The sequence below is a fragment of the Lemur catta genome, chromosome 15 (genome assembly GCF_020740605.2).
Source record: "Lemur catta isolate mLemCat1 chromosome 15, mLemCat1.pri, whole genome shotgun sequence".
Classification (NCBI taxonomy): Eukaryota; Metazoa; Chordata; class Mammalia; order Primates; family Lemuridae; genus Lemur; species Lemur catta.
The window spans coordinates 34,381,104-34,520,833 of record NC_059142.1 but is presented as its reverse complement, the minus strand read 5'-3'; the positions used below and the strand labels follow the sequence as shown (position 1 = coordinate 34,520,833).

The window sequence follows — 139,730 nt, the reverse complement described above, 5'->3', positions numbered from 1 at the left end:
GATTAAGATTCTCACAACAATCCCATTTTGTTCTTAATAACTGTCACATTCCTCAACATTGTGCATGCGCTAATTTGAATTTGGTTGATCTGTCTTGGCAGTTTGTCGCAAGCAATATATTTTCATGTCACTTATGGGGTTTTGGTTATTACTTTTGTGATGTGTAATATCCTCAATATAAATAATAAGCCAATGATTCAAAAGTGGTTAATTAAAGCTTAAGTGGAGTGATGAAAATAGTAACCCAAATACTACAGCTGAGAATGGTGTTTTGAAAGTAAATATGTAGCAAACAAGAATCTAGTTCAAAAAAACGTAAATCTCTAAGAACTGGGACATGTCTGACGATTTCACACAAGCAGCTAAAAAAGAAAAGTGTAAAAAGTGAGTATGACGTTGAATATCGGTAACCAGACTTCGCTGGATGGATGATCCATTCCATTTTAATCCCCAGTGTGTTGTATGTTATGAAACTTTGTCAAATAGTGGCATAAAGCCATCAAGCTTTTCACATCATTTTCAAACAAAGCTCAGTGACCTTTCTGGTAAACCATCAGAGACTTTTTTTCCAGAACACAAGCAAAATAAGCTCTCCAGGACAAAATTGATGGATTTTTTTTTTCCCCCACTAAAGGCAGGAAGAAAAACAAAACTACAGAGGCACCATTTAAGATTGCACTCCTCTTAATAAAACACAGACACAAAGTAACACTGAGAAACTTGTAACACAGCTATGTTATTAATATTAATGACACACGTTCCTCTCAGAATAATGAACCAACTTTTGGCAAATTTCCTTTATCAAACAACGGTGTTAGATATCACATAATATCAATTGCATACATTATGAGAAAAGAGTTTGATTTTAATAAATTCTGCTGTCTTATACTCCTCATTAAAAAATATAAATTTTTGTCCCTCTAAGGTTAGGCTTGGACTATCCACAGACATTGAATATATTGTCATCTGAACATGCAAAGGTCTTAGAACTGGTCTCCGGTGGCCTAATCAATTACTGGAGGAAATGGTTTTATCTCATCTCTGTTTTCAAAAACTCATGGAGGCCCATGTGTGTGAAGCTGGATAAAAATCAATGATGTGCAGAGTCCAAACACACAGACCGTATGTGTGGTTCATATATGGGAGAAAAGTGTTGGATAACTTTTAATTTTATCACTAAAAACCCATGTTTCAAGGCTGGGTGCAGTGGCTTATACCTGTAATCCTAGCACTCTGGGATCGAGGCAGGAGGATTGCTTGAGGTCAGGAGTTCGAGACCAGCCTGAGCAAGAGTGAGACCCCAACTCTACTAAAAAAGAGAAAGAATATTAGCCAGGCATCTAAAAATAGAAAAAAATTAGCTGGATGTGGTGGCACACGCCTGTAGTCTCAGCTACACAGGAGGCTGAGGCAGGAGGATTGCTTGAGCCCAGGCATTTGAGGTTGCTGTGAGCTAGGCTGATGCCACAGCACTCTAGCTCGGGCAACAGTGTGAGACTCTGTCTCAAAACAAAAAAACCAAAAAACTCAAAAACCCGTTTTTCAGGAAAAGGGATTCTCTGCTTATTGATTTTTTGTGTGTGTGAATCACGACATGAATTGAAAAGATGGCTTGGCAATCACTGCCAAGGGCATGCCAGCTACTTTTGCAATCCAGAAGGGCACCCCTCCAGAGATTAAATAAATTGTGCCTGAGAACCAGTCCATACCTGTTACCTGATATTTCTTCAACATTTTGACAATGTCAACTATTGTTCCCCACTATCGCTTCTCCCCTTCTCTCATAGTAATAATATTCCTGATTTTTAGCTGGATACATGACCACCCAGATTAAAAACTACATTTCCCATCCTTCCTTTCAGTAGCTGTGGTCATGTGACTGTTACGGCCAATGGGATTTGAGCAGAAGTATGACTTTCAGGCCTTGATAGAAGGGACACTCCATGGCTCTCCAAATTTCTCCAACTACTGCTTGGAACCTCATGTAGTGGCGAGCTTCCTTGGAGCATGTAGATGAGGGCAAGACCTAAGGGTAGCAGAATAATAAAATAGGAGGTTGGGTCCCCTAGACAGACTAATGGAGAGCCATTTTTCCAGCCCTGGACCACCTGTCTTTGGGCCATTAGATGAGAGAGAAATAAACTGCTGTGTTTTTAAAGCTACTGTTATTTTGGATCCCTGTAATGAATGGCTGAACCTAAATCCTACCTAATACGGAGTTGAAGGAAATGGTGCAAACTGTGTGATCCAATGCCACTCACTGAGCATATTCTTTTCAGTATGCTGTGCAGAGACATGGGCAAGAAGCTTGAGATTCTATTTTTCCACCCTGAGATACTCTAGCCATGGAGGGAAAGGGTTCCCACAGGAAGTTTTGAAAACAGAGCTGAGATAAAACTACTTTTTCATGTCATCAAGAAGCCTGCTCAGGACCACTTCTCAGATCGTGAGTGGCCTGCTTAGATGGCAATATAGTCAACATCTGTATTGCCCAGACATCACCAAACAATTGCAGTGTTTACTGTCAAGTACCATGTTAGCAGAATTTCTTAAAATCAAAAGGCAGTACGACTGCTCCATTATGAGAGTTTGATTCTTTCTCAATACTTGGTGATTTTGTTTCTGAGCAGGAGAAAGGAATCAATGACATATTATTAAGACTATTTAAAAACCGCATCCAAACATTACATCAGAACTTAAAGAATTCTTTCCGGAGTCAAATTCAACCAAAGAAAAGACGATGGCTCCAATTGCCACTCTCTCTCTCTGTCTCTGAAATACTCAGTCTTCTAGCTTTTGGAAGCTTTGTACCTATGAACATAGCGTCCAAGAGAAGGGGAAGTCGACTTTAGGAAGAAACAACTCTGTGATTTCTGGATTCTTGTTTGGTCTGAATCCAGAACTGTCTGACAGAGCCACCAAACATTTGCTGCCATTTCTAATGACCTATAATTGTGGTTTGGGATTTTTCTAACTTAGTACAAATAAGGAGTAAGAAAAGAAACTGACAGGATGTGAAAACTCCTTATGGCTCCTTATTGTCACCCGGGGCACAGATACACCCGTGAAAATGTTCAGAAGGTATTATCTCCCTCAGTGAGATGTGACAATTATCCTTCATGTTACTTCTTACACAGCTGCGTTTTTTATTACTTTAGAAATACAATGTGCTTTTTCAATTTGCTTAAACTTGGTGGTGGGTGGTGAGCTCCACACCCATTGCCCGTTGCTGATGTTGAGTGTAAGGAACACTTCCCTGCTGTCCGGGCTGCATTCCACAGCAGATAAAGAAATCCCTGCAGGGAATCCAGGGAGGCCCCTAAGATCCCGCAGCCCTGCTTGTCCAGCGAGCCCCTCTGGGAGGGCTGGCCTGGTGGCTCACCAGCTCCTGCTCACACCAAGTCCAGTGAGGGAGGTCCTAGCGTTCCCATTTTGCAGATGAGGACCCAGAAGCCCAGACAGCTTCTCCCTAAAGCTACCCAGCTTGTAGGGAGGGGCTAGGAAAGGAACTCAAGACTCTTCATGCCCCTGCACCCCCTCCCAAGGCTCTTTCTCCCGCAAAACAACCTAAGCTACAGAATAATAACAGCTTTGGTTTACTTAGGACTTTTAGTACTGGGCTCTAGGCTTATGTTGTCTCAATCTTCACAACCACCCTATGAGATATACGGATCATTAGCTCCACTTTACAGATGAGGAAACTGAGGTTCAGAGAGGTTAAGTAACTCGCCCTTTGTCGCATTGCTGGTGAGTGGCAACATCTGCTTCAAACTGAGGTCTGACAGCCAAGCTGGGCTTTTAACTCCCACAACAACAGGCCATCTAATGGGACTTGGACTTCTCCCTCTAAAATCTCTCCATCCAGGGGCTCTCTCCCAGCTGGTGTCTCCTTCCGCCTGCCAGCCTCCCTTCTCCTCTCCCTGTCCCTCCCCTCGCTCCCGTCCAGCTCTTTCTCCAAAAGGCAGCAGCCAGGGTGGTCCCCCTTGGGCGTGCCTCATTCTTCCTCCCGCTGGGTCCCCTCGCCCTTGGGAGGACCTGAGCCCTCAGTCGCCCCCAGGCCCTGCCTCCCGCTAGCTCGTGGCTGGCGAACAGGCGGGCAGCTGCGTCCTCCGCTGCTGCTTTCTGTCCCCGGGGCCCTTCCAGCCGCCCACCCGCCTTGTCCCACGCGAGCTCCTTTCCTGGGCCTCCAACGCCCCGGGGCGTCCAGCCCAGAGTGGATCCTGCCCTCCTCCACCTGAGCAGCCTCCTCTCCACCTACTGTCCCACCCTCACTCTCTCTTGGGTGTCTCTAGCTCCTGTCACCCTTCAAAGTCTCACCTTGGGTCCCACCTCTGCAGGAAGCCGCCCCTGACCGCCCCCATCAGGGTCCACACGGCCCAGCCCGGCGCCCACACTCTGATCCACTCTGGGAGGATCCGGCGCCCAGCACGGTGCCTGGCGGGGAGCGGGTGCTCAGTGCATTCTCCTAGGAGGCGGGCAACCGTGTTCTGACACCCTGGGCTCCGGGCTCAGACTTTCAGTTCAAATCCCAGCCGCTCTTTTTCCCAGCGATGCGACTGACCATGGATAGGCAAATTACCTCCCTTCTCTGTGTCTCAGTTTCCTCATCTCTAAAATGGGATAACAAATCTTTTCCATAAGATTGTTGAGCACCTAAGGTAGTTAGAACAGTGCCTGGTGGAAGTAAACATGTATATATTAGATAATATATTTAATTATTGTTCATCTTATTTGTGTTGTTAGTTTACTGTTTTCTATTCACACCTCTTCTGCTAAACATGGGGCTTCTAGGGCAGGGGGACAGCCTAGTCCTTCCTCAATTATTGACTCCTCAGGGCCCAGCCCAGTGCATGCTGTGGAGCGCCCTCCTGTCCTCCCCCGGGAAACAAGTATTCTACTGCGCAGCTCCCCTACCCCACCCCAACGGCATCTGAGCCCTGACCGTGTTCTCAGCCCTCTTTCCTCTCCAGAGGGACTCACGTGCCTTTGAAAGTCTGGCCCCCTCCCCACTCACACAAGGGCAGTCTCTTAATCTAGGGGAGGATCCTGTCTTCCACCACATCTCCCATCCCAGCCCCCATCTCAGAAATTCCAAAACTGGAGAAGCTCGAGAAAAAGCTCTGGACTTGGAGACAGGAAACTTTTTCCCTACTCCTGACTCTGCCACTGAATAGCTGTGTGACTTTGGGCAGGTTGCTTTACCTCTCTGAGGCTTACTTTTCACTCCTGTAAAATGAGAATAATCCCAGCCTTGCCTACCTCATAGGGTTGTCCTCATGCTTAATTGCCCAGTCTGGAGATGGGGTGCTTTGTAAACCAAGACAAGGTGAAGAAATGCAAGGCCTGGTTACCATAGGGTTGGAAGGAGGACGAGGACCGGGACCAGGCCTGTAGGCGGCTCTGGTCAGGGCTGTGCCAAGGGTGTGGACACTGGGCAGCAAGCTGTTACAAGGTGGGGTTGATTGAAAATAAACATGGGTCCAAGCTTTGTCCAAAGTTACTCAAAGACTTCTGCTTGGTCACTGTCTCCCTGTCACCTGCTCACATCACTTCTCCAAAAGCACATTCAAAAGGCCCAGAGGGCCCTAAGAACTCTCGCTGAATCCCAGCGCCCGGGGGCCCTGCCAAGTCTGGCTGTCAGCTACAGCTCTCCCCGCCTGCCCCACCCTCTCAACTCCTGCCCAGCTGAATTAGGAATTTCCTAATATTAGTCATGATGCTTTTGGTTGCAAGTGCCAACAGCCTCGCTCAAAGTGGCTTAAACAGAAAATTAAAGCTATCTGGCTTATTTAACCAAAAAGCCAGTACAGCTGGATCAATGGGCTAAAGTGATAACACAAAGCCTCAGTTTCTCTCTCTCTTCTTTTTTTCTCTGAAATGGCTTTTTCTTTCCTGGATAGTTTGGCTCCATGTAGTGGAATCAGGCAGCCACCCTGGGCTTATTTTCTAAAAGCTAAGCAACCCCAGGAGAAAAACAGCCTCTTTCACAATAGTTTCAGGGGGAGAAAAATCCCAAGATTGACCCCTATTGGGCTGACTTAAGTCATGTGTCCTTCCCTAAACCAATGACCACAGCCAGGCAGATAAAATATGCTGCTTGACTTGGGCTCATGCCCACACCAGCAACACGTGGACCAAGAGCGGGGGAGGGACAGTTCCCCCAAATAAAATCTGGATGCCGTTTCTGGAAGAAGGAGGAATGAATGCTAAGGCAGGCAGAAACAATGGATGTCCAAAACATTCCATCCCTTGGCTGCTAGCATATATACATATGCACACATAGTTTTCTCATACACATAATTTTTATGAGCTTTGTTGTCACCATTTTTTTAATTTGGAAATCATTTCAAGTTTATAGAAAGGTTCCAAGAATAGCGCAAAGAACTTTTTTTTCTGAAGCATTTGAGAGTAAATTGCCAACATGATGTTCTCTTACCCCTTTCAGTGTGTAAATCCTTCAAACAAGACAGCCCTTTAAATAACCAGGATGCAAAATACGTAAAATAAAAAATATAGACACATTACCATAATTTATTCATATTTTGCCTCTGTCGCAATAATGACTGACTTTTGTAACAAAAAGACCCAATCCAGTATCTTACATTGCATCTGTCCTCCGTCTTTCCTTGATGTTCATGACTTTGTAGAATTTGAAGATTACAGGTCATGACTTTGTAGCATGTCCCTCAGTTTGGGTTTGTGTGATGTTTCCTCATGATGAGATTCAAGTTATGAATTTTGGGTAGGAATATCACAGAAGCGATGCTGTGCTCTCAGTGCATCTTACTGGGCGGTGTGTGATTTCAATTTGTCCCATTACTCTGATCACTTGATTAAGGTGGTATCTATCAGGTTTATCTACATAAAGTTATTCCTTTTATCATTACAATTTTTTTTTTTTGAGGCAGAGTCTCATTCTGTTGCCTAGGCTAGAGTGCCATGGCGTCAGCCTAGCTCACAGCAACCTCAAACTCCTGGGCTCCAGCGATCCTCCTGCCTCAGCCTCCCAAGTAGCTGGGACTACAGGTATGCGCTACCATGCCCGGCTCATTTTTTCTATATATATTTTTAGTTGTCCATATAATTTCTTTCTATTTTTAGTAGAGACGGGGTCTCGCTCTTGCTCAGGCTGGTCTCGAATTCCTGAGCTCAAATGATCCACCTGCCTCAGCCTCCCAGAGTGCTAGGATTACAGGTGTGAGCCACCGCGCCCGGCCTCCCATTACAATTAATGAATTTCTTGTGGGGAGGAACTTTGAGGCGACATAAAGTCCCCTTCTTCAGCCAACTTGCACCCATTGATGTTAGCATCCATTGATGTCTCTTGGCTGAAATACTTTTTATTATGATGGTTGCTGTTTTTGTTTGGATTGCTATAACAAAGTCCCATAGACTGGGTGGCTTATAAACAACAGAAATTTACCTCTCAAAGTTCTGGAAGCTGGAAGTCTGAGATCAGGCTGTCAGCGTGGTCAGGGGCTGGTGAGGGCTCTCTTCTGGGCTGCAGACAGCAACTTCTCATCGCATCCTCATATGGCAGAGAGTGAGAGAGCTCTCTGGGGTCTCTTTTGTAAGGGCACTGATCCCACTCAGGAAGGCTCCACCCTCATGGCCTAGTAACCCCCCAAAGGCACCATCTCCTAATATCATCACTTTGCAGGGATAGGATTTCAACATATGAATTTTAGGAGAGCACAAACATTCAGTCCATGATGATTGCCGAATGGTAATTACCTAATTCTATCCTTCTGTCATTCTACTTAATGGAAAAATTTTATCTTTCCTTCATTTATCTCTTGATTTACTTACATCAGTATTAAGGTTATTATTTTGATGCTAAAATTGTCCAGATGCAGCTGGCGGGAGCCTTTTTGTCTTTTATGTCTTTGGGGCCCTAATCCAACAGGATTGGCGTCCTTGTAAGAAGAGAAGAGACACCAGGAGAGCGTGAGCATAGAAAAAAGGCCATGTGCAGACCCAGGAAAAAGGCCACCATCTGCAAGCCAAGGAGAAAGGCCTCAGAGAAACCAACCCTGCCAATACTTTGACCCTGGACTTCTAGCCTTCAGAACTGTGAGAAAATAAAATGCCTGTCATTGAAGCCACCTAGTCTGTGATGTTTCATTCTGGCAACCCAAGCTGACGTGGGAGTCCCCATCATTCTTTGAGCAGTTCTCCACTTTCTGGCACAAGATGTTCCAGGCTCATTTCCTGCATTCCCCACTCTAGCCTCCAAACCATCCACTTTTCCAAAGAGTTCTGGTTCCCTCTTAGAGGAAAATGATACTTAGAAACCAAGTTGTGGGCACTAGGTGCCTACTGCTGTTGGAATGCCATGCTCCCAAGCCTTCTTGCTGGGTAGTGCTGGGGAACACATACTCCTACACACATTCACAGCTACATTTCTTTACTTACCTGGATATATTGAAAATTATGGATTCATATAGATACCTCCAATTCCAATCCAGTACCACAGGGTTCATTTTCTAGTTTTCTCCCTTTCCCTGTTTGTAATTTCCTTCTCCAACAGCGAGAATCCTGGCTTCCATTATTTTTAATATATTTACTTCTTTGATCAATTACCCTATTTATAACCAATCTCCATCTCTGTTGCCACCTCCTCCCCTGTGAATGCCCTCCTTACTCTTCTTAGGCTCTGATACCACACACCTGGCCACTTCTACACATGGAATCCTTCTTAACCCTGCTTTGGTTCCAACTCCCCATGCCACACGGTCCCCATGTGCAGATGCCCTCCTTAACTGGGGTCTGCTGAACTGCATGGGGCCATTCCAGTGCTTGGACGCCCTCACCCCAGCCAGGCCGGCTAACCCTACCAGCTGCGCCCTGCCCCAGGGTGGGTGTCCTCATCACCCTACTCTGGCTCAGCTACGTTGCTCTGGGACACTGTGGCTCCCACTCCCACCACCACGGTGCCTGCCTTGCTCTGGCCTACCTAATGACTTTAGGGCTGAAGTGTTCAGCTAAGGAAAAATAGAGAGGGGAAAGCAAAAGAAGGAAAGGGAAGGGAGGGAAAGAGAGAAGGGGAAGAAGAGGGGAAGAGTAATTTTAAAAAGCGAAATATGGCATACATACCGTAAAGTGCATGAATCTTCCGTGCATATCTCAATGAACTAGTTTTTACAAAATAAACACGCCTATATGACAACCAGATCAAGATATAGAACATTCCCAGTACCTTAGAAGTCTCCTTCATACTCCATCCAATTATTGTCCTCCCTGAGATGACCAACCTCTATCACTATGGAATAATTTTGCTTCTTTTTAACTTTATGTAAATGGAAACGTATTTGTGAGATGCATCCATGTTGTCACATGCAGCAGTGGTTTGTCCTTTGGCATTGCTGTATCCTAGTCCATTGAATGAATGTACCACAATTTATTGACCCATTTGGATTCTTCAGGAGTTTTAGCATTAGGAGTAACGTGGCTACTAACAAACGTGCACATGCCCCGTTGGCACATATATATGCACACTTCTGTTAAATATAAACTCCCAAGTGAATCTGCTAGATTATAGGGAATGCATATGTTCAGCTTTAGTCGTCATTTCCACAGTTTTCTCTAAAGTGGTTGTACAAATTCACACTCCTTCCAGCAGTATGAGAGTTCCAGTGGCCACATCCTGGCCAAAACTTAGTGTTGCCAATCTTTTAAATTTTAACCATTCTAGTAAATGTGTAGCGTGTAGTGACATCTCACTGTGGTGTTGATTTACATTCTCTGATAACTATGCTGAATACCTTTTCATATGTTTGTTAGCCACTTGGGTATCCTCCTTTATGAAAAACATATTAATAAGTCATTTGCCCATTTTCTTAAAAAATTGGATTGTTTGCATTTTTCTCTTATTCTGTAGGATATTTTTGATATGTTCTGGACATAAGTCCTTTGTCAGATACACATATTGAAACTATCTTTCACTCTGTGGCTTGCCTTTCTACTCAGTGGTGTCTTTTGATGAACAGAAGTCCTTACTATACTGAAATTCAATCCTCCCACCTTGGCCTCCCAAAGTGCTGGAAGTACAGATGGGAGCCACCACGCCCAGCCCACATTTACTTTTTAAAAATGTAGTTCTAATTTTCACCAAAGGTAGCTGGGTGCAATGGCTCATGCCTGTAATCCCAACAACTCAGGAGCCCGAGACAGGAGGATCATTTGAGCCCAGGAGTTCCAGGCTGCAGTGAGCAAGGATTGTGCCATTGCACTCCAGCCTGGGGGACAGAGCAAGACCCCATCTCTAAAAATTTTTTTTCCCTAAGGGGTGTGTGTGTATATATATATATATATATATATGGAGGGAGAGAGAGAGAGAGAATTTAATTTAGATGCCAAGAATCGACACTACATGTAAAGAAAAGCAGTGCTCCCGTCTTCCTTCATACTGATTTCCTTATCCCTGGAACCAGTGAATTTCAATACAGTCATTGCTGATTTTTTAAAAAGCTATTCTCTTTATCTCTAAATAACATACATTTGTTCTGAATTCTTGATTTTTCAGTTTTGGGCATAACCTTTTGACTTCCCAGTACAGAAGGTGAGGACTTACTTTCCAACCGTTCACTTGGACCACAATGGGTCACACTTCCCATCCCACCAACCCCCCAATTACATGATCATTTTGGTTAGGCCAATATTGAGTGTTTACCTTATAATAACTATGTAATTGTTATTCTTATCTGAGCGGTGTATTGTGCTGTGATCATTTTTGCTTTTGTCCTCCTGGAGTTAATAATTATCTTGTTTTGTTGTTTCGGAGGTTCTTTTAGTTTTCTATGTAATTACCACTATTTCAATCCCGGTTGTCCAAATCCTCTGTGAGGATGTTCAGACACATCAGACATTCTGTCACTTTCCTCTTCTTGCAGCAATCCCTTCTGAAGGCTTTGGATCCACCCCAATCCTGACAGCTGCTGTCTAGCCCCAGTGACATCTCTGGAGCTGTTATCTCCTGCCCCGTCTGCCTCAGGGTTCCCTTTGCCTCTTCCAGAGATTCAATTCCCGCATTTCCTGAAGCTCGTGTCTTCCTCGTTTCTGTCTTACTCTCTCGTTTCTTAGGAGCTCACCCTCCAATAGGTTCGTGAGAAGGTGTGCAGAGGGGGTTCAATTTCTGAAACTTTGAACATCTGAAAATGTTTTTAGTCTACGCTCACACTTGATTGATAATTTTACTGGGTATAGAATCCTAGGCGACAAATAATTTTCCTTCCAAATCTTTTCATTGTCTTCACATTTGGATTAATGATCCACTTAGGACTAATTTTTCCATATAGCGTAAGGTAGTAGTAGTCAAAGTTTATTTTTTCCCACATGAATATCAAATGTATCCAGTATTATTTATTGAAAAGGTCATTCCGTAGTTCATCATCTCTTTGGACCATAGAGGTGTGGCCTATTTCTGGACTCTGTTGTGTCCCATTGTCTAGTGGTCTGTCAGCTTGCCAGTACTGTTGCAATTACTGGAGCTTTGTAATAATCTTACTAACACGTAGTTTAAGTCCTCCAGCCTGGTACTTCTTTATGATGGGCTTTGTTGTTCTTGGCTTTTTGCATTTTCTTATAAATTTTAGAATCAGCTTGTCAATTTGCACCAAAAGGAAAAAAAATCTTCAGGAATTTTTAAATTGTTTTTTTAAAAATAGGTTTATTGAGATATAATTCATATACTACACAATTCACCCATTTAAATAAGTGTTTAATTCAGTGGGTTTTAGTATTTTTGTAGAGTTGGGCAGTTATCACCACAATCAATTTGTTTGTTTGTTTGTTTGTTTTAGACAGAGTCTCACTCTGTTCCCCGGGCTAGAGTGCCGTGGTGTCAGCCTAGCTCACAGCAACCTCAGACTCCTGGGCTTAAGCGATCCTCCTGCCTCAGCCTTCCGAGTAACTGGGACGACAGGCATGCGCCACCATGCCCGGCTCATTTTTTTATATATATATATTTTTTAGTTGTCCATATAATTTCTTTCTATTTTTAGTAGAGATGGGATCTCGCTCTTGCTCAGGCTGGTCTCGAACTCCTGAGCTCAAACGATCCAGCCGCCTCGGCCTCCCAGAGTGCTAGGATTACAGGCGTGAGCCACCGCCCGGCCACCAGAACTTTTTTATCTTGCAAAACTCTATACCCATTAAACAACTCCCCATTTTCCCTTGCCTTTCGCTCCCAGCAACCATCACTCTACTTTCTACTTCTCTAGATACTCTAGGTACCTCATGTAAGTGTAATTGTACAGTGTGGGTGGTTTTGTGACTAGTTTATTTTACTTAGCATGACTTTAAGGTTCATCCATGTTGTAGCATGTGTCAGAATTTCCTTCTTTTTTAAGCCGACTGACATTCCATTGCATGTACATGCCACATTTTGTTTGCCCACTCATCTGTCAATGGGTGCTTGGGAGATTTCCTTAGTTTTTACCTAATGTACTTTTTCTGATACAGGATCCCAACCAGGAGAGCACGTTAATTTAGTCATCATGTCTCTCCAGGCTTCTCTGGGCTATCATAGCTTCTCAGATGTCCGCCCTCCCTCCCTCCTTCCTTCCTTCCTTCCTTCCCTTTCTTTCTCATTCTTTCTTTCTTTCGTTTCTTTTCTTTCTTTCTGACTTTGACAGTTTTCAGGCATACTGCTCAGATATTTTGTAGACTGTCCCTCTGTTGGGATTTGTCTAATGCTGTTCTCATGAGAAAACTGGGGTTGGGTTTTTTAAAGGAAGACTACAAGAGGTAAAAGTGCCATTTCCTCACGTCATATCAACAGTACATCCTATCAGCCTGACTTGTCATTGTTGACATTGACCTTGGTCATCTGGCTGAGGTTAGTGTTTGTCTAGTGTTTGTTTCTCTAAAGTTACTCACTTTCCTCCCTTTCCATACTGTACTCTGTAGAAGGAAGCCAGTCTGCCAGCCCACATGTAAGGAGTAGAGAGTCATGTTCCACTGCTGGAGGGCAGAGTACCTAAATAAATTATTTGGAATTCTTCTCCCTGGGAGATTTGTTATTAATAAAAATAGTTTTTACATTTTTTAAAAGTTGAAATGATTCAAAAGAAGAAGAATATTCTGTGATATATGAAAATGGTATAAAACCCAAGCTTCAGAGTCCACAGATAAAGATTTATTGGAACACAGCCATGTTCACTCATTTATGTATTGTCTACAGCTGCTTTCGTTCTGCAACAGCGGAGTTAATCAGCTGCAACAGAGACTCTATGGCCTTTGACGCCTGAGATATTTCCTATCTGGTCCTCTACAGAAAAAGTTTGCCAACCCCCTCCTAGGGTTTATAATATGCATCTTTAATTGATCACAGTTTTCCTCCAGGTAACTTTATGTCACTTCATGTAAAAGTTAGAAACTTAAAATAGTATATTTCCACTTTCCCCTCCCTTGCTTTGTGCCATTGTTTTCGTATTAATATATTTTATTTTTACATATGTTATAAACTCCATAATACATTGTTTTCTTTTTTCTTTAAGTAGTCAATTATCTTTTAAACAAAATTTTAAATAAGAAAAATATATTTTATATTTATCCACATATTTTCCATTTCTAGTTCTATGTATTCCTTTGTGTAGATCCAAGTTTCCATCTGGTATCATGTTCCTTCTGCCTGGAAAACTTTAACATTTCTTATAGTGCAGGTCTCTCACTTTTTGTGGTATGAAAAGCCTTTATTTCGTCTTTATTTTAAGGATATTTTCACTTGTTTTAGAGATCGAGGTTGATAGTACTTTTTTCCCCTAACCCTAACCCAATAACTGAAAAATATTGCATTCTATTATCTTCTGCCTTGTACAGTCTCTCACAAAAAGTCCATGATCATTTTCATCTTGTCTTTATGTAATGTCCCTTTCTTCCTCTGCCACCCCCGAGTTTGTTTGTTTGTTTTTTGTTTTTTCTTTGAGACAGGGTCTTCCTCTGTCACTGGGGTTAGAGTGCAGTGGTGTCATTGTAGCTCACTGCAACCTCAAACTCCTGAGCTCAAGCAATCCTCCTGCCTCAGCCTCCCAAAGCACAGGGATTACAGGCATGAGCCATCGAACCCAGCCACCTCTGGCCTCTTTTAAGATTTTCTCGTTGTCATAGATTTTCAACAATTTTATTACAATGAACTTTGCTGTCATTTTGTGTCTTTATAGTTGGTACTGAGATTCTTGGATATAATATTTGGGTTTCTAGTTTTTGTCAAATTTCAAAAACTTTCGGTCATTATTTCTTCAAATATTTTTCTGTTTTCCTGTTTCTTCTCTCTTTCTGGACTTCAACTATAAGTATGTTAGAGTACTTATTATCCCATGAGTCACTGTGGCTCTGTCCTGTTTTTAGACTTTTTCTCCCTGTGCTTCCTCTCAGAAATTTTCTGCCGATAATGTCTTCAAATAGCTTCAAGTTTATAATTCTTAACTTCAAAGACACTTTTATAGATTATAAACCAGTTTATTTTGTAGAGTAATTTGGGCTTGCTCAATGTTTCTTCATGATTAGGTTACGCGCTGTGTGCAGCGATATCACAGAAGTGATGCTGTGTCTTTCTGTGTCCTATGGGTGGTCCCTGATTTTAATTTATCCCATTCCTATTGATGTTCACTTTGATCACTTGATTAAAGTGGTATCTGCCAGCTTTTCCACTGCAAAGCTTTTCCATCTTCTGTTAAGACCACTAAAACTTTCTCCCTATCAGCAACAAAACTCTCGCACTTTCTAATCATTTGTGTGTTCACTGGAGTAGCACTTTTAATTCCTTTCAAGAACTTGCCTTTGCATTCACAACTTGGCTAACTGGTGCAAGAGGCCTAGCTTTAGGCTCACCTTGGCTTTCGGCATGCCTTCCTCGCTAAGCTTAATCGTTTCTAGTTTTGATTTAAAGTGAGATGTGGGACTCTTCCTCTCACTTGAACACTTAGAGGCCATGGTAGGGTTATCAGCTGTCCTGATTTCAATATTGTGTCTCAGGGAGTAGTTAGGCCCCAGGAGAGGCAGAGAGATGGGGGTGGAGCAGCTAGAACACAACAACATTGATTAATTAAGTTCCCTGTCTTCTATGGGCGTGGTTCCTGATGCTCCAAAATAATTACAACAGTTAACATCAAAGATCACTGATCACAGATCACCATAACAGATACAATAATGATGAAAAAGTTGAAATATTGCAAGAATCACCGAAATGCAACACAGAGGCACAAAGTGAACACATGCTGAATGGCGCCGATAGACTTGCTCAGTGCAGGGTTGCCATAAACCTTCAATTTGTAAAAGGGTAGTATCTGTGAAGCACAATAACGGGAAGTGCAATAAACAGGGTACGCCTGTACACGTTTTTGTATGGACATCTGTTTTCATTTCTCTTGGGTATCCCTCGGAATCGAATTGGTGGGTCGTATGGTTACTCTGTTGAATCATTTCTGAGCACGTCTTTATTTTCTGGCACAAGACGATTCAGGTGTGTCTTTTGTTTTCCCTGCCCTAGCCCTGTGATCTGCCACTTCTCCAAGGAGCCCTGGTTTTTGCTAGTGGACAATGGGATTTAGAAATTAAGCCTTGGGTGCTAGCTCTGCTCATCACTATTAAGGCGTCTCTGCTCCCAGCCCTCTCCGAGGATGGAGCTGGGAAGTGCATGCATGTATATCCATACACGCACATACATTGACACATACACACAAGCACATACACACCACATTTGCATCAATATTTATTTCTATGTCTATCTATTTATTTTGAAAATCACGAGTTCTCACCAACGCCTTCAGTTCCAGTCCAGGTGTAGAGGATCGCAGATGGGAACACCACAGGGTTCACTCTTGTTTTTCCTTTTCCATGTTTATGACACTCTTGGCCAACAGTGAGAAACCGGGCTCACTTTTACTTACCGGGTGTCATACGTACTTACTGGGCCAATCCCACTGGATGTAACCAGTGCACCGAGGAGAAACCGGTCTCTTCCCCCGCCCCAAAGTGGTCCCTCAGCCCGCACGGGCTCTAACACCCTGCCTGAGGCCACCCCACACGGATGCGCTCCTCCCCGCCCCAGGCTCTCACGTCCCACCCAAGCTCCCCCAGGTGTCCTGCCCGCCACCCCCCACTCCATGGACTCTACTTCCTGCTGCCTTGCCACCACCCCGGGGAACATGCCCTGTTTACCTGGCTCACGACTCACTCTCCCTGGCCAAGGTGGGCACCCTCCTTACCTTGCTTGGGCTCTGACCCCCACCTGGGCGCCCTCCTTTGATTTTTTTCTCTCTGCTCTGCTGCCCCTCATCAGAGACACCTCCTGACTTCACCTGAGCTCCCCTCCTCCACCCCGGGACACCTGCCTCCCTTGGCCCCAGCTAAAGTCTTCTGGACCGAATTGTTTTTGAAGGGAAGGGAAGAGAAGAAGAAAAAGGAGGAGGAGGGAAAGAAGAGGAAGAAGGAGAAGTAGGAGGACGAAGAGTTGGAGAAGGAGAGGGAGAAGAGGAGGAAGGAGGAGAAGAGGAGGAAGAGAGCCACCTGGCAGATTTTGTTGAATAGTGGACGTTGTGGGCGACAGGTCGTAGAGGCCCTGGCTGGTGTCATCTTTGTCTTCATTCAGAGAGAAGTCCACAGAGCACAGGGAAGTCAGCTTGACACAGAGCAGTGGGTCCAGCTCCAGTTTGCTCTTATTCCTGGGTGTGGCTCTTTCCAGGGCCTCACCTGTCACCTGTCTGCCACCGTGGAGCAGGCTGAGTGGCACTTATAAGACAAGCACCTGGACGGGCAGGGGAGAGCCTGGAAAGCGATGTGGGGCCTGGGAGCTCAGGGGGTGGGGGACACCAGGGTGTATAGTGGGCCCAGGGGAAGGGGCTTCAGCAAGCTGGGGGTGGCACAGGGAGACAGGGCAGGTGGGTGGCGGGGCAGGAGGGTGAGGCCTCAAGCCTGGGGGACAGTCTTTCCCAGGCTGGCTTGACAGAGGTATGGGAACAAGGTGGGAAACTGCCTGCCTCCCCGTGGAGAGGCTGGAGACAAGGTCAAGGCAAAGGAGGGAGCCCCGTGGTGTGGGAGGAGTAGAGAAGGGATGGGATGTGGTGGGCCGTGGGGACTCAGCCAGGGAGGGGGCCTAGTGGGGGAGAGGGCCCCGCGAGAGGGAAAGGGGGCTTACTAAGTGGGAGGGGCTGCAGGGGTCCCATCTCTTTATCTAGAGACCAGTGGCTGCACCCCTCCCCAGCTCTGCCGCTCCCCAGCCCGGGCCCTGGAGTGGGGCAGTGGGTGATGGCCTCCTTTGCTCATGTGGTCCAGGCCTGAAGGTGGGAGCCCCAGGCTTGCCCCTCCTGGCTGAGCGTTTTGCCCCTGGGTCCTGGAGCCTAGGAGTGGGAGTGGGGAAGGTCTGGGGGCTTGCTCTCCCCCGGCCTCCATTCACCATGGGGGCAGGCAGGGCTGGATTTGTTTCTCATTTTGCTCTTGGCTCTTCTGGTGGAAAAATCTAAGCGCTCCCCTTGGTACAGCAGAGGCGGAGAGGGCGAGTAGCCGGGAGGCTGTCCTGGCAGGGAAGTGGAAGGGCAGGCGGGGCCTGGCCAGCGAGAGGCTGCCCCCCTGCTTGGCTCTCCCAGCCCCCCAGCCCCGTTGCTCCTACGTGGCTCTGCAGGCCCAGGGCGGGAAGTCCTGCTGTCCTGCCGTCTGTGGTGGAGGGGCCAGGCCTGGGAGGAGGTAGGACTGGGCTTGGGGTCAGCCTCGGGCCCATAGTCCCCACCCTCCAGGCTTGTCCCCAGAACAGTCTCTGAAGGGTGATTTAAAGTCCCCTGGGGGTCCTCGAAAGAACCACTGGGAAGCTGCAGCAGGAGGAGTCTGAGTCAGACCAGGGAGGAACAGGCTTCCTCACCATACAGGGCTCTTGCCTAAGGGGGAGGCGACCTTTGTGCTAGGAGGGTTCCCTAGGCAACCCCGAGGCATTTCCTGGACACCCTGGCCATGGGAAGCCTTCTCTGTAGGTTGTCCCCTGTCGCCTTGACAAGCACCCCAAGGCCAGCACTAGCCATCCCATTTCACAGGGGAGGAGGCAGAGGCTCCCAGAAGCCAGGCGTCTCACTCAAGGTTGGGTAGCCTCTAAGTAAGTGGCAGGGCTGGGATTGGAACCCAGGTGTGCCTGACTCTTCCCCAACACTGGAAACTCAGGAAAGCCCTCCTCCCCTCCACCCCAGGCTCTGGGAGCCCCTGAGCAGCTCCTGGGTGAGGCTGCTCCGGCAGGAAGAAGGAATTCGGGGGGTCTTTTGGGCCGTGCCCCTGCCTCTGTGCCACAGCCCCCAGCCTCTCCCACTGGCCCCAGCCCCTAATTGGCAATGAGGTGCTTCCAGAGAACTCCCCCACCCTCCTCGTGTGGAGCTGGAGCCACCCCCACTCCACTTTCTCAGACCCCGAGTCCCTCACCCCGACCCCCTCTCCAGTCTGAGGGAAAGAGGAGCCCAGAGCGGAGCCCAACCGCTTTCCCTCTGGAATCTGCTGCCTCTGCTTTCCGATGGGGAAACCATCTGGACTGCATTATGGGCAGAGGAGAAAGCCCGAGAGCAGGAAAATGTGAGTTGGCCCCCAGCTCCCGACTGCAGTGCGTGTGGGGGGGCTAAGGCTCTGCAGGGGCTGGGCCAGCAGCTGCCTCCACCTCCCCAGTCCCTGGAGGGGTGAGATAGGAGAAATGCTCAGGAGAGGGTGGCCTGGAAGGCAGAGCCCAGGTTGAAACTGCTTCGCTTACCAACCTACCCATTTCACAGATGAGAAGACCATGGTCCACAGAGGGTAGTGACTTCCCCAGGGTCACACAGCAAACTCTTCTACACATGCACACATGCCGATGGGCACTGGAAGGCCCCAGTACACAGGGGTTGGGGGGCTGGAGCAAGGGAGCAGGAAAGAGGCTGGTGGTTTCTCTTCACTCTCAGAGCGTGAAGAGGCAAAGGCCCTTGAGAACAGCAAGGAACGGCCTTCGTCTTTTTTGGAGTCCCTCTTCCTTGCCTCCCAAGCCCCCTCCCTGCCCTACGGGCCACCTTTCCAGGCACCCAGTGCCTCAGGATATTGGGTGCTGGGTAGGGGCCCTGTGGGCTCTTCCTCTGGGTCCCAGGAGCCCCCTCCCCCCGCGTGGCCCCGGCTCCAGACGTGGCAGGGTAAGCAGGAGTGAGGTTTCTCCGCTCCCTCCAAGTGCTGCGCTGGCGGCTCCCGAAATAAAAATCAAATGTGGGCTTGGCAGAGGGAGCAGGGTGGGAGATGCAGCCTGAGCTAGCGAGCGAGCGGCAGCGCTGGGGCTTCATTCTTTCCATTGTAACTTCACCTCCTAACCTCTGGCATTTTAATTGCGTCTTCTACCCCCTCGCTCTGCCTGGGCCAGAGGGTGAGCTCACGCTTTCCTCCAGCCTGGGGGCAGGGGCAGCCTCTGCCGGGACCCCCAGGCCCTGCGCTGCCCCCCGGAAGCTGGGTGGGGGCCGGGCCGGGGGGTGGGGGGGGTCTGCCTCACGGCTCCCTCCTGCTTCTCCTGTCCCAGGAGGGGCCTGGAGAGGGGCCCGGCCCCCGGCATCCAGCTGGCATCTCAGGCTCCATGTGTGAATCATTAGTCTTCACACCCACTGCTCCATGTAATGGTGGCCACTGTCTCAAGGCCAGGCGTGGCGGGCTCACCACCCCATTTGTGGATGGCTCGGCCGTCGTCTGCAGGGCAGAACCTGGGCCCAGGCCCTGCTCTGGGTCCGGTACTCTTTCCTAATCCGGGAAGAGGGGCAAGAACAGCTAAGGCCCAGAGTGTCTGCTTTTGACTAATGGTAAGTGGTGGACAGCATTATTTTGATATTAAAACATGCAAGGACATAGTACGGGGTAGGAAGCGAAATGCCTATGAATTTTTAAGGTAGAAAAATCTTCAGAGATTTCCACTTGGGGCTGTGCTCAGACTCCAGGAGTAGCATCCGTCTCCCTGGCGTGGCCATGAACTGGGGTGAGACGCTGCCATATGTGTTTGCAGCCAGTTCATTCAGGCCCAGGACTGCCGCTGACGGCGCTGGTGGGCGCTGGCAGGCGGCTTTGGCCCACCGTGGGGTGTGGAGTTCTTCTCCCACCACAAGGCCCGGAGAGTTGCAGCTCTGCTGGTCCTCGGTGTCTCCTGGGGAGGGAAACTTCCACAGGACAAGCACCTGGGAAAGGACAGCCATTCTGCAGCCAGCGCAGGCGCAGGGCAGCCTTGACTCTGACCCCAGGGCCAGCACGCCAACCACTTCAACCACCCCAACTGAGGCTTCCTGCTCCATCCCCAGGCCCTAGGACCTCCCCTACCCCATTGCCTTGAAGTCCCAGCCTATGGGGAAGCCCTCCCTTTTCTTCCCTCTTGCTCTACAAGTCTCCCCCAAATCAAACAAACGATTCCATCAACAAACGATTCCTGGGCACCTAGTCTGCCGTAGGCCTTGCTATGGCCAGGCATGGCCTCTCTGCTCCAGTGGAGACAGTGAAGCGCTATTCAACACTCTGAGTGCTGCCGTGGGGGAATGAAGGGGATGTCAGCTCCTGCAAGGGGAATCCTGACCCAGGCTCGGTGCGGGTGCCAAGAACACAGGGAAGGCTTCCCAGAGTAAGGGGACGCCAGGAGGAGCCCTGAGGAAGATCGCTGAGGACTGAGGCAACAGCACCTGCCAAGGCGCAGTGGGGGGAGAGAGCCTGGCACAGAGGCTACAGGTGTGTGGGGGACGTGGCGCAGGGCACAGGCACTGTAGGAGCTGTAGGAGCCATCAGGGTACATTTCTGGGCAAGGTGTGGAGGATGGGCTGGCAGGTGATCAGAATGGAGGGGCCGGTGACTTCTCAGGAGGCTCCCGCAGAGATCCAGGTGAGAGGCGATAGTGGCCAGGCCCAGGCTGGGGGTGGGAACCTGATGACTGACTGGCAGAGGGATGTGGGCCAGGGATCCGCGAAGGCTGGCTGCCGGGTTTCTAGCTTACTGTTGAACACGGGGGGTTGGTACACCTGTAGAGCATCCAAGTGGAGATATGCACCAGGTAGCCGGACATGCAGAGGTCCCCTGGAGAAAGTGCAGAGAGAAGAGGCCGGGCCCAAACCCACAGAACAATGGAGAAGGCACAGTCTGCAAAGGAGCTAGAGAAGGAGTAGCCAGAGCCACCAAAGCCACCAAGGGAGGAGGTCTTACCAGAGCAACAGCCAATAGTGTCAGTGGCTAGAGATGGGGCAGGCTGAGGCCCAGGAAGGGACACTTGGTCCAGGGACAAAGAGGCCATTGCCTTTTGCTGTCCCCCAGCCCCTAGCTCTGTCCCCCAGCCCTATGTCAGTCCCCCAGCCCCCATCTCTGTCTCCCAGCCCCCATGTCTCTATCCTCAGCCCCCATCTCTGTCCCCCAGCCCTTCCCCACCCTCATGCTCCTCACTCTTCCCCATGCCCTCCCCATATTACTCTTTCTCTCTGTACCCTCTTCTCTCAGAGCAGAAGGTTCAACAGCTTTCTAAGGGCAGCTTCATGCCACCCCTACCCCCTGGGGTCCTGGTTGCCTCCATAGCTCCTGAGATCACTCCCCAGCAACAACCACACAAACCTCTCACCGCAGACTCCTCCAGAGCTCCAGAGGCTGGGATGGGGGGGCACACACCACCACCTGGCCCCCTGGGTGCTCTCCCTTCCCCCAACAGAGTCCCCAAGAGGCGCCAGGGTCCAGGGCAGCTTCAGGCCAGCCTGGCCCCCAGGGCCTTGTGGCCTAAAGGAGAAAGAAGCAGTGACCCTGACAGCCTCATGCAGAGTGAGAGGAGAGGCTCAAAGAAGGAGCTATGGACGTTGGGATCCGGCAGACAGATCTGAGCAGGCTCCATGGAGGAGGTGATTCTGTGCGGGACCTTGAAGGACTGGCAGGATTTGGTCGTGTGGCGCTGGGAGCAAAGGAGGAGGGAACAAGGTGGGAGAGGGGACCAGAGGGGGCCAACCTGAGCTGCTGGTGGCTGAAGAGTGTGGCCAGAGGGGTGGGAGGGGCCAGGGTGAAAGGTCACAACAGGTGGCTGGAACACCAGAGGACTCTAGACTTTGTCCCCTCCTGCCTCTTGACCCGGGGGCTTTCGGATTTGGTGCTGTTTTCCAGTTCATTCATTCATTCATTTATGAAATATTTACTGAGCTCCAACTCCATGCTAGGCAAGTGCTGAAGATGGTATGGGAGACAGAATAAGGTCCCTGGCATCACGAGTTTAAGTTCTGGGAAGAGACACAAATGACAAAGTCATGAACAAATAAAGACTAAAAATTAAAATGATGATGGGGTTGCCATAATGACTGGCCACTCTTTGAAGGCAGGGCCTATGTCCTGTCTCCCCCTCGGACTGAGGTTCCCCTGAGGACAGAGCCTGTGCCTCCTCCGTCAGACACGGGCAGAGCCTGCTGCCATCGGGCTGGGAGCATCCTGTGGCTTGGGGACGGAGGGGAGCTAAAGCACCTGACAGCAAAGGCTGAGGCGCCTCAGAAACCTCCCAGGAACGGTCCCAGGGACAGAGGTGAGCGGGAGTCTTGGGAAGGACCCCCTTCCCAGCCAGGCCCAAGTGGGAGGGCTTCCCTCTCCCCCTCCCCATCCACCCCTCCACCCCATTAAACCTTAAATTAACCTCAGCCCCACCCGGAGCTGGAGAGAGTGCCTCAAAATAAATCCTAAATTACATGCTGCTTGGGGGCAACCACAGTTCTTCTTCCTCCCCCTCCAGCAAGCAGACCCACCCCACCCAATGCTGAGGGGCCTCCCCCCAAAAGGGGCTATTTATGCAGTTTTTGCTCCCCTCTTTGCTGTCTGCCCCTATAGTCCTTGGGCGAGGCCCAAGTAGGCAACACAGCTCTCCTGGGAGGCGAAAGGGAGCGGGGGAGTCTGTGAGCTTCTCCAGGGTCTGACCGGGCCCGGGGATATGATTTACAGTCCAGACCAGCATGCTTTGGGGCACTGTTAGTGATTACACCTGGGCAACAGCATAGGTCTGGACTGCCCTGAGCACACCGGGCATCTGGTCACCCAGGGATGGGGCCCTGACCCCAGCCTCCCAGAGCACTGTCTGCTCGGGTACTTGAGAGAGATCTGACTTTGTCCCCCCGTTGCCGAGGAAGCAGTTCCGATTACAGGGTGGGGGCCCCATGGCACCTGGCAAGGGCAGGATGGGCTCTGGCTCCAAGGACCCCCTGGCACAGGGAGGGCCTGGGCAAGGAAAGGGGGGAGCTGGACGTGGCTATTTGGAGACCGTGGGCTTGGGGCAGAGGCCTCCCTGGACAAAGCCACCTTCCACTCTGGGAACCTGGCCCCAGATACTGGAGCTGTGGCCCTCCAAGAGGGAGAGTCAACGGGGGGGGGGGGGGGGGGAAGAAAAGTCGAGAGAGAAGGAAAGAGGGAAGTGAGTGGGTGACAGAGATGTGCACACACAGGGAACCACAGAAGGGGGGAGAGACAAACGCGGAGACGGCAATGACAGAGGACCCCGGGCCTGGCAGCACCCCTCTACCCGTGCGGGGCCTGGTGAATGCCTGCTGCCCACTGGCCCCCACCGTGCTGCCCTGCTCTCAGCCACCACAGTGGCTGCCACTGCCCCTGAGGGAGACCCTCCTCCTGCTCCCCTTGGCCCCTTGCTCGGCCTCCTTCTGTCCCTCTATCCCAGGCAGCCTAACCGGCTCCATGCCCTCCCCTGGAGCCAGCCCCACTGCCCCAGCAGACCTGGCTGCCCAGGGTCCAGCCTCTTCCTGCCTCTCTCCTCCTGTGTCCCCATCCACCCCCGGGGGGCTGCCCTGGGAGGTGGGGGCCCAGGTGAGTCAGAGGGAGGAGGGAGGCCCGCTCACTCAAAGTCAGCCCCGAACAGGGGAGGGGAGCAGAGAGCAAGGGGGAGGGGAGGAGAGGGGAGGCCGGGAGAGTGTGAGAAGGAGCCACTTCCAGGCCTGCACCGGGGAGGAGGGACTGGGCGAGGCTGGGAGGTGGCATCACAGTGTCTGGAGGACCATGCACACGTCCATGGTCATGTCGTCATGCAGGTGACTTAGAGGATGGGGCTCAACCTCTCTGAGCCCTACCCCTGGGCCGTGAAAAGAGGGAACACAGCACAGGCCCAGCTGAGCAGCTCCCAGCCTCTGCTGGTGGGAAGTGTGTGTACTCACAAGGGAAGTCCTGCCGAGGACCGAGGACCTTGCCAAGAACTTGGAGGAGAGGCCCGGTGCGAATGTGAGTGTGAATGTGAGTGTGTGTGTGTGTGTGTGTGTGTGTGTGTGTGTGTGTGTGTGTTGGGAGTAACAGAGGATTCAGCCAGTGCTGCCTAAGAAAGGTGAGGACCTCGAAGTAGGAGGGATACAGTCACAACAGCCCCCTCCTCCTTAGAGGAGGTGACATGTCTCCCATCAAACTTGATTATCCGTCTGCTTAACAGCCCCGTGACCCCCATGGAGCCTGGGGCACCAGGCCTGTCATTTAGCTGGAGGAAGCAACCCAAGCCACAGCCAGGAGCCGAGCTCCGTGCGGGGAAGCAGTGCCCAGCCCACGGCAGGCACCGGCCCAGACACTTAGCGCCCTGTTTACCCTGGCCAGGGCGGCTGGCACAGGTGGGTCTCTCCAGGGAGCGGCTGGTGGCCCTGCCAGCAGACCCCTCCTGCAGGCCAAACAGGAGGCCAGGACGGCAGAGCAGGGAGAAGTGGGGGGAAAGACACCCCACTCAGCTGCACTCCTCACACTGCGGCTTGCAGGGGCCAGTCCCTGGCGCTCAGGGGTCTCCCAGCTGCCCCGCAAGACAGATCACATGGCTGGGCCCAGGGGGAGAAACCGCAGCTCCAAAATGCGGGTGCTGCTCCCCAGGACAAGGGGGGCCTGGAGGAAGCCCCTGCTCTGTGGAGCCCTGGTCTGGTGTGCCTGGCTGCCCCTCGGCTCCCCAGACCTGAGGGGCCAGTCGTCAGCACCCACCCGCACACGTGGCTTGGCTTAAGCACGCACTGTCACAGTCCTGCCCCGGCAGAGCCCGTCGCCATGCAGATGCTGTCTCTGGGTCCTTCTCTACCACGTAGACTCACGGACACGCTCCATACCCCTCCACATCCAACACACACGTCACCTTCCAGCACCCAGCCCTCAAACACGGCCAGCACCTGCCAGACACACAATGCCCACCCGAAACACCCCTTCCCCACCCAACCTCCACTCCGGCAATGAGGCCACACTCACACACTGTCCTCTGCGCTGGGACACCCTCCCCCAGTGCCACCCTCCAAAGTGGGCCCAGGGGCCCAACATTCCAGTCCCTGCCCCTCTTCATCGTCCCTCCCTCCTCTTCTCCTGCCCCCCACCCTCTCATCTCTCTCCTAGCTAGGTCCCTTGCCCCGGGCCTCTTTCCCGGCACACATGGTGGACACCCCAGGGCCACACCTCTGGGCAGTTCCCTGCACCTGCAACCTCCCCCGCCCCTGGGGCTTGCGGGGCTGGGGGCTCCAGAGGACAGGAGCTGCAGCCTGCAGGGCTCAGGGCCTCACATCCCCTTGCTCGCCATCCCCCCATGGACCGCCCACCCCTCCTCATTCCAGGCTGAGTCATCCCTGTATCTGGAACCTCTGCACATCTGGAAGAGCTGAAGCCCGTGCAGGCAGCTCCACGTGGACACCCCTTCCCCCGTGCTCCATCTCACTCCCACCCCTCCTAGCAGCTGGGGTCCAGCCCCGCAAGCCCCACCTGGAGCAGGTCCCTGGTCATCTAGCAGGCAGGAGCCCCAGTGACAGCCTCGGGGGCCAGGACAGCCATTGCCCACAGGGCCTGTCCCCAGTAGCAGGAACAGCGGCCACTCGGTGCCCACCACAGTGGGCGGGCAGGGCAGCGCTGGCCTTGGAGGAGGCCAGGCCCAGGGACGGGGGAGGCAGGAGAGCCAGGCGGTGAGGAGGCAGCGGTTTGGCCCGGCAGGCAGAGCGAGTTTATCCTGGCGCCCAGCCCTGAAGCCAAACATCCTCCTCTAACCTCGCAGACACATCAAAGCCCACAGGGAAGGGGCCCTTCGGTAGAGGAAACCTGTAGTCCTGGAGGCCTGACAACCTGGCTCCGGGCACAGGACCACCCTGTCCCAGGCTCAGGTTGGGCACAGCAGTCCTGGAGGGAGTGGGCAGAAGAGGACATTTCCACCCGGAGCCCCAGCCCCCTCACCCCACCCCTTCAGGTCTGCCACAGGGGGGGGTCATTTGCCCCAGGGAGGGCAACAGAGTTGGCACCATTTTTTAGCTTCAGCCCCCAATACAGGGCTCCCTCCCAAACTTGGCCCCTCCCACAGCCCCCTGCCCCACTCCAGGCAGGGAAGGCTGAGTGGGGCTCACTTTGTGCCCCAGCCTTTCAGCCGCAGCTGGAGGTGGAGTGCATGCTCAATTGCAGGGTGGGGGGGACCCAACTTCATCCCCCAGGCTCCACTGTCCTGCAGAGGACAAGGGGGAAGTAGAGACGGCAGGGGGCTTAGGGGTTGGGAGAAGAACCAAGCTTGGAAAAATAGAAGCCGCAGTGGAATCAGAAGGCGAGAACTGGGCTGCAAGCCACAGGGCCTCTCTCTGGGGGGGCCAGCTGGGGCGGGAGGAGGAAGAGGGGCTGTGAGGCGCTAACAAGGGAGAGAGGAGGTGCTAACAGGGCCACTGGGGTGAGGGGATCCTGGAGCCAGCCCCCTAAAGGCTGGCCTGGAGATAAGGAAGCCAGGCGGGAGCTGCCACATCAACACAGGAGGCTAGGTGCTGTGCACGGGCACACGGGCACACATATGTGCACACATGCACACGCCCACACATGCATGCGTGCACACAACAGGAGCCAAGTCTGTCCTCAGCTGGAAGCCAGATGATGTGGCTGCTTAGAGGAGCTGTGATTTGAGGAAGAACACGATCTCTGCCGGCCTCTCTTCCCCAGCCCCTGCCCACACTCATTCTCTGCTTTCACAGCTTCACGGATGTCCCAGGCTGTACCTGCCCCCACCCCACTTTAATCTGAGCCCCCAGATCACTTAGAGGCCCTCCCTTCGAGATACCCAGATCCCCTTCCCACCGGCCACCCCGAATCCCCACTTTCTTTGGGACTGAGAAGTTCTAACCACAAACCCCTGGAACATCTGGATCTGAGACAGAGGACCCCACAAACATCTTGCAGTACAGCTCTCCTTTAAGGGGACAACAAAAGCAGAGCTAGAAAGTGGGGCTCCTGGGGGTGCAACCTCAGAGCAGACAGTGAGGGTGGGCTGCAGACAGAAGGAGGGGGCAGGGAAGCCGGTGGAGAAGGGCCCCAGAGGGCAGAGACCCTTCCCCTGGCCGCACCTCAGCCTCTCCTGCCTGCGTGTTGGTGGCTTTGCTGCATCTGCCGCCCCAGACAGCCAAAGCTCATCAGCGCAACCTCCCGACCCCACACCCCACCCCCACCTCTTTGAGGTGTTTTCTTCTCCTCCCCTGGCCCGTGCCCCCCAGAAACCTACGCTTTGGGAGGATAATCACTCTCAAATGCCGTTTTTGTCTCTGCTAAGCCTCAGAGAAGGTGAGCATTGGTGCAGCCCCTCCAACCCGCTCATTAGGATAATGAGTGCTCTGCACCGTTAATTGTCAGCTGGTCTGTCCTCCCTCCACCTTCCTGGCCCACAGGTTGGCGGCTCAGACTTGGGGTCAACTCCAGAAGTGATCACCGCGCCCCCCCCCCCACCGAGCACCACCCTGAGAATGAGTGAGGGGCTAGTGAGCTTCAATTTCCAAAAACAATACTGGAAAGAAGACTCAGACACTGTCCCCTGGCCAAGAAGTCCTCCTGGCAACCTGCCAGGCACTGCCTCCCCCTGGAAGGTGGATGTGGAGCCAAACATTCCTTGCAGCACCCCCTAGGAGTCACTCGATCCCTAGGGAACCACTGTACCCTTGGCTGTGGGGGCCATGCACAAATGCAAGCACAGCCTCGCAGGGACCGGGAGCGGGAGAGGTGGATTCCCCGAACCACTCAGCCAGTGGTGAGGGGGAGCCCAGTCTGGACACCCCCCAACCATGAGTCCCTCACCAAGGACTTTGGACATTAATTCCCTATCCCCTTGGAGACATCTGGCCCCTGACCCAGGAAGGCCCCTAAACAGCTTCAACTCAGTGACAGCAGAGCCAGTGTTTACTTGGAACAAAGCACCATGGGGAAATGGAAGCTGAATCAGAGCTGGCCAGCCCCCGCAGCCTGGTGGGAACATTAGGACATGTCCACACGTCTTCAAGAGAGAATGGCCAAGTGCTGTGAGAGAGGCTCAGGGAAGAGGCCTGGGGTGGGGGCGAGAAGGGAGGGGGCAATTGCTTCATGCAGGAAGACCCAAGTCCAGGAAGGCTTTCTGGAGGAGGTGGTATTTGGGCCTTGAAGGATGGGTAAGAATTTGTTAGGTTTCAGGGAGGGAGATGGAGAAAGGTGTTCCCGTGGAGAAAACTGCCCAGGCAGAGGTAATGGGGGAAGCAGAAAGGGTAGACGGAGGCGCCAGAGAACATGGCTAGGGGGTCACAGGGAGAGCACACTGGAAGCGCATAGAGGACCCTAAAGGTCTCCCTGAAACAGGACTTTATTCTAGTGGCAGTAGGGAGCCTCTGAAGGTTAGGGAGCAAGAGAGTGGCATGCCCCAGTAGGGGCAACGGGGAGACCAAGCTGGAGGCCTTGTTGAAGATGGTTGTGGTGGCCCTGGTGAGCCAGGCTGCGCGGGGGACGAGGGCAGTGGTGATGAAGGGGAGGAGGCACCGGTGACAGTCTCCAGTCCCTGTGAGCTGTCAGCCTGTGCGGCGAGGCAGGCATCCTCGGCAGTGCTCAGCGGGCAGCGCGGGAGTGGGAGGGGAGGGGGCAAAGCAGGAACAGAGGGAATTATCCAAATCTCCTGGCGCCACATGCAGGTCACCCCTGAGACTGGTCACCAGCCCTGCCCTCTCTGACCTGGCCTTTAGGGGGGCCCAGGGCACCTCATGGACAGCAGGGGAGGCCAGCGAGCACGGCATCTGGGGAAGGGGGTGGGCAGGGGGCGCCAGCGGTGCTCAGAGGGAAGCGTGACCCTAACTCCTCGGGCTCTCTCTGCCTCTGTGTGAAAGGGAGAGAAGGAACTGCGGGCCCCTGTCCTCTGCCAGGAATGAAAGCAGCTACCATTTATTTGCCATTACTCTATGCCAAGCACTGAGCAGCGAATTTCATCCTCATAATAGCCAATGTGACGGGGGAGGTAGTTACGCAACTCCTCCCCCTCTTTTCACAGATGGGTTGAGAGACGCACAGAGAAGGTCAGTTTCTTGCCTAGGGTCACACAGCATACCATAGTTAAGTGGCACGCTTACTAACATGACACAATACTGCCCCTACAGGCAGAGCCGGGCTAGAGCAGAGTGTACTGCCAGCTTTGAAAAGAGATCCCAGCCCAGCATCATCAGCCACTATCCACGTATTGGGAGGTCAGGAGGGGGGCGATGCTAAGTGGAACAGAACTCAGGCCGGTTCTTCCCCCTCACCCAAGGCCTGGCCTTCTTGGCTGGGCTGAGCCAGGCTGGGCAAGTCCTCTCACCCCAGGGAGGTGTTCCTCCACCCAGAGCAGTGGAGCAGCGGCTCCCCGGGCCCGAGGTGTGTGCCACCCGTGCTGGGCGTGAGGTCTCGAGAACTGCATGGTTCTGGGCGTGACGCAGCCCCTAAGTCTCGTGTGACCTGGCCTTTCCACCCTCTGAGCTCCATTGCCTTCTCTGAGAAGAGAGCGGGTGGGCCGGCTGACCTCCGAGCCCTTCCAGCTGGCCCTTGTGGGATGCACAGTCAGCTCATTCTTTAGTGAATGGGCTGGGGGACACAGAGAGTGCATATGAAGACATGTCAAAGTGGCTGCTCTTGGGAAACCCCAGATGGAATTTGTCCTGGAATCTAGGGGGACCCGCTGACTGCATGAGGTCTCTGGGTCTCCCCGCCCCCGTGTCCACGCAAGCTGGAGCATGCACATGCGCACATGCACACGCTTCCCTCCCGCTGCCAGATTAAGTGTCAAACAGGAGATGCTGACCCCGTCCAGGACCCTCCTTCTCCCAGACAAGAACAGCCCCCTCTCTGCTCAGTGTCAGGGCCCCGTAGTGCCCCACCCCCACCCAACCTCACCCACCAAGAATGCTGGTGTCCCCAGGGCCATGATAGATGCTGATAACAGGGCCTGGTACTCGGGGCCTGGGCTGGGACCACCCACCACCACCAGGCTCCTCCTCCCTCCTCATCTGTAGGAAGGAGCACAGAAGGGCAGTTTGGTGTCATGGATAAAACTGGGGGCCCAGAGGCGGGTTCCAGGAGCCCTCTGGACTCTGCCTGGTGGGCCAAGTGCTAGGGACCTCACTTTCTCTACCAGGAAGATGTGGGGCAGGGGGTGGAGTCTGTTCCTATGATACTTCAGGAACTTGGGTAGGACTGTCAGATTTAACAAAGAAAAATACAGGACACCCAGTTAAATTTGAATTTCAGTTGAACAACAAATAAATTTTAGTACAAGTATGTCCCAAATATTGCATGGGATATACTTATACTAAAAGAAAAGTATTCAGTGTTTATCTGAAGCTCAGATTTAATTAGGTATACTGTCTTTTTTCTGGCAACCCTAGATCTGGGTCAGGGGGTGGCCAGAGACACAGAGGGAAGCCACGCCAGCCCCTCCCCACCCTCCTGCTCCTCTTCAGGGCACTGGTGCCTGCCTTGTCCCTTCAGCTCTTCAGCCCTCCTGGCCCCCCACGACTCCCTCATGCCCTTCTCAGCACCCTCATTTGACTCCCCAGGGTACCCTGCTCCCCTAAGCTCAGCCATTTCCCTCTTCCCTAAGGGCCATATTGCTAGGGCTCCAGGCCCCGCAGGGTGCAGGGAGTGTGGGGAGATACCCCAGGCCTCCAGCCCGGTGCAGTGGGGGCAGATGGGGGCAGAAGGGCCCCAGAAGCCCGAGTTAGCAGCAACTGCACTAAAGAGGCAGAGGCGTGGGTGCTGTTGGGAGGCGGCTCCAGCACTCTCCGGACTAGGTGCCCCTTGGCAAGGGGCAATCTGGGTCCACTGCCACTTGCGGGGGGAGGAGGGAAGAGTGGCCCCCACCCCGCCTCCCGCCGCGGCCGCTTCTCCAAGCTCACAGTCACCAGGAACTTCAGATAGAGGGGGGAGTTCTCTGGGGCCACATCCCAATTCCACCTGGATCAGGAGACTGGAAGATTCCCCTCTAAAAGGCCTAAAAGGGCCAAGAGATCACGGGAGACAAAGACAAGGACAGAGGGAGGGACCGGGAGAGACCACGGGAAAGGGACTCAGAGACGGGGGATGCCAGACCCACCCTCTGACAGGGGAAATGGGGACAGACAGAAAAACAGACCCCTCCCCGAGACAAACGGAGGTTAACGGAGCCGGGAAAACAGAGAAACACTCGGAAATTGGCAACAGCTGGGTGCAGACAGGCGGGGAGAAACCGACACAGAAAAACAGAGACGGAGAAATGCGGAGAGAGATTAAGTACCGGACAGATAGCAGGACTAGGAGGGACGAAGGAGGGAGAGGGAGAACGCGTGAGAAACAGGGGACGGACAGAGCAGCCGGAGGACTTGCTGTCATACGAAGTCGGATGGTGACAGGGGCCAAGTCAGACGCGACGCTCGGCAGGCGCCGCCCGACGACCCTTGCGTGGGGCGCGAGCAGCGCCCACCCACCGCGTCCGTCCCGCCCCTCGCAGGGTCCGAGTCCCCTCCCCGCCTCCCGCCGGGGCCCCGCCCGCGCCGCCTCCCCCATCCCGCGCCCGCCCGGCGGAGGGGCTCGGACGATGCCGCCCGGGACCCGCCCGGGTCTGCGGCCTCCGGGCTCCCGGGGACCCGCGCTGGCCGATGCCGCCACCTGCCGGCCGGCCCCGTCCGCACCGCGGGCCTCGAGGGCGCGGCGGCCGCGCAGGGTCGGAATCCGGCCCCTCCCCGGCGGGCCGGGCTCCGCGGGGTCTTTCCAGGAATCCGGACGGGCCTGCTCACCCGCCGGCCGCGGCTCCGCGCCGGCTGCGGACCCGGGGCGAGTCTCTGGACGCTGGGCCCTTAATTTCCCCTCTGTCAACGGGAGGAAACGCACTCACACCTCCCTCAGGATTTCGGTGGCGGGGGTGGGGGGGACACGAATGTACCAGTGCTGCGCTCCTGGTCTGTCTTCCTCCACCCGGAAATCTCAGGTCACTTTGAAGTCAGCCAGGCCGCCCCCTCCTTCCCTTCTTGGCCGAAACACAATGGGGTGACACCCCCCAACACACACACACAATCCCCTCGCACTCCACCCCTGGGCCTCCCCCTCCCCTCCCCCAGAAGTGCAGATGCGGAGGGACGTCCCGCGGTCCGGTGGCCTCCGCCCGCGTTCCCTCTGCCCTGCCCCGCCAGGCACGGCGCTCCCCCCGCCCAAGTCGGGGACACATAGGAGCGGAGGAGGTGGGAGTTAGGAAGGCCTAACTCAGCACCCTGGAGCCGACCCCACCTTTTGGTTTTTGTAATCAACTAATCTCATCTACCTCCTAATTCCCAAAACCCAGCCAAGACCTCTTCCCCTCCCTTTCCCCTCTCCGCCCGAGTCCGGCCCCTCCGGGAGCATCAGCTCCGCCCCCGTCCCGACGCGGGGCCCCATAGGTGGAGAGAAGTGGGAGAGGTCGCGGCCCCGCCTCTCCCCTCCTCCCCCAGACACGGAAGCTCGGTGGCCCCCATGCCAGGATGTCCCACGCTTGGGTCCCCGGCCTCGCGCCCGCCTTGCTGCTCAGCCTGCTGGCCGGCCTCCAACAGGTGAGCGCTTGGGAGGTAAGACTTCTCGGGCCCGACCGCGGTGGGTCGGGGGGCTGCTTCTGGAGCCTGCTCACCACCTCCCATGGTCAGGATTTCCTCGTGACCACACGCAATTAGCAACTTCCTTTGTCTTTTTGCGGTGGAGGTGGAGGTGGGGGCCGCAGAGGAAGGCCCTGGAAAGCCTAAGTTCTTTCACCTCTGAGGGGGTTTGTGCAGTGGGCACTGGCCCCCGCCCACCACCTCTCCGACACCTAGCGCCTCTCTGTGAGTGGGGACTTTGACCCCCGTATTAGTCTTGGCTGGTCCCTCCGGCTCCTTCCCATCTGCTCCTTCCCACGTGCGTCAGAAAGTGGGGCCTGAGGTCTGGACGCCGGGGCCAGCACGTCGCCCCAGCGCTGTTCCTCCAGTGCTGGGTGACCTTGGGGATGGCCCAGCCCTCTCTGGGACTGTTTTTCTCTGCTTGTGCCCTAGAGGAGAGGAGGCTCCCTCGTCCTCTTCTAGGAGTGAGAGTAGAATTCCAGACTGTGGTAGGATTTCACCTGGCTGCCTGACCCAAGGCTGGGGTAACCTCTGAAATCTGGGATTGAGAGTGGGGCAGGGATTGAGCTCTCCCTCGGCCCTCGGGTTCCTTCCACATAAACGCTACAGGTGATGGGGGAAGGTTGTCCAGTCCTGGGATGGGAGACTATGTGGGGAACTGAGATGGGTCTAGAACACACATATTAAACTTATTTCCATTCAAGAATAGGAGGGAAGCCCAGCACATGCTCCCCGGAACAGGACACCTTCACACAACTGGACTGAGCTTTCAGAGCAGCTCTGCCAAAGCCCATCCATGACCCATGGGCCCACGGACCCGGGTTATGGAGCAGGGTATTCCTTCTACATCTCTGGGTGAACGGTTTGTGTCAACACCCGTCTGAGCATCCTGGTTGACTCCTCCCACCAGCCCCAGTGGTGGATCAGGAGTAAGTTGAGATTGCCCAAGATCACGCTGACTCTTGCTCAAACTCGGGCTCTGAACCACCCTAGACAAGACCACTGGTTAAAATGGGGGGCTGAGGATCCAGGAGAAAAGCTCCTCCCCCTCCCAAACAGGAACTCGGGACTAATTTATTAACCCTGTTAATTACTCATCACTTAGGGTCCAGGAGAGGGAGGAGGGACAGAGTCTGGGATCTGAAGGGGCGAGGGGAGCTGCTGAGTGCCTGGCCCCCTCAGTTTGTCTCTAAGTCTGTAGTCGCCTCTCTGTGCTGTGTGATTTGGACTCAGACTCACCCAGCCCACTCTGGGACAACCTGCAGGGGTCCTTCCCTTCTCCTGTCCCCACAAAGAGACAAAGCCTGTGAGAAGTTGCGCAGCAGCCTGGGACTGAGCACAGAAAAGAGGAATTACCCCAACTCTTACTTGCTATTATTTGTATTCTTTTTTCTTTTCTTTTTGTTATTGATATTCTTTTTTTTTTTTTTTTTTTTTTTTGAGACAGAGTCTCACTTTGTTGCCTGGGCTAAAGTGCCATGGCGTCAGCCTAGCTCACAGCAACCTCAAACTCCTGAGCTCAAGCGATCCTCCTATCTCAGCCTCCCGAGTAGCTGAGACTACAGGCATGCGCCACCATGCCCAGCTAATTTTTTTTTCCATATATATTTTCAGCTGTCCAGATAATTTCTATTTTTAATAGAGACAGGGTCTTGCTCTTGCTCAGGCTGGTCTCGAACTGACCTCGAGCGATCCTCCTGCCTCAGCCTCTCAAAGTGCTAGGATTATAGGCATGAGCCACCGGAGCTGGGTCTTTCACTGGTATTCTTATCTCTACTGTTGTAATTAGCAATTGAAATGTTATTGTAATTATTTTAAGTAAGATCTTGCCAAAACTGGCTTCTTACTTTTGAGCCCTGGTTGTTTGTCCCTGGAGGAGAGGATAGGGGGACAGATAACTGCCCCCAGTTTACTGTGTTTCCACACCTATGTCCCTTTCCCACAGTCTGGGAGCAGCCAGGATGAAAGGAAACCAGGTGATCAGTGAATGCTCATTCATTCTGCAAATATTTTGACTGTTGGGTTTTCAACAGTGGTAAACAGACAAAAATCCCTGCCTTTGTGGAGTTTGCACTCTACTGGGCCAACAGATAAAGTAAAATATATAGTATATTAGTTGTTGGTAAGAGCTATGGAGAAAAGTTAAGCACGCTAAGGGGAAGGAAATTGTTTGGGGAGAGTGATTGTGATTTTAAATAAGGTGGTCAGAGAGGAAGGTGAAGGTGCTGGAGCCAGCCTTGCAGATACCTGGGAGAAGAGTGTTCCAAGTAAGTCTTCCACACATAATTGCTAGTAATGGGTGAAATTCTGTGAGATGCCTTGGATGCCCTGCAGAACTAATGCCTAAGAGGGAGGAGCTGGTTTGGGAGGGGCATCCTAGCAAATTTGCAGAGCAAGGAATCCCCCAGGCAGTTAGCTAAAGGATGAATGCCTCCCCTCTCCAGCGTAGAACAGGTGTGTTCAGGGAACTCCCAGCAGGTGTGTGCAGGAGAAGGGTGTGTGCAAGAGGGGAGAGGGGATGGAGAAGTGAAGGGGAAGGGGGTAAGGCTGCTGGCTGGGGGTCTGTACCCCAGGGAGCCACCAAAGGGGGCTTCCAGTAAGGTTGTTGGGGGTTAAGATTTGCAATTTAGGAAGAGTCCCACCTGCCATGTCTGGAGTGACTCCGGGTGGGGATGAGGAAAGTTGCTGGTGCCTGGACCATAGATGTGGGAGAAGCTGGACTGGAAGGGTGGCCAGAAGGGAGGAGCTTGCAGACTTGGGGATGAGGGAATGTGGTGTGGGGGTGTGGTGTGGGAGGAAGGAGAGCTGGGGCTGGCCAGGAGTCAGCTGGGCTGCAACCACTGCCCTGGGGACTGTGGAGGAGCCAGGTGGGGAGAGGCTTGGGGAGGTGGAGTCCACTGGGGACCTGCTGGCTTGAGGTACCTGGGCAACGTCTGAGTGGAGACCCCACCCTCCAGATTATGACCCCTGACCTCTGCCTCTTTTCTTCCACAGGCTGCAGCCCAATGTATCCTCTTGTAAGTCTGGGACTTTGGCTGTAACTTCCCGTCTGGGATGGAGTGGAGAAGAAACAACTCAAATCCTGCCCTGCATGGCTTCCTGGGGAGGGGGTACCTCATCCCTCATCCTCACCCTTTCCCAATCCAGCCAGAAACCATCCCCCCACTTTCCCACCCAGAGGGGGAGACTCCACCCCCTCCCTCCCTCTGCCAACCAGCCAGCGGGGCAGTCTGTAGCCCAAACCTGAGCCTTCCTACTGCAGTGTCAGGTCATCTGCCCTTTGACGGTCCCCTGAGGGGGGCCGGGGGGTGGCAGGCAAACAGTCTGTACAAACCCTAATATATAAATCCCATGAAGCCTGAGTGCAATGAGCAGGGGCTGGGGTGGGGTCTCTGGGCAGAAAAGTGTTTCCATCAAGTCAGCACTGGGCATTCTGGGAGCAGCACCCTTTCCCTGCCCGCCTCACATCCCATGGGTGCTGGGAAGGGCACAGTCCTCTGTGAGTTAGCTCCTGGACACCCCACATTGCCTCTTGCTCTGCATCTCCTTAGAGTAAAATGAGTGACATCATAGCCACTGCAATACTCAGTCCCCATACCTGCCGTGTGAGGTTGACAAGGTGTTCATTCCACCTGTGCTATATACGGAGCAATAACTGGGCACAAGTGCACAAGGCCAGTTGTGAGATGAGTCTGGAACCCAGATCCTGAGTCCTGGCCCCAGGTTCCTCCCGCTGAGCTCAGAGGGGGCCGTACCCGGCGCCCTGAGAATATGGGTATATTGGGAGGGGGGCTGGGATCCTTCTGTCTCTTGCCCTCCATGCCAACAGCCTTTTTCTGCCCCCTGAGTAGAACCTGCCCCAAAGGATTCAAATGCTGCGGTGAGGGCTGCTGCCAGGAAAATGAGTTCTTCTCCGGCCCCTTGAGGTAAGTCGAGGGCCAGCTCCTCTGGACACAGTCCTTGAGGGGCCTGGACCACACAGGATGGGGCTGGATATGCCACCGGGGGCCACGGGGGGCTGTAGGTTGAGGGAGGGACGTGTGGCTTCCTGCAGGCTCAGGGTGATGTTGGTGGTCCCCTGCCAGGGTCTTCGTCGTCATCTTCCTGGTCATCCTGCCCCTCTTGTGCATCTGTGGCCTGGCTAAGCGTTTCTGTCGCAACTGCAGAGAGCCGGAGCAGGGCCCCCCAGTGGATCACCAGGGGCCCCCGGAACTGCCCTCCGTAGCCCCCCCAGAGAGGGTCATGGCATCCATTGCTGAGCCACCACCCCCCTACAGTGAGGTGGGTGTCTCTGTCCCTGTCCCTACCCTACTTCTCAGCTGGCTGTCCCTCCCTAGTGTCCAGATTGTTAGAGCAGCAGGGACAGTGGAGGGCCTCACTCATGCCAGGCCCCTGGACCCTGGGGAGGGCTTTGCACCCAGCATTGGGTCCGTTCCCTCCCCCCTCCCCCCCCGTAAGCATGCCTCAGCTGGCACGTGGGTGGCGGGGTGGCCAGTGCCAGGCCCTGAGGAGACTGAGTCCCTTCTTTTCCCTATAGGTCGTTATGAAGCCCACCCTGGCCCTCAGGCCCACAGAACCGCCCCCTCCCTACAACTTTAGGCCCGAAGAATATGGGGGTCAGAGGGGCATTGACAACCCAGCCTTCTGAGCTGCCTCCTGCCTGGAATCCTGCTGGCAGCAACCTCCCTGCAGCATCTCCTGGAGCAATCCAGAGACTTCTGGAACCCTGGCATGCACCCCTCATCCTGCCATGGCACTGGTCCTTCTTGGATTTAACTTATTATTTTTCCTGCCCCTGTTCCACCCAGCTGCCTCTCTTGTCCCGAGGGCTGAGCTGGAGCGACAGTACCTGCTACCACCCAACCCGTGTTAGAGGCTGCCAGGAGGAAAATGCCAGCCGTTGGAGGTGCCCAGCAGTGGAATGGGCTACTCTGAGGGGTAGTAAGAGCCCCATTTCTAGAGGTATGCAAATCTCCAGTGGACAGCCAACTCTGAGATATTTTGAGGGCACCTCTGTGCCCACAGGAGATTGGACTAGATGAGCTCTGAGCCACCTTCCAATGCTACTTGAGCAGAGAAGACCTCATTGTACCCCCCAACACATGCACAAAGTACTTGTACTCACTAAATTTTAGCAGATTGTGGCTGAGAGTCTGCCTCTGGCTGTGTGGGGAGGCGGGCAGGGTGGTGAGCCCAGGCACTGCAAGGGGTGGGGGCGTCACTCTGCCAAAATGGCACCACTGATGAGCCCTTCAGGAGGACAGTCATCCATGGGCCACCCTTGGTGAAAGGCTCTTTGTGATGCTTTGACCTCCAGTTCCTTGAGGTCTCTGGGTGTTAAAGAGCCTGGAAACAGGGTGGGAGTGACCACTGTGTGGGCCTCCGAGCCATCCTCCTGCTGCTTTCCCTGGGAGACATGGAGTGGTCGTACCATGAGTTGGCAAGAAGTTGGCTGGAAGGGGTTGGAAGCAGCCCAGGGACAACCTGGAAATGACCTGCTGGGGGAAGGTGAGGGCGAGGAGGCCAAGGGGAGTGGGTGGGGCGGGCATCTGTGGAGTGAGGCCTGGGAGACCTTGATCAGCCACACCCTAGAATCTTCTGGAGGGAGGGAAGGAGATGCAGGTCCTGCCCTTCTCTAGCCCTGAGGTTATGGGCACTGGCACTCTGCCCCACCTGCAGGAGTTAACCCCTAAGGGGAAAGACACGTTTGTCGTGGCAAGTTTCCCTTCAGTTTCAGGGATCGGTGGGGGGTAGCAGGAGGAGTCCGTTCCAGCTAGAGAAGTCCCAGAGCATATGTTGCCCTCACCGTGGTGAACGCCCGCCCCGGTGGGAGGATATTGAGCAGTGGGCTTGGGAGACTCAGAGAGGAAGGTCACCCTCGGCCTGGCCGTTGCCTTCCTTTCATCAAAGACCACACAGGGCCCTTAACCGCTCCTGCCTGCAGCAGCAGAGTGGCTGTCCTGAGGCCCAGTGTTGCTGCAACCTGGTGGCAGAAATGGCCATTTCTGTGGCTCTGCTGGTCATTCTTGGTGGGAGTAGAAATGGCATGACCTTCTTAGAGGGCGATCTGGCACCATCCATTCATGCTACAGATATTTACAAACCTCCCACTATGTGTGAGGCACTATGCCTGGCACTGGGTATCCATTAAAATGTAAAATGTACATGACTTAGCAATTCCAGTTCTAGAATTGAGCCTTCAGAAGTGTGTATGTATACTAAAGAGCTCATCCGGATGTCCATCGCAGCATTGTAGCTGGGGCTGGGAATGAAAACATCTTAAACGCCCATTGACAGGAGCCTGTTAAATAAACCGAGTGCATCCATACCGTGAGTTTTGCGCAGCCTTGTAAAAGGATAACATGAATCTGCTGCACCAACCCTGCACATGCCTGACATGGATTGTGACAGAGAAAAGGCAAGTTGCAGAACAAGGCCTATGATCTCAATTTCTAAGTATATACTCGAAACTTTATATATGTATATTTTCTTCTTTGCAAATATATAGACAAGATCTAGAAAGGTATGAATCAAACCACACTCACCACATTTTAACAGTTGTTGGCACCAGGGAGGGAGGAAGCCAATTGTATAGGAGGCTTTTTACTTCATGTGCTTGGGCATCGTGTGGGTTTTTTACAACGAGCAAGCCTTGTTTTTGCACATTGAAAAGATTTTTTTACTGGGAAATACAGGCAGCTTTAGAAGTTCATGCAGATTCACCTTGTGAACTTCGATCAATGGCCATTGATATATTATCAGCTCTGCTATGAGGAAGAGGCTAGTGACGCACACATGACATGTACATGACCCAGGGAACAGAGACATGATGGACATGGAAAGCTTGGGCACCTGCAGGCATGTGAAGCCCACATGTCAAACTTATGCAGGACTCATGCCAAGCATGGGGCATTCACCGAAGGAGAGAAACAATGAGCTGATGCCTGGTGGTCGGTTGCGTGGCTGAGCACTTTCACAATGACGGAGAACTCATCCCTTGAGGCTGGTGTAGCAGCTCAAACCCAATGAATGAATAATGAAAGGTAGAATCACGGAATGAAAGAATGTTTAAATGAAAGCATGCATGAATGAGTGAACGTGGAGTTCTGCCACTAGATACTTGTAAAGAAACGCATGGCCTGGTTAACATCAAAGAGGTGTTCCTCATGGCGTTGCACTTGAACTTCTATCTGCAGGAAAAGCTGGGGGAGGGGAGCAATGTGAAAGGGGAGGATCTTAGAGCACTTGCCCCAGGGACAGAGAGGGGAGGAGGAAAGGGCTGCGGCTGGGGGAAGTGGGGAGAACCCCAGCAAGAATCTTACCCCCGCTCCAGCTGAGATGCAGAGCACCAGCTTCTGATATTTTGCTTTCTGCAACCAACGTCTCCAGGCGGCAGAGTCCCCATCTGTACAACGAAGAGGTCAGCCCCTTCCGGCTCTGGCAGGAGGTGGCTGGCAGGGCTGAGTGAGAGAATTTAGAGAATCTGCTTAACACCAACAGCCTTTCCCTCACCCCACCTCACCACACACAGTGCATGGACCTCATCACACCAGCCCTAACAGCCTCCAACCTCCCATTGTCTGGACGTCACCTCCTGGTCTCCAGGTGCTGCACTGCCACCATGGTGGCAATCCTCTGAGCCACTGAGCCCCCCAAGCCATTAGCCTCCCCTCGTCCAATCAAGCAGTGCCATCGCCACATCCTCAATCCGTCCTTACCATCACTCCCTGTACTAAACCCCTGTACCCCTTTTCTCCATCCAGTGTACACACTTGGCAAAACCCCAAACTCCATTTGGACCCAACTATTTCTCAAGACCCAGCACACCTGTGCGATTCGACTTGCTTCCGAATCAAAACTGCAAGTCCCACGCAGGCCCTCCGCTCCTCCGACATGCCTTAGCCACCTCTTGTCCTCTCTTGTGGTGACTCATTCATACTTCTGACTCTCCACCTCAATGTCAGCTGGCGACGCCACCACATGCTGCAGGGGAAAAAATGGATGCAATTACACAGGAACCACCCCATTTCCAGCCCTGCCCCCTCCACCCCTGCCAACCCAGTCCCCACACGTGCCTCCTTCCCGCGGGTGCAGTGGAGGTCGCATCCCGATTGGCCAACTGGCCACAGGGTCCCACCCTACCCCCCAGCCAGGGCCTCACTCCTGCAGTTATTCCTGCAGCCGCAGGGTTCCTCCCTCCTTCCTGGAGCCCTATCACCTGTTTATGATGTGCCGCCTGGCAGTGTCCCCCATGCCCTCTGTGCCTTGACATCTGCTGTCCCACTTCCTCCCTCCCCCATTGCATTCCATGCTGCTCTAGTCAGCGCTTTGTCCCCATGATTACATGAAATGACTCTTGTCCAGATCATCAGTGACCTACATCTTGCTGGAGCCAAAGGTCCTTTGTCTGGCCTCATTTCTCAGTGGCATTTATCACACTTGGCCACTGCCTCCTTCTTTAACAACCTTCTTGTTTAGACTTTCCCGACTCCACCTTCCCCTGGTTTTCCTCCTGCTGCCTGGCTGCTCCTGCCTGGGCTCCTCCTTTTCCCCCTCCTCCTCCATCTTCTCTGAGTGATGGTGGCCCCGGAGGTCTGTCTTTGGCTTTCTGATCGTAGTGGCTGTCATCCAGTCCTGTGGCTTCACAGACCATCTATTGTCTGATGAATCTCAGATCTTTATGTCCAGCCAAGCCTTCTCCCTGGAACTCCAGACTCTTATATTTACCTACCTAACACCTCCGCTTGGATGCCAATGGGCATCTCACAGGCAATGTAGGCTCTGACTTCTCCCCTCCCCGCTCCAAGTCAGTCCTTCCCAAGGTGTCCTGTCATAAATAGATGGCACCCCATTCACCCAGCTGTTCAGGCTGAAAAACGAAGGAGCTGTTCTGTGTTCTGATTTCTCTCTTTCCCGCACCGCCCCCCATCCTGGGGCGACCTCCAAAGTAGATGCACGTCCACATTCCACCATTTCACCTCCACAGCCATTGACCGAGCCACGATCATCTCAAGCGCAGAGTACCCTAACTGCTTCTCCAGCACCACCCTCATCTCCATCTGGCCCCTGCAGTTTGTCCTGCACACTGCACCTGGGACGTCTTGCTAAAGCATAGATAAGACATGTCACTCCCTTGCTTAAAATCCTCTAGGGCTTGCCCATTGCACTTGGAATAAACTCCAGACCCCTGATGGCAGCCAGGGGGACTTAGGAGGTGCAGTCCCCTCCCTTCTCCTCTGACGGCAGCTCCTACTTCTCCCTCCCTTCTCCCGGCATCCCGGCCGCAGTTGCCTTCTCTCTGTGCTTTGACCATCCCATATCTTGGCTTAGCACAGGGCCTCTGGTGGGTTTTCTGCTTGGAACTCCCACCCCCTCGCCCTGTCTTTACCTGCTGCCATCTTTTCACCTTTCAGGTTTCAGCTCAGCTGTCCCCTCCTCAAGGAAGCCCTCCCCAACCACCCTGCCTAAAGCAGCCCTCTGGCCCCACTCTGTTGCACCGCCCTATTTTATTTTCTTCTCAGTGCATCTCCATACCTGAAACCACCTTATTTATGTATGTGCTCACATGTTTACAGCCTGTCTCCTCTCTCTGGCCCCAAGCTCCTTGGGGACAGGGACTTGTCAACTTCACCATCCTGTCCAGAGTCTGGTATAATGCCCATCTTGTGGGAGGCATCTTTCTTTGTTAACTGACTGCCTGTGATCATAGCCACCTCAATATCAAAGCCCAAAAGGGTCCTTCAAGAGAAACATCCATGAAATGAGCTTCTCAGGCCTGCAAACACCCCTAAATACCATCTGTTTGATGTCAGGTTCCCAATCCAAATGGAGCTGCTGTGCTTCCCTTCTCTTCCTTCCTCTCTCCCTCTTTTCTTCCTTTCCTTCCTCCCTTGCTCCCTTCCTTCCTTCCTTCCTTTTCTTTCTTTTGTTCAATACTTGGGGAGCACCCTCGTGCATCAGGCACTACTGCCGGGACTGGGTGAAAGAGGCCCACAAAACAGATACCATTCCTGCCCTCGTAAAAAACACACGCTAGGCCGGGCGTGGGGCTCATGCCTGTAATCCTAGTACTTTGGGAGGGTGAGGAGGGAGGATTGCTTGAGACCAGGAGTTCAAGATCAGCCTGAGCAAGAGCAAGACCCCATCCCTACAAAAAGTTTAAAAATTAGCTGGGTGTGGTTGGTGCACGCCTGTAGTCCCAGCTAATCGGGAGGCTGAGGCAGGGGACTGCTTGAGCCCTACATTCAAGCCTGGGTGTCAGAGCGAGACCCTGTCTCCAAAAAAAACCAAAAACCAAACAACAATAAAACACGCCACACTAACCCAACAATCCAAGAAGTGAGTCTGTGGTCACACCATGTATTAAGTGTTGGGGGAAAGTGCGTGTGTAACATCAGAGAGCTATGGGGGGCAGGAACTGCTTTACATAGGGTGGTCAGGCAGCATCTCTCTGCAGAGATGACACTGAGCTCATTGCAGAAGAGTGAGCAGGGACTGACATGCAGACAGCACGGAGAACAGTGCCCCCGGCAGGAAGGCCGGCATGTGCAAAGACCCTGAGGAGGGAAGGAGCTCGGGGGCTTAAGAAACTTAAAAGAGACCCCTCCTTGCTTCAAAATCCCTCAGAGTCATAAAAGAAGGTGTATTCATTTCCTCAGGCTCTTGTAACAAACAACCACAAACCAGGTGACTTACAACAACAGAAATTTGTTTTCTTACAGTTCTGGAGGCCAGAAGTCTTACATCAAGGTGTGTGCAGGGTCTGTTCCTTCTAGAGGCTCTAAGGGAGACTCTATCCCGTGCCTGTCCCGCCTTCTGGTAGCTGCTGACCGTCCCTGGCGTCCCTTGGCTGGTGGCTGCCGTCCAATCTCCATGTCCGTCTTCATACAGCCTTTCTTCCGTGTCTATGCGTGTTCCCCTTTTCTGTTTCTGATAAGGACACTCTTCATTAGATTTAGGGCTCACTGTAATCTCGGATGATCTCATCTCAACATCCTTATGTTAATTATATCCCAAAAAACCCCTTGTTCCAAATAAGGTCACATTCCAAGGTTCTGGCTGGACATATCTTTTGGAGGGCACAGTTCAACCCACTACAGAGGATATACTCCTAGGCATTCTTATCCAAAGGACCTTGGAGATCAGCTGAAACAGCGTATCTCAAACCGTATTCCCTTTCTAAAAGGAGCGGGGGAGCATTCTGTGTTCAAATCAATATGGAAAATGCCACACACACGTCCCATGCTGGCAGATTCACAATTCACCTTAGCACGTTAAAGGGCTGAGAATTCACAGTAAAGAAGACACTTGATCATTAGTTAAAGCATCATTTTCCTAGTTTATTTCATCATAAAACCCCATTTTCCTTCTAATCTCTGCGGAGTTTTGAGAGCAAGTCATCCTGTCGAAATTTGAGAGTAATGCTGATGTGGCCCAACCTCGACTTATTACAGGTGAGAAGACCAATACCCAGAAAAGACAAGTGACTCGTCCAAGGTCACACAGCTGGGAGGGTCAGAAGATGGATTTAAAACTCAGCCTCAAAAAATGAATAAATAAATAAATAAAACTCAGTCTCCTCAAAATGGCAGAGATGGACACACAGTAGTGGTTGACATGGGGGAGAGAGTGGGTGTGACTCTATGGTGATCCCACCAGGGAGATCTTTGTGATCATGGGACAGTTGTGTATCCTTTTTTTTTTTTTTTTTTTTTTTTTGAGACAGAGTCTTGCCCTATTGCCGTGGCTAGAGTGCCGTGGCATCATCATAGCTCACAGCAACCTCAAACTCCTGGGCTCAAGCGATCCTCCTGCCTCAGTCTTTTGAGTAGCTGGGATCACAGGTGCGCACCACAACGCCAGGCTAATTTTTCTATTTTTAGTAGAGACTAGGTCTCACTCTTGCTCAGGCTGGTCTCGAACTCCTGAGCTCAAGGGATCCTCCCGCTTGGCCTCCCAGAGTGCTAGGATTACAGGCGTGAGCCACCAGCCGGCCTCTGTATCTTATTTGAAGTGGTAGTTACATAAATTTACTCTGTGATAAAATGAAATAGAACTCTACGCACACACATTGTACCCACATCAATTTCCTTGTTTTGATACTGTACATGAAAGGTAACCACTGGGCATTACCATGACAGAAGGCATAATCCTCGGGAGGAACTTGTTGAAGGGAACTTCAGAAATCTTTCTACTGTCTTTGCAACTTCCTGTGAATCTATAATGATTTCAAAATAGAAAGCTTTTTAAAAAAATGTTTCCACCCTCCAGGTTCAAGAGTTTTTTACATTGTCAAAGGTCATTAGATCAAATTTACTTTCATGCTACCAGCATGTGCTTCTAGGGCCCAATAAAAAGCACACTTTATGATCTTCTATAGTTTATTTAAACTGCAGTAATTTGGGAGCAGGGGGCAGTAATTTGCAGATGCTTCATTGCAGTGACAAACTCAAGGACCAGTGGACCTTCCCCCTCTCTCTGACATGAGGGTGACTTTCCTATATCAAAGTGTGTGACTCCTGCTCACACCAGAGATGTACAGACAAGAGAAGGAGGAGTCTATGGCCATACCACCCTGAACATGCCCAATCTCGCCTGATCTCAGAAGCTAAGCAGGGTTGAGCCTGGTTAGTGCTTGGATGGGAGGCCTGGGAATACTGGGTAGGCCTTAAAAAAAGATAAAGGAGGAGATGATGTTTCTTGGCCATCCAGCTATACCTCTGTGAAGCAGGATTATATTTTAAATTTATCCATTTGAGAAAATTCAACTGTGTTAGCTGATATTTGACCAATCATTTATTCCAAATTTGCTTTAGTTTCCTGCCAACATTTTTCACAGCAAAAAGGATGTTAAGAACTTTGATAAGAGGCTTAAGAAGATGATTTTGTGTCATGACACAGCAGTAGCAGAACTTTCATCGACAATGAGATTCAGAACATGTTATACTACACACAGTTTTTGCCACATGCCCGGCTCCCTGGCTTTTCTTGGAACTGTCTCCATGTGCCCCAACCCCGACTCACACAGTGACTGTGAGCCTGGGGGCTGCCATTTTGCACAATGTGACTCTGCTTCTCTGGCCATAGTCGATTGGTTCAGGCGTCGGCACTGATCCAATCTGGGTCAATCAGAGCCCTTCCCTGAGAATTTTAAATTTAGAGCTCAGGGAATCTGTCCCATGTCTAGACTGCTCAGGTAGTAAAGCTGTGAGATGGAGAACCCAGAGCCCCTGGAGGCCATGTTAGCCACTAGGTGAAGAAACCTGGTTGAGTGAAATGGAACAAAGCCAACATTCAAAGGAAATTAAAGACAGGAGACAGAGTGAGTCCTGATAACCTTCCAATTCTGGGTTCTGTGTGTTCCTGATATTCAGCTGCCTTTCCATAGCCTGGCTACTCCTCCCTTTCTTGGCAACCAGAAACTAATACATCCCTCATTTCGCTCAAGCCAGTTCGAGTTGGTTTACTGTCACTTGCAACCCAAAGAGCCCATTGTAGCCTGCTGGACCAACTCCCTCACTTTACAGATGAAGAATCTGTTGATTCTTAGAAAGGCTATGATCTCCCTAAGGCTGAGGCCAGAGAGTGGCAAGGCTAGAATTAAATCACAAGTTTTGCGATGGGGGCTCTCCTTTGTTTCTGTGCAGCTGCTGCTCCTGCCATGCCTTATGACAGTTCCAAAGCCTGTAGAGATTTCCAAAGTCCTCAGCTGGAGGGAAATGCATCTGTACCTGCTCCTAGCTACAAAACAAAAGGGAAAGGATAAAAATACAAGACCATTGAAACATAACTGGAGACCTGGGACCTGGGACCTGGGACCTGGGACCTGGGACCAGGAAGATTGGTGTAGGAAAATGAGAATGGAAAGAACAAAGTACGATTCGTTGGAGGTAAAAACTGAAGGCCCCACACTCTATTTGTGGCTGAGCTCTCACACCAGGAAGACAGGATCAAAGGAGGTCTTCACCCCTTTGCAAAACTCTCATGCAGGATTCAGATTAAACTGAGCCAATAAATATCCTCCTACCCAAGGCTGAAAAGAGATCAGAGGCCTACTCAAGTGTTGGCTGCCTGTGAGTCCCCAAGCCTTCCAGCCTTCTGAGGTCACCCTTACCTTTAATATAAAATAAGATGCCTCAAGGGAGAGCCCAGAGGCCCTTTCTGCATAGTCACACAGTTCCTTGCCAGCCTCCTTGGCTCCGGCAGCTGACATTCTCCTCCTACCACCCCCAACCCTAGACCCAGCCCTCCTTCCTGCCCCCCAGCACCCAAGCACTGCTGACAAAGCTGCTCTGTGTGTCTGACTTTTCCTGAAGATTCAGGGTCACAGAGAGGGGTGTGATGGCCCTTGGAAGGTTTTCAGGGATTCTGATTCCTCCTGGGCCATGTAATGTATGGGGATAACAGAGAAGGCAGAGACTGGTCCCTGCTAATCAGATGACTCAATGGCCTGGAAGCATATAGCAAGGTGGTGTCTGTGGCCAGGCAAGAACTTGTCCCCAGAACCACAGTGTGTGTTAGATCCCAGTGACCTAGCTCACTGCAGGGAGGTTTCACAACCCCATGAGGCACTTGTGTTGGGTTTCAGGAAGAAGCGGGTGAGAAACAAGTGGCTTGGTGAGTTCCCCCTTTGAGCTGTCTAAGACTTGGCAGATCTTCACCCAAGACAAGCAGAATCCTTTGATCCCCACTCCCAGAAATCCAGGGAGACTCAGGAAACCACAGTCGCTGACATCTTCCAGCCCCTTGCCCTCTGGTATCCACTGAGCCTCGCACAGCCAAATGGTACTTCAGTGGGGGTCCTCGGGAAGAGGACAGCTTCTAGGCAGCCTCAAACCCCATCCTCTATAAAACCTGCTCAGTGGGTCACATCTCAAATCACAGACACGGTGTATACTCTTCATCCCTGAGCATACCCATCTATGGTGTACCTGCCTGATGTTCCCTTGGGCCCTGTGTGCAGTAGGGTTTCTCTTCCTTTCCTCGTGTGCCCAAAAGAACCCCAAACTCCGGCCTGCAGCCCACCCTGAAGAGCATTTTCACACTTTTTATCTAATATTAATACTTTCCATTCTTAGGAATTCTTTTTTTTTTTTTTTTTTTTTTGAGACAGAGTCTCGCTTTGTTGCCCAGGCTAGAGTGAGTGCCGTGGCATCAGCCTAGCTCACAGCAACCTCAAACTCCTGGGCTTAAGCAATCCTACTGCCTCAGCCTCCCGAGTAGCTGGGACTACAGGCACGCACCACCATGCCCGGCTAATTTTTTCTATATAGATTTTTAGCTGTCCAAATCATTTCTTTCTATTTTTGGTAGAGACGGGGTCTCGCTCTTGCTCAGGCTGGTCTCGAACTCCTGACCTTGAGCGATCCACCCGCCTCGGCCTCCCAGAGTGCTAGGATTACAGGCGTGAGCCACCGTGCCCGGCCCATTCTTAGGAATTCTTGACATCCATGAACAAACCCTTTTATCAAGGTGCTTTTTCTAATCCAAAGAGTGATCATCTCTCCAAAAGCAATTCTGCCCGATTCTGAACCAACAAATGCAATTCACAAACCCTAGCAAAAGTTCTTAAATGGCGAGAAATGTTTCCCTCGTCTGCAAAACATGAGGCTAATTCATACCTATAATTACTCTAGTTCCCATGCCCCAAATTGGGACATGATCCGACAGTGACACAGTATCTTTGAGGTCAGAACTATCCTAGAAAATCCAGGATGCATTGTCATCAAATCTATTTTCCATGTATCTACCGCTCGCACTTGAAATGGATCAGTTCCTGGACTGCCTTTTACCTGGAAAGCATCGGGACTCTCCGGGGTAGCCTTACAGTCTTGGTTACAGGAAAAGCCTTGGGGAGCCCTCAGAATCTTAGGAACAAGCCACGAGAACCGGATGGGTTTAATTTCAAGAATTCCTAGCAGTCCCTCTGACAATTACCCATCCTAACCAGCTTCCTTGGAGACGGCCTGAGCCAGCTCCTCCTCCCAGGTGGCTGAGCCTCCTGCCCCGACACAAGCTGGATCATGGGCCACCATCCCTTCTCTCTGCTGTTTGGTCCCAGTTCCACCAGGCCCTCTGCGCTAGATGCACAGAGTTCCTGACTCCTCCAGCTCAGACTCCATTTGGGGGCTTTCCAATCCTGGCCCAGAAGGGTAGGACACCCGGGACACCTCATGCTGGCTCTGGCCCCCTGCAATGGGCAGTGTCCAGACAGTCTGTGAGCAGATAGGGGGCTTCCTGCCTGGTGATAAAGACTTCCTGTTTCTTCCTCCTTCCAGATCCAACCAAAATCAAGCCTTGATGGCCTACAGTTCTTCATTACTAAGATTTAGGCATTTTTATCCCCTTGATGGAAAAGAGTCTTAAAGCTGAATTTCTGTAGCCAGGACACAGTTTGCATAAAGCTGCCTGCAGCTCTGGAGAGTGGCTGGAGGGCACGTTCTAAACCTGAGGCCCATAGACCTCCAATAGTTTCCTGGATAGCGTTCAAGGAGTCTGTGAGCTGAAATGGGAAAAACATTACATATTGATTTTCACAGACCTCTCACTGAAATTTAGCATTTCCTTCACTATAAAGGTAGATGGCAAACCACAGTGGTGTTAGCAGTACCTGTGAATTTGTCACATGGAAACCACAGATATTTTATGTCACCTTATAGTTGTTGCCAGTATCTTCAAATATCATTTACACTCAAATCCACTTTGCAAGTAGCTTAGTTATTAGACTCATCACTAGGTTTCATTATTTAGTGTTTTCATAAAGAAGCGCATACATTATTTTATCATAATTTTCCCAAATATTTTATTATTGCATTTTAATACAATTTGTTTCTTTTGTACCAATGTATTTTATTCTATGCATTTAAAATGCATATAGGCATTATTCTGAGAAAAAGTCCATAGGTTGCCAAGGGAGTCTAGGGCAAAAAAAAAAATATATATGTATTCTTGAATCCTGGGAAAAGGCTCTAGGCATAAGGATATTTCAGTGGGGGGGGGGGATCTACTTCTTCTTCTTCTTTTTTTTTTTTAGGAAAGCAAAGCTGAATGGTTAATAATTATAATAATAAAAGACCCAACTATATGCTGCCTATAAAACTCACTTCACCTTTAAGGACACACACTCTGAAAGTGAAGGGATGGGAAAGATATTCTATGCAAGTGGAAACCAAAATAGAGCAAGATAGCTACATTTGGATAAAATAGACTTTGTCAGAAACTGTAAAAAGAGACAAAGAAGGTTGTTATATAATGACAAAAGGGTCAATTCATCAAGAGCCTATAACAACTGTAAATATATATGTACCCAAAAGCAAATATTAATAGATCTGAAGGCAGAGATAGAATAATACAATAAAAGCAGAGAACTTTAATACTTCACTTTCAGCAATGGACAGATTGTCCAGCAGAAAATCAACAAGGAAACATTAGACTTCCACTGCACTCACCAAATGGACCTAACAGACACACAGAACGTTCTCTCTAACAGCGGGAGAATGTACGTTCTTCTCCAGAGCACATGGAACATTCTCCAGGATGGATCATCTGTTAGGCCCCAAAACAAGTCTTAACCAATTTAAGAGGATTGAAATCATATCAAATATCTTTTCCAACCACAATGGGATGAAACTAAAAATCAAAGGCAGGAGGAATTTTGGAAAATTCTTAAATATGTGGAAATTAAACAACGGGATCCTGAACAACCAATGGGTTAAAGAAGAAATTAAAAGAGAAATTTAAAAATATCTTGAAACAGACTAAATGAACACACGACACACCAAAACTTATGGGATGCAGGAAAAGCAGTTCTAGGAGGGAAGTTTATAGCAACACGCACCAACACCACAAAAGAAGAAAGACCTCAAACAGCCTCACATTACACCTCAGGAAACCAGAAAAAAACAAAAACACACTAAGGCCAAAGTTAGCAAAAGAAAGGAAATAATAAAGATCAGAGCAGAAATAAATGAAATAGAGACTAGACAAACAACAGAAAAGAACAATGAAACTGTTGGGTTTTTGAAACTGTAAACAAAATTGACAAATTTTTAGCTAGACTAAGGAAAGCAAAAATTGTTTGCTTGGGAGACACATCTGTTTATGCAAAAAGACCTCTGAATTGTAATGAGGAGGGCCTGGAGGTATGGGCATTCCTAAGGCCTTGTGACAAGCCTGTCTTTCCATGTGCTTGCCACCTGTCCTGCCTGGGTCTGTCACATGGCTGTCAGTGTGCTCAGCCTACTGCTTCACATTCCCACCGCATGTCTGGGGCATCCTGTCACTTGGTCTACATATGTGTACATGTGCACTACACATTCCCTTCAAAGCTTTGTCACGTTTTGGTCCACTGCCTGCCATGGTCGGTCACATGTCCCCCACGTGTCAGCTGCATGTTCACATATGAACCTCACATTTCACTTGTCCATGGGGTAATATTGCCCTCATAGATCCAACATGTGTTTGACATGTAACCATCAGGATAACTCATGTATTCATTCATTCATTCATTACTGAGTTCCTACCATGTGGCAGTCACTGTTTTAGGCTCTGCAGATACAGCAGTGAACAAAACAGATGACAAACACTGTCTCCATGGAGCCTATATTAAAGCAATAAATGTAATAATAATAATAACAATATAGTAAACATAGAAATGAATCAATATGTGTGATAAATAAATTATATAGTATGCTAGAAGGTGATGAATGCCGTGGAAAAAATAGGGCAAAGTCAGGGAGCTCAGAGCTGTGGGACAGAGAGGGCACAATTGTGAACAGGGAGGCCAGGGTAGGCCACTGTAGTCATCCGAGTGAAGACCTGAGGGTGGGAGATGAAATGAGCCTTGAAGATCTTGAGGAAACACATCCAGGCAGAGGAATGGCAGGAGCGAAAGCTGGAGGCAGGAGCTTGGCTGGTATGTTTTGGGACTGTCAAGGAGGCCAGCATGGCTGGAGGGGAGCAAACTGTCAGCAAACAAACAGGACTCAAACCATGTGTCTCAGTCTCAATGGACTTCAAGTTTCCTCTTTTCTTCAGCCTTTAATATGGTTTAGCATAAATCCATCTGTGGGCACAGAGTCTGCAACCTGGGCAACTGTCCTGGAAACCATTGACCACTGGAATCCCAGGTCATTTTAATATACTCTGATGAGCTTAATCACAAGAAAAACAAAACAAAACAAAAAGCCCTCCTGTCTGTAAATAGGGATATGGCAGCTGGGCTTGAAAATGAAAATCGTGTCACCCGGCGGGGGGGCTGGAGGGATGTAGGAGGAAGGTTTCAGACTTTGAGTCCCACTCTGCCACTTAACAAGCGGAGGGACAGCCACCGTGCCAGCCTTGTTGAATCTGTTTCCACACATGTAAAATGGGACAAGACCCCCACAGGTCTGTGAGGACAGAATGTAAAGTATTAATAAGGGCTCAGCCCCCAGCCCAAGCCTGACCCTCAGTGGCTCGGTCCAGGGCCATTGCCTCCTTTCTTGGCCCAGAACGCCCAGTGATCTTCCCCTGGGGCCTTCACTGCCTTGAAACTCTAAATTTAGCTCCTCAGGTTCAGCTCAGGTGACAGGTAAGATCGTTGCATGGTTTCTGATCTATTTTTAATCCTGAATTCTCCCACATAGCATAAGGCTTCAATTCTTCTTAGAAAAAAAAGCTGGAGCCTAAATCCTAAAGAAATAAAAATGCCAATCTGAATTGGCACAGTTCATCTTGTAGCTGATTAAAAGGACATTAAAAACATTTACAGGTGTCCATCAGTCACCCAGTCGGTGGGTGGCGGCCCTCTGGGACTCCTTGTCTTCTGCTGCCATCGCCTGGAGGCAGCAGGGACTGCGGGGACACCGAGCGACGGAGACCCACAGAGATGGGAACCCCACGGGCTCAGCCCCCTCCGAGCAGTGGAGTGACTTGAATAGCTGGTTTCCAGGCCCATTCAGTGCTCAGGAGGGCTCAATGACAAAGAAGAGAATTTTAATGACAGCTCTATTCTCGCCTCCTTCCCAAGGCAGAGGTACAACTTAGGGACAAAGACTTATTTGAACCCAGAGCCTGAGGTCTAAATCCAGGCTTGGTTAGAGCCCAGCTCACAGTGTAGGGCTGGAACCAGCAGCCTCAGGGTCACTGGGGGCTTGTGAGAAATGCAGGATCTCTGGCTGTGTTGTCCAACAGAGCCCCCCAGGCAATCAGCATGCGGTGAGAGCCTTCCAATGTTCCCAGGAGGGCACATTAAGATGGTTTTATTTCCCCAAATGGAAATCACAGCCTTGTTTCTTCCTGGTTATACATGCTCACTATAAAGAAACTTAAACGATATAGGATAATTTAAAGAAGAAAGCAGTAAACATTGTGCTGTATAAATACCCATCTAGACATTTTCTATACACTCCCACACACGCCTTTACAAAAATCAGATTGTATCCTCCATCCTGTCTTTCTTTTCTCTGAAGATTCTTCGGTATGACTTCTTTTTTACAGAGTAGTTGCTCAATGAGTATTTGCTAAATGGAGAAATTGAATAGAACAGTATTCATGGGGGTATTATGTATTATTGTGTTACAAATTGCCCCAAAACTTGGCAGTTTAAAACAGTAAATAGGCCGGGCACGGTGGCTCACACCTGTAATCCTAGCACTCTGGGAGGCTGAGGCGGGCGGATAGTTTGAGGTCAGGAGTTCAAGACCAGCCTGAGCAAGAGCAAGACCCCATCTCTACTAAAAATAGAAAGAAATTATATGGATAGCTAAAAATATATATAGAAAAAATTAGCCGGGCATGGTGGCGCATGCCTGTAGTCCCAGCTACTCGGGAGGCTGAGGCAGGAGGATCGCTTGAGCCCAGGAGTTTGAGGCTGCTGTGAGCTAGGCTGATGCCACGACACTCTAGCCCAGGCAACAGAGTGACACTCTGTCTCAAAAAAACAAAAAACAAAAAATAGCAAATATTTGTTATCTCACACAGTTTCTGAGAATCAGGATCTGGGAGCAGCTCAGCTGGGTGACTGTGGCTCAGGGTCTCAGGACACCATGGTCAGGCTGTTGAGTGGGGCCACAGCCACCCAAAGGCTGGAGGATTCATTCCTAAGCTCACTCATGGCTGCTGGCTGGAGGCCTCAGTTCCTCACCACGTGGGCCTCTCTGGGAGCTGCCTGCGTGTCCCCTCCCCACACCCCACCCCTTCTCAGAGAGTGACTCAAGAGAGATGGAAGCCAAAGTCTCTTATGATATTTTATGTAGTGATATATGATCATTACCACCATAGTCTATGATCTCACAGAGCAAGCCCAGTGGGAGGGGTGCGAGGTGACCACACAGGGAGTGAACACCAGGCAGTGAGGATCACTGGGCGCCATCTTGGCAGCTACGTCAATCGGAGACTGCTCTGCAAGGAATGTGGAACTCAGAAGGGAATCAATCACCGAGGAATCACTTCATTAGCTCCTTCCAAGGACAAACCACACAGTAAGACTCAGCCACCTCACAAAAACGAGCCAGATTCTCCCACTGCACTCTGACTAAAATACAAAAGCCTTAACATGGCCTACAAGGCCCTGCACAATCTGACCCCAACCCCCAGACCCCCTGAGCCGTCCAGTCTCAGCTCCTGAGCTGTCCCTCTGATGCACTCAACTGCAGCTGCTTGGGCCACCAGGGCACCCTCAGGACCTGCACCCACTGCCTGGCATGCTCATCCGCTCTCCCACACCACCCTCCCCCATCCTCCCCCATAACTCCCACCCACTTTTAGGTTTGGTCTGAAATGTCAGCTCCCAGGGAGGCCTCCCCTAAGCCCAACCTAGTTTAGGACCCCTTGGTGTTCACTCCTACAGTGCCCTGAATTTTCTCCTTCGGTGACATTTATCACAAATTCATTGAGTTCCTGTTTGGATAAGCATTTGTTTATGTCATTCTAATTCACTAAACTCAAGGTTCCATGAAAGCAGGACGTGTGTATCCCTTGGACTGGGTCCTCCTCCGTGCCTAGCACTTAGTACAGGGCCTGGCACACAATGGCTACTCAACAGATGATTGTGCCAGGATGAAATGAATGGGTGGATGTTGCAGGACCTCCGTGTGCGCACTCGGCTAGGGTTTCTTTTCTTTTGTGTGGATCAGTTTCTGAGTAAGAGCTGCTGGGGAACTGAAGGTCCCCTTGGGGCATCACCTCTCTGCAACATCATTGCTAGGGGAGGCTTTCTGGTTAGAGTGCCAGGAAGAGCTTACCCCGGGGTCTGGCACACAGGGAGCACTTGGCAACAGCAGCTGCCTTGGTGATGGCATGGCCAGTGTCACGGATGTGCTCCTGCTTTCTCCAGCTTCTAACGTCCCCAAGTCTCTACATGTCTTTACCCCTTTCCAGAGAGGCCACTCTGAAACAGCACTTATTCCAAACACAGGCAGGGAGATGGTGTTGTAGGGTGATTTAGTGATTTACTAAACATGGATTGAGAACAACTGATGCGCTAGATACTGTGCTGACCCTGGGCCCACAAAGTGGTGGAGACGGAATCTCTGCCACAGTCACTCACAGCCTGGAAGCAAGGAGATCAATCAGTGCAATGCACAGGGATGCAGGTCACAACAGAGGTGAGTTCAGTGCCAGGACCTCGGGGACCACAGAGGCAGTGCTTCAGTAGTGAGCAGAGGCCAGACCCTCCCAATTTTCTTAAGATGAGAAAATGCTAAACAGGTCGGGCGCGGTGGTTCACGCCTATAATCCTAGCACTCTGGGAGGCCGAGGCGGGTGGATTGCTCGAAGTCAGGAGTTCGAGACCAGCCTCAGCAAGAGCGAGATCCCCGTCTCTACTAAAAATAGAAAGAAATTATCTGGCCAACTAAAATATATATATAGAAAAAATTAGCCGGGCATGGTGGTGCATGCCTGTAGCCCCAGCTACTGGGGAGGCTGAGGCAGTAGGATCGCTTAAGCCCAGGAGTTTGAGGTTGCTGTGAGCTAGGCTGATGCCACGGCACTCACTCTAGCCCAGGCAACACAGCGAGACTCTGTCTCAAAAAAAAAAAAAAGAAAAAGAAAAGAAAATGCTAAACATACAATTACCATACTGCTAGGTCTGTACCCAAAAGAATTGAAGATGGGAGTTAAAAAAAAAATTGTGGCTTGTGCAATTGTAATCCCAGCTACTCAGGAGGCTGAGGTAGGAGAATCACTCAAGGCCAAGAGTTCGAGACCAGCCTGGGCAACATAGTGAGAATCGGTGTCTTAAATATAAATCTTTTGTACATGAATGTTCACAGCAGTGCTATTAACAATAGACAAAAGGTGGAAACAGCCCAAGTGTCCATCAACAGAAAAGTGAATAAAGAAGTATGTATAGGCCAGGCGCGGTGGCTCACGCCTGTAATCCTAGCACTCTGGGAGGCCAAGGCAGGTGGATTGCTCAAGGTCAGGTGTTCGAGACCAGCCTGAGCAAGAGTGAGACCCCATCTCTGCTAAAAAATAGAAAGAAATGATCTGGACAGCTGAGAATACACAGAAAAAATTAGCGGGGCATGGTGGCGCATGCCTGTAGTCCCAGCTACTCGGGAGGCTGAGACAGGAGGATTGCTTGAGCCCAGGAGTTTGAGGTTGCTGTGAGCTAGGCTGACACTACGGCACTCTAGCCTGGGCAGCAGAGCAAGACTCTGTCTCAAAAAAAAAAAAAAAAAAGAAGTATGTATGTTTACACAATAGAATATGATTCAGTCATAAAAAGGAACGAAGTACTGATCCATTCTGCAACAGTGATGAACCTTGATGATATTAAACAAAGTGAAAAGAGCAGGCACGAAAGGCCACATGTTGTATGATTCTGCTTATGTGAAATGTCTCAAACAGGCAAATGCATGGAGGCAGAAGCGGATTTGTGACTGCCAGGAGGTAGAGGAATATGGGTATGGGGTTCCCATTTGGGAGGAAGAAAAAGTTCTGGAAGGAAATAGTGATGGTTGCACAACATTGGGAATGTATTCAATGCCACTGAATTGCATATGTGAAAATGGTTCAAATTGATGAATTTTAATAATAATATAAAAAAATAAAAAAAATAAAAAGTTTTAGGGTCAGGGCCCTGCAAAAATAAATAAATAAATAAAATCACACACCTTTCTGAATATAGAGCTCCAATTTTTTTTTAACGTACAAATAAGTAAAAACAAATGATGAATTTTATGTTATATATATTTATCACAATAAAAAAAATGAAGAAATGCCAAAAAAAAAGATTGTGGCAATATCTAAAACTCTTTCCTTGAGTGCTTTTAACTCATAAAAAGAATCTAATGCAATGAAATTGTGTTGCTCAAAAAATATCTATTAGGATCTCCTTTTTTAGTGCTTTTTTTTTTTCTTCTCAGTCTCGCCTCTCTCCTGTGAAATCTGATCCCTCCCTGTGACTTCGTGTGTCAGCCTCATGCCAATGACACCCAGTTTCTGTTTCAGCCCAGGCTGCCCTCTGGGTTCCAGACCCACAGAACCAACGCATACATTAAAGTATGTGGCATCTCGGGTTTAGGGCATACAAAACCGAATTCCATTCCTGCCCCGGAGGAACACCTGTCCCCACTCCCCTGGACATCCAGGGGTATCAAGTCCTGTACAAGTTACTTCCAAAGTATTTTTTCCTCCCAACTGCCAGGGCCACCGCCCACTCCAAGCTGTCACCATCTCCCGCCTGATCCCCTACGAGGTGGTTCGTCCTGCCAGGTCTCCTGCACCCCACCTTACCTCAGCTCATCCGCTACCCACGGATCAGCCAGAGTGAGCTTGTCGGGAGGCAGACCCTTTTGCCCTCTGCTTAAAATGCATCTGTGGTTTCCCACGGCTCTTAGAATACAGTACAAAAATAAAAGAATAAATAAATAAAACATGGCCGCCTGGCCCCTGTCACCATCCCCACCCTCACCTCCCAACCTTGTCCACTCCCTCTCTGGGTCCAGCCACGTCATCATTCTCTCGGGCCCTCCCATGTGCCAAGCTCTGTCTCACCCGCAGTTATCCACCGACGCTGGTCCCTCTGGCTGGGACCCTTCCCATGTGCACATTTACGGAAGCGTCCACGTGCACGCAGGATACTGCTTAGTAAACTGCCGCTCCAGCCCTCGGTTCTGCTCCCAGGCACCCCGTGGAGGTCAGGCACTCAGCAAATATTTGTCGAACATGCTATCTATTATCCCCCATATTGGTGGCAAATATTTTCCCCAGATTGTGGTTTGCCTTTAACTTCATTGTTTCTTTAACCTTCAGAAGTTTTACATTTTGATGTAATCAAATCGCTTAGTCTTTTTGGGGGGGTTTCTCTGTTGCTTTTCACGCAGAAAGTTCCAGAAGTTTTATAAAGAGCAGGTGCCTGAGCGAGGGCCCAAGTTTTGAGGAATTCAGACGAGAAGGGACAGGCAGTCTGGGTGGAAACTGGCTGGGGGGCCATGTAGGCGGGCCATGCCCGGTACGACGGCCATGCGGGGTCAGCGTGTCCCGCACATGGTACTCTCTGCCTACCGTTTCCCCCTGGTGCCCACCACCTCCCAGTGGATTGGGAAAGTATTGACACCCTAGTGGATGTCAAGGAAGAGCAGGCCGGAGCCCACTGTTTGCCAGGCGCTGTGTTCAGCACTGGGGAACCGACTTTTGAAGAATCAAAGAATGCAGCAGTAGTTTATTAGGTGCAGGCTGTGTGTGTGTGTGTCTGTCTGTCTGTCTGTCTGTAAATGAGTCTGGCAGGGGTTCCAGACAGAGGGACCAATATCTGCAAAGAGCTCAAGGTGGGATGTACTCAGGTGGTCCTCATGAAACCCTGAAGGAGGCTGAGATCACCAGTACTCTCACCCCAAACCCAAAGAGAGGTTTTGAGGCAAAGCAGGGAGAGGTTTTATTGACCATGACATGTTATTGAGGGTCTCAGCCCAGCCCCAGTTGCCATAGAGAGCAGGGCCAGGCAGCTCTTAGACTGTAGCTACCATGCCTCTCCCAACCCGCACCCCCCGCCAAGAGTTAAGGCACAGCTGTGAGTACGACACCACGGTTGTCCCAGTAAGGCCCTTGTCCTCAGGTGTCCTGTGGCTTGCTGGCTGACTGCCCCATGTTTGCTGGGAGAATGCGCAGCCCTTTGGTGTGCAAAAACCACCTGTGAACCGCAGTAGCTGGGGCAGAGTGGAGTGTTTAATGTCACGGGGTGGGTAAGTCAATAAAAGTGCAGCTCAGGCCTGCCCAGCCCTTAGCCCTGCAAGGTGACACTGGGAGAGGGATCTCTCACTGCTGCTGGGGACAAGTAAGAATAGAATGACAATACTATGACTCCCTATTCTTGGCCTTTACACAGGATCCAGACCTTGTACTGAACAAGCATTTCCCTTGTGTACAACCTTAGGTGGTAGGTGTGACTGTTTTTGTTTGTTTTGTTTTTTTTACTTTTTTTTTAAATCCAGTCTTTTTAATCATAAAGTGTGACTCTTATCCTCACTTTACAGATAAGAACTGGATGCGCAGAGAGGTTTGCCCAAAGTCACTTAGCTATTATTGCCAAGATCCAGGCTGCCTGCCCCTAGGGCCTGTGGGAGGAACTGGGGTTCGTTGTGTTCTCCCAGGCCGTGAAGGAAGGAAAGTGTCCATGGGTGAGAAGGGGCGAGAGGCCAGCCTGGGAACTCAGTGTCTGGCATCTCTGGGGGAGGTGAGTGACTTCTGGAACTTTGATTCCGAAAAGGATGATCATCAACATGGGGATGCGAGAATGCCGCTGCTCCGGCCTTTCTCATAAGACAAACATCTCCTCTGCCTCCTTGGGGGGCTGGAAGAGGACTATTGTCATGGCGACAAAACTGTGTAGGCTGCAAATGAAGGGCAAGAGCTGGCTAGCCACGTGTGTGCAGAACTGGGGACACACTGAAATGGTGGCTGTTAAGAACAAAATACGTGGGCAAGGCTGATGTTACGTGCTGTTCCACGCAATGGTACATGCTGATACATGACAGACACTCCATGCTGTTACATTTGAAGACGTCTGTTGGGCTGTAGGGCTGTGTGAAAGCCGGCAGAGGGAGGCTGTCCCCAAGGGGGGCAAAAGGCAAGGTGCCAATACAGGCTGCCAGAGGCACAGGCATCGGGTCCTTCCTCCCCTTGCAGCAGAACCTCTGTTGCCTGCCTGGAGGAGGAGGGAGTCCCTGGAATGGGGACTGGGAAAAGCAATGTGGCGAAGCAATTAAGGTAGAGATCTGGGGACAGGGCGAGCACTTCGGACTCACTAACTGGTGAACTGCAAGATTCTAGGAAGCATTTGTGTGTCTCCATGCCTGTGTGTGTTTATAAACTTCCTCCCTTGCAAGTTGGAATCAAGACTTATTTGGCAAAGAATGTTGGCCTTGGGGAAAGAGACTGCTCAGAGTCAGGAAACACGTAGGTTAATTTGTTTCTTGGCGCTCTAGATATGGCTTATTTGTCCAAGGCTCTGGTATTTCTCTAAGATAAATCATTGATTTGTTGAAACTGTAAAAATGAGCATGGTGCCAACTTTCACACATTCTTAGCGTGTGATTCTGATGGTTTGTGTTAGTTAAAGTTTGCGTGTATATAACTGATTTTAAGGGTGATAAAATTGGGGTGTACATCACTTTTTCTGTGTGCTGAATGGTTTTCTTTGCAGAAAATACAGTTATAATCACACACTATGATTTTTTAATTGGAAGAGACTAGGAATATGACCTTATATTATTAGATTTGTCCTGTTTTGTCTTAATTAATTGATATACTTCAGAGTCATTTCAGGTTTACAGAAACACTGAGTGGAAAATACCCTGCTCAATCCCTTACCTCATTTTTTTTTTGAGACAGAGTCTCACTCTGTTCCCCGGGCTAGAGTGCCGTAGCATCAGCCTAACTTACAGCAAACTCGAACTCCTGGGTTCAGGTGATCCTTCTGCCTCAGCCTCCCGAGTAGCTGGGACTACAGGCATGCGCCACCATGCCCGGCTAATTTTTTTGTATATATTTTAGTTGTTTGGCTAATTTCTTTCTATTTTTAGTAGAGACGGGGTCTCACTCTTGCTCAGGCTGGTCTCGAACTCCTGAGCTCAAACGATCCACCCACCTCGGCCTCCCAGAGTGCTAGGATTACAGGCGTGAGCCACCACGCCCTGTCTGATAATCCCTTACCTCTTAAGCCCAGTTTCCCCTGTGATTAATATCTTGCATTAGGGTGGTGTATGCGTTACAATTGAGCCACTATTGATGCGTTATTAGTAACTAAAATCTATAGTTTACATTAGAGTTCACTCTTCACATTGCACATTCCATGGGTTTTGACAAATGTGTAATGATGTGTATCCACTATTACGGTAGCGTATAGATTAGTTTCACTGCCCTAAAAATCTCCTGTGCTCTGTTATTAACAGATTTTTAGAATGAAGTTTTAGATTTAAGTGACTTCTCCCCACCCACTTTCCTTTAGAAAGTAGGAGGTGTAGGCCGGGCGAGGTGGCTCATGCCTGTAATCCTAGCACTCTGGGAGGCTGAGGCGGGAGGATCATTTGAGCTCAGGAGTTCAAGACCAGCCTGAGCAAGAGCAAGACCCTGTCCCTACTAAAAATAGAAAGAAATGATCCGGACAGCTAAAAATATATATAGAAAAAAAATTATCCAGGCATGGTGGCACATGCCTATAGTACCAGCTACTCGGGAGGCTGAGGCAGGAGGATTGCTTGAGGCCAGGAGTTTGAGGTTGCTGTGAGCTAGGCTGACGCCACGGCACTCTAGCTTGGGCAATAGGCAAGACTCTGTCTCAAAAAAAAAAAAACAAAGAAAGTAGGAGGTGTAGCGTGTCCTTCCCAGCCACATGTCTCCCCCACTGCCACCTGCACACACATTCTAGGAAGCCAGTCAAGATGATCCCTCACTGACAGCCTCAAAAGGGGTGGCCAGGAGATGCTCATACCTCCGTTGGCTGTGGTGGCCCTTTAGCAGTTGAGAAGGTGTTCACATGACTGTCTCTGACACTGCCATGGGAGATGGCTTCCCACTGCCCCAGCTCAGGGGTCCTGGACTGCTCCCATTCAGCCAATCCACATACAGGTGTCACTCTAGGTTGGAAGCAACAGAAACTCAACTCAAACTAACTTAATCTGCATACGAAATGTAAATGCCATGAGAAGGACAGTACTTAGGCCGGGCCCTGTGCAAGGTGACTCCCCATGGTGTCTGGCGGGGCTGGTTTAGCATCGGTCTCCCAAGGGCCCCTTGACCTTGCTGAGATGAGGAAGACTTTTATCTTTTTCATTGTTTGGGGGGCTCTGTCTTCATCTAGGAGGACTGCACATCTGTCCAGGCATGCAAACACAGAGTCAGGTTCTTTCCTCCCCTTCTTCCTTTCACACCTTTTCTTGTCACAGGGCCAGTCCCCTTACCTAATCCCTGCTTAATTGTCCAGCTGGGGCAGTTGTGCTGTCTTGCAGGGACTCTGGCTGGCCCCAGTTTCTCATCACCAAGGGCCTGGCTAGGTTTTGACCCTAATACTTGGTGCAGAGATATGGTTAACCGCCCATAATCCCACCAGGCTAGCTCCTCCCCTCCTGGGCTAAAAACCCAGGCAGGCCCCCTGACAACTCTGGTCATCTTTTATTCAGTCCCTTCAAGTAACCAAACAGCATCAAGTTAGTCATAAAAGATCTAATTCTGCAAAAGAGTGGAAACACCAAGTCCCCCTTCAGGGAGATGTAGGAGACCAGAATATGCCACCCCAAAGTACGCCCCTTTGGCATAAGGATTATTTTGAGCAGAAGACACTTGAGAAGAAGCAGATACAAGAAGAGCTCTCTGCCCTCCCCCCAGCTGCCTGAAAGCAGGACACAAACTCACAAAGGTGCACTCCTCCCCTCTCTGCCAGGAAGGACAAAGGTTGGCCACCGGAGACAACGTTAGACCCTTATCAGTACCAGAATAATCTCGATAACAGATTCTAACTTGCCTTTATCTACCATGTGTTTGCCTTCCCACAATTTGGGTGACCCTAGAGATTCCAAGTCCTTTTCCCTTGTCTTGTCACTTCTCTAAAAATTTGCTGTTCTTTGTTGAAGATGCTATGAGCCACTCCTTTGGGATTGACTCATCCTCTGAGCACCTCCCATGTACACATGAAATGTTTCATATCTGCTGTTATAACATGTTAATAAACTCTGGATTTTTCTCTCTTCTTTTTTTTTTTTTTTTTTTGAGACAGAGTCTCGCTCTGTTGCCTGGGCTAGAGTGCCATGGCGTCAGCCTAGCTCATAGCAACCTCAAACTCCTGGGCTCCAGCGATCCTCCTGCCTCAGCCTCCCGAGTAGCTGGGACTACAGGCATGCGCCACCATGCCCCGCTAATTTTTTCTATATATATTTTTAATTGTCCATATAATTTCTTTCTATTTTTAGTAGAGATGGGGTCTCACTCTTGCTCAGGCTGGTCTCAAACTCCTGACCTCCAGTGATCCTCCTGCCTCAGCCTCCCAGAGTGCTAGGATTACAGGCATGAGCCACCTCGCCCGGCCTCTCTTCTTTTGTTATAGGGGCTCCAGCCAATGAACCTAAGACGGGTAAAAGGGAAAAAAAATGTTTTTCCTACCCTACAGACACTTGTGTCCGCATTAGGGCCTGTGCCAAGGAGAAGCTCTTGTCTGTAGGGAGTCAAGACCACTGACTTCTGCTTGTTTTCTGCTCAGTGGAGGGACGGGAATGTGCCACCCCATCCGCCCTCAAGCAAGGACTTACCCCAGCTTCTGGGAGGGCTGTCACCCGCAGGGTTCTCCCCAGCTGCGCAGCACTGCCTCACCCAAGACACGCCTTTTGTTTCTTGGGGGGCCCACATCCAGTGGCTGATAGAGGTGGGGTGTTAAAGGACTGGCCATTTAAGCTATAATGAAGGTAATTAATTGGGAAGCTATTAGGCTGAGACAGCTCCAGCACCTTGGGTTCCTAAGTAAGCAAACTGAAACCCAACTCAATGTAAACTCAGGCTTAACCAATCAGAAACTGCCAACTAGCCTCTAACTGGAGACTTTACCAATCAGAAGCCACCAACTAACCTCTAAGTAGGGACTTCCTGCTTTAACCTCCCCAGAGTTTTTTGTCTTGCTTCCGCAAACACCTCATAAAAGGCCCCATCAGGGAGCTTGCAGTTGGGAGCTTGCAATCCAGCTGCCCGATTCATGGATACTTATATGCTCAGCTGCGGTAACATTTTAATATGCATAAGCTTACCCTTTAACAAGGCCCCCCTCCAGGTGTCACACCTCACCTTGCCCCCTTCTCTTACTCAGGTGTTTTTCCCTAATAAATAAATCTGCAAGCCAAGCTCCATCCAGCATCTGCTTCCTGAGAAACCAGCCTGCGAAACCTACCCAGCCCTTCTCTCCTCTCCTTTCCTGCTAACAGAGGCCCCAGCCTTGGGGCCCTCTGAATGGGGACATATTTGAAGCTGACCCTCTTGTCAGCACTGTCAAAGGTTCTTCAGGAGCTGGACCCCTTCCTCGTTGAGGGAGTCCCCCGACTTAGTGTCAGAAACTGGCTCCCCGACATTGCCAACACAGCCAGCGGACACAACAAAGCTGGGCTTATTGCTTACTGTGGTCCCTGACTCAGAGGGGCAAGGTGAGGTCGGGATGTATCAAGAAATGGAAGTTTGGTTTAAAGCAGGTCTTTGGGGAGGGCACAATCTGGGTGAGGATCATGACGCAACAGTCCGGGATTGGCCAGGATTTTAAGCCACGGCATTCAAAGAATCTTAGGGCACAAACCATCAGTGCTTTCCATTGAAGAGTTGATAGGTCTTTCTGGAAGCTCCTGTAATAAACAGTCAAACCATTTGCTTGGGCAGGACAGTCCCAGACGAGTAGAGAAATGCTAATGAAGACAGTGACGGAGCCAAGTCGCATTACTGCAGACGGTGAGGTGTGATCCCTTCTCAGTGTCCAGGCAGGAGTGTGGGGAAGACGGTTTGGGTTCCAATTCATCATTGGTTCAGGAGACAGGTGCATCCCAGCTACATCAGAGCACTGCTGGGATGCTCAGAAAAAAACTCCTGCTGTTCTTAGTGGGATTTGAACCAACCATAGAGAGTCTGGTTGCTGCTGCCACCAGCCTAAGGGGACAACCTGCCTGACGATACAGCTAGCACGGGAGAGAGAAGCCAAGCAGTGGGAAGAGAGGGGCTGGTCTCAACTGAGTCATCGGGGCCCCTGCGTCCAGCTCCACCTAGGCTGGGCAGACACATGAGCCAACATGCTGCTTCTTCCACCCAAGCCAGGGACGTCTTCTCCTATCAAGTGCAAATGGAGAATCCCCACCCACTAACAACGGGCCTGTGCGGCCAATGCCAGTGCCCCGCTGGGTGTCTGCCCGCACTGGCCTGAGGAAGACAGGGAGGCTCCAGCAATGGTAAAGTGACTCTTGGTCTCCAAGGGTGCCAGTGAATTATACTTTCCGATGCTCTCTCCCCCAGTTCTAAACCAGAGGAGGGGCGGGTAAAGAAGTGAGAAAGATGACAATCAAAATCTCAGCTTTATTACAGTCGCAGCTGGACCAACGGCTCTCTGCAGCTAGGGCAGAGCCTGAGATTTTAGACGTAAGGGCTGGAGGAACTAAGCCTGTGTGGTCTCCCATGGGCACCCAGCTCCCGTGCAGGCGGGAAGGGGCTAAGCATGCCTGCCTGGCTCCTCCCTGGAAACCCAGACGCTTGGACCAGACAAGCCACCCCTCCTGCCACTGGGAGGAATGAGGAAGAGGGTGGAGAGAGGCCTGGGGCTTAGGTGACGAAGCTCCTCTCGCAGGAAGCATGAAGCAGGATCTGAGGAGTTCTCCCCTACCTTCCCCTGAACAAATAAAAAGCCCAAGAAAGGATTAAGGCTAACGTCCTAAGTGGTATTATCTTGGCGCTCACTTTGGCAGCACACGTACTAAAACTGGAACAATATGGAGAATATTAGCATGGCCCTGAACAAGGATGACACACAAATTTGTGAAGTGTTCCATAGTTTTGAACCTTGTTAGAAATGCACAAATAGGGCCAGGCATGGTGGCTCACGCCTATAATCCTAGCACTCTGGGAGGCCAAGGCAGGTGGATCGCTCGAGGTCAGGAGTTTGAGACCAGCCTGAGCAAGAGCAAGACCCTGTCTCTACTAAAAAAATAGAAAGAAATGATCTGGACAACTAAAAATATATAGAAAAAATTAGCTGGGCATAGTGGCACATGCCTGTAGTCCCAGCTACTCGGGAGGCTGAGGCAGAAGGATTGCTTGAGCCCAGGAGTTTGAGGTTGCTGTGAGCTAGGCTGATGCCACAGCACTCTAACCTGGACAACAGAGTAAGACCCTGTCCAAAAAAACAAAAAAAAGAAATGCACAAATGTATTGCTTTGAAATGGAGCTCGTACTAGAAGACATATTTGAAAAATTATACAAATAAACTCTTTTCAAAATTGGTATTCTAAACAACAAATTGATCTTATCTTAACTCAAGATTTGCTCGACTTCGGCACTGCTGACATTTGCACTGGATGATTCTTTGTTGTGGGGGCTGTCCTATGCATGGAGCAAATTCACTCAGCAGCATCCCCGGCCCCCACCCGCTAGCTGCCTGTACCACCTCATCACCCCCGCCCCCAGTCATACCAATCAAAAATGTCCCCTGGAGGTCAAATCACCCCTGGCTGGGAACTGCTGGGCTAACTGATTAGGAAGACAGGGACGAAATGCTCTCTAGATGCTGTGGCTTCCAGGGCTAGGACAATGCACCTCACACTAGAAAGGAAAGGACCAAATGTAGAAAGGAGTCACAATGTTTTTCCCAGAGGTATCTGTGGTGGCAGGGAGTCAGCGGTAATGTGGGAGTCCAGTACTGAGTGGTCAGAAAGGAACAATGTGGCAAATACACGCTCAGTTAGTCAAGAGACAGATTGAACAGGACTACTGAGAAGAGTTCTGAGAGGGAATCACGTACAAGGTGTGGGTGGCATTTAGAGATACCAGCAAGGGACAGTGAAGCACCCCTGGACTAGCACCCACAGGGAGCTCTCACTCACTCCCCACGCCCCACCCCCATGCCTGTGCTTGAGGGCCAAGGGCAGGAGCCCTGGGTAGAAGATTGCAGCCACTGCCACCCCAGCCTGTCTACTTGAATAAACAGCCCACCTCACCCTCCGCCTACCCTCTGATCTCCTGATGGCGACTCCCAGAGAGGAAGGTGGGAGGTGGGTCCTGGGGGCACAAAGAGAACTCAGCGCACACACCACGGAGTACTTTGCAGAGTCAGAAGCAATGAATTGGATGTACCCAGGGCCATAGGGCTGGACCTCAGAAACATAATACTGGTGAAACAAACAAGAAACAGAATGAGATCTATAATTCAATGCCATTTGTGAACATTTAAAATCTATGCATAGAAAAAATGCAAAATATGGTAAAACAATACTCTTTTCATGAGAACACATGCAAACAAAAGATTCACATAATAGAATATGTGCCCGGTGCGGGATGTGGAGACTGGGAAAGGGACGTGGGGATAAAAGAAAATAAATAGTTACAAACCAGAGAGGGGTCTCGAGTGAACTAGTGACAGTGAAGTGCCATGAGCTAAGGCATGTAATTAACTAATTCACATTTCTGCATGTAAAGTTTAAAAACAGGGGAAATAAAAGCAAGGGAGGGAGGAAGGAGACCCTCCAGCGCTGTCGGGCCAGTCCAGGGAAGGGAGGAGCGTTAGCAGGAGCCCAGTCTCTGGTCCCCAGGGGCACAATCCCAGATGGGGAAGGAGTCACCCTGGAGGCCTGTCAGAACCTTCGTCACATTTTTATGAAAATGGGAGACACATCGAGACATTGTACAAGGGCAAATGTTGTCCTCATTTCCCAAAATGATTCCAGAATTTTAAGGCCACCAAACTTGACACCTTTGATTTTGGAATGAATTCAATTCATTCCAAAGACCCAAATTGAGCCCCGACTCTGTATCCAGCCGGGCATGAATCATCCAGCAGATGGTGGGTGCACATTTAGAAACGAGCACGGTGAGCCCTGGGAGACAGAGACGCTCCTGAGACATCCCTGCCAAGCTAAGGGCATGTCGTCTTTTCAGGGAATTTGTGGGTTCCGCTCTTTCTGACTTCAGGGAGCGGCTGTGACACCACAGATTCAAATAATGGGGGAAGTGGCAACTGTCAGACAGGAAAGCAGATGCTAGCAGCCAGCTCAGCCTGAGACATGTGTCCACCCCCCTGGTAGAAGCGGGGTGGGCAGTGATGACAGCACTCCCATCAAGACCACCGGGAGTTGAGTGCACTTGCTCCAGAAGAAACGGGTGCTATTTCTAGAAGGCCGATGAACACACAAGACCAATAGTTACCCCAGCCCTCTAGGGTCCCCTTGGAAGTGGGAACGAGATGCCAGGGAGAGAAGGGGAAATTCTCCTTCTTACTTTGTAACAAAACAGACATTTTTGGCTATTTTCATCCCTCATTGCCCTCTATGCTGGATTTCTGTCACTTGCAATCAAAAGACCCCTGGCTGTTCTGGAAGCATTTCGAGGGAGAAAAGAAATCATCTTTGCATTTAATTTTCATATCAACGTGCTTTACCATAAATGTTTTTAAGAATTTTAAACTATTTTAAGGTATGTTTTTTTCCCAAATTTTTGCTGGTTAATTCTTAATTAGGACATGCATTTAAAGATATACTTTCAGGCCGGGCGTGGTGGCTCACCCCTGTAATCCTAGCACTCTGGGAGGCCGAGGCGGGTAGATCACTCGAGGTCAGGAGTTCGAGACCAGCCTGAGCAAGAGCAAGACCCCATCTCTACTGAAAATAGAAAGAAATCATATGGACAACTAAAAATATATATAGAAACAATTAGCCAGGCATGGTGGTGCATGCCTGTAGTCCCAGCTACTTGGGAGGCTGAGGCAGGAGGATCGCTTGAGCCCAGGCGTTTGAGGTTGCTATGAGCTAGGCTGACGCCATGGCACTCTAGCCCGGGCAACAGAGTGAGACTCTATCTCAAAAAAAAAAAAAAAAGAAAGAAAGAAAGAAAAAGAAATATTGGCCACCTGTAGAATTTATGTCCTTGCCACTTGGACAAGCGTGGCCTGCCCCAGTTCCCACAGGAAACACTTCTTGCTTCATCTGATGAACTTGCTTCTATAGTTTCATTTTAGCTTCAAGTACTTGTCTGAGCAAGCCTGTTTTTTCATGGGTGGCTGAAAACACTTTATGAAGAGGTACACTTCACAAACGTTAATAACAGAAAGCACTGTGTCAAAACCCATGACATAAATATAATTTAAATCATATTGTATTTTCTGTTGGTTGCTGAAGCAGACATTAAAAAAGTCTTATCTTCAATAGTACGTTTAGAATTCCCTGTCACAGAAAATTATCTTTAAATGATAGCTCAGAAAAGAAATATAAAAAGCTCTTGTGTCATTTATTATTAATGTGATTTATGTTAAGTCTCTTGGTGGAATGCTGAGAATATGCCAATAAATTAGTTCAAGAAATGATACAAAATTAAATATTAATGAAGCACTCAAACAAGCACCAATTATACTGCAGTATAAGCTTGTAAATATTTCCATAAGTAATTCCCACTCCATATTCAGGTAGCACTATGGACCAAGAAAAGAGCCATCATTAATGTATACAGAAATCTATTTTACTAATGAATTTTCCAGTTCACAAATTTAACCTTACCTTCTGATTTTTAAAAAAGGCAATAAACTGTTAGTGTTTGTACTTGGATTCATGGATAGTCTTTATGTTGCACGTGATAGGAAGCCAAATTCACACAGTTTAAACCAGGAGAATTTCCCTGCATGCTTAAATGAAAAGTGCAAATAATAGCAGCTTCAGGTAAGGTTTCATCCAGCAGCAGAAAGCCCAATTCACGTGGCTTAAACAAGGAGAATTTACCTACATGCTTAACTGAAAAGTACAATTGAAATGTGACTTCGGGCAAGCTTTTATCTAGCAGTTTAAAGGATGTCACCAAGAAACTGGTATCATTCTGCCCTTCCGCTCTTCCTTCCGCTGGGTCAGCCTCTTCCTTAAGGCAGTGGATACAGGAGTGCCCTACCTCTCTCTCCGCTTCGGGACCAGCATTCACTCCTCCAGCTGTAGGGAGGATTGGCTGCTGATGGCTCACAGCTGAGCCTCCAGGCATTGTTTCATGTTCATAAATGCCCAGGCTTTATTTATTCTCATCCAGATACTATCCTCTGCCTGGCCCAGGGTTCCACGGCCTCCCAGTGACTGGTCAGTGCAGGAGGATAAAGGACCACCTGAGCCCCAGCGCTGCCTGTAGGATCAGCTGAGGCCTCTGGTGCAACTGCTCAATCTGCTTCGTGTGCACCTGCTAGGTATTGTTTCCGAGACCATTCATTTCCCAGTAAACTTCCAGCCTCTCCAACACAGAATCTGTTCCCATGGCCCCAGGCCCAAGACAGTGGGGCCAGAAGCGATTTTAGGAAGCAGACGCTAAAATCGGGGTTTGGGGCTGGAAGGTGGAGCACCAGAAGCTCCTGGCATTCCAAAGTGGTGCAACTGTTGAAAGTGTCACTGGGGGTGCACAGGAAGGGGAAAGGTACTGAGAGGTCTGAGGGAGCTAGTAACACAAGCACTGTGGGGTCAGATGGCTGGGGGGCTGGCAGTGCTAATTGCTAATTGCTAATGAAATAGCAATGCTCTCCTCTCTGCAGCTGGAGGGCGGAAAAAGCTAAGGGTCTGGCCTGGGACTTAATTCTAAGAGTCACGAACTCCAGAGAGGTTGGATTCTCAACCGATGTGAGTCTGCTCTGCCATCATCATGTCTCAGTAGAGAAGGATCAGGACTCAGAGACTCAGGATGAGAACATCTGGGTCAATGCACCCGAAAATCTTGAATCTACAGATTCCACAGAAGCCTCTGGTTCTGCAGAAGCACTCTCTGCTCCCTGCTGAGGGCTCAATCTCCCTCTTGCTTGAAGAGGATGCAGCTCTGCTTTGCAGGAGAGTGTGCACCCTGCTCCTGGCCACCAGACAAGTAGCTATCAGGTGACAACAAAACCCAGCCGGGGATATGCAGGGCCTACTGCTAAGGCAGGAATAAGACCGAAGGAGCTGCAAGGACTTGCCGACATGTACTGGCAAGAGTGGGGAGAGCAGATATGGGACTGGATCCTGAGGATGAGGATCAAAGGGGGCAGAATGTCAAGTTTGATCAGAAAGGATTTACGGGCATGGGGCACTCTCTTGTGATGCAGGATTTCACCCCGTGGCAAGGTCCCCGGGAGAAGGTGCTAGGATGGCTCTTGGAAGCCTGGAAACAGCAATGACCCAAACTACGTGAAGTAGAAAAGCCCAGGCTGGGAGCGGTGGCTCACACCTATAATCCTAGCACTCTGGGAGGCCGAGGCGGGAGGATCTCTTGAGCTCATGAGTTTGAGATCAGCCTGAGCAAGATGTGAGATTTCCCCCTCTCTACAAAAAATAGAAACATTCGCTGGGCGTGGTGGTGCACACCTGTAGTCCGAGCTACTTGGGAGGCTGAGGCAGGAGGATGGCTTGACCCCAGGAGTTTGAGGCTGCAGTGAGCTATAATGATGCAATTGCACTCCAGCAGGGCAAAAGAGCCAGACTCTGTCTCCAAAAAAAAAAAAAAAGAAAAGCCCAACCTGCCATGGCAGATGGTAGAAGAAGGAATCAAACAGCTCAAAGCAGAGGACCTGCTAGACTGAACGGCCTGAAAATTCCCTAGCTGACAACGTTATCCAGGAGAGCCTGTACCACAGTTTTACCGCAGCAATAAAGAATGTTCTGGCGGAGGAGCTCTGGCGTCAGGCAAAGTTCACTGTCGGCTGTCCTCTGCAGGCCATGAGCAGGGGAGACACTGTCATAGAAGTGGGCTCCCCAGTAGTAATGGGGATAAAAGGAACCCAAAATACCAGCGGCCAAGTGGTAGCACCTCACTGTGAGAGGCGGACACAGTTCCCATCGTGAGCGGCAAGGTCGGGAGGCAGCCAGAGCTCCTGAATGCAGACAGCTGAGGAAATGTTAATAGAACACGGCGTTTCTGGGAGCAAGAGAGATGACCGCCAAAAGAACATTGCTTAACCTTTGTTAAAATCAGCCACCCATCTCTTTATTTGGGGGAAGATGATAAAAGAATAAAAAATTTTAGAAAATCAGCTACCCTAATAAAAAGTCATGGCTGCTTGCCCAGTTCCCAGCCTAAGGTAAGACCTAGGGTAAGTCCCTCCAGCCCTTCCGCGAGGGAGCTGTGTGATGAGCCACACATTGGGAAGGCGACCACACAGGCACTTTGAGAACTGTTGGACAGAGTCCAAGTTGACATTGATACCCAGGAACCTGCAGCATTGTCATGGCCCCTTGCTGGCATGGGGGCCCATGGGGCCAAGTAGCAAGTATAGTCCTAGCCCATGACAGTGGGTCCACTAGGTCCACAGACCCACCTGGTCGTCATTTTTCTGGTTTCTTGATTAATAGCCAGAATCAACACAGAGTTGGCAGAACCCTGCCACCGGTCCCTTGGCCTGGGGGTTAAGAGCCATCACAGTGAGGCAGGTGAAGCAGAAGCCTCAGAGCTGCCTCCCACCCGAGCTAATCAAAAACCGCATGGCATCCCTGGGGGTGGCAGAGATGAGTGCCCTCCTAAAAACCTACAGGGTGGTCTCCATTGTTTCTTCTGTTTAATTTCCCAGTCTGGCTCCTACAAAAACCAGACAGATCCTAGAGGGTGACAGCAGACCACCACAAACTTAGTGAAGCAGTGGCGCATGGCCATGGCTGTGCTGGGTATCACCTTTGCTAGAGCAGATTAACACTGACTCAGGTACGTGGCACGCAGCTACAGATTTGGCAAGTGCATTCTTTCTGTCCCTATCAAGAAGGAGGATCAGGAACTGTTTCATATTGCAGGGGATGGTCAATAGTACAGCCGATCCCTGGCATACACGAGGGGTTGGTTCCAGAACCCCCCACACCCAAATCCAAGGATGCTCAAGTCCCTTGTATAAAATGGTAGTGTTTGCATACAACCTACCCACATCCTCCCATACACTTTAAGTCATCCCTAGAGTACATATACTACCTAATACAATGTAAATTCTATGTAAATAGCTATTATACTATATAGTTTTAAATTTATGTTATTTTTATTGCTGTATTCTTTTTTGGGATTTTTTTCTGAATAATTTCAATCCTCAGATTCAGAACCTGAAGATACAGAGAGCCAACTGAACACATTTACAATCTTGCCCTAAGCCATGTTAACTCTCGTACTCTCTGGTTTATTTTGTTTGTTTGTTTGTTTGTTTTTTGAGACTGGGTCTCACTCTGTTGCCCAGGCTGGAGTGCAGTGGCATCATCATAGCTCACTGCAGCCTCAAACTGCTGAACTCAAACAATCCTCCACCTTGGCCTCCCAGAATGCTAGGATTACAGGTGTGGGCCACCTCGTGCCTGGCCCCTCTGTTCTAGTATAGTCCAAAGGGACCAGTATGTCTTGGGCATTCTGCACAACATTATATATACTCTACTATACTGATCACATCATGTTAATCAAACCAAATGAGTAAAAAGTGGCAAACGTGTTCAAGCCCTGGGTAAAATATATGCTCTGGAGGGTGGGAGATGAACTCTACAAAGATTCAGGAAACTATGGCATCAGGGAAGTTCTTAGGGGTCAATGGTAATATCCCTCTAAAGTAAACGGGAAATTATTTCATCTCATACCTCCCATCATTATGAAGGACGCCCAGGGCCTGGTAGCCCTCTGCAAGTTCTGGCCACACTTGGAATCAATCCTATTCCAATCCAATTACTGAGTGAAATGGAAGACTTCCCTCCATCTTTGAGCGGGGCGCAAGTGGGAGGATGGTTTACAGCAAGTCCAGTCTGCAGTACGAGCAGCTTTGCCATTAGGGCCATACGCCCCAAAGTACTCCGTGGTACTGGAGGTATCTGTGGTAGGAAAAGATTCTGCATGATGTTTATGGAAAGGGCCAGCAGGAGAATCATGACGTAGGGATCCCCAGGGCTCTGGAGCATGGCTACACCCTCCACAGTAGAGGACTAGACACCATCTGAAAACCAGCTCCGGGCGTGGAGGCAGAGCTTCTGTATTAGCCAAGGCTCCCCGGAGAAAGGGAAACAATAGGATATATAGACACAGGAGAGGAGATTTATTATGGGAATGGCTCATGTAGTGACAGAGGCTGAGAAGTCCCACGATATGCTGCCTGCAAGCTAGAGAACCAGGAAAGCCAGGGGTATAATTCAGTCCAAGCTCAAGGGCCTGAGAGCCAGGGGAGCCTGTGGTATAACTCCCACTGCAAGGCCAAAGGACTGAGAACCAGGCAGGCCACTGGTGTGAGTCCTGGAATCCAAAGGCCCATGAACCAGGAGCTGCAATCTTCAAGAGCAGAAGAAGATAGATGTCCTGGCTCTAGGAGAGAGAGAATTCCCCCTTCACCCACCTTTTTGTTCTATTCAGGCCCTCAAAGGATTGGATGAGCCCCCCAACACACTGGGGAGGGTGGATCTTTACTCAGCCTGCTGATTCAGATGCTAATGTCTTCTGGAAACACCTTCACAGAATTAATGTTTTACCAGCTCTATGGCCATCCGTTAGTCCAGTCAATTTGACACATAAAATGAACCATCACAGCATCTGACCATGGATGATGAGTGACCATATGGCCAGAGCTGCCCTTGCGAGCTATATATGTCATGATAGATATTGGCAGGCTCAAGAGCAATCCATTATACACATGTAGTGCCACCTCCAGGATGGGACACAAGCAGGGCCGGCAGGCTCAAGTAAGCTGCATGAGCAGGTGTCTAAACCCCTCTGTTGAGTCTGTGCCTCCCCCCTGCAGCCACCTTGCGGTGGAGGGTGGGGGTCCTAGAACCAGCTGACGGAGGAAGGAAAGAAACCGGGTTTGGTTCATGGATGAGTTGGCTGGATATGTGGGTGGAAGCCACAAACGGGCTTCTGCAGTTCTACAGCTCCACTCAGGGCTGGCCCTGAATGTGCAGGTAGAACGCCCCCCACGGGCAGAGCTGCATGGTGCACCTGGGCATCCACCTAGTGTGCAGAGAAGTGGCCTGAGGTGAGAATGGACATGGACTCAGGGACAGTGGCAAATGGCTTGGCTGGGTGGTCAGGGACCAAGAAGGAGACACATGGGAAGATTAGGGAAGTCTGGGACAGGCCTGTGGATGGGCCCACAGTGATTTTTTGTCACATGTTAACATGAGCAGTGAGGACCACCTGGGGGTTGGAGTGAAGCCAACCCCACCCAGGCCAGAGAGAAATAAGGAAACAGTTTTGACAGAGGGATAAAGCGTGCTGGGAGTGAAAACAGCAGATGTCCACTGCAGTGACAAATTCATTCTTGGAACAAATAGCCAAGAAAAAATGTCCCCAGACCCTTACTTCTAGACACAGTCGATTGGTCCAGTCTTTCACTAAAATGGTAATCAACCGGCCTCCATTCGAACACTTTCAAAACAGGATGCTCCTTGCCTGTCAAGACAACCTGTGTCCCTTCTAGGACATTTGCCATCTTTCAGCAGCTTTTCCTTATGTGGCAGGTTGGGCTTTCTCTTCCTACCCCCAGGGAGATGCTATTACCCCTCCCTCGTCTCTGGGCTCATGCCCAGTGAGGACAGAGAAGAAGGTGTTCTGGGAAGATGAAAAGTGACAGACGCTTTGTTAGCAGAATGATCTAGTGCGTTATGCGGCAAGAAATGATCCACTTTGGTAAGAGAAAGCATGGTTTGACTGGCGACTATTTCACTCAGAGGGCACTAAAACTCTCTCCCTCCTGTGCAGGACACCTCCACTTCAACTGAGAGAAAAACCAGAAAGATCCCTTGGCTGAGAGCCTGGGACAGGGAAGCAAAGGGATAAAATGACCCAGGGACTGGGGTGGGGATTGGGTAGGGTGGTAGGGTGGGGCAGAGGGGAGGGGAGAGAACAAGGAGAAATGGGAGAGGGGACCCCCGATGCCCACTGAGTGAGGCGCTACGCCATTCTTGATGCAATGACCGCACAGTTGATTGTCTAAATGATAAGCGTTATACTTACCTTTGGCTTAAACCAGTCCTAATGACCTCTGAGTATAACCCAGAGGTCTCCTGGGGCAGCCAGACTGAGCGGCAGGCCAGCACGGCGGCCGCCTGGGGCGCACGCGTCCTTGGGATTAATCAGAAAGGTGACGCCAGCTAACCCAGGTTCCACCTGGGCTTCCTGGCATAAAGGGTATAACGTGCATCATCCCCTCTCCTGCCAGGGTGGGCAATGCCCTCAAGTGAAAAATCTTAAACTACTGCTTACCGGCCCCAAAAGATTTCTGCTGAGTGTTTTTTTGGTTTTTTTTTTTAACTCTCCACTATATACTTTAATTCTTTCATATTTTTTTTTATTTCAGCTCATCATGGGGGTACATAAGTTCAGGTTATATACATTGTCCATGTCCCACCCATCCCCCCGAGTCAGAGCCTCAAGCGTGTCCATTCGCCTGGCACTCACCATGTAGTCATACCTCTATCCCCTCCCCCCAGCCCCCACCTCCCCGAGTCTGCACCCTCAAGCATGACCATTGAGAATGGCCTTTATCAAAAAGTCCCAAAACAACACATGTTGGTGTGGATGCGGAGAGACAGGAACACTCATACACTGCTGGTGGGACTGCAAACTAGTGCAACCCCTGTGGAAAGCAATATGGAGATACCTTAAACACATTCAAGTAGACCTACCATTGATCCAGCAATCCCATTATTGGGCATCTACCCAAAGGAACAAAAGTCATTCTACAACAAAGACACCTGTACCCGAATGTTTATAGCAGCACAATTCACAATTGCAAAGATGTGGAAACAACCCAAATGCCCATCAATCCACGAATGGATTAGTAAACTGTGGTATATGTATACCATGGAGTATTACTCAGCTATAAGAAATAACGGTGATACGACATCTCTTTGGTTCTCCTGGAGAGAGTTGGAACCCATTATATTAAGTGAAGTATCCAAAGAATGGAAAAACAAGCATCACATGTACTCACCAGAAAATTGGTTTCCCTGATCATCACCTAAATGCACATCGGGGAAGGGTACCAATTAGATATCAGACTGAGACGGGGGGTGGGGGGTGGGGGGAGGGGATGGGTGTATGCCTGCATGATGAGTGCGTTGCGCACCGTCTGCTGTGTTTTCACAGACGACATGTAAATCACAAAGAGCAGCCGTGGACCTGGCCCCAACCTCCACCCAGCCAGCGGCGCTGCTACGCTTCCCTGAAGTCAGCAGCTGCCGTCAGCTGAAATTGCGAAACCAAATCACACGAGGGGGATACTGCTCACCCAGGAGGAGAGATTTATTTTGTTGTCTGATATTTAAACAGTTTAATATGCCTCCCAATAAATTGTCTGGTTCAGAAAAGAGCATGTATCACATACATGCAATAAGTCCCTCGTCTTTAATGTAAGGGGACATATTTACAGTTTTTACTAACAGAGCACCTGTTTCTCTCCATCTCCATTTTGTGTTTAAAGAATGTTGGTTTGAAGGGGCACCCACCTCTCTCAGTCCCTCAGCCCCAGCCTCGGTGGCCTGTGGGTGCCAACGAGGCCACGTTGCCATTAATGCTCAAACCACAAAGCTCTTTGCAGCACCTCAGGTGCTCAGCTGTCTCCTCTCCTGCATCTCTGCACCGGCTTCCTTGTGCCCGACACGCCTTCCCGGCCGAGCCTCCTCCCCAGCCAGCCGCAGCCCACGTGCTCACTCAGAGGCAGCCCTGCCTTCTCCTGTCCCTCCCACCCCCACCGCCAGCCTGTCTGTGCTGGTGGCACCCAGAGCCAGTGGACCATGGAAGCTGCCCTGGTCTGTGGAGACCTGGAGGTGGAGGAGCAGACGGAAACCATCCCTGCAGCAGCTTCACACCGCCTCCCACCCCATCACCTGGACTTCAAGGGGCAGAGAGGTGTCCAGTGTGTCCTGTACCCTCCAGCTTCTGCCCCGACACCTGTGTGTGTGCCCTTCTCTGTCACCTCAGCCTGCTTTATTACCCTATATCCTTGTAGCACCCGTCACCAGCTGAATCGCTCTGATTCATTTACTTTTGCTCGTTTATCATCAGTCTCTCTTCTATAACCTCTTCTGTTCACCCCTGCATCCCAGTGCTTAGATTGGTGCCCAATGCTTAGTAGGTGCTCAGTTAAAATCCTCTGGGTGTGGCATGTTGAATATCCTCCCTACTTGGAGTCCTGGTCCAACAACTGCCAAGCCCAGGAACGGAAAGGCTTTCCCTCCTCCCAGCTTCAGGCTCACCTCCCAGGCTCCGATACTTTATGATGAGATCTAGCTCTTCCCGGCGCATCTGACGGTGGAACAGTTGATCCTTCTCGAGGGTTGACAGGGATGTAGCCCTTGGCCCCAATCAACTCAACAGAATTCCCCAACATCAGGACATTTCCCAGTGATGGTCATTTAGGGTTGAAGCGCCCTCTGTAGAGGGCAGAAGTAGTCCAGTAAAAGCTAAGCCCTGCCAAATCCAGGCTAGTTTCTCTGTAGTGAATCAAAGTGAAAACAGTCAGGTCCCTGTGGGCTTATTTGGAGCCTCGGCGCCCCTGATCTGTGAGTGTGTGAACAAAACACACACACGAGACACGGACGATGGAACTCCATTCTGAGAGGCTGCGACGTGTGTAGACTGAGGTCCATTCCACACAAATGCGACCCCATTAACATTTGGGAACAGACTACTGACTTTGTCCCAGGATGACACAGGACGGTCGTGACTTGACTCGAGGGTCCTTCCCAGAAAGGACAGATGGGAACTGGCATGTCATCCGTGTAACTTGTCCCCTCCTGGTGTTTTGCCCAGAATAGGATTCAACCGAGGCACAAAGATGAATTCAAAAGTCCACCGCAACTGCTCTCACTTTTCACAAGGACTTTTCCCTGATGTCCCCCAGCCTCTCACGGCACCCCGTTCCGGCACCGCCCTGGGCTTTCTGTCCTCGAAGAGCTTGCACCTGCATTATCTCCGCTAATGCACAAATGCTGGGGAGACTTGATTAACTGGGAACGGCTTTCGCTGTTTTAGCCTCTTTATGATAATTTTTAAAACGTTAAAAGCACAGAAGATGACTCCTTAAGTGTTTCACAATCAGAAATCGAAGTGGGGGTAACCTTTTAAAATCAGAACAGACCAAGAGAGGAACACGTGCCCCATGGGTGGGCGAGCACACTGACGGGGGTGGGGACACATGGGCAGGAAGTGGGGGCGGGTAACGTAGGGTCAGCCCTGCCTGGAGGAGCGGAGGGACCCAGAGCTGCACTCAAACGACAAGGCTGTGCTCACCAGGCAACAGCACACGAGCGGTTCAGAGGTCGCCCAGGCCTCTGCCACCCGACATTATTTTTATGTAAAAGCCTCTGTCTTCACAGCCTTTAGTCATCTGAAAATCCTATTAACAGTAGCTAGGAAAAAAAGAATCCAAAATTTGCAGAAAGTAGTTAAGAATAGGAAGTAATTGAGTTTTCTTGTTTTCAAAGGTTCGAGTAGATGTGATCATTGCGAACATGCAAGTCACATTTGGCTGGGCGCTCCCGGCTGGATATTGTTCCAGGTCTGTCCCCCGATTCCTGTTTCAACAAAACACCCCAGAAAGGCCATCAGAAAAAGGGGAAGACTTGCGACAGCACTGTAACCTCAACATCCTCACTGAGGAAATGAGGAATTTGGGCCAGACTGTGCCTATGGGGCTAAAGGGAAGGCATCATAGAGCGGAGGCAAGCCACCACCCGTGGGATAGGGCCATGTGCTCAGGACAAAGCCAGAGATGCCAGCTACCCAGGGGAGGCCCCCTCACTCAGCGGGCAGGGACTGGAGGCCAGGGTGGCTCAAGGGACGATGGGGAGAGGGTGTACCCCTAAGCTTCCCTCCACCTCTACCTCCCTGCAGTTTTCAGACCACCCCAGGTACACCGTGGATGCCTGACTGGTCCCACAGCCACAGAAAAGCCCTGAGAAGTAGCCGGTGGCTCCATGCAGCAGAAAAGCCATGCTACCATCCAACCAGGCAGTCCCCCAAACCTTTTATTAACTTATTTGCAATTGTTATGTCTTCTTGAGAATTTAAAAATAATAAAACTATTTTTTTCCTTTTCTAAAAATGCATCCATGGAGGTGGCGCTAAATCTCCCAGCAGTGGCTGCTCAGCTCCTGCGTTCTTCTCCTGGGATGCATGGTGTCGGAAATGCTCAGTCCCTGCTCTCTCTCCTGTCAACTCTCCTTGATCCCTTTGGTCCGAACCGGAATGACCCTCTGAGAAAGTTTCAGGCGGGAACTCGTCACAACACCCCACCGAATGTAGCTCAGTTCCTTCTTGACTTGAAGTCCTTGTTAGACAAGCAACAGATGCTATCCCTTTCTCCCCCTCCTAAGTGCAAGGTCATTTGAGAAATAGGTCACAGGAACGAAGCAGCTGGAGATCAAACTGTCAGGTTTAACACTGACGAAGGAGATTGGAGAATGTGGCTTTAGCTCCTTAGATAAATGGGCTCCCTGAGTGGTTCGCACCCGAATTAGGCAGACTTTTCCACCAGCTCCTTGTATACTGCCTCCTGCTGGGCCAAGCCATATATTGCCAGTCAAAGTGCAGCCCAGGGAACGCCGTTTCGGAAGAGGAGCTCAGCCAAGTTCACCAATCAGATAAGACGTGCCTCTGAGGAGGGGGGGACAGAGAAGCCTGGAGGGTTTCTGTGGCCTCGGGCGGCACCCACTCTACCCCAGATCTCACCTCTGTGTGGAAAAATGAAACCAAAGCAATAAAGCTCCTATCCCAACAGCCATCTTCAGCAGGTTTAGACTTTTCCCTGTGAGGATGAGTCAAAGCAAAGCTCACAGGCTCTGGGGAAAGATTCTGTAGCTCAAAAGATAGACATTCCCCGAAGGTTTTGAGGAAGCTGCCTGGGGGTGGGGGTGGAGGGGATTTATTGCAGCACAAGTTTGTTTTCTTTTTTTTAAATCTGAATATCTGATTCAAATTCTCAATAAGATTCCATGGGGTGCTGGAAAAGATCTAGAAACTAGAAAAGATCATAATAGAGAGACATCTGAGGGCAGGAAATAACAAGGAGACAGAAACCATAATCGCCTGGCAAGAAACCATGACGTGGGCTGTAAATAGCAGACGAGACACCAGAGAAAATAAAATTAACATGGTCAAGAGTGAAATGATAAAAAGATGAACAGGGAAGAGGCAGGCAGGCAGACACAGGGGATATAACCTGGGAATAATAGGAATTCTGGAGAGAACAAAATAGATGCAGGAAAGCTGTAATCAAAGAAATGGGAGGGGGAAGAAGAAGAAAGAACTCGGTTGGAGACTGAGAGTATGTTCTGACTTCCAAGCACAGTTAATGAAAAGAGGGCCTCCCTTGGACACACTGTGATGGAATTCTCAAAGTTAAAAAAGTGAAGAAAATTTCTGGAACATATACACTCACCCTTGGAACAGGAAACTGAAGGAGGAGAGAGATTTTACTTTTCTTTTTATATCTTCTGTTCTGTTGCGTTTTTTTTTTAATACCATGTATATATATTTCTTTTATAATTTTTAAAACAAGTTTAAATTGAGTGTGGTGATAAATAAGGATCTTATGGACAAATGGGAAAAAAATAACCAAGAGCCTTAATTAAAATGATCTCATACTTCTCACAACATCCAAAAGTAGTTAACGTCAATTTCTTTTTACTTCAACTCATCATTAAAAATACATCTTACTTTGTAACCTATTTATATATTTTCTTAAACAGCGTAAAGGTTATGAAAAGAAAATTTAAATCTCCCTCCTACTGGATCTTCAGATATTCATGATATAATAATTGTCCTTTAATGCACTCTAGTATTTTCTATTCTGGTCTATATCATTCTATGTTTTTAAACATGCAATCACAGTCCATTAAATTGAATGGGTTGTGACCTGCAGTTTGAAATACACTGATTTAGAAAAACTGAAAGGAAAAGCCATGTGGTCATTCACGTATGAAGACAAAAGACCTCAGGTGTGGAAGTTATTTAAAAAATAATCCCTCCTGAGTCCTCTTCTTGAATAAATCACTTGAAGATGTATGCTAGGACACTAGAAAAAAATCAGATGCAAAAACCCAAGAATGAGAAAAAATCCAGCTTGAAGCACCTGCTTAGAGATTTAGGGGAAGGAGAGTCTTCATGTGTTCTCAAAAGAATGTGAACTGCTAGCACCCTTTTGCAATCTGCTGTCAATCTCTTTTAAAATTGAAATGTACATACCCATCTCACTCTTGGAAATCTATCATACAAAACTAAAGATACCAGTATCACAGACAATAGGAACTAAGATGCTTCTTGCAACCATATGTATTGTGGCAAAATAAGTAGCAATGACAGATTAATGGTGTAATAAATTATGGTGCATCTATAGTAAAGTAATAAACATCATGTAGCTATTTTAAAGAAATTAGCTATATATGTATTAACTTGGAAGAGTGTCCATGATAAAATGAATCTGGAAGGATGTCCACGATAAAATAATGATTAAAAAAAGCAAGTGGGCCAGGCGTAGTGGCTGACACCTGTAATCCTAGCACTCTGGTAGGCCAAGGCAGGAGGATCATCTGAGATTAAGAGTTTGAGACCAGCCTGACCAAGAGCGAGACCCCGTCTCTACTAAAAATAGAAAAATTAGCTGGGCATGGTGGCACATGCCTGTAGTCCCAGCTACTCGGGAGGCTGAGGCAGAGGATCGCTTGAGCCCAGGAGTTTGAGGTTGCTGTGAGCTAGGCTGATGCCATGGCACTCTAGCCCGGGCAACAGAGCGAGACTCTGTCTCAAAAAAAAAAAAATCCAAAAATCTTTAAAAATATATTCTAATTCTTGCCCTCTAAATTATTGAGGAAGATTACAGCAAACAGTCTGTATAACACTAAAAAGAAAATTAACAACAAAATGTGTGTAAGACCTAAAACTCAGGCCCAACATTATATGCTCCCTTGACATGTGGTGAAATTGGGAGGGCCTTGAATGACCTAACCACAAGTTCTCCCCACTCTGCTTCTTGGATAAAATCCCCAGACAAATAACCCCTCTTATTAAAGGGCCCAGGGCCGGGCATGGTGGCTCACTTCTGTAATCCTAGCACTCTGGGAGGCCGAGGTGGGAGGATCGCTCGAGGTCAGGAGTTCGAGACCAGCCTGAGCAAGAGCAAGACACCCGTCTCTACTTAAAATAGAAAGAAATTATATGGACAGCTAAAATACATATAGAAAAATTAGCCAGGCATGGTGGCACATGCCTGTAGTCCCAGCTACTCGGGAGGCTGAGGCAGAAGGATTGCTTGAGCCCAGGAGTTTGAGGTTGCTGCGAGCTAGGCTGACGCCATGGCACTCTAGCCCTGGGCACCAGAGTGAGACTCTGTCTCAAAAAAAAAAAAAAAAAAGGGCCCAGGAATACTTCCTGCTTATTCCTGAGTAGTCCTGAGTAGTGGGTTTCAGTTTCCTGCTAGCCTGCAGCCTGCATAATTTTCAAATAAGCCAATCACATGCCCCTGAACAAACCAACGGACACCCTGTCCTCTTGATACTGCAAAACCTGCCTCCACAGCCCTAGTTGTTCACTCTATTCCTGAGTATAACCCATGTTATACTCTGACAATCTCATCCACCCAGAATCAAATGTTGTGGGTTCATCCATCTCCATAACATTCCCTCACCAATGGGGTAAACAGGAGGTGATTAAAGCACAAGAAAATATTAATATTAAACAGAAGGCATCAAATAAGTTGATAAATGGGACAGAAAAAGGAAAATATATTTTGTCAATTCAACAGAACATAGGAAAGGAGAAAAAAAGTGAAGAAAAAGAATGATGAGCAGAAAATATAGGATAATAGTAATAAAAGTCCAAATAAAATCCAAATAAATCATTAATGGCAATAAGTGTAAACTGATTAAATACACTTAATAAGACATAGAGTCTTAGACTGGGTAAAAAAAAATCAAAATCCTATTGTATGTTACTTATGTTTTCCTTCAATTCTGGAATAATCTCAGCTATTCAGCTATCATGTCTTCAATATTATTTCCCTGCCATTTCATTTATTTTCTTCATCTGCAAATCCTATTAGACATATTTCGGAGTATCTCAATCTATTCTCCTACTCCTCAAACTGTTCTCTTATTTTTAATGTTTGCCTTGCTGTGCTGCGTTCTGTACAGATTCTTCAGCACTATCTTCCAATTAGCTAATTTTATCTTCAACTATATCCAGTCTAAAGTTCATCCAATCTTTTTTTTTCTTTTTTCTTTTTTTTTGAGACAGAGTCTCACTTTGTTGCCCGGGCTAGAGTGAGTGCCGTGGCATCAGCCTAGCTCACAGCAACCTCAAACTCCTGGGCTTAAGCGATCCTACTGCCTCAGCGTCCCGAGTAGCTGGGACTACAGGCATGCGCCACCATGCCCGGCTAATTTTTTCTATATATAGTTTTTTTAGTTGTTCAGATAATTTTTATTTCTCTTTTTAGTAGAGACGGGGTCTCGCTCAGGCTGGTCTCAAACTCCTGACCTTGAGCGATCCACCTGCCTCGGCCTCCCAGAGGGCTAGGATTACAGGGTGAGCCACCGCGTCCGGCCCCATCCAATCTTTTGAGATATTTTTTATTGCATGGCTATATTTTTATTTCTGAGATGTAGAACTGTTATATTTCATGTCTATATGTTCATTTCATTTTCATCTGCATCTGTTTCACAATTTCTTGTTTGTCAAGTAGTTTCTTCATTTATCTCTTTGAGCATTCTTATATTCAAGTCTTTGCCAAATGAGTCCAAGAAATGAATTTCATCTAGAGTGAGTTTATATTCCAGCTGTTGAATTGGTTGGCTACATTTTTTAGCATTCAGTTTCTTAATGTGCTTTGGAATTTTGGTTTACAGGCTCATTATTGCTGGGAGTTTTTGTTTTTGCTTTGTGCCTTGTTTTTTCTCTCTCGTGTTTTGTATGGTGGATTTCGTTTTGTGGTTGCATCCACTGTGCCCTCATCCAGAACTGGTCTTGTGATGACAGTTGGGAACTCCTGTTCTTCATTAACGTTGGGAAACTGGCAGACCCCGCCTGCAAGTTAAAAAATGGCTTGACCCAATTCTTGATTGTGAGGCTGTTTCTGTTCTGCTGCCTCCCCAGGCCCACAGTTTTGGCCATAGCTCCTGAGATCTGGTCAGGTGCCATTTTTTTTCAGCCTTGTTTCACAAGTAAGGTGGCTTCGCTCCAGTCCATGGCTTCAGCCTGAGAGTCTGGTTCTATCCTCCATCCCCTGCACAACATTTTAGCTCCCATTACCCCCCGGGCCCTTGGCTTTGGTCCTACTCACCACTTTGCTTTCCAGTTAATTCTTGTCCACTGAGATGTTTATCCCATTTTTTAGCCTGTCTGTATCTTATTAATGCCTTTAAAAACTTTACCCCTTATTGTTATGTGTTTGTAACATAGAAGGTATGTCAAGGCATGAACTTTCCAGTCTTCCTCTCATTAATGTGTAAATCACTTGGAGATGGAGTTTCTAGTTCTCACAGTGGAAACTACTACCCATTAGAGTACGGGAGTGGAAGAGCTGAACGTTGAGCTGCAACTCTAAGAGTCCAAGTGATAGGCATTTTGTCTGGGCTTGGCAGGCTGGTCAAGTATGTGGATCAGACGAGTGAAAGCCCACTTGAGCAACTTCTAATTATGGACCAGCTTCCTGTAGCGACCCCATGTGGGAGTAAGATGATTTGCAGGAGCAGAATGTTCCACCCCTAGTGCTATTCTGCTTGGGGATGGAAGCCCAGCTTGCTTATTATACACCTCTTGTGAATTGCATGTCCCCACAACAGGCTTTTAGACAACTCAGAAGACCAAAAGAGGAAGGTAATACTGTATGTGGGCTCTCATCTGGCTAAATAGGAAAACAAAAGATGTGGCCCTTTCATTTTTGGAACAATTCATACTGTTGACATCTGATACAACAGAATAACTGCAAAAGAAAAATAAGAGAGATGGAATAGTGTTAAATTTTTCTCCATAAAAACATTAATAAATGACAATGTTGACCGTGTTAAATAAAAATTATAGGAGGCAATTGTTTTGTTTTTGTTTTGTTTTTTGAGATAGGGTCTCAGTCTGTCACCCTGGGTAGAGTGCAGTGGCATCATCCTAGCTCACTACAGCCTCAAACTCCTGGGCTCAAGGGATCCTCCTGCCTCAGCCTCCCAAGTAGTTGGGACTACAGGCTGCACCACGATGCCTGGCTAATTTTTCCATTTTTAGTAGAGATGGGCTCTTGCTCTTGCTCAGGCTGGTCTTGAACTCCTGACCTTAATCCTCCCACCTTGTCCTCCCAGAGTGCTAGGATCACAGGCGTGAGCCACCATGCCCAGCCCAGAAATGTTTTAATATGTGGAAATTATTTTTGAAATGATTCATTATCTCAATAGGCCACATTAGAAAAACCCATATGATCCTTTCAATAGACGTCAGAACGTCCTGACAGGCAGGGATCCGGGGGATCGTGAGCTGGCTTGGGTGTGGGCAGGCAGAGAGTGCCCTGAAAGGCAGCATCCAGGGGTAAAGCCAGGATGAGGCCAGCAGACAGCCCAGTGAAGTGTCACTTGGAAGGAACTGGACAGAGAAGCAGAAACCAGATAAAGGCAGCAAGACAGAGCCCGGGGAGCCACTTGGAGGCGCAGCCTGGAGTGTTCCTGCAGGGGCCTCCGCGTCCTCTGCTGCTGAGCCAAGCTGGGACTCTTGCTGCTAAAGATGCATTTGAAAACATTCAGTGTCTGTGCCTCATAAAATACCTTGCAAAGGAGAATTCCCTCACATGAGAAGGAATATATCATACGAGCAACTTACTTAACACTAAAGAATGCTTTCCCATTCTGATTTTCTGAGGAACCATTTTCTACTTTCAAGATTTTCTACAATGAAAGAAAAAAGCACAATGGGAGTTAGAGGGGAACCTGAAGAGAAAAGGGGACCGAGGGGACCAGTAAAGCTTGTATTTTTATATAGGCAAATCTAAATTGAACTATGCATATTATACCTCAATAACAAATCTGTTGTTTAAAAATAATAAAATCTAAGCATTAATAGATACTGATAGAAGCTTTATTTAGAAACAAGCTAAATAAAGATTTCCGATACACATTGGATGTCTATACATCACAGGTACCCCATAATATGTACTAGTATGTATCCATAATAATTAAAATTTTAAAAAGACTCCTGAACCCCTACTTCATACCATATATTAAAACAAATTCCTAGGCCGGGCGAGGTGGCTCATGCCTGTAATCCTAGCACTCTGGGAGGTTGAGGCGGGTGGATTGTTTGAGCTCAGGAGTTGGAGACCAGCCTGAGCAAGAGTGAGACCCCCGTCTCTACTAAAAATAGAAAGAAATTATATGGACAGCTAAAACTATATATAGAAAAAATTAGCCGGGCATGGTGGCGCATGCCTGTCGTCCCAGCTACTCGGGAGGCTGAGGCAGGAGGATCGCTTGAGCCCAGGAGTTTGAGGTTGCTGTGAGCAAGGCTGATGCCACAGCACTGTAGTCCGGGCAACAGAGTGAGACTCTGTCGCAAAAAAAATAAATAAATAAAAATAAAATAAAACAAATTCCAGATGGATTAAAGAGTTACATGTAAAACAATACAAAATAAAAATTATAGGAGAATATATGAAACCATATATATCATCAAGAACTAGGGAGATCAACTGAAACAGAAAATGAGAAGCCATAAAAAAAAGGAACATATTTTATTATGAAAAAGTTAAAAATTTTAGAATGGCCTTAAGTCAAAGTGCAATGATAAATTGAGGAAAAATTTAAATAGATAAATACTCTTAAAAATTGACAAGAAAAAGACAAATGATTCAATAGCCATAGTTTCATTTGCAGAGAAAGTGAAGAGGCAACTCCTGAAGAGCAAATCCAGTCAATAAAACTTTTCCTCACAAGGAGTTTGAGATAAAAAACAACAACAAAAAAAAAACCAACAACAACAAAAAGTCAATAAACCAATTACCAGACACTGCCCAGCAGAGAACTGTAAATTAAAAAACAATGAGGTCACTTCTCACCTATCACATTAGCAAAAATTAAAAACAGAATAACACCTGCTACTGGAAGGGCTGCAGGAAAACAATAGCCTCATACACTGTTGTTGGAAATAGGATTGTCACAGTATTTTGGGAAAGCAATCTGGCAGTATCTTTTCTTTTTTTTTTTTTTTAAGAGAGGGTCTCACTCTGTCACCCAGGCTGGAGGGCTGGAGTGCAGTAGTGGGATCATAGCTCACTGCAGCCTTGAACTGCTGGGCTCAAGCAATTCTCCCACCTCAGCCTCCAGAGTAGCTGGGACTACAGGTACATACCACTTCACCTGGCTTTTTTTTTTTTTTCTCCTTTCCTGTAAAAATTGGTCTTACTATGTTGCCTAGGCCGGTCTCAAACTCCTGGCCTTAAGTGATCCTCCCACTTCGGCCTTCCAAAGTCCTAGGATTACAGGTGTGAGCCATCGAGCCCAGCTGGTAGCAGTTATCTATTAAAATTAAAAATTCCCTTTCCCCCAGTAATCCCATTCCTAGGAAACTCTAACATAGAAGTAAAAGCATCAGTGCACAGGAACAGGCATAGAAGCATTTTTATTATAGCTGTGTGGCAGTGGCAAAACCCTGAAAACCAAGCAAATGCCCATTCCAGAAGGAAGAAGAATATTATTCACCATTAAAAAGAATGAGTTAGACCTGTCTGATCCAACTTGGGAAATTTCTACTACGTATTTATGGTTAAGGGAGAAAAGCAAGATATAGAGAAGTACATGTAATATGATTCAACTTCTTAAATATAATAAAACCCCAATATAAAAAATTAAATTAAATTAAATCTAGTGACTCCCTCCAAAAATAAAAACGTGTGTGTGTGTATGTGTGTATGAATTGTTATGGAGAAAGGTGGAAGGAAGGAGGTTAGGAAGGAAGCAAGCAAGCCAAGCTATTTACATGGAGGGGGAGGAGAGAGAAATACTTAAAAATAGATATTTAAAAACAATGTATATGATGTGACCCCATCCATCCAAAAGTATGTACATATAAAGAGATGGGGAAAGGACAGTCACCAAAATGTTAATGATTATCTCGGGGGGTGGGATTGCAGGTGACTTTTACTTTTTTCTTATTTTTTTAGGGTTTAAATGTTATATGAATATGTATTATATATACAAAATCAGTGAAAAATAAAGCTATTTTCATTGTTGGGGAGTAAGTATTGACAGGTAGAGGTCCCTAGGGGACCTGATCTAATGAGCACATAAGATCGATATTTAATTATTAATAACATCAATTGCTTGCATGTCAACTGATGTTTTCCAAAATCCTTGAAGTGCAGGTTCTCTTATGTAGCCTAACTGCCATCTGAAGCGTTGTTTACAATTCTCCCACTTAACAAACGCTGAGGAATGGAATGATTGCAAATGCCAAAGCCTCGGGAGATGATTAAAGCAGGTTTTATTTAAGTGCCATCAAACGACTGCATCTCCTGTACTCATCACAGTTTAGAACTCCCTCACCAACCTAATCTCCTGGCAACTTCCAAAATCCTCCATCACTGCCTTCAAACTTTCAAACTTTTTAAACCTATCTTGGTTTTGCTATTTTTATTACTTCCTTCCCACAGTGCTTGGCTTCACTGGCTGGTAATTCACCTTGCTCTGGTGGGCACTGCTTTACCTCTTCTCTCCTTCCTTCGCTCCATGGACCTGCCAGGTTCAGGGGAGGGTCACAGGTACTCAGACTTTGTCTGATCCGGTGCTTGGTCATGCCAGGCTCTCAAAAAATGTTAGGGACCTAAGTTATACAGGAAGTTGGGCTTCACTTGCTAAGCATTCAAAAGTGAATAAGGCATGATCCTAGAGAAATCACGACCAGATTAGTCATCAGTGCTCACTGTACAGGGCTGGGGAAGCACAGAAGATGCCATTGATGGGAATGGGGGAGGGGGACCGCCGCTAGGGTGCTGGGACGCGTTGGGGGGAACAGCATGCGCCAAAGTCTAGTGATTCTTTGCAGCATCAGCATCACCTGGGAACTTGCTGAAAATGCTAATTCTCAGGCCCCACTCACGACCTCCCAAAGCAGAAACTCTGGGGGGGGTGGAGACTAGAATCTATTTGATCAAGTCCTCTAGGTGATCCCGAAGCACGCTAGAGTTTGAGAACCACGACTCTGGTAGAGGCCTGAGGATGCTTAGGATGAGAGGGAGAAAGGAAAGGATTTGTGAAGGGCCTCCAATGCCAGGCAAGCGGTTAGATTTTGCCCCGTAGGCGCGGCCTCCAGGTTTTTAAGCAGGGCCTCTGCCACTTACACACCTCTCCCTACTCGTTTCGGGGGGGCTCTAGCATTCCTGGGCCTCTGGGGCCGAGAGCATACCCCGCGCGGGGCGGACTTCCCCCGCGACTCTCGCCATCAGACGAGAGAGGTCGGGCCGCAGACCCTCCGCACCCCAGTGCAATGGGTTTGCCGTCCAGGAAGAGGTGAGCACGCGCGGGAGACGCACACGGACAGACCCGCGGCCCAAGAGGCGAGCGCGGAAGCCCGGTGCACCGCCCCGCGCGGGCGGCGTCAGGGCGCCAGGCTCCGCCGGCCCAGCTCCGCCCCTGGCCTGCGGGGCGCGGCGCTCCGGAGGCCCCGCCCCTGCGCGGGCTCGGCCCGCCTCCCCGGGCGGGGGGCTCGGCCACGCGCCCGTGCGCGCGGCCGCGGCCGGGTTGCAGGGCTGGGCGCGCGCCCCGCGTCCCGGGCAAGAAGATGGTGGCGAGCGCGCGAGTGCAGAAGCTGGTGCGGCGCTACAAGCTGGCGATCGCCACGGCGCTGGCCATCCTGCTGCTGCAGGGCCTGGTGGTGTGGAGCTTCAGCGGCCTGGAGGAGGACGAAGCGGGCGAGGTGCTCCGACTGCTGGGCGGGCGGGCAGGCCGGGCGCGGGGGCGCGCGGGGTCCTGGCGGGGCTGCGGACGGCCCCGGACAGGGAAGTGGGGCACGGGCCGCGTGCGTGCGGGGCGCTGGCGGTCACCCGGAGCGGGGCATCGGCACCCTCGTGCCCCCTTCCCAGGCAGGCCTAAAGGGCTGCGCGCGGGGGTGGTGCGTGACCCGGAGACCCGGGCCGCGGGCAGACTGGGGGCTGGGGCGGGAGGAGCAGGTCGTGGTGGGGTGGTCTCTGGCCCGGGGAGCGATGAAGGTCAGGCGAGGGGAGCAGGGCTAGGAGGCGGGGTTGGGCCCGAGCCTGCACGGAGCTGGGGAGCCCCAGGCCAAACTTTCTGAAGTTGGGAGGGGGCGGGAGTGTGCGCGCCATGGGCAGAGGAGTGTGGCCAAGGGACCCTGGGCATCGTTGCCCAGCTATGCCTAAGGGGCAGCAGCCAGTGAGGATTGGAGCTCTGGGGTGGAATACGAGCAGGGACAAAGTGTGTACCCGGGAACTGAGGGAACAGGGAGTGACCCCCAGGGAGAGAACTGGAGGTGTGGCTTCTTTAGCAGGGGTTTGAAGAACCTGGGTGGGTCTTCAGAAGGGTAGGGGAGGGGAAGTGAGCTGGTGAGTTGGCCTCAGGACATTAGGGAATTGGGAAGGGGGTCCCTCTGTCTCTAAGGAAATGAGGACAGCAGCAGCTGGTTTAGTAGAGTCCCAGGCCCTGGAGCAGAGGCAACCACTATATGCTCAGTCCCTAGGTCCTACCTGGCCTCGGTCCCCAGGTCCCAGTCTCTTGGTTTCACCTAGAGGCCCAGATACCTTCTCCCCAATGTGGTTACAAAGGTCCAGTGGGGTCTGAGTTCATCCTGGAAGGGCAGAGAGGACAGGCCAAACCATAACCCTAAGCTGTGGGCCAGAGGTCAGGGTTTCTCTGCCTCCACCCCCTTGTTCTGGTGCCTTCAGGGCTCTGGGTCAGAGGTTCAGCTTGCCTTGTCCTCTTGGACTTCTCACCTGGCAGGGTGAAGGCCAAGGGAGCCCCGATGTCCACCTCACTTCCTGCATCTTGGCAGTCTGGAAGGCCTAGTGTGGAGACTGGAAGAGCTACCCTTGCCCTTTTTGGGAGAACCAAGAGGGTGGGATGGGGAGGGAAGCTGGAACTGAGTCACATGAGACCATAACTCCAAAAGGAGGTAGGGGCTAGAGAGGCTTGCTCTGTGACATCTGCCGGGATTGAGCTTGTTCTGGATGGACCTAAGTAGGAGGAAGAGGAGGAGAGGGTTTCAGGCCTGGGATAAGAAGACTCTTTGGGCAGATGGGACATTTGAAGATGGTACAGGCTGCCAAGGCAGTTAGGGAGCCCTCTGACACTAGGGTATGTGAACAGAGGCTGGGGACCACTCGGGGGAGGGGCATGTCAAAGCATCTGAGTCTTCTCCAAAACAAATGACTCTGAGCTGCATGGGTCTGTGTGTCTCTGAATGGGCTGAGGTCCCTGCCGCCCTGCCCACAGCCTGGGTGGAGAATTGGGGCAGTGGAGTGGTTGGGATACCGCCCCCCACCCCCACCTCCTTGTGCAGTTGCCTGGCTGAAGCTGACAGGGGAATCCTGGAGTGGGATGGAAAAAGATTCCCGATGAACTGAAGGTTGTGCAGTCCATGCAGCCACTGATGCTTGGACCCCCTCAGCCACCATCTCGCCAGGCAGCATAACATAGTACTTGGAAGGTGAGCACTGAGCTGGACAGCCCACACACCATCCTCTTCTACCTCTGCTACCGAGTAGACCACCGACAAATGACCTCACCTCTTTCTGTATCCTCATGTGTCCTCCTCAAGCCAGGGATAATAATAGCACCTCTCATGTTGGGTGATTATAAAGATAAAACGAAAGCAATGCCTGCGAAGCACTTGCAGGAGTTCCTGGCACGTGCTAAGCTGTCAGTAAATGACTCTCATTATTATCTCAGCACTGCACATTGGGAATATGGATTCAGTCATTCAGTCATTCATTCGACAAATATTAAGTCCTACTTCGTATCCGGCACTGTGCTAACACTGGGGATACAGAAATAAAATATGACAGCCCTGGCCTCATGGGCAGGCATTGTGCAGGGAGAGCCAGACAGTGGAAAGGAAACGCAGTAGAATGACAAGGGGCTGGTTGGGATCAGCTGGTGGGGAAGGCTTCTCTCAGGAAGAGGTGGGCAGGAGAGTTCAGGCGGAAGGCCCCAAGGAGTATGGGCTTAGCTGGGCACCCTTGAGGAATGGCCAGGAGGGTGTGGTGCTTTCCTTGGAAGAAGGTTGGATCCCAAGTGGCTGACAGGACCACAGTGAGGGGCTCAGGTTTTATTCTAAGTGCAGCGGGAGAGAACGGAGGGGTTTAAGCAGCAACAGGATCCAATGTGCATTTAAGACGTGCACTCTGGAAGAGGCCAGAGTGGATACCCGGGATGATCACTAACCTCCAAAGAGCCACTTGATAGTTTTCAAAGCTCTCACAAACACTGTCTCACCACTTATTTTAAATGCAGTCTGAAACGTCCAGAGAAGGTGGGGTGTGGGGTGAGCATTTGTGTGTTCATTGTCTTCGTGGCTCAGAGAAGGATTTCAAGAGCTACAGAGCCAGGAAGTGGCAGAGGACTTTAAATGCCTCCTTGGTGAGGAGGAGGGGGCCTCTAAAGCCAGAATGCATCCAGGCCAGAGGCCGGAGGCCTAGTCCCCACCCTCAGTAATCAGCCGGGTCCCTCACCTCAGGGGCGACTGGGCGCAGCTCTCGGGGGCACAAGCCTGGGGCCTGGTGATGCTAAGGACGTGCCTGGGAGGGTGCGGGGCAGGGGCTGACTGCTCTCCAGAGCCTCTCTGATCCCTCCCTGCTGCCTCCTGGGCCCCCAGCCTCCTCTGGAATTGTCCTTCTCAGGGTCAGCCAGTTCCCTGCTGCAGTGCAGGGCACCACCATGCCCGTCTCCTCCCACATCCTGTCCCCCACCACAGCCAACCTGGCCCTGTGCCCTGTGTCCTGCCCTCCCGACCAGCTTCCTGACTCACTGACACTGGCTTCCACCCTGAGAGCCCACAGCTCTCTGCCATCTCTATCCACCTAAGCTTGGGCATGTCCTTCTCTGCTTCCTGTGTGGCCAGGTCAGATGTCAGCGGGCTGACGTATCCTCAGCTCAGTGGGGCTGCCCAGCCCAGGGGCCCTTCCCAGTGTGGGTCTAGAATAGGGCCTGCTGCCTCCTCTTGCAGATATCTCTTCTCAGATGGGGACGGACACCCCAGCTCTCTCTGGCCACCTCTCAAGAGATCAGAGGGCCTGGGGTCTAGTGTGTGGGGCTGGGACTGTGGCTGAAGGTGGCTGTCAGCCTGACAGTGTGAGATTCCTGCCATGCTCAGACAGAGGAGGGAAGGAAGGTCTTAGGGAGTGAGGGACAGAGAGAACCCAATCCCCAGTGAAGTCCACGGTGTCTGAGGGTCTTGGGCCTCTCTCTTAACTTCACAGTTGACTATTTCCTCCTCCCCTTCCAGTAGTAATAATGACAAGGACAGCTGCGTTTATTGAGTGCCGCACCTATGCCAAGAGCTCTGCATGCATTCATTCAGCAAATACTTACTGAGTGTCTACTATTGCCAGACACTCTCCTGGGCTGCAGGAATATTAATACGTCAGTGAACAAAACAACAAAAACCCCTGCCCTCGTGGAGCGTACGATCTTGTGAGGGGACAGCCCCACAATAACACTGTATAAAATAAACGATAGAATGATAGAAGATACGAAGTACTGCAGGGAAGGAGAAGCAGAGGATGAGGGAGGGCTGGAGCTGTCACTGCAGTGGTCAGGGTGGCCGACTGAGAAGGCGCCCTCTGAACAAAGACCTGAAGGCAGCGAGGAGTGAGCTGGGTGGCGGTGGGGGGTGCCAGGCACAGGGGCAGTGAGTACAAAGGCCAGAGCCACGAGTGCCAGTGGGATAGAGGGACATGGAGAAGGCCACTGCGGCTGGAGGGGAGTGAGCATGAAAGGGCTCGTAGGAGACGAGGTGGGAAAGGACCAAGAGGCGAGAGGGATGGGCAGACAGCTCAGCTAGCCTCTGCAGGCTCTTGTAAGGGCTTTGGTTTTTATCCTAAGAGGGGAAGGCACCAGCGGTTTTGAGCAGAGGGGTGGGGAGATGGGACCTAAGTTTCAGCAGGACGCTGGGTGCTCCGATGAGAACAGACTGTAGCTGTAGCGGAAGGAGCAGGAGCCAGGGAGGGGGCAGCAGGAGGGAGCAGAGTCCGGGTGTGTTCTGAAGGTCGCCCCCACAGGATGGATGGTGCAGTGGAGGTGGGTGGCAGGGAAAGAGGAGTCAAAGATGACGCCCGAAAGTGTTCGGCCTGAGCAACCTGAGGGACGGTGTCATCATCGTGAACTGCGGTGGGGCAGGCTGAAGCAGGGGCAGGTTGGAGCTGAGTGCTGGAGAGGTGGCTTGGAGAGGGCTGTGAGGCTCCCGAAGGGGCTGCCAGGGAGGCTGGTGGAAGTTAAATGCCTGGAGGTTCAAGGGAGCAATCCAAGCCAGAGATGAATCTGGGAGTGTAGATGGAGTTTAGACACGAGAGACAGCAGGAAATCACTCGGGAAGCGAAGGGGCTGGGACAGGGAAAGGCCCCAGGGCACGCTGTGGGAGCCGAGGAGGTACCAAGAAGACTGGCAGGGAGTGGAAGCAGAGAGAGGTGAGAAGCCAGGCGGGTATCCTGGAAACCAAGTGAGGAGGGTGCTTCAAGGAAGAGAGCGTGATCTCTAAGTCGTGCTGCTGAAAGGCCAGAAAGGAGAGGACCCAGCAGCGGAGAGCTTGTCCGTGGTGGAGGGGAGGGCCCGTGGGAGAGGGTTTACAGTGCACAGAGAGAAAGGAGTGAGGACACAGCTCTCTGGCCGCATTATCTCATGCTGTATCTCATGTGATACTCACAGCTGGGGGACTGTGCTCAGACAAGCGAGGGAACTGCTAGTGAGTTGGCAGAGCTAGGCTTAGCACCCGCCCCAGAAACTCCAGCATTCACTCGTGCCTCTTGCTTCTCTGTCCCTTCCCTGTCTCACCCACCAGACACAGCCAGACAACCCCTGTGTGCCAGCTGCTCCGCCAGGCCCTGGGAGATGGAGCGGACGTGCCTCTCCTCAAGGAGTTCACTGTCTGCTGGAGGAACATCCAGGGCCTCGGAGCTTAGCACATCCCACTGGGGCAGACGGGGTAGCTGCACGCCAGGGCACTGGGAGCTGAATCTGAAAGCACGGATGGGATTTGGTCAGGCAGGGAGAGTGGACAGGGAGAGCAGGGGAGGAGGTGGGTTCAAGCAAGACCAGGCCATCTAGGGAAGCGCCTGGGTTTGAGGGGAGGCAGCAGGGGCCAGGGCTCCTGCAGCCAGGAAGCAGGGGCGTGGCAGGCAGCCGAGGAGCACATCACTGCAGAGTTCCCTTCAAGGGAGAACCTGTTGCAAGTGCGCTCAGGTGACAGCCTCCAGCTGCTGGCACCTTCAGGCCCTGTGTCAGCGTCACAGCGGAGCATGAGGGCTCGCGTCTGCAGGCTGTCCCGTGCTGCTTTCCCACTGAGCTGGCCAGGACTTCCTCTGCGCTGCGCTGCAGGCTGAAGTTCTCCTGCCCCTCTCCTGGCATGGCTGTCGCCTTTGTGTTCTGAAGCCTTTCCCTGCCAGCTCCTGCCCTGCTCCCCCATCATCCACAGGTGTACCCTCGGCAAATCTCTTATCTTGGTCTCTGCTTCTGGAGGACCCAACCAATACTGAAGTCTCAGGTTTCACCTGTAGTCCTCCCTCCTGGGCACTCCGCCTTCACTCTGTTGTGGCCTCAGTATTCCCACATGGAAATGCCTTAGCCGATAGAATGCTTTGGATTCCTTTGGAAATCAGAGTCTACTGAAGAACGCTGTCTCTTCCCAGCTCCTGCTAGGAGTTCTGGGTCTTAGGTAGACACTCTTGTGTCCTCTGTAAGGGGGTCTCCACTCCCTTCCCTTGGGACACATGTAGACATTCATTTTAATATCTGCTGAAAAAGAAAGTGTGAGTCCACAGCAAAAATAGAAGCACAGTGCCGTGTGATCTGAGACCTAGTAGGGGACAGGAGGTGTGACAGCATGGTGGAGGGAGGGCTGATGCTTCCTCGGCTGCTGGTCAGGCAGGTGTCCCAGTGGCAGTGCTGTTGTGCAGAGTCCTCAGGTGAACAGAACTTGTCTAGGTAAAGGGTGGGCAGGAGCCTCTAGGTCTGAGAGTGCCCCTGGCCAAGATGAGCTCAAGGAGCAGGAGGTGAGTGACTGCCCCAGTGATCTGTGTCTGCATATCTTTTACAGAAAGGAAGGCAGAGGAAGCCACGGCTGCTGGACCCTGGCGAGGGCTCCAAGGACACAGACAGTTCGGCAGGGCGGCGGGGCAGTGCGAGCAGAAGGCATGGGCGCTGGCGGGGCCGTGCGGAGAGCCCAGGCGTGCCCGTGGCCAAGGTGGTACGGGCAGTAACCAGCCGGCAGAGGGCCAGCCGGCGTGTCCCACCAGCCCCACCCCCGGAGGCCCCGGGCCGCCAGAACCTGAGTGGGGCAGCAGCCGGGGAGGCGCTGGTAGGGGCAGCTGGTTTCCCACCACATGGAGATACAGGGAGCGTGGAGGGCGCCCCCCAGCCCACGGACAACGGCTTCGCCCCTAAGTGCGAGATCGTGGGCAAGGACGCGCTGTCTGCACTAGCCCGGGCCAGCACCAAGCAGTGCCAGCAGGAGATTGCCAACGTGGTGTGCCTGCACCAGGCCGGGAGCCTCATGCCCAAGGCTGTGCCCCGGCACTGCCAGCTGTCTGGTGAGGGACGGGGACGCTCCAGTCCTTCCCAGGCCTGGGTGGGGAGGTGGCATGGCCCAGATCATCACCCCTGTTTCTCAGAGCAAGAAAGAGCTCAGAGTTTTCGTGCAGTGTACTTACTAAGTGGCAGAGGTGAAGCAGGGACCCAGGAGCATTGGGCTCCAATCCAGGCTTCTTCCTCTGGAAGGCAGGCAGCCCCCTCTTCCCCTCTCACCCCGACCCTGTGACCTAGGCAGGGCCTCACCGATGCCCCTGTTCTCTGCTCTCAGGGAAGATGAGTCCCGGCATCCAGTGGGACGAGATGCGGGCCCAGCAGCCCATGGATGGCCCCCCGGTACGGATTGCCTACATGCTGGTGGTTCACGGCCGCGCCATCCGCCAGCTGAAACGTCTCCTCAAGGCTGTCTACCATGAGCAGCACTTCTTTTATATCCATGTGGACAAGGTACTGTGGGTGGGGGGAGGCCAGGGATCTGGGGCGAGCAGAGATGAGACACAGAAGGGCACAGACAGAGTCTCTGACCTAGAGATAGGGAGGGGAGCCCAGAATGGGGGGGCGCCAGCACACTGGCACAACGGTTAGGAGCTGGAGCCCTGCCCTGTGCTTTCTCCATTTCATGTCACTTATACTCTGTCCTGGGGTGGGAACGGGGGCAGTTAGAATGCCCAGCTGCATCTGCTGAGTGTCTCCTCTCCCTAGCGTTCCAACTACCTGCACCGGGAGGTGGTGGAGCTAGCCCAGCTGTATGACAACGTGCGAGTGACACCGTGGCGCATGGTCACCATCTGGGGCGGGGCCAGCCTCCTGAGGATGTACCTGCGGAGCATGCGGGACCTGCTGGAGGTGCCTGGCTGGGCCTGGGACTTCTTCATCAACCTCAGTGCCACCGACTACCCAACCAGGTGTGGGGGTGGGGCTCGGAATCCTCTGGAGGAGAGGGGAGGCCTGTCTGGACACTTGGGTTAGAGGGCCCTGGTGGACTCCCTCCTCTCCCCCAGTCTCATTCTGGGACCCGCACTGCCCAGACATGGCCCCAGCCATGTTCTAGGGGAGGGGTTGCTGCAGGATGATCTGAGAATTGAGAATGACAGGAGAAGGGCAGGAAGAGGAGCCAGAGGTCAGTACCTGGGGTGCCAGGTCAGGCGGCAGGTGGTAGAGGAAGGATGGGTGGTCTTCCTCAGGGGCCTCAAGTGCCCACCACCCAGAACATCAGCCGGGGGTAGGGCACATGGCCAGACAGCTCTCAGTGAGGAAGGAAGGGCCAGGGTGGAGGGAGAGAGTACTAGGGTCTGCCCTGGGCCAGTGACTGAGCATCCGTCACACATGGCTGCCGCACCCATTCCTCCCCAGGACCAATGAGGAGCTGGTGGCATTCCTGTCCAAGAACCGGGACAAAAATTTCCTCAAGTCACACGGCCGGGACAATTCCAGGTGAGGGGGTTGGGGAAGGAGGCCCTGGTGCTGGGGTCTCATCCCAACCTCTCCCACACAGTGGGGCTGAGTGGGGCTCAGTGGCCCCCGCCCTGGGTTACAAAGCCTCCAGCCAATCACAGATTGAGGAGTGCTGGTTGCCAGGTGGGTGAAAGAACTTAGACCCCACCCTGCAGGACCCTCAGCCGTGGCTCTTCTGCCACCCACAGGTTCATCAAGAAACAGGGCCTGGACCGGCTCTTCCATGAGTGTGACTCGCACATGTGGCGCCTGGGTGAGCGGCAGATCCCAGCGGGCATCGTGGTGGATGGTGGCTCCGACTGGTTTGTGCTGACACGCAGCTTCGTGGAATATGTGGTGTACACAGATGACCCGCTTGTGGCCCAGCTACGCCAGTTCTATACATACACGCTGCTCCCAGCCGAGGTGGGTGACCAGACAGGCACGAAGGCCAGGGAGGGCGTGGGCTGGGCTGCCCACAGCTTACCTTCCGCCCTCCCTTGCTCCCTGCAGTCCTTCTTCCACACGGTGCTGGAGAACAGCCTGGCCTGTGAGACCCTCGTAGACAACAACCTGCGGGTCACCAACTGGAACCGCAAGCTGGGCTGCAAGTGCCAGTACAAGCACATCGTGGACTGGTGTGGCTGCTCCCCAAATGACTTCAAGCCGCAGGACTTCCTACGGCTGCAGGTGCTTGTCCGTGGCCAGAGAAGCTGCGCTTTGCTAGGCCTTCGCCCCAGCTCTCACCTTGAGTTTCTGAGGTCAGAAGGGCAGGGTAGGCCAGTCAGAGAATCCGGGGGGCCTCCATCTGGGGCAGCCCTCAGGGGTCTGGGGCTACAACAGCAGCAGGAAAAGCCGCAGGAGGCTGATCTCTGGGCAGTGCTGTGAGGGGCCAGCCCCTGCCGTGCTCTCTGGGACCTCCAGAGCCCTTCACCTTCCTTGCCTCTCCCGCTCCAGCAAGTCTCCAGACCCACCTTCTTCGCCCGGAAGTTCGAGTCGACTGTGAACCAGGAGGTACTAGAAATCCTGGACTTCCACCTGTATGGCAGCTACCCCCCTGGCACGCCAGCCCTCAAGGCCTACTGGGAGAATACCTACGACACAGCCGATGGCCCCAGTGGGCTCAGTGATGTCATGCTCACCGCTTACACTGCCTTTGCCCGCCTCAGCCTGCGCCACGCCGCCACTGCCGCGCCCCCACTGGCTACCCAGCTCTGCAGGTGAGACCCCCCCTTCTGACACACAGCAGGCCCTCAAGGTTTGGTGCCCTATGGGGAGGCCAATCAGAAAGCGACAGCCCCAGCCCACAGTGAGCCCCCAGTCCGAGGCAGGGAAAAATGCAAATACAAAAAGAGAAGGCAAGAGCCAGGCACGTAGGTGCTGTGGGGTGTGAGATTTGGGGCAGAGGAAGTGCCTGGGGATGGGACTCCCCAGAGCCCCCTCCCTGGGACTCCAGGCCAAGTCGAGTGTGCTGATGGCATCTCCCTTTCTCCCTGCTGGAACCTTCTTAGGTTTGAGCCCAGGGGCTTGCCGTCCAGCGTGCACCTGTATTTCTATGACGACCATTTCCAGGGCTACCTGGTGACGCAGGCGGTGCAGCCCTCAGCCCAGGGGCCAGCAGAGACGCTTGAGATGTGGCTGATGCCCCAGGGGTCGCTGAAGCTGTTGGGGCGCAGTGACCAGGCCAGCCGGCTCCAGAGTTTGGAGGTGGGACAGGTCCCCCCCTTGCTTTCTCCTGACCCCCAGCAAGACTCAGGGTAGCGGGATGAGAGGGCCAGACACCAAGGGAGGGGTAAGGACTTGGTTAGGCCTGTATGGACTGGGTTCACTGGGCTCTTCTTTCCCAGTAATGGCAGCCTTGGTGATGTCCCATGCAGACGTCTTGTGTCACCCCCGCATGTGCACTTTGAGGAGCAGCTCCCAGTTGGGAGACACAGGCTACGCAGTGAGGAGGGAGGGAGTGTTAGTTCCAGTACAGTGCAAGCCTGGTCTTCTAAACTGCAGAGATTTCTTCTAGAGAGACTTGGACATTCCAGTTGGGCCAGATGATTAAGCTTTTGGGTGGCTCCTCAGTCTCTTTCTTAGAGGCTTTGGCGTCATGTGGGAATGGTCTCTGGGCATGGCCGTGGACCCCATCTCTACCTTATGTCCCCACCACTGCAGAGCAGTTCCAAATGGAACCTTAGAACAGATCTCAGAGCTGGGAGAGATATTAAAGATCTCCTAGTCTGACCCCTTCATTTTGCAGATGGGGAAACTGAGGCCAAGAAAGAGATAGTGACTGGCCTGAGGTTACACAGTGAAAGGCAGCATCAGAGTAGAGAGAAAGACCTCTCCCCAGGCTCTTGCCCAGCTGTCTCCTTCCCTACAGGTTGGCACCGAGTGGGACCCCAAAGAGCGTCTTTTCCGGAACTTTGGGGGGTTGCTGGGGCCGCTGGATGAGCCTGTGGCCATGCAGCGCTGGGCCCGGGGCCCCAACCTCACAGCTACGGTGGTCTGGATCGACCCCACTTACGTGGTAGCCACATCTTACGACATCACAGTAGACGCGGAGACTGAGGTCACGCAATACAAGCCTCCACTGAGCCGGCCCCTGCGGCCAGGGGCCTGGACTGTTCGACTGCTTCAGTTCTGGGAACCGCTGGGTGAGACCCGCTTCCTTGTGCTGCCCTTGACCTTCAACCGCAAACTACCTCTCAGGAAAGGTAAGGATGTAGTTCCCAAATGATGCCTCAAAGCCAGACAGAATAGGATTTGCCAGGGAGCGCACCCCCAGCCCTAGAGTAAGGGACCAGGGGAAGGTTGGGCCTTGAGCTTCTATCCCTTAGTGTGCCAGGGTCCTGCCCTCTGTTCTGGTAAAAAGGGAAGCTTTAGGGTCAGGCAGACTTGGGTCTGGAACATAGCTCTGACAGTTTGATTGGCCTTTGTCCTTGGAAACTATTTGGCTTTCCCGAGTCTCAGTCTTACCACATGTAAAGTAGGAGTAGTACAATTAACGGAGACCTGGGCGCATGCAGCACAAATCCACTCAACCTAGCTCAAGTTAAAAAAGGGAAATTATTGGAAGAATGCAGAGCTCCCCCTCACAGAACCCAGGAAATCTCTCAGGTCTCGCCAGGAACCAGAGGTGCTTTCTCCATCTCTCTGGGGCCATCTTGTCCCTCATTCTGTCCTGTCTCTGCATATTGGCCTCAGGCTCTGGCTTTTTCTGCTTCTCCATATGTGGCTTCTTAGTGCAACAGAGACTAGGCAGGGCCTCTTGGTCCCTAGGTTCCACATTCTTGGGATAGCAAACCTGATTGGCCATCCTAGTCTACCATGTGGCAGGTGGGCAGGGTCACGTGGCTCCCCACTCACTTGGCTAAGGCTACGGGAACAGTCTCTGAGCAGAGGCATAGGCTGGGCAGGTTCCTGCAAGGGAAGGCCTGGTACAGGTGACTGACCCCTGGGAGATACTAGGGACAAGTGTGTGGGGAGGAATGGCTGGGTTGCAGTAGGTGCTCAATCAGTGGATGTTCCTTCCACCGCATCCTATCACAAGATGTGTAAGAGCAGGGGTAGCCTAGGGGCTGCGACAGGTCCAGGGTGGGCAGGCCATGTCCTCTGTGCTCCTGGAACTCCCAGTCTAGGGAAGGACACAGAGGGAAGAATGGAGGCCAGCTGCACAGCAGGCAGGGACTGGGGCTGAGCCTCAGGGAAAGAGAGGTGTGCTCTAAGCCAAGGGGACAAAGTTGGCCGATGTCTGTGCATGAGGGGAGGAGGGCCTGAGTACAGGCTTCTGAGGGTTCTGAGAGCCACTGATGATGGTCAGGAAGGGACACAGGTGACACAGACTGTCACCTCATTTTCTAAAGTGCCTTGAACCTACTGTTTTACTTAATTGTAAAGTTGGGAATCCAGGAATTACTGCCTTGGTTTTATGAAACTAACAGTTTGACAGGCACAGAAAATTCCTTGGGTTAGCCCAAGGCTGCTCAGCAAGCAGCGACTCAGTGGTAGAACTGGGACAAGAACCAGAGTGCGCAGACCTGACTCCTGGGTCTGGCTCTGTGGAGTCTGTTGGGCGGGGTGTACTTACTGCCTGCTCTGCACCCCCAGATGATGCCAGCTGGCTGCACGCGGGGCCACCCCACAACGAGTACATGGAGCAGAGTTTCCAGGGCCTGAGTGGGATCCTGAACCTGCCTCAGCCAGAGCTCGTGGAGGAGGCCGCCCGGCAGCACGCGCAGCTCACTGGCCGTGCACTCGAGGCCTGGACAGACGGGGAACTGAAGGGCTTCTGGTCTGTGGCCGGACTGTGTGCCATGGGCCCCTCTGCCTGCCCTTCCTTGGAGCCCTGCAGACTGACCAGCTGGAGCTCTCTGTCCCCCGACCCCAAATCGGAGCTGGGGCCTGTCAGAGCAGATGGGCGACTCAGGTAGCAGGGCCCCAGCCAGCAGCCCTGGAGAACCCAGGGAATTGCACCTTATAGACAATGGAGGGGTGTCCCCTCTCACAGGCAAGAACCAGAGGCCCAAGCAGCACACCCATTTCAGCCATCAAGAACCCACACAGACGGCAGGGAAGGTGGGCGCAGCACAACTACTGCGGCTGTCTCTGCTAGGGACCAGAGGGTTGGTGCGGACGTGAGGAGAAGGGCTCCAAAAGCACTCCGTGCCCAGCTCTTCCTCGCCTTCCTCTCTAGTATTTTTTTTTTTTTAATTTAAAAAGGAAAATGGGTGGTGGGGGGAGGAACTAGAAACAGAAGATGTGCAATAGGGCTCAGAGCAGCCCCAGGAAGTCGGCCATGGTTGTGGGAGCAGGGGCCTGCCGCACCCATGTGCCATCGCTCTGAATGAGACTGGGCCCACTTTGCTCTCCAGGGCCTTGTCCCCAGCCTGGGCCTGTGGTGCTCATGGCTGAGGCTCTGCAGGGGCGCAGGTGCCCTGCCAGGCTCTCTGGCCCAGAGAACAGGTGATGTGGGGGGCACTGCAGAGCTGGGCTCTAGTGGGACAGTCTCTCCTCTTATGGCCAGGGGACCTAGAAGAGGGCTGAGGCTGGCTCCAGGACTTTCAAGCATACCCTGCCCCTTGATGGGACAGGAGGACATCAAGACCTGAGACCAGTGCAGAGTTTCCCAGGCCCTGGAAGGGTGAGCCCTCATGAGCAGCGTGGGAGGAAGACCCTGTCAGGGCTCTCAGAAGAACCTGGAGTAGCACTGTGCCTGAAGCCCAGCGTGAAGTCTGAAATATGCAACAGAAGAAATATATCTCTATCTCTCTAAGCTGAGTCTCTGTGTTTTTCCTCCTGGGTGTCGGGGAAGCATCACCATTTGTTGGGCCTTCTCCTAGAAGTCTTAGCTGGTACTTTGGTACCGGCCTCAAGAAGGTGAGTCTCATTCCTCCAGAATAGGAAGAGGTTAGAATCCATTCAAGAGCCAGAAGGGACTTGAGAGCTCATCTAATCCAGCGCCCTCTTGTTCTGAGGGGCTCACAGGCCCAGAGAGGCTCAGAGACGTGCTCATTGCCACCCAGCAGGCCAGTGGGCCAGCAGGACTCAAGCTTAGTTTGAGATCCCTGACCCAGCACTCCTGCCCCCACCATGAGGCCAGGTCATGGCAGATGCTGGCTTCTCTGTGTTCAGAGTCACCAGGGCCATCCTAGAAGCCCAGCCTTGCCTTATGGGGCACCCTCAAGAACAGAGGCAATTCCAGGCCTGGCCTTGTGGTCACCGTTGGAGTTTTTCCCTTTAGGGGCAGGAACAGCAGAGGCTTGGGTCCCTGGCCGCTGCCCTAGGACCCGGGGGGCCGTGTGGAAAAGGTCTGTTCATCCCCCTCCCCTTCGCCTTCCTTTGATAGCCAGGGCTCTGTGTCAGTCCTTCACACCTTATTTAATGTGGTAGGAGCAAGGTGAAGTTTTCTAGACCTCTAAAATCACCCTATCAGCCAGCCACACTGATCTCATTAGCTCAGCTTGGAGGACAAATTCCTGCCCAGGCTGCCACATGTCAAGTTTCCTAGTCGCCAGGAGAGGGCACTCCTGACCACCAATAACAGCGTTTGTTTTGTTTTGTTTCTTTTTTAGCCACTGTGCTGACCTTGCATGCAGTTATCTCACTTAATCCTCACAACCCTTGGAGGCAGGCACTTTTATTATCTTCTTTTAACAGATCAGGAAACTGAGGCTCAGAGCTGTGAAATGAAGAGCCCAGCCAGAGTTCTAGCTGGCTATTAGATGGTGGCAAGCAGGCTTCAGAGCCACTCTCAGTTGCAACACTCTTGCTCTCATGAGAGCCTGGCTGGACAGGAGCTAACAGCAAGAACTCAAAAGAAATGGTGTTTGGGTTCAGAGGCTAAGATGATTATTTCTTCTGGTTCCTATTTTAGTGAGCATCTGAAGCTGCACTCTGGTTCTCTAGAATGTCGGGGTTTTTATTTCCCAACATCAAAAAATTAAGTGGGTTCAGCATATTAGGCACAGGCAGTAAATATCAGCACATTTAAAGTCTGCTGGCCAAGAACTCACAAACCATCCTGTGGGTTTAACTCGGGCTGTGGCTCTTGCGTCCCCTGCCATTCCTCATTGTATTATACCAGATCCTAGTTAGCATTGTCACCCGCTGTAAACATTTTGAGTTTGTATTCTTCTTTAGCCCATGATCCTGGCTGAGGATTCCGATTTAACTGGTCTGAGGTGGCAACGCAGCAATGGTATGCTTTTAAAGCCCCCCAGGTGGTGCTAACACGCAGGCGGCATGAGAACTTGGGAAGTCTAGCCCCACCCAGTTGGAAGCACTGCAGGACCCAGCAGGCTCCAGGACTCCTGACAGGTTCAGAGGGCATGCATGGGGATGGAGGCGCTCCTCTCTCTCTCTCTTCCCTGTCGGGGTCACTGAGGCAAGTGTGAGCCGGCTTCTCTGCCTGAGTTCCTGGCAGTGTTCCACACCCCTCACCTTTCTGTAGGGGTAGCTTGGCCTGGAGGCTTGGGTTTTTTGAGGTTTCTTTGAAATCCTTCCCTGGCTGGGCCCCTGGGGTCAAGATTAGGATTCAGCCCAGGCAGGACGTGGGGTGGGGGTGGGGAGTAGGCTCAGGGAGGCTGGGCCCCCAGAGCTGCACAATAACTGCTTTGGAAGGAAGAGAGCCTGGGCAGAGAGGCTTTTGTATTTTGTGGCCCGCTTGCCCGGTTTCCACGGCAACGGTGGACACCAGAGGCACCCTAGAGGTGGAAGCCAAGACCAGAGGACAGCCAATTGGCACACAGAGCCCAGTTACCTGGGCCAATGGGAAGTGGAGGTGGGCAATCGGGCTGGGAGGGATCTGGGACTGAGAAATGCAGAGATCTGGGCGACTTGGGGCTTCCCTGACTGTCTGTCAGGTTCGGCAGAAGCCAGGCCTGTTCCCGCCAACCCCTTCTCCAGAAGGCTGGAGAGGGACTCTCACAGCCAACAGGCATGCAGAGGGGAGTGCCGTCACCAGAACACTAGGCCATGGCACAGCATCAGCCAGGACAAGCAGGGGCAGGAGAAGCTGAGAACCTGGAGAGCTGCTCACGGATGCCCCTGCTCTGAATGAAGTCAGTCCTCTGTGCCTGGGTTCCTGGGGAGGGGCGTGGTGCCTGGGAGGGCCAGTTCTGTGGCCCTGCGGGCTGCCTTCAAAGCCCATGACCTTTCTTGGCACCCCCTGCCATCGCTTCTCCATGTGCAGAGATCACCATGGACAGCAGCCTCCTAGCCGTAGTCGTGGCCACTGGTGAGTACCCACTGCCATTCTGAGTCCCAGGGGTGGGGCAGAGGCACTCTTCCATAAACTGGAAGCCCAGCCTTTTCCTCTATAGGGTCACCTAGAGCAATATCCCTCCCCAAGCCGCTTGGGAAGAAGGCTGTGTATGGTTGGTGTTTGATCCTTATGGAAGGTGAGGTCCCCTCCCTGTCAGTGCCAAGTTCTACCATATTCCACAGCCTTTGATAACAAGAGAGGGGCTGGGCACAAGGGGCTGGGAGTTCAGGCTCTTGGGTCCCCTCTCCTGCCACCTCAGATCCACTGTTCCTAAGGGAATCTGCTCCTTCACCTCCCTAAGTTTGTCCCTCTGTAAAACCTCCCTTACACACATCACTCCTTCCCTGGGCTGAAGGTGCAGATGGGATAAAGCTACTCTGCTCTCCCTCGCAAATCTCTGCCCCAGGGAGGTGACGTGGTGGTGAAAATGGAGCTCTGCCTGCAACTGAGTTTGCCTTGCTCCTCGAGCTGACACCAGACCAAATGGGTCATTCCTACACTAACTTCTGGAGCGGAATTCCAGTCTGGGGAGGAGATGGGCCCGTGCTTGCAGGGTCCAGGCTGCCCCCTGACTGTGCCTCTGGGGGGAGGGTAGTTTCGTCCCTGGTGTTCATCATGGCCATCCTGCTGCTGCTGCTGCTGCTGCATCAGCGCGACCCCCAGTGCTGCCAGGTCCTCTGCGCCTGCCACTTCTTCCGGAGTCCCAGCCAACACGTAAGCACCCCTACCCACCAACCCCTTGCCCATGCCCCTCCACCCCAATCCGAACCAAAGGGCACCTGTGCTCTGGCCAAGGAGAAGCAATTGTTTGTTCAGTATGGAAGGGGCCTTCGGAATCTCTCCTCTGATGAACTCCACGGCATCCAGCCTGGGTTTCAGGGCAGCAGTGTGTTAAAGGTTAGTAAGATCCTGGCCAGGCCCCTCCCTGGCCATTGTCACACAGGACTCAGTACAGGGAGCTGCTCAGTGAAGACAAGGGTCTTTTTCCAGCTCCCCAGGGAAAGCACAGAGCCCCTACTTCTGTGAGACAGGATAAATGGCAACTACGGCACTGTCAGTCCTTTCCCCAGGGACAGGGCACCATATGGCATCATGCATAGAAAGCAAAAGAAATCTGAGCTGCACCCATCCCAGGCTCTGACCCCCCCAACTCCGGGCACCAGCCTGAGGATGGAAGGATAGGGGCAGGAGGAGGCCTTCTGACTCTTCTTCTAAAGGTCATCAGAGCTACTGCCCAGAGAGGAGAGCAATCTCTTTACACCCAAGTGCATTTCAGAAATGCCGAGGGTCTGTGCTTTGTGCCTTGGTCTCAATGGAGAGGACTAAAGGGATGCAAAAAGGGCCATAGGGAACAAGAAGGGGTTTGGGCTCTGCTCTCTTGCATGCTGACCCTAAATCCTGAGCTTCACCTGGAGCTGCCCTTCATGATCCCCAGGGCTGCCCCCCTCAGCACTTGAGCACCATGGGATGCTCCACTGTGGTCCAGCCAGTGACAAGGAGCGGAGAGTCCCTGGGGATGCAGGTAAGGATCCTTGGGCCTACGACCTGAGAGTTGGAGAAGGGGTATGCTTGTGTCCTGACGGCAGGCAAAGGACCTAGTGTGGTTAGGGGGACTAAAAAGAATGCAGGGGAGGGGAAGGCTGGGAAGAAGCCTAGAGCGGCTTGTTGGAGGGGAGGAGACAGTGTAGTACCCCTGAACTTAGGCTTAATCTGGGGAAGAAGATCCAGATAAAAGCTGGATAGTGGTGCTGTGTTTCTCCCTGGCTCCCTTGGCTTTTCTTGGTCACAGGGCCATCCCCAGGGGGACGAGATATTCCCTGTAGGGCTGCTCAGGAGCCACCAGCTACCCCTGTGGCAGCCAGCTCGCCTGCCCAGCTATGAGAGTGTTCGAAAGAAGGATCGGCAGCAACAAATTCACCAGCTGATTGCACAGCGCTTCGGGCTCTGGGCCTGCAGAGAGGTGAAATTCCAGCCCTCCCAGCCTTGGGTGCCCTGGGTAACTGAGCTTTTCACATAATACTTTTATACAAAATGCCAAATTAGAGCCCCCTGGGTCAAGACAAGGAAAGGGTCACTAGTGGAGAATCCCAAGATCTGGCTGGAAGCCCCACTGTACCTTTCTATAGAGGGAACAATGGCAGACCCCAGCCCAGGGAGGCCTACCCAGAGGGGTTTCCATGAAGCCAACAGCTCTAGGACCCAACCTGTTTCCTGGAAGGACCAGTCATTAGGGAAGAAGAGACAGGAAGCAGCAGCCCAAAGGGCGGTATGTACCTGGGGGGAGGGCGCGGGAATAGCTAATGCCTTTGCCTTTCCCATCCCTCCAGCTGCCACCAAGCTATGAGGAAGCCCTAAGGTCACTGCCTACAGCATCACCCAACCTTGGCTCTGCTCACCCATCCCAGGAAGCAGCCACCTGCCCTGCACAGGGAAACACCACTGTGTAGGAGGGAGCAACCATTCTTGTCCTGCCCTTTCCATTTCTCCAGGGGACTGGAAGGGACAGCACTGAGCTTACGGAAGCAGCCCCCACCAATGTCCCCTAATGACTACTCCAGCTGGGCCATGGCACCTAAGGCCCCCACGCAGGACGGCAAAGTGAACCCCCACAAAGCCCAGGTCACCTTTGCCAAGGATCTGCAAGAGGTGAAGAATCTAGGGTCGCACCGTGAGAGAATGAGGTAACAAGTTCAAGGCAGAATTTCAGGATTGGGAGGCTTCTCTGTCCCTGCCTTCAGGGCAGAGGAGAGTCCTCGAAAGGAAGCCACTGGACTGCAATCAACACCACCTACCTCCAACAGCCAGGAATGAGACTGTCCCCTAAAGCAAGATTTCCTTCACGGGCCTTCTACTCAAAGCCAAGCCTCTAAAGGTCATGGTTGGTATGACAATGAAGGTCTGCCCCCAGCCCACTTTAGGCCCTCACTGAGATTCCTGAAGGCAGATTCTTTGCTGCTGTTTATGGCTGGAAATAAATCAAGAACCAGAAAAGAATGTGGGCTTGGCATGTCTAGCTCTTTGGGTGAGCAGGAAGAAGCCCTTTGTTACCTACTCTGCCTTGCCACTGGAAGGTCCTAGGTATTTCAGGGCAAATGGGGCCTGACTGAACCTCTGAGGAGGATCTCCTGCCATCCCACAAGCTCCCTCTCTACCCTGGACCTGCCGAGGCAGGGAGGGGGCTACCATGTGGCCATCTCTGGGGCTGCAGCCCCAGCTCCCTTTGCATGTAGCTCCAAGACAGGAACATGACTGTGTTGTTTCGGCTCCCCCCACCCCTCTTCCCAGGGCCCAGGCACTGGACTTTCATGGGATCAAAGAGGGGAAGTAGTAGTGACACCCTCAAGCACAAGCTTTCCTCTTCCCTCCTCTAGGGGATGGTGCTGAAGCAATCGCCTCCTCCAAAGTCCCCTCTTCTCATTTCCTCCCTCTGATGGGCCTCTTGCCTGCCTGGAGGTCCCCCCTTGGTGTGCACTAGAGAATGTAGGTAAGGGCCAACGAATCAGTAAGCAGTTCCATCCAGGGTTGTCCCCAAGCAGCATAGGTGCATGACTCCGGCTAACTTTATTTTCAGGCCCAGGTCAGGTCTCCCAAAGGGTTTCTCAGCAGCCACTTCACAGAGTCTCCCGCAGACTCCTTCACCTTCACCAAGCACACCTCTTCCTCGGGAGGCCTTATCGTCACCTCAACCCTTGACTTCTGTCACCTGGGCTCCAGTCTCTGTCCAGTGGCCTCAAAGCATAGCCACCAGTTTGAAGGTGCCCTCAGGCTTAGCAGGAACCACGTGGACAAAAGTCTTGTAGAGCACAGCGCCCTTGGGCAGCCTCGTAACCAGATCCACAGCTTCCGAGTTGCGGGGATGGGGCACGTAGGGCTCCTTAGTGTAGCGGACTATCCCCTCTTCCAGGGCGTACAGGCACTTCCTCTTCCCCAGCCCCACCTGCAACACACAGACCTGGTCAGCTGGATGGAGGGCCAGGCGGTCCATTGCAGGGCTTTGGGACAGACTTCACACATGGATTCAGGCCCTGGGGCTGAAGGGGAGGGTTCAGAGAGCTCTACCTCAGGTTCCCTTTCCCACTGCTTAGCACTTCCTTGCCTTCTGCTTCTTTATTGACACATAACAAAGGAGGGAAAAGAACACTCCAACAGCCAATCCTGGTCACTGCTCAGTTCCAGAGGGCTGATACTTGGGGCTATGTCTTTGCAAGTGGTCAGAAGCCACACTAAACAGATCCCAAAACCAGGCAGAGGAAGATGCCCCAAATCAAGGCCCCTAGAGCTTCACTTAGACTTCAAAAACACTAGAGTTAAAATATTAAACACTAGTTTGATGCGCACTTTCATCTATATAGTGATCTATAAAGTTTAGGCTCTATGGAAAGTATAGACCAAAACTATATAGATAAAGCATATGCTAATAAAATAATAATACTTCTGACATGAGCTAATACTGATGCAAGCCCTTTTATATGACCTTATTTAATCTTCACCTTGTGAAATAGGTATTATTTCCAACACTGTTTCTCAGATGAGAAATATGAAGCAGAGAGATTAAATAAACTGTATGTTGTATATACAGTTTTTAACTATATATATATATATTTTTAGCTCTTTTCTTTTAGAACTTCAGATAAGATGTGGGGTGATTTTTACCCAGGCAGTCCAGCACTATTCTCTGTCTCTCTAATTAAAAGAAAAGACTCTGGAGCCAGGATGCTTGCTTCAAATCCCAGCAACACTACTTATTCGTGTGGTCTTGGGCAAGTTACTTTACTTCACTGTGCCTCAGTTTTTTCATCTGCAAAATGGGGATAATAGTAACTACTTTACAGGGTCATCTTGGGGATTAAATAAGGTAATAATCATAACGAGCTTAGAACACTGCCCAGCTCAAAACATGTTTTTATTGTTGTTATTAACGTAGCCACACACCCCAATGTCTTAAGTTCTAAAAGATAAAGCTACTACATATATATTCAATTCACATAAAAATTAGCATCTCTGAAATAAATATAGGTTATTATCAGCCTTTCTGTGTCCACTAAAATTATCAGAAAAGGGATGAAGAGGGGGTGAAATTGATTACAAAGGAAACTAAACTAATATTTAAAATAACATGAAGGGTATACTATAGTTCTATCTTAACAAAGAACTTTCCTACCTAATAAAGTAATCCCAACTTGCTGAAACTGAAATCCCCACCTGATAGGGACCTAATTTCTAGCACACACTGAATTATATTTTATTAAATTCAAGCTATCTTTCAACTACCTACTAATAAGCTTATGCAAAGGAAGAATTCTTAGAAATCATGTAAAATGAATAAACTGAGATTAGTTTCCCAAGACTCAAAAAATATCTTTTTTTTTTTTTTTTTTTTTGAGACAGAGTCTTGCTCTGTTGCCCAGGCTAGAGTGAGTGCCGTGGCATAAGCCTAGCTCACAGCAACCTCAAACTCCTGGGCTCAAGTGATCCTACTGCCTCAGCCTCCGGAGTAGCTGGGACTACAGGCATGTGCCACCATGCCTGGCTAATTTTTTATATATTTATAATTTTTAGCTGTCTAAATCATTTCTTTCTATTTTTAGTAGATACGGGGTCTCGCTCTTGCTCAGGCTGGTCTCGAACTCCTAACCTCGAGTGATCCTCCCGCCTCAGCCTCCCAGAGTGCTAGGATTACAGGCGTGAGCCACCGCATCCAGCCCCTCAAAAAATATCTTCAATCACTAGGCATTTCGTGCTCCAAGAACTGAGGGTTAGAAAGGAGAACCAAGAATACCAGGCTAACACTATACCAAAGCAAAACATAAGTGATTTGGGAATTAGGCAGACCTGGTTCAAATCCTAGCAGTCGCTTAGTCTCTAAGTTTCTGGCATTTCACCTGTAAAATGGAGATGATACTTACCACACAGGGATGTGGTAAAGATGAAATGAGATCATGTAGGCATAGGAATCAGCACAGTGCTTGCAATTTGGTAAGCACACAACAAATGCAACTGTTATTACTGTGCTCAGGGGCATGGAGATGTGGTCCTAGAAAAGACAAGAGGGGAGCCACAGAACAACTCACATGGGCACCTGGGTGCCAACGGAACTGGCGCTGAGTCCCAAGGATGTTGCCAGCATGAACATAGTGACCTAGAAGAGAAGTCCAAAAGTGCACTGACTCCAGGCCCCAGTGATCAGACAGCATAGCAAACTGCTCAGAAAACATGATAACCCAAATGTTGTACACCAGCCTCTAAGCCTGCCCCTGGCCAAAAACAACTCCCAGATGGTCCAACACAAGCAGCACCTGGCCTTCCACCCAGCACAGGAGCCTCTTGTCTAAGGCTAAGGTTCACACCTACCCACTCCTCCTCAGCTCCTCCCCTTCTTCAGGTCTTATCTGCCCCATTAATCTAGAGAGCCAAATACTATGGTGCAGAGAACAGGGCCAGGTGTTTGTAGGTTTGCTGTTCTCCTAAGGAACATCAGGGTAGGGTGCAGGGAGATGGAAGCCAAGGCACATCCTCACCTTCCATTTTCTTGATGCCATAGCGTCTGCCTGATGACTTTCCACCAAGGTTTTTGGAGCTGCCACCTGTCTTCTTGGATGCGTATCTGACAGCAAGAGCTGTAGCTGGAGGGGGGCTCAGCAGGGCTGTAAATGCAGAAAAAACAGAAACACTGCTCAGACAGAGAGGTTTGCAATCAGACTCTCTTTCTCTGCTTCAATGGGCCATTTACTAAGCTGAGAGGTGGCAGGGGAGACAAGAAAGATGTAATATGTGAGGGGAGCAGAAATACCACTTTTGAGTGGTTTTCAGAGAATACCTGGAAGTCCCTGGCCTTCTTCCACAGCAGGGGACAATTCGTTCCTTGTACTGTCCAGGGTGTAAGCACTGTGTTGGGGGTAGGGGTGGTGGTGGGGGTGGAGAGCAGTGAAATATAAATGAAAAATAAAATAAACACCATGTGCTGGGTCCTGACACATTCAGTCTGCATGTGCGGAGGAGAAACAAACACAACAGAAACAGAAGAAGCTAGCAAGAGGACACCACAGAACTGCCTGCTTCAGAGCCTCACTCACCCTCATGCTCCACAGAGAGGCCAGACTCTCTGAGCCTAGCAGTAGGACACCCAGAGAGAGGCTTCTGCTTCAGCCTCACTCACCATTATCTTAGCTATCCACTCATCTACCACATACCAGATACTTGTAAACAAAAAGGGCAGGTGATCTGAGGGTGGCTCCCACAGAGTCCTGGCCATTTCAGAAGGCTGGGCCCTTTCTTCCCAAAGCCCATCAAGCAGAGGTCCAACCATGACCAATACATTGCCCTTTGTTAATCTTACCTCTACTCATTCTAAAGTGCTCAATGGCATTTATTTTAAAAAGGAAAACGAACCAAAGTTCATACTAAGATGGAAGTCCCTTGATATATGACAAGCCTATGGATGGAAGTCTTTGTCTTCAGGTCTCCAGACACAGCCATGGTTTAAGGACCATGCCAGGGTCTTTATAGAAGTCTTGTGGTATCTGGAACCTATAAGTTCAGAGTCGCAGAAACCTAGTTTTCTGATATTTTCGTGAGAACAGAGACTAGCTGGGGCAAAGGACCAGAGATAAGGGCTTGGAGAGACAACATGTTAAATGCCCAGCACCAGGATCTACCTACCTTTAAACATCTATTCATTCATTCATTCATTCATACACTCATTAAGCTCAGGAACTGGGCTTTTGCTTTACCTACGTTATCTCATTCACAGATCTTTTCACTCTTCACCCTACTGCCCATTCTCTTCAAAGTAAATGGTACCAACATCTATCCAGTTGCTCAGGCAGAAACCAAAGAGTCAGTGCAGATTCCTTCTCTTTGTTCACCTCACATATCCAGTTCACCAGCAAGCTCTGTGGCTTCTATCTCCAAAACAGATCTCAAATCCATCCATTTTCCTGCGGGTTCACTACCACCAGTAACATCCGGGCTAAATCATCTCCGTCAGGACAGTACAACTTCCCATCCAGTTTCACTTCCACTCCTACTCTCTTTTTTTCCCTTTCTATTATTCCTATTTTACAATACTATTCTCCTTAAATTTACATAAGAGTACTAGCTTGCTTCTCAAAATGTAAAATTGGATTAAGTCAGTCTCCTGCCCCTCATTCAACACAGGGCTAAGCCTCCTGTCATCCTTCAGCATGTGTCACGATTTACAACAATTTACGTGTGTGTATTTACTGACTTATACACTAGAAAGACCGTTCAGGGGCTAGAGATCATGTCTTCATGTTTTCTGCTGATTTTCCCAACACTTACCCCTCAGTCTGTTAAATGAATAAATTAACTTTTTTGAGCTCCAATGTGCCAATACTACTAATCCTAATCCTTTTTAAATGTTGTCTTTTTTTTTTTTTGCCAAACTGACCCGTTGGTAGACATACTAATCCTTTCTACAAATGAAGGGATCCACGCAAACCCTCAACTACCAAGGAAACCGTCCACACACACCCCGAAACGCCCGGGAAGCGGCCGGTGCCGCTGAGGCAAAGGAAGGAAACGCGCCACTCAAACTCTCTCCCTCGCAGCTCCGCCCAGGAAACGTCAGGTGATCATCAACTGCCGCCCCCTCAAACCTCGCGGCCCCTACCCTTCCCCTCGTATCCGAGGTCCTCCGCGGGGACCGGCTGCCACCTCCCGGCCTCCCTGCTGGATCCGCACTCTGCTTTTACCCTTCGCCCCTCTATGGCTACGGCGTTACTTACCCGCTGCCCGCGTCCTCAGCGCCAACACCGACGACGCCATGTTTGCCTTACACTCGCTTCCGGCCTCGGAAAGGTTCTGCTTCCGCTACCGGGAGATCTACTTCCGGGTCCTGCCTAGCCGTTGAAAGAGTAGCGCGAGAAGTCGGAGGTGAGCGCGCTGGGTCGCGGGCAGGTTGGCTGGTCAGGGTTTCCCTCGTGAGCACCGCTCTGGAGGGTCTTGATGGCCGGGGCGTCAGGGGGCGTCTGCAGCGGACCGCCGACCTGAGAGGCGCGGAGCTTCCCCGGCAGAGGCCCGCTTGTCCACCTCCCTTATTTTACAGTAGTTAGCCGAGGCTCAGCGAGGGGTCAGGGATGAGGCCCCCTCCCTTGTCATCAACTTACTTTACTTAACCAGGTAACTGTGTGCCAGATAAACTGAGCTACGGTAGATGCGATATTTCGTTTAATTCTCACAACCTACGAAATTGGTATTGTTATTACCACTATGGTGCTAAAGAGGAAACTGAGGCCCAGGAAGGTTACATTGGTCATCCAGGGTCATACCTGCAGTGCCAGTAAGTGTTCAGGCAATGAGTCTTGCATATGACCCAGTAATTCCACTCCTAGGTGTATACATCCAAGAGAAGTGAAAACATGCCCCCACAAGAACTTTTACATGAATGTTCATAGGATTATTTATTTTTTTCATTTATTTTTATTATTATTATTTTTTTTTTGGAGACAGATTCTCGCTCTTTTGCCCTGGCTAGAGTGCCGTGCTGTAAGCCTAGCTCACAGCAACCTCAAACTCCTGGGCTCAAGCGATCCCCCTGCCTCAGCCTCCCGAGTCGCTGGGACTGCAGGCGTGCACCACCATGCCCGGCTAATTTTTTCTATATATATTTTTAGTTGTCCAGCTAATTTCTTTGTATTTTTTAGTAGAGACGGGGGTCTCACTCTTGCTCAGGCTGGTCTCGAACTCCTGAGCTCAAGCGATCCTCCCACCTCGGCCTCCTAGAGTGCTAGGATTACAGGCGTGAGCCACCGCACCTGGCCTCATAGCATTATTTACAATAGCCAAAAAAAAAGGGGAACAAACCAAATGTCCATCATGTGATGAATGGATAAACAAAATGTGGCATATCCATACAATAACATGTTATTCAACCATAAAAAATAATGAAGTACTGATGCATGCTACAACCTTGAACCTTGAAAACATTATGCTAAGAGACAAAGGCAGGTCACAAAAAGCCACATATTGTATGATTCCATTTATATGAAACATCCAGAATGGGCAAATCCATGGAGACAGAGTAAATTTGTGGTTGGTAGGGGTGGGAGGGCAGGAGAGAAATGGGCAGTGACTGCTTAATGGCTATGAGATTTCTTTTTGAGGTGATGAAAATGTTTTGGAATTAGATAGTGGTGATAGTTGCACAACATTGTGAACTATACACTTTTAAAAGGATGAATATTACGCTATGTGAATTATATTTTAATTTTTAAAAAGGATGATTTTTGGCATCTCCATTTCAAATGCAGAGATCAAAAAGGGGGTGGTGTTGAACCTTGTTATTACCCCCATTAAAATTTTGTAATAGTGACTCTACTTTGTTTATACCTCACCTTGATCTAGAAGGATTTGGGGAGGATTCCTGTTAGATGACAGATTGAATATGTTGGGGCCATGTCTATTTCTCTTTTCTCTGTATCCTATTTATCTTCATAAAGCTTGGCTATAGCATACATCTAGTGGACTGAATTGAATGCTCCAGGCTGTGTCTCATCTCTCTTTTCCTTTTAGGGAATTAATTTGATAGCACGTATTGATGGCTCTAAAGAAGTCATCATTCTCACTGGATTACAGTGAGAGTGACTCTGAGGAGTTGCCAACGTTTGCCTTTCTGAAGAAGGAACCATCTTCAACAAACAGGAGGCAGCCTCAGAGGGAGGAGAAGATTGTAGTGGTTGACATCTCAGATTCTGAGGCCTCCTGTCCTTTATCACCAGGTTTGAAAGATTCACTGCTTGTCCCGGACACAGCTGAAACTGTCACACAAACAGAGCCAGTCAAGGTGCTAAGCAGTGAAAGTGAGGATGAAGTGGAACTTCTTCCCCTGGCTGAGAGGCTTAAATGTAAGTTTTTGACCCACAAGCAGCTGAGCCCTGAGGACTCTGGCTCCCCAGTTAAAAGTGTTTTGGATCATCAAAATAATGAAGGAGCATCAAGTGCCTGGAAAAAGCAGCCCTTTCCAAAGATCCCTGATGTTCCCCTCCATGATACCTCAGAGAGGAATGCATCAGATAACAAGGACCCTATCTTAGACAATCCGTGCCATCAGCTTCCAGCCTACCAGTCTGCCTGTCCTGTCCAGAGCAACAGCTTGACAGTAGCCAAAACAAATTCTGACATCCTCCCACCTCAGAAGAAAACCAAGCGTAGTCAGAAGGTCCAGGGAAGAGGCTCGCAGGGATGCCAGCAGCAGGGACAAGCAAGCCAGAAGCAAAGCACCCTGAGACAACAGGAGAGAAAGAAGGCGGCAGCACTGGCTAACAGGCTGAAATCCCAGAGGCCGGAGGAATGCTTGAAACACATCATTGTGGTGCTGGATCCAGGTCCTCCTAGCATCTGTCTTCACGCTTTGCTGAGTGATCTGCTTTCTGGACCACCCACTGACAGTCCCTTTCCCATCTGTTGCAGTGCTTTTGCAGATGGAAGGTGGGGGCCAGCTCCTCGGAGCCTTGCAGTCCATGGGGTGCTGCTGTGTGATTGAGGCGCAGGCTGTGCCTTGCAGTATCACTTGGAGGAGAAGGACTGGGCCATCTGAGGTAGGGGGTTTCTGGCTGACATCTCTCCTCCCCTTAGACTTACAGGATAAATATGCTTTTTTTGAAAGGATATATATCAGTCAGGGCCCCAGCAGAAAAACAGATGGCACGTACCACTTAGAATAATTTGAGGAAGATTTAATAAAGGGACTGTTTTCCAAGGCATGGGCAGGGTACAAGGAAACTACAAGGGACAGCCCAGTACCTCAGGGTAATAACAGCATTTCTTGACCTCAGTACTATTGACATTTTAATTCTTTGTTGTGGGGGCTATCCTGTGATTCACAATATCAACCTGATAATGTGATTCACAACATCACAATCTCAACAATTCACAACAGCATCCCTGGCTTCTACCTGCTGGATGCCAATAGCACCCCTTTTGGTCACGATGATCAAAAATGTCTCCAGACATTGCCAGATGTCCTTGGTGGGGGAAAATTCCCCCTGGTTGAGAACCACTGACGAAACTGTTATCATCCCTTTGCCAGAAGGGATGAAGGGAGGGAGTGGTTAGCAGAGTCCAGGAGGAGAGAGAAATGCAGACAGGGCCACCTTGAGAGAAGACTTGACCTCCAAAAGAGGGGTGCAGTAAACCCTAGGTGACCCCACTGGGAGGGAACCAAAGGAAAAAATACCCTGACTTCACTCTCCTCCTTCCCTCCAATCCCCTGCTGAGGTTTCCCACTGGTCACACCCAGCTGGGAGCCAGAGGACATATGGACCTTGTGATGTCTGTAGAGATCACCTCCTCAGGCAGAGAGCAGAGTGGGCAGAGGGGAGATAATCCGCACAGGATTCCTAGTTCTCTGGCTGGGCTTTGGGAATGGGGAGGCTAGTGTTTGAATCCCAGCTCTGTGGCTCTATTGCTATGACCCTGGGCCAGTTATTACAAATCTTTGTGTGTCAGTTTCTTCATGTATAAAATTCTTATTGTGAGGACTAAATGAGAACCCAGCACCTGCACATAGCAGGCACACAGTAAATGTCCTTTCCCTACCTAGGCTCCCAGGTTACACAATTCCTGTACCTATCACTTCTCTTACCTGTAAACCCAAAATACTCCACCCCTCATTTTCAAGAGTTTATAGATGATACATTAAGATTTTTTTCCTCTCTTTTTCAGATCTTGTAACTTTCTCAGTAATTTGGGACATTTCCACACGCTTTTTATTTTAGAGGTATTAGCAAACTTTTGTATTCATACAGCAAGGCACTGCCACATTCTGTTTGTGTTTCAGTCGCACTTATCCTGTAAGGTAGAAATTCTCCCCACATCACAGGTGGGGCAACTGGGGCTTAGCGAAGTTAAAAGCCTTGTTAAGGATCACAGCCAGAACTGGAGCTCGGAGCTCCTCCCACCTGTGCTTTGCTGTAGTATGGGCCTTGCTTTTGCGTATAGGGACCCAATCAGAAAACTTTCTATGAAAGTCCTGCTCCCCAGTTACTCCATGATACCATCTGCTGTAGGATTCTTGGCCTTGAGGCAGTGTTGGCTTTGTTTGATAATGCCCTAGCTATGATAAAGAGGAGGTGCTCTCACTGACCGAAGTTTCCCTTTTGATTCTTATTTTTGCAACACAAAACCTGTATGTTAAGAAGGGGCACTCAGCTCACAGCATCTCCCTTCAAAGCCAGAGTCATTTGCTTGGACTAAATCCTTTGGAGGAGTTTCCTGTTCCTCCACTCCCCTATTCAAAATGCATAGAAAAAATTGGCAGTTACTTCTCAGTCCCTTTCAACTTGCTGATGTTCCTTTCTTATTCACCATCTGTGAGATGCAGGGCACCAGGTTAAACAATGGAGGACTGGGAAGGGACGGGATCATGGGTGGTTTTCTTGCCACCATGACTTCATTCAAGCAGAAAAAGGATAATGCACAAGGGGCGGGAGTGAGTTCATTCACCCAGAAGACCTGGGCCGCACTCACAGGTGCTCACCACCTGCTGACCTCCCTGTGCTGCGTTCTGGGCCCTTTGGCAGGATGGTGAGGACTGGGTGGAGGAGCCGATGGTCCTGGTGTTGCTTCTGGCAGAGGTGTTTGTATCCATGATCTACAACTTAAAACAGGTGGGCAGAGCCGGAGGGGTGGGGACTGAGGCATGGAACACAGAGCCGACTCTTGCTAGGGAGCAAGCGTTAATGCAGTTTCTGCTCCTTCATGCAGGGAAGTCTGGGCAACACTGAGAAAGGGAAGGAGACACTTCGGGGCTTTGTAACTGACATCACAGCAAGGACAGCCGGGAAAGCTCTGTCACTGGTGATTGTGGATCAGGAGAAATGCTTCAGGTTTGGATTTTCCCTGGGGATTGGGTGCTAGAAGAGGCAGCTCTCAGGCCAACTGGGTTGAGTTTATTCATCCCAGATGTGGGTCACTCTGCAAGGTAGCACCCCTGGCAAGCCCTGTGGGATGCACTGGTCCAGTCTTCTTGCGCCTTTTCTGCGTGAGCTCAGCCTGGAGCTGCTATCCTTCTTTCATTTCCTCCCCTGCTCCAGTGTTCAGAATCCCCCAAGGAGAAGGAAACAGGGAGTAGCAAACAAACAGGCCAAGGAGAAGCAGCAACAGAGACAACCAAAGGCTACCTTGGGGTCCATGGTATCCAGGGTACATGTGGAAGAGGTAAGAACTTCCCGTTGCCTGAGTCAGGCTGGGTACCCACTGGTCGTCTAACCAGATTTGCTATTGATAGAAAATAAAATGCCCACTGCACACTGCTTTCTGCCTTGGCACCAAGCAGGCGAGAAGGGGCCAAACAGGGAGCCAAGGGGCTGGGGTGTGGCTTCAGTGAATAGTGACAGGACTTCCAACTAGTCTCTCTCCACCCTTACAGTCCATCATTGCTTTTCGGTTTCTAGGCATTGGTGGATTTGCAGCTACACACAGAAGCCCAGGCTCGAATTGTGCAGAGCTGGAAGGACCTGGCCGACTTGGCGTGCTCATTCACAAAGGCTGTGGCGGAGGCACCCTTCAAGTGAGTGCCCCCAGCAAGCCCAGCCTCCATGCTGGGCCTGGTCCTTTACAGTGGTTCTTAACAGCCGAAGGAAATGTCCCTTTCCCCCAATCTTTGCAGTCAGCCCATTGTTTCTCAAGCTTGAGGCAGAAGGAGCTGACCTCATGCTGCAGATTTTTGGGAAGGGCCCCCAGGCCCAGTCCCTTTTAAAATATTCCCCTTTAGGCCGGTCGCAGTGGCTCACGCCTGTAATCCTAGCACTCTGGGAGGCCGAGGCGGGTGGATTGCTTGAGGTCAGGAGTTTGAGACCAGCCTGAGCAAGATCGAGACCCCCGTCTCTACTAAAAATAGAAATTATATGGACAGCTAAAAATATATATAGAAAAAATTAGCCGGGCATGGTGGTACATGCCTGTAGTCCCAGCTACTCGGCAGGCTGAGGCAGGAGGGTCGCTTGAGCCCAGGAGTTTGAGGTTGCTGTGAGCTAGGCTGATGCCACGGCACTCACTCTAGCCCGGGCAACAGAGCGAGACTCTGTCTCAAAAAAAAAAAAAACAAAACTCCCCTTTAGCTTATGTGTAACTGTGTGTTCTGCAGTTTGATACTGGGTTACCAGCAGGCCAAGTTCCTAAGATTCGTGACAGGTCAGACCATAATGTAATAAGCCCTAGTAAAGGAAATTTTTAGCCTACTTAGTTTGAGTGTTCATAGTCAGAATTTAAAATTAACAAAGGACCTCAGAGAATATAAAATTAAATTTGTTAAATTTTAAATTAACAGAATTTAAAATTAACAAAGGACAATCCAGTCCAAGTCCCTTATTTTATACTTGAGGGGATGAAGGCCTGAAGAGATTGACTTGTCTAGGCTCTTAGCAAGTTAGAAGAACCAGAAACAGTCTCCAGGTTGCCAGATGTCCAGTCCTTCGTGCTTACCCCTGTGCACGCTGCCTCCCTGGGCAACACAACCTCATCTCAACATAAGCAAAAGAACCTGGTACCCCCTCTTCTAATGCAAAGAACTAGATGCAGTTCTTAAGGGAATCACTAACTGGCACTATGCTGGGGAACAAAGTGAACACTCAAATTGTTGAAGGCCTAAATAGGCCACACGTATCACATCCAGGAGGGTTTTTCAGTTCCCAGGTGAGGGAGAGGCATAGGTGAGCAGCAAGTAACGCACAGCTCTCCAATTGTGCCATCTGCAGGAAGCTCCGAGATCAAACTAGCTTCTCCTTCTGCGTGGAGAGTGACTGGGCTGGAGGGGTGAAGGTGGACCGCGCTGGCAGGGGACTTGCGCTGGTCTGGAGAAGACAGATTCAGCAGCTAAACCGAGTCAGCCTGGAGATGGCCAGTGCCGTCGTGGATGTCTATCCCTCCCCGCAACTCCTGGTACAGGTATGCTGCTCCAGGGTCACCGCCCAGCACCCTGTGGTCTCAGCAGGACCCCAGATGATCTCCACAAACAGCACTTATTGAAGGCCCAAGGTTTTGTAGGTCAGCAGAGCAGGTCTGCTAATATCACAGTTGTTAATGCTAACCCAGGGAGGGGGGACAGGTTCTCATCCCCCAACCCAGGCTTAGCCCCTCCTTGCTCGTAGACGAGGGATGAACATGGATGGTACCGTATTAAGAGCTCATTTACCCCTTCCAGGCTTATCAGCGGTGTTTTTCGGAGCAAGAACGCCAGAATTTGCTTGCAAACATACAAGTACGCCGTGGGGAAGGTGTGACATCTACTTCCCGCCGTATTGGACCAGAGCTGTCCAGGCGTATCTACCTTCAAATGACCACTTTACAACCAGATCTCTCCTTAGACAGTACTGATGGATGCTAGCACTCAGGGACAAGGGTGAAAAGCTGGAGATTTCCACCTCCCCAACCTCAGAGCTGGACTGCAGCAAGGGAGCAGTGCCTCCTGGAGCACAAGACTGGGTGAGGCCCCCCGTCTTTCCTGGGTTTCATTACTTGTCAAAGTCTCCCTCCCCGTCTACTTGGGGAGAAGACTGAGGTACTTACATCTACAGCATTTAATATGGCTCTCCTAGCAAAAATCAGTTGTGATGGACAAACCACAGTACCTCTGTCCCAGCCAGCCCTCAAAACACAAAGGAACAAAGACGGACCACTCAGACATGTATTTAATAATTGTAGAAATCCAAAAGAATCATCATCAAATCTCAAAGTCATGAGTGAACTATCGCCTGTGGGTTGGCGTCGTGACTCGGCTCAGCCACTGAGATGCCTCAACCAGCCAAGGAGCAGGGTATGATGATTATGCTGACTTCTATATTGTCTTAATCTCATCTTATGTATTATGTATTTAGTTTCAATAAAGCATTTCTATCAATGGCTTTGGAGCTTGGAGGAAGACTAAAGGAATGTGTAGTGATTCCGAGTAAGGTATGGACATAGGCAGCAGAACTATCCTTGGGGGAGAAGATTAACAAAGTCCTTTCTTCTAGTATCAGGGCGGTCATAAGTGGCAGTCCTAGCCCAAGGGGCCACTAGGGCTAAAAGGCTGGACCGTGCCCTCTGTCTCTGAACTATGACAGGTTCTTGCTCCTTCCTGGGAGAGGCAAGGAGCTTGCAACTGGGAGTTTTCAGTGAATGAGCACCAAGACACGGTCATGTCTGATCCCTCCATCCAGCTGTTGTCAAAAGATGAGGAAAAAAAGCAAGGAAATGCTTAATCTAGCAGACAGGAGGACGGCCAGTGCTGCCCTTACTTGTGCTAACGCACCGCTTTTCGACTCCATGATACTACTTGTCTCCCTTCTTTCACTCCCTCAGCTATAGTCTAGAATCAAACAATTGTGAACCTCAGTGTCTGCGAAGCAACCAGCCGATACTTCAAACCTGCAAAAGCAGGATGCCTCTGAGGTATTTAGTCACACCAGGTACTAACAGAGCTGTCAGACAATGTGGCTTTGCAGAAATCTACCTCCCTGCTTACTGGCAATAAGGGATTAATGCTCTAAAATTGAGACAAGGTGCCTGGACTGCTGCCATTTTATGGAAGCCACATAAGTCGCAGCAAGACTCCACAGGAGCTGCCGTACTCCAGCGGCATGAGATTTCTACTTGAGAGTCTTGAGTCTGTCCACCACGAAAGATTCTATACTTTGGTTGAGACATATTCAATTCTGGTGTGAGTTCTATTCTCTCAGGGCATTACAAAGGTGGCATAATGATATAAAAGAAAGAAAGAATACCAGAGTGGGATCTAGTTCTGCCTGAAACTAGCTGGGAGACTATAGGCAAGTCATGGAAGGCCTCCATTTTTCTGTCTGCAAATGTGATATTGGACTGGATGGTCATGAAGTCCCTTTCACAGCCAGAGACTTCCTATGGTCCCTAAAATGCTTAAGTCTCTGAAGTCCTTCAGAAAATAGATACACCCTCCCCCCCATTTACGCTGGATTTGCTGAGTGTGGTGATCCCCCAGTCCCCAGTAACACTTCCTCCTGATCTGCCCTGGTTACCCAGGCAGGAATGAAAGAAAGGGTTTGTGACATACAAAAGTATAAATGTAGTGACAGCTGACCATTTAGTACAAACAAGCCTTGCCTTTACACAGCTTTGTATAACAACTAGAAAAGGCTATGTTTTCTCTCTCCCCATCCCCAAGCCTATTCCGTTAGGCATGCAGGTAACTGTTCCCCCCCACCGCCCATTTCTCCTCATTCCACCAGGGAACCCTGACTAAGGAACAAAGAAGTCCTACGAAGAGGAGGTCTCAAGTACCAATCAGCAGCCATTTGATGATGGCAGGTAGGTCTGATGCTAAAAAGAGGTTGTGTCCAGCAGAACCCAATTCCATAGGAATCCAAGCTCCAAGGCTGGGAGGCAGCAGGTACCGAGGACAGGCTCACTGCTGAGAGTCGGTCTGGAGGACCCACTGGAAGATCTCATGGCGGCGCAGACCCTGGACGGCGTTGTCATAGATGGTGTTCACACTGGTGCAGAGGGGCTGCTGCTGCAGCTCTGTCACCCGACAAGCAACCAGCCCACCTGCCACACATAGCAGCAGCAGCGGCAGCAGCAGCTTCAGCACAGCCCAGGATCGAGTGTGTTTCCGGGGTGGTGGCTTGCGGGGGCGGGAGCCAGACTTAGATTCTGGAGGGACAGAAATTGCAGTAGACAAAACAAGTTGGGTCAGTTTGAAGAGATCCACTCTACCAATCTATGCGAATGTCCTCGTGCACATCCACTCATCCCCTCCTCAAGCCAAGACTCCCCAGATCCCGAAGAGAAAAATGTCTTAAGAATATCTGAGTTCTTAAACCCTTTGCTATCCAGAGACTGGAACAGAAACACCTTTTCCCTTGAATCTCAAGGGAGTACATTCGAAACTGGGACTCATTCTGCAAGTCTCAGGTAGCTCACAGTCCCCAGCGCCCTAAGTTCTCCTTGGTAACATGGTGATGACTCAGGCCTCTTGGGACTGCGGGGGGAGGGGCTTATCAGGAGGCATCAGGCGTGGATAGAGTGCTGCACACTGGGGGAAACGGAGTTTTATCATTAATGCCACTACTATGTAATACATACATAAAAAGAAAGCCTGGACGGTAATACAACATACTGTAAACAGCGATTGCTAGGAATGGGGATTACAGGCAATTGCCATTTTCTGATATATATGTCTTTTCTAAATTCTATGCAATGAACATATATTACATTTTTTAATTAGCAAAAAAATTGATTTTGAGATTTTTTAGGCAAAATTTTTAAAAACTTGACTGAACATCCACAATGCCAGGAACTGCATGATCCTGTTTGCTCATTTAACCCTATAACTACCCTGTAAGTATGATCCTCATTTTCAACAAGGAAATAAAAAAGTGAGATTAAGCAACTTGCTCCAGGCAAGGGTGAGTGGGGACAGGGACACAGGTTCCACCATCTACACAGGGCTCCTAACCCTCACGTGATTCTCCCTCAGGTGGTCCCTTTTGACCCAGAGGGTACACAACCCTCACTAGTATTTAGCCACATCACTACATAAATTCAACTGGACATATTCAGGCAAAATACAAAAATGTGTTTTTCTACACCTTGTGCCTCCCTGAATGCAGGCCAAATGATTCCTCTGGTGTTCGAGCAGAGAGAGTGAGCTGTTTTAACTTGGGGGAAAAAACACAGGCATTGCTGATTTTACAGACAGACTGTACCATATACTCAAAACACACCCAGTATACTTCAGAAATGATGTCAGGGACCTTTTTTTTTTAAAGAGACAGTGTCTCACTCTGTTGCCCAGGCTGGTCTGTAACCCCTGGGTTCAAGCCATCCTCCCACCTCAGCCTCCCAAGTAGCTGGGACTACAGGCACATGCCAATGCACTGTGCTATGAGGCACTTTTAAAAGTAACCTGACCATGTGTGATCTTCACCTATCTCAGTAACTTTTGAACCTCACCCCGGTGAGACTCCCCGTTCTGGGAATGGTCCAAGACACGCTTGACCAAAATATCTGCACAGAAATATGTGGGCATTGGGGAAACAAACCAGCTGGGCACCATCTCCCCAGGGGAGTCCCCATTCCCTAAAACCAAACCCTTAGGGCCTTGTTTCCTTCACACTCTCCCATGCTACTCCCAGGCTTGATAGTTTATCTGACTAAGGTTTGCAGGCTCACTCCTCACTCATCTAGGCCTGAAAACAAGGGAGTCTCTGCATTGCACCCCTGCTGGAAACTTACAACAGAAAGAAAACTTACTGGGGGCCTGATTTGTTTCCTTCTTAGGTTTCTTCTCCTGCTCCCGCTTGGCTGCTTTGAGGGCATCATACTCCTTTCTCCGACGCTCCTTCTCTTCTGCCTTCTCCCGCTTCCGCAGTTCCCGTTCCTGAGCTTCCTTAGCTCGCTGCTTGGCCTCACGCTTCTTTTCTGCCTCTACAACAAAATATACCAAAACGTGACTTCTCTCCAGCAGTTTGCTTTCCCAAGTGATTAAAAATAAGGATTCAGCTGCCTTTTCCCTTGTGTCATGGGTCACGTAAGAAATAGTCCAAGGAAATAGCCACCTTTCTGCTTTCCAGGAAGAAGCCCTCCCTAAAATACAATAAGCTGCTCTCAGGGTTTGCTGAGTATATTCTAATTGAGGGGTTCCTGGCCCCAGGCAGCAGAGATTAGGGCACAATAACAAGGGGAACCTACAAAAGGCATGAGTGATACATGGTGCTCCTCTAGAATTAGGTACTAATTCAGAAGGCACAGCAATTGACAGCCTTCTAGAACTCAGCTGTGAAGAGAAGAAACCATGGCAGTGCTGAGTCTGGGATTCCTATCTTCCCAAGCTTCAGAAATGAATATGGCCTAAGGAAGGCAAGTGAGAAGAGAGAACGAGCACTCAAGTTTAGGGTTGGAGACAATGGCAGTGTTGTTCTAAAAAAGTGAGACTAAGTTCGTCAGAGTAATCTCTAGACTTGAACTCAGGAATCTGAGACTTGAACTCAAGAACACATTCAGATTTACTTAACAGCCCAAGTATGTTTACAAACTTCCAAATTACAACTTCCAAATTATTGGGTTCTAAAAATGCACTTCCAAATTAGTTATTTGGAAATCTGAAATACATTTTTCCAAAGCCAGAATGCCACAAATGGCAGTTAAATGTCCTTTTAGGGCTTAAAAGCCTATGTGAGCCATAATATAGCTGAATAGTAGTACTGTAAGTACTGTAGCTTTCCACTGCTTCTCTACGTACAAACAAGCTCCAAGTTCCAGCTGGGCACTAGGAATGCCAAGAACACACTACACCCAGCCTCTAGGGAACATGTGCTGTCAAGAAGTGAAAGCAGCAGGGGTCAGAGTAAATATGGGCATGTCTTGCCACCGTGGCCATGCACAATAAAGGACAGCTGTAACTCAGCATCTTGATCCCAGGGACTGCCTGTAATCAGTACTGTACACATCTATCCCTTCTCCGACCACAGCAGTCCTCCACTAAGGGGGCTCAGAAGTCAGCCAGCCAGTCAACAGAGCCCCTACTATGTGCTAGGAGTTGTTCTTTTTTTCTCTTGTACAGACATGGTCTCATCACGTTGCCCAGGCTGGTCTCAAACTCCTGGTTTCACATGATCTTCCCGCCTTGGCCTACCGTAGTGCTGGGATTACAGGTGTGAGCCACCGTGCCGGGCCAGGAGTTGTTCTAAGTGCTCAAGATGCAGCAGTGGGGAAGACAGGTCAGATTCTAGTGCCTACGTTATTTACTGGTGAGGGAGACAGACAATAAACAAATGAACACAGAATAAAGACGACAGTGATCTGTGCTATAAAGAAAGCAGCAGAGGGTATGATGGAGTGACAGGTAAGATAGCAATTCTAATCTGGGTGGTTCTGAATGGGTTAAGGTTAACCCAAGGCAACATTTTAGCAGAGACAAGAGGGATTAGAGGAAGCCAGACATGTAGAGACTGCAGGAAGAAGAAACCAAGCAGAGCCCCTAAAGTGAGATGAGCATTGGTGTGTTCAAGCAGCAGCAGAGGCTCGTGTGGCTGAAGTTAATGCCGTGGTCTCCCTTGTGTGTGAAGCAAGGCCGGAGAATAGGTGAGCAGGCTTGGGCCAAGGTGGGTCTTGCTGGCCATGTCACTGAGTTTGGATTTCATGCTAAGTTAAATGGGACACCATTAGAGGGTTTTAAGCAAATAAGTATAACTGATTTGTTTTACAGAGATCTCCAGGCTGCTGTATAGAGAATGGGTTTGTGGTGATGGTGCAATCGTGGAGACATGTCAGGAGACACTGGTAGTCCTCAGCGGGGCAGGCTGGTTACAGACGTGGCACTGGAGATGCAGAAACTGTCACATACAAGACTTGCTGACAGATTAGATGTAGGAATTACAAAAGAAAGGAATCGTGGACATCTTTCCTATTTCAGGCTTGAAATGACTTCCTATTATGGGGAAATGCTGGGAGGGACTGAAGTGGGTCAGGAGTCTGTTTTAGCCACATTCAATGCAAGAGGCCTATTAACCCTCCTAGCAGAGACAAACACAAGCAGTGAACCATGACGCTGGAGCTCAGCAGAGAAGGCAGGACTGGAGAGAAATTCATCAGATAAAGAGGATGCCACACTGTCCCCCTCTCCCCTCGACTGCTCTTCATGACTCTTCGCTGGATCCCAGCTCCCGAAGCCCGAGAATCAGCTGGGTGGGATAAGGACCTGGAAGACAACAGGAAGAGGGAACCTACCTCGTTCCACTTCCAGCCGCCGCTGCCTCTCTCGCTCCTGATCCGCCTGCACGGCCTTCATGTGCTGTAACACCTGCAAAGAGAGAGGAGGGCTCTGAACTACTCAAAGTAGTCGTCTTTGCAGCTCACATCTGCTCAGGGCAGTCTCAAAAAAGAGACTATTTTCAGGATCCTAGATTACCACAGGCCCCTGGTGACAATGCAGAACTAATAGAGTTAATCCTCTCTTTGTATCATAAGTTACTGTGCCAGCCTTAATTGGAGAAGAATCACATGAGCCCAGTTCATTAAAGTTGTCAGAAAAAAAATTTGTGAAACATGATGCCAACTTGAATCTGTAAAAAGTTCTTCCATTTACAATCATTCTCACATGCTTGATCTCATAGAATCCTCCCAGCAACAACTTGGGACTGGCATTTCCTCCAACACCGTTTCCTGACCTCCCCTCCTTTGGCTACTTTAGGTCCCCTCTCCCATCCCTATGGAATTCATACGGGACACTGCAATTAACTGGCTCCCCATCTGTCTTAGTCACAAGACTGCAAGCTCCTTAAGGGCTGAACCGTTGTCCTATCCGCAGGTACCGCAGGTGGGCATAGCTAGCACAGATCTCAGCTAATCGTGTGACATTCAATACATGTATGATGAATGACTGGATTCTCATTTCAAAAAGAAGAAAACCAAGATGGGTAGGGTGATTTGTCCACTGCACATGGCTAGAAGTAGCACAGCTAGGACCTGGGTGCAGGTTCCTAGAGCAGAGCTTGTTGTATTCACTCCCACCAAATGCACAGGGGAGGACAGCTCTAAGAGAAAGGCCCAAACATGACACCCTTCTACTTGGCACCCTGAGCTCCCTAATCCTTATCAACTCACTCATAGATGACCTCTGACTCATGCCGCAAAGATTCGCACTATGGACATGGTTGTGGGAGGACACAAAAAATCTTTTCTGTTTGTATTTTTTTGAAGCTGGTCTTCCTTGGTTGGAGGGGACAGAGTATAAGCTTGGAGCTCCCTGCAATCCTGACTACCACTTGCTATGTGACCTTGGCAAGTGACTTAACCTTTCTGAGCCAATTTTCTCATCTGGAAAACGGAGATAAGATACTCTTCTCTGGCCTGCTGTGAAGATTAAATAAGATAACTCGTACTGGATGCCCAGCACAATCCCTGGCATTATATGCGCTCAAGAAATACTGCTGCTTATCTTCTTTACCACAAGTAAGAAAGAAGAAGAAAATCTGCACTAGTCTAAGATAGCAAACGGGTCTTGTTTCACTACTGCAATAAACCACCTGCAGGGCACACATGTGTATTCAAACATAATTCTTTTTATTTCTTGGAAACTTCAGACCACAAACAGCCATCATAAGAGGGTCTCAGAAGCAGGCCTGCAAAAGGATCCCCCTTCAAGAGCCTGGTCTGAAGCCAGCAGGAACCCTGTCCTGAGTAACCCAAGAGTTGAACCTACTGGTACCTGTCCCTATGGAATCAAGCTAACAAAAATGGCTGCTCAACAAGGAGTTGCAGGATCTGGAGGAAGGTTAAGTATGATGGTGAAAGGCAGCCCTAGCTCAAAGTCCCTGCCTCACTCTGAAATCTGAATATTAAATAAGCATTAACCATTCAGTTGGTTTTAGGGATAGACAGCTGGCTAAGAGACATCACTTTTTACCTTGGCTGTAAGTGCTACCATCAGGAGTTAATTATCTGAAAACACAGGCAGTTCAGAAATGGGAGACTCTCCTAGTCTAGACTGTGAGCTCCTGGAGGGTAGATTTTTATCTACCTACCCTAGTTTGCAGCACACAGTAAGCACTTGATGGGTACTACTGAACAAATTAGTTTTAAAAGGTGCTTTAGGCCGGGCGCGGTGGCTCACGCCTGTAATCCTAGCACTCTGGGAGGCTGAGGCGGGTGGATCGCTCAAGGTCAGGAGTTCGAGACCAGCCTGAGCAAGAGCGAGACCCCTGTCTCTACTAAAAAAGTAGAAAGAAATTATCTGGCCAACTAAAATATATGTAGCAAAAATTAGCCGGGCATGGTGGCACATGCCTGTAGTCCCAGCTACCCAGGAGGCTGAGGCAGTAGGATCGCTGAAGCCCAAGAGTTTGAGGTTGCTGTGAGCTAGGCTGACGCCACAGCACTCACTTTAGCCCAGGCAACAAAGCGAGACTCTGTCTCAAAAAAAAAAAAAAAAAAAAAAAAAAGGTGCTTTAATCCGTACTAAGCTGATGACTAGCCCATAACCCACATACCAGGTCAGAGCTGGTAAGGCCTAAACTAATTCCTGGAGACAAGTGATCTCATTCTGACTGGCCCAAGCCCCTTCCCTACAAAGCCTAAAGGTGTGCTGCAGCTCTGAGGCAGCAGTGCCAGGGACCCTGGCTTTAGTGACCACATCCACACTATGTTGCCTGGAGCTTTGTATGGAAGGTATATGCAAATACAAAAGGCCTTTGCACTCAAAAATTATTTCTGTATGTCAAAAACTGTGGGATATCATCAATTTCATATGGTTCCACATATTATCTACTGAATAAATAAACAGATTAATGAAAGGTGTGTACATGCTGAGGGTTTCTTGTGTCAGAGAAATGAAAAGTAATACCTACTTCTCAGGGTTCTGAGGATTATGAGATGACAGATGTAAAGCAGCTAGGACAAAGGAAGCGTAATCAATGGTAGCCACTGTTAGTCTGCAGAACAGATATCATTCCGAAAGCACCAAGGTGTTTTTATTGGCTAGTGTACAGTGGCCTCATCACAGCTCACTGCAACCTGGAACTCCTGGGCTCAAGTGATCCTCCTACCTCTGCCTTCTGAGTAGCTGGGGCTACAGGCATCTACCATTATGCCCAGCTAATTTTTCTTTTTTTTTTTTTTTTTTTTTTTTTTTTTTTTGAGACAGAGTCTCACTTTGTTACCCGGGCTAGAGTGAGTGCCGTGGCATCAGCCTAGCTCACAGCAACCTCAAACTCCTGGGCTTAAGCGATCCTACTGCCTCAGCCTCCCGAGTAGCTGGGACTACAGGCATGAGCCACCATGCCCGGCTAATTTTTTTTGTATATATATTTTTAGTTGGCCAGATAATTTCTTTCTATTTTTAGTAGAGACGGGGTCTCACTCTTGCTCAGGCTGGTCTCGAACTCCTGACCTCGAGCGATCCACCCGCCTCGGCCTCCCAGAGCTAGGATTACAGGCGTGAGCCACCGCGCCCGGCCATCAGCTAATTTTTCAATTTTTTGTAGAGATAGAGTCTCGCTCTTGCTCAGGCTGGTCCCAAACTCCTGGCCTCAAGCAATCCTCCTGCCTCAGCCTCCCAGGGTGCAAAGATTGCAGGCATGAGCCACTGCACCCTGCCCCAAACAGGATTTCACTGATCACTTGTACTATTATTCTCATCTAATGGAAGCCTGTTGTCTTATTAGCTACTTGGTTGTGTTAACTTTGTGCTTGATTTCTTGTAACAATGGGTGATACAGACGGTGAGATTATATAAGCTGTGAGCTAATGATAAGAAATAAAGGCTATTACTTTTGAGATTCACAGTGGAGATCATCATACACACATTAAACTTACATTAATTCTAGTATTTAAAGTTAAGTCTTTTTTGTTCAACTTGCCCCCTAAACATAGCCAAGTAATCATCTGGTGCTCAGCTGAAGCAGCAGCAATCTGTTCCAAAGGTAGAAGAAAAAATGACTATAGTTGGTGTTATTGGGAAATGGGTACAGTGCTGTTCTTAATGAGCAGGGTAGGTATCTTCAGGGTTACTGGCCACTGGCAACGTCGGCCTTGCATGCTGCCTTTCGTTCCTCATTCCTACGTCAGATGACTCAATTATAATCAAATGCCAGGTCTGCCCAGGATATGTCTGTTGAAAACTTATAAATACTAACTCCATTATTATCAAAATTCTTACACTAACTGCCTCAGAAAGGCCACAGCCCCTAACACTCTTGTGCCACTAAAACAACTGTTTGCCAGGCACGGTGGTTCATGCCTGTAATCCTAACACTCTGGGAGGCCGAAGTGGGAGGATTGCTTGAGCTCAGGAGTTTGAGACCAGTCTCAGCAAGAGTGAGATCCCCGTCTCTACTAAAATAGAAAGAAATTAGCTGGACAACTAAAAATATATAGAAAAAAATCAGCCAGGCACGGTGGCACATGCCTGTAGTCCCAGCTACTTGGGAGGCTGAGGCAGAAGGATTGCATGAGCCCAGCAGTTTGCAGTTGCTGTGAGCTAGGCTGACGCCATGGCACTCTAGCCTGGGCAACAGAGTGAGACTCTGTCTCAAAAACAAACAAAAAAAAAACCCCAAACAACTGTAAACACAGTGCAATGCTGGATCACGCAAGGTCCCAGTTTCTTTCTTTCTTTCTTTTTTTTTTTAGAGATAGGGGTCTCCCTATCATGTCAAGGCTGGGCTTAACCACTTGAGCTCAAGTGATCCTCTGACCTCGGCCTCCCAAGTAGTAGCTGGGACTATAGGCATGTACCACTGTGTCTGGCTTTTTTCGCTCCTGGTTTCCTAAGAGAGGAAGTACTGCAGTAGAGCAGAAGACAGTCTTGTCGTTCTGCTACTTGCAAAGTAAATGTACAAAGGTCTCTGCTTGACAAGCTCACAGTGGAGATATTTCCCCAAGACCTTAGTGCTTTAATAAATGCACAGCTATAGGTGCTCTGGGAGGCAAAAACAAAAGGAGAGGCAAAGAGGCAAGTCCTGGGGGAGTGTGAGGAGACACCTGGGAGTGTCGTGCTTACCTTGTTTGCACACTGCTTACACTGCTTCTCATCCAAGCAGTCGCCTGCCACCTTGGCCAGGACAGGATCCAGGGGGTTATCCTTCAGGTCTAGCCACTTCAGGTTCTAAAGAGATGGGCAAAGAGGCTGGCTAAGCCCGAGCTCACATATACAGTCCCTTAAGGTGGAACAAAAAGAGCAGGAAAAAACCTCCTCTGTGTTCCACCTACAGGGAAAGCCATCTGAGACAGGACCAGCCAGGGGGTATTCCTGTCAGCCTTTCTCATGGCCATGCTCCATCGGTCCCCAAGCCCTTTGCCACACCTGGCTGTGAAACACTGGTTTATGAATTGTTACCTTGAGCTGAGCAAAGCTGACAGGTAGGGTGACCAGCCTGTTGTTGAGGAGATCCAAGTGCTGGAGGTTGACCAGACGGCCAAAGTCCGATGGCAGCTGGTGCAGCCTGTTCTTACTCAGGTCTAGCTTCACCAGGTGTGTGAGGCCACAGAAATCCGACTAGGACCCAAAGAGAGAACACTTAAGACTTGGGCTCACACAGTTTGGTGTAATAGTTTGGAAGCCCCCAAGTTCAGAGGTTCCTCTATACAAATCCTAACTTTTCCTTTACCAGCTCCTCAAATGAAAATGGGGAGAACACCTGCCATTCTTGGTGCTTGTGAACGAGATGTGCACACAAGGGCTTAGCACAGAGCAGGCACAAAATACACGTGTATTCCTTCGTCCTCAGTCTCCCTCCAGCCTGTCCCCCACACTGCTCCTGGAGTGGTTAGGGACCCATTCTGTCCTCTCATGGTATCCTATGCTCATCTTCCATAGGATCTGTCAAAACAGGGTGCCTATCTATTTTTCTAAAGAGATCAGGCACTCCTTGAATACTCAGTCTTATTCTTTTTTGTTATTTGCAGCATCTAGCACAGTACTGCTCCATGAGTGTTCTTGGGAAAACTGACTGAAAGGGCTGGGGCCCATCCTACCCATATCCTGACTCTTCTTCAGCACGGGCCAAAGCATCCCTCTGACATTAAAGCTTTGCTAAGTGCCCATCTGAAAGTGATGGCACTAACTCAGCTAATGAGGCACTATTCATACTCTCTGGGGACTTGTAAACGCCAGTGGATCTGCACTGCAGAGTGAAATGAAAGTTGTCAGTGCACACAACAGAACAAACTCAGATTGAAAAGTGCACTTGGGGTGTGCTGCATGACTTCCTAGCAAAATATACAGCAGATGTGCAGCTGCAAGGAATTGCTACCTACATTTAATTAGACACAAAATACTTCCTGGAAGAAGTGGGATGTCAGATGCTTTTTGAATGTTAGAAACAGTTTTTGATGAGCTGTGGGAAGATGCTATAGTATTCCCAGGAGAATACTGAAAGGGGAATGGACCAATGATCCAATGAAGAAACTGCCAACTTCTGGACTCAATCCCTGAGCCAGAGCCCAATCCCACTTCTTCCAGCAACTATTTTGTGTCTAATTAAAGATAGATAGCAATTCCTTGCAGCTTCACACCTGCTGTACACTTTGCCAAAAAGCCATTCAGCACGCTCCAATAAGACGCTACCCTAGGGTACAGCAGGGAGTGGCATGGCCAGAATGATGGGTGGAAGAGGCAAAAATGACAGCAAACTTCTGCCTGACCATGCAGAAGCACTGCCATGGAGGAGAGATAAGCCATTACCCAGGGAGGCTGAGGGGCTGGATGAATCCAGTGCCTATACAGTGCGAAAGGAGAACTAGGAGATGTGTAAGAAAATCCAAAAGATCTGACCACAGATTGGATGCGCTGAACAAAAAAGTAGAAAATCTCTAGTAATTCAAGTCCCTGTTTGGGAGGATGATAAGGTAGTCCAATTAAAATCACATTCTTTCTCGTTCCCATCAAAAGATGCCCAAGGAAGCTATTCACAGCTTTCTCCCTGGAATGCAGAGCAACTTATCAAATGGTCTCTAGCTTTCTCTATGCAATAGGGAGATAAACTATTTTCCAGAGGAATAAAATAAGGCAGAAAAAAGATGAGCCTAGTAACTGACTCAGCCAACATCCTGTTGACTTTAGTTTTCTGTGGCCTGACTTTCCCACTGCTCTAAAGAATGAGGCCTCTAGCTTGATTCCCTTCCCACTGAGACTAACCACCCCACTCCACCCCCCCCTACAATGCGCTCAGATTTAGCTGTAGCCTGCTGTAGGCCTATCCTGAAATTATGCCTTATGACATCCACCCACCCACCCCCACCCACCCCCGAAATAGGAAGGAGATGCATCCAGGGCTCCAGAAGGAGTTATGGCTGCTTGCCAATCTTACCGGTAGAGTACTCAGTTTATTGCAAGACAGATCCAGTATGGTGGCCTTTGGAAGGGCAGCCTAAGAAAAGGGATGAGAAAAACATGTCAAACCAACACCTGGCACAATTCAGTGACATCTGCTAATGAAGCATTTTCCAGAGAAAGTTCCCACGATTAGGAAAGGCCTTTAAAAAAATGGCACCAAATTATAATGTTCCTGAGGATAAGAGAGGAAAAGTAACTCAGTCAACCACAATCTAGGGAAGAATGCAAAGACCAGGGGATTGGCCGTGGAGCATCCAAGAAAGGAAAACTTAGATTTTTAGAAATTCTTTCCTAGTACTTTCAAAATATTATCTAGCAACCCCCCCCCAATTAAGTTCACAGCAGGGACTGAGTCTTAATCACGTTTTGCAATTTCCAAATTCCCCAGTTTAGGGCCTTTCTCAGAGCAGGCACTCAATATACATACACGTTGGCTGAATCATGAATGAATTATTGAGTGAATGCCAGAGTGAAAATGAGGCCCTCACAGCCCAACTCTATTTTCCAATGGTGTCCAGGCCTGGAGAGGCTCAGCAAAACTGACCCTTCTTTCTCCCCAGGGGCAATGCTGTGCTGACCAGACGCTTGGAGTAAATGGTTTCAGACACCAGTCCCAGGGCCAGGCTGCAACAAGACTGGCCATCTTCCTGGTCTGGGAAAGGAGGCAAACATTCAGGAAAGGATCAATCCTACGCCAACCTGCACTTTCTGTTAGGAAGTCTTAAGAGTGAACTTTGACCACCTAAAAAAAGTTTTGGATACAGCCGTGGAAAGAACATCATGATAACAGCGACATGTATCAGCATTTGCTACCTTCCAGGCATTTTATGTTACAATTTTATTTAATCTCAAGGTAAGTGTTAAGATATGGAAACTATTGTGACTGTTTTATAAATGAGGAAATCTAAGCATAAAGGCTAACTAGCTTGCCAAGGGCACTCACTCAGCTATTAAGCAATAGAGCTGGGCGGAGCTGGGGACCCCATTCTAACCACCCTACTACACATCCACAGTGGAGGGAAGACTAGATGAAATGTAATTTGTCAAAGGCAATAAGCAAAGTGTGCATCATCCAAAGTGAGGATAGTGTGTGGGTTGAGGAACACAGTGGGAAAAGCAGGATTGTGGGATCTAGCTCCACGCTGACAACAAACTAGGTGTGTAATCTCCCTGGGGCCTCAGGCCTCAGTTTAACTGGGGTGGGGGGGCCATCAGTCGCACCGCGGGATTCCTGCCAGTTTCAGTGGAATTGGGACCAGGCCTTGCCAGCCAAGCCAGGAGACTTTAGTCTCTCCAAGGAAGGCCGCCTCAGGGCTGGGGCTGCCAGCTGAGATTGCCGGCTTCCTAGAAAAGCCCGGTTCTGGGCCACACCCAGGTCTACCAGTAGGCCTACTCCTGGACCGAGTCATTCATTCTCATAAACATCCAGCAACCGCTCCGTGGGTTCCTACTCTGGGTTAGGAACGGAGCAAGGCGCTGTGAAAGCCCCTAAAACGGAGGCAGGTTCGCCTTTTGGCCTGTAAACAGGCCAGGGCCGGACAAGCAGATCTTCCCTGTCTTCTGGAACCGCGCCAAAGTGACACGTGTACATCCCGGGAAGAACCCTTGGGCTGGACGCGGCCTCCCCGGAGGCTTAGGTCCACCCCACCCTCCTTCGTTTTAAAGACGGGGAAACTGATGCTTAGGAAAAGTGGCCCACGTAGGGGCCCAGCGCCAGGCGCAGGTGGGCGCCCGGGCCTGGCGGGACTGTACTGACCAGCTCCTTGACGGGGACCTCATTCAAGTCGCTGAGACTCAGGTCCAGTTCGTTGCCGTCCAGCTTGTCGCGGAGGTTCCCGCCCTTGCTACCGGCCTTGGTCATGGTGACGCCGGCTGAGCGGGCCCCGGCTCCGGGGTTCCGACGGGGAGGAGAAAGGAGCTAAAAAGCCTCTAGTCCGTTCAGCGGACTCCCACCCAAGCGACACTGCCTGCGCCCTCCGCCGTCGCCGGTGCGAGACCGCCGCCGCCCGTCCGCCCGCTGGCCGCACTCGGAGCCCCGCGCCTCGCTCCCACCGGTGCCGCCGCGACGACGACCACTTCCGTGTCCACGTCACCTTCCGCGGCCACTGAGACGGGCTGGGCCAGAACGACCCGAGCGTGTTCGGGTGCGCCCCCTAGCGCCCAGGATGATGCACTGCGCGTCACCGCCACCGCCAGAGGGGCGGGGTGAAAGGCTCTGAGCTCTGTTCCCCGGTGACCCTGGGCGCACGTCCGCTGGCATCGTAGCTGGCAGCGCCAGGAGGCGAAAGGGCACCTACTGGGCGCCAGAAGACCTAGATTCACATCCAAAACTGACTTCATCAGATCATTCTCATCCCCCTGGATTAGGAGCCGAAACTGGGTGTCCTCCAATATTGCTTCCTGTCCTCTAACCACCACCAAATCACCATCATCCGGAAAATTCCACTTTCTGAATTTCTCTTCTCTCCTCCCCACTGTTTCAGCTATTATCTCTCTCGTTCCAATCCACCTTCACCCAGCTCCCCCTGTGATCTTCCTAAAAAAAAATCTGGCCAAGTCTCTCCTCTGCTTAAATCCCTTCAAACCTCCAGCTACCTCTAGGATATGGACCACTCTGCTCTGTAGGCTGGGTCCTGCCTGCTTCTGCAGCCTCCTCACATGCTGCAGCCCTTGCCTGGACTGGGTGCTGTGTAGACTTCCAGTAGGCGGCTTCCACACCTTGCCCTCTCCTGCAATAGCCCCGCCCTTCCCACTCACTTTCTCTACCTACCTAATTCCTGGTTCTTCAGGAAATTTCTCCTGACCACTGTGATCACCTGGCTGAGGGCCCTGGCAATGTCCTGTGTGCCACCTGTTATCAGAGATGGTAGAGCTTCATGGTTAAGTGGGACCTCTGGCATTACACCAACTGGGTGTTAATCCTGGCTCTGCCACTTGCTGCTTATGAAACCTTAGGCAATCATCATGCCTCAGTCTTGCCTAGGAATCTATGAGAAATGTGGGCAATAATAGAACCTAGCTGGTAAGAGTTTGGGGAGAATTGAATGAGGAAAGCACATGAAGAGCTGAAGCAGTGACTGGAACATAGT

General features: G+C 50.3%; 6 protein-coding genes and 1 non-coding gene across 14 annotated transcripts; 5 read left to right on the top strand and 2 right to left on the bottom strand.

The window, feature by feature from the left end:
- The first annotated feature begins 32,596 nt into the window (after positions 1–32,596).
- TMEM92 (transmembrane protein 92) lies at positions 32,597–37,927 on the top strand. Of its 6 annotated transcripts, none has more exons than XM_045526205.1 (5): positions 32,597–32,744; positions 35,778–35,800; positions 36,635–36,709; positions 36,869–37,064; positions 37,321–37,927. In XM_045526205.1, the coding sequence occupies exons 1-5, from the start codon at positions 32,676–32,678 to the stop codon at positions 37,429–37,431; spliced, it is 474 nt and encodes a 157-aa protein (XP_045382161.1). In that variant the 5' UTR covers positions 32,597–32,675; the 3' UTR covers positions 37,432–37,927. The 6 variants fall into 6 exon arrangements, with proteins under 6 accessions (XP_045382161.1, XP_045382165.1, XP_045382160.1 ...); XM_045526209.1 differs by having other exon boundaries at positions 32,597–32,759; positions 36,950–37,064; XM_045526204.1 differs by having other exon boundaries at positions 32,597–32,759.
- Positions 37,928–65,670: 27,743 nt separating this feature from the next.
- Positions 65,671–65,776, top strand: LOC123621347. Its single transcript, XR_006729082.1, has one exon. It is a non-coding gene; the product is annotated as a U6 spliceosomal RNA (small nuclear RNA).
- A 24,807-nt stretch (positions 65,777–90,583) lies between these two features.
- Positions 90,584–104,342, top strand: XYLT2 (xylosyltransferase 2). Of its 2 annotated transcripts, XR_006728929.1 has the most exons (12): positions 90,636–90,809; positions 97,155–97,647; positions 97,917–98,092; positions 98,348–98,550; positions 98,999–99,079; positions 99,289–99,505; positions 99,593–99,769; positions 100,037–100,299; positions 100,591–100,786; positions 101,451–101,784; positions 103,178–103,645; positions 104,094–104,342. XR_006728929.1 is itself a non-coding variant. In XM_045526203.1 (11 exons), exons 1-11 carry the CDS (start codon positions 90,675–90,677, stop codon positions 103,498–103,500), a joined length of 2,598 nt encoding a protein of 865 aa, XP_045382159.1. In that variant the 5' UTR covers positions 90,584–90,674; the 3' UTR covers positions 103,501–104,342. The 2 variants fall into 2 exon arrangements, 1 of the variants encoding a protein (XP_045382159.1); XM_045526203.1 differs by having other exon boundaries at positions 90,584–90,809; positions 103,178–104,342.
- A 2,426-nt stretch (positions 104,343–106,768) lies between these two features.
- LOC123621173 lies at positions 106,769–109,793 on the top strand. Its single transcript, XM_045527009.1, has 6 exons — positions 106,769–106,805; positions 106,891–106,968; positions 107,428–107,729; positions 108,268–108,354; positions 108,622–108,828; positions 109,160–109,793. The coding sequence occupies exons 1-6, from the start codon at positions 106,769–106,771 to the stop codon at positions 109,277–109,279; spliced, it is 831 nt and encodes a 276-aa protein (XP_045382965.1). The 3' UTR covers positions 109,280–109,793.
- Positions 109,794–110,374: 581 nt separating this feature from the next.
- Positions 110,375–115,662, bottom strand: MRPL27 (mitochondrial ribosomal protein L27). Its single transcript, XM_045526202.1, has 4 exons — positions 115,580–115,662; positions 113,351–113,476; positions 112,904–112,971; positions 110,375–110,769 (listed from the first exon to the last, which is right to left on the bottom strand). The coding sequence occupies exons 1-4, from the start codon at positions 115,617–115,619 to the stop codon at positions 110,563–110,565; spliced, it is 441 nt and encodes a 146-aa protein (XP_045382158.1). The 5' UTR covers positions 115,620–115,662; the 3' UTR covers positions 110,375–110,562.
- Positions 115,636–123,694, top strand: EME1 (essential meiotic structure-specific endonuclease 1). Of its 2 annotated transcripts, XM_045526199.1 has the most exons (9): positions 115,636–115,727; positions 117,366–118,177; positions 118,263–118,390; positions 120,374–120,460; positions 120,558–120,679; positions 120,887–121,010; positions 121,247–121,362; positions 122,549–122,738; positions 122,995–123,694. In XM_045526199.1, the coding sequence occupies exons 2-9, from the start codon at positions 117,391–117,393 to the stop codon at positions 123,175–123,177; spliced, it is 1,737 nt and encodes a 578-aa protein (XP_045382155.1). In that variant the 5' UTR covers positions 115,636–115,727; positions 117,366–117,390; the 3' UTR covers positions 123,178–123,694. The 2 variants fall into 2 exon arrangements, with proteins under 2 accessions (XP_045382155.1, XP_045382156.1); XM_045526200.1 differs by lacking the exon at positions 120,374–120,460.
- Positions 123,464–138,752, bottom strand: LRRC59 (leucine rich repeat containing 59). The gene is made up of 7 exons (XM_045526201.1): positions 138,398–138,752; positions 136,616–136,675; positions 134,644–134,802; positions 134,308–134,412; positions 129,537–129,609; positions 127,062–127,235; positions 123,464–125,459 (listed from the first exon to the last, which is right to left on the bottom strand). The coding sequence occupies exons 1-7, from the start codon at positions 138,500–138,502 to the stop codon at positions 125,212–125,214; spliced, it is 924 nt and encodes a 307-aa protein (XP_045382157.1). The 5' UTR covers positions 138,503–138,752; the 3' UTR covers positions 123,464–125,211.
- Positions 138,753–139,730: the final 978 nt, after the last annotated feature.

Coding starts and splice junctions, on each gene's coding strand:
- TMEM92 (XM_045526204.1), top strand. CDS start 32,676: ATGTCCCACGCTTGGGTCCCCGGCCTCGCGCCCGCCTTGCTGCTCAGC. Junction 35,801..36,634: donor GCAGCCCAATGTATCCTCTT/GTAAGTCTGGGA, acceptor CCCCCTGAGTAG/AACCTGCCCCAAAGGATTCA. Junction 36,710..36,868: donor TTCTTCTCCGGCCCCTTGAG/GTAAGTCGAGGG, acceptor GTCCCCTGCCAG/GGTCTTCGTCGTCATCTTCC.
- XYLT2 (XM_045526203.1), top strand. CDS start 90,675: ATGGTGGCGAGCGCGCGAGTGCAGAAGCTGGTGCGGCGCTACAAGCTG. Junction 97,648..97,916: donor CCGGCACTGCCAGCTGTCTG/GTGAGGGACGGG, acceptor CTCTGCTCTCAG/GGAAGATGAGTCCCGGCATC. Junction 98,551..98,998: donor GCCACCGACTACCCAACCAG/GTGTGGGGGTGG, acceptor ATTCCTCCCCAG/GACCAATGAGGAGCTGGTGG.
- LOC123621173 (XM_045527009.1), top strand. CDS start 106,769: ATGGACAGCAGCCTCCTAGCCGTAGTCGTGGCCACTG. Junction 106,806..106,890: donor AGCCGTAGTCGTGGCCACTG/GTGAGTACCCAC, acceptor TTTCCTCTATAG/GGTCACCTAGAGCAATATCC. Junction 108,829..109,159: donor CCCAGCCTTGGGTGCCCTGG/GTAACTGAGCTT, acceptor CCATCCCTCCAG/CTGCCACCAAGCTATGAGGA.
- MRPL27 (XM_045526202.1), bottom strand. CDS start 115,619: ATGGCGTCGTCGGTGTTGGCGCTGAGGACGCGGGCAGCGG. Junction 113,477..115,579: donor GCTGAGGACGCGGGCAGCGG/GTAAGTAACGCC, acceptor CTGCATTTACAG/CCCTGCTGAGCCCCCCTCCA. Junction 112,972..113,350: donor TGGCATCAAGAAAATGGAAG/GTGAGGATGTGC, acceptor CTTCTCTTCTAG/GTCACTATGTTCATGCTGGC.
- EME1 (XM_045526199.1), top strand. CDS start 117,391: ATGGCTCTAAAGAAGTCATCATTCTCACTGGATTACAGTGAGAGTGAC. Junction 118,391..120,373: donor GAAGGACTGGGCCATCTGAG/GTAGGGGGTTTC, acceptor GCCCTTTGGCAG/GATGGTGAGGACTGGGTGGA. Junction 122,739..122,994: donor CCCCGCAACTCCTGGTACAG/GTATGCTGCTCC, acceptor TACCCCTTCCAG/GCTTATCAGCGGTGTTTTTC.
- LRRC59 (XM_045526201.1), bottom strand. CDS start 138,502: ATGACCAAGGCCGGTAGCAAGGGCGGGAACCTCCGCGACAAGCTGGAC. Junction 136,676..138,397: donor AGGTCCCCGTCAAGGAGCTG/GTCAGTACAGTC, acceptor CCCTTTTCTTAG/GCTGCCCTTCCAAAGGCCAC. Junction 125,460..127,061: donor GGAAACAAATCAGGCCCCCA/GTAAGTTTTCTT, acceptor CTGTCCCTCCAG/AATCTAAGTCTGGCTCCCGC.